Source organism: Oreochromis niloticus, linkage group LG7 (genome assembly GCF_001858045.2).
Source record: "Oreochromis niloticus isolate F11D_XX linkage group LG7, O_niloticus_UMD_NMBU, whole genome shotgun sequence".
In the NCBI taxonomy this organism is placed as follows: domain Eukaryota; kingdom Metazoa; phylum Chordata; class Actinopteri; order Cichliformes; family Cichlidae; genus Oreochromis; species Oreochromis niloticus.
Window position 1 is genome coordinate 22,909,046 of NC_031972.2, and position 134,261 is coordinate 23,043,306.

At 40.3% G+C, this 134,261-nt stretch overlaps 10 protein-coding genes and 1 non-coding gene across 20 annotated transcripts; 7 read left to right on the plus strand and 4 right to left on the minus strand.

Moving 5' to 3' along the window:
* Window positions 1-5,999: 5,999 nt before the first annotated feature.
* On the plus strand, window positions 6,000-12,184 carry mpx (myeloid-specific peroxidase). The gene is made up of 16 exons (XM_005451296.4): window positions 6,000-6,157; window positions 6,289-6,354; window positions 6,451-6,538; window positions 6,737-6,912; window positions 7,098-7,230; window positions 7,627-7,756; window positions 7,855-8,061; window positions 8,157-8,514; window positions 8,733-8,893; window positions 8,976-9,234; window positions 9,322-9,492; window positions 9,590-9,827; window positions 10,089-10,300; window positions 10,429-10,463; window positions 10,893-11,069; window positions 11,396-12,184. The coding sequence occupies exons 2-16, from the start codon at window positions 6,291-6,293 to the stop codon at window positions 11,402-11,404; spliced, it is 2,418 nt and encodes an 805-aa protein (XP_005451353.1). The 5' UTR covers window positions 6,000-6,157; window positions 6,289-6,290; the 3' UTR covers window positions 11,405-12,184.
* A 6,625-nt stretch (window positions 12,185-18,809) lies between these two features.
* Window positions 18,810-18,881, minus strand: trnad-guc (transfer RNA aspartic acid (anticodon GUC)). The gene has a single exon. It is a non-coding gene; the product is annotated as a tRNA-Asp (tRNA).
* A 3,506-nt stretch (window positions 18,882-22,387) lies between these two features.
* On the plus strand, window positions 22,388-28,682 carry loxa (lysyl oxidase a). The gene is made up of 7 exons (XM_003444314.5): window positions 22,388-23,327; window positions 23,613-23,721; window positions 24,168-24,299; window positions 25,737-25,893; window positions 27,669-27,764; window positions 27,869-27,984; window positions 28,102-28,682. The coding sequence occupies exons 1-7, from the start codon at window positions 22,709-22,711 to the stop codon at window positions 28,106-28,108; spliced, it is 1,236 nt and encodes a 411-aa protein (XP_003444362.1). The 5' UTR covers window positions 22,388-22,708; the 3' UTR covers window positions 28,109-28,682.
* Window positions 28,683-30,636: 1,954 nt separating this feature from the next.
* snx24 (sorting nexin 24) lies at window positions 30,637-38,425 on the plus strand. The gene is made up of 7 exons (XM_003444315.5): window positions 30,637-30,849; window positions 32,772-32,855; window positions 35,727-35,831; window positions 35,969-36,063; window positions 36,177-36,206; window positions 36,354-36,418; window positions 36,535-38,425. The coding sequence occupies exons 1-7, from the start codon at window positions 30,781-30,783 to the stop codon at window positions 36,603-36,605; spliced, it is 519 nt and encodes a 172-aa protein (XP_003444363.1). The 5' UTR covers window positions 30,637-30,780; the 3' UTR covers window positions 36,606-38,425.
* A 164-nt stretch (window positions 38,426-38,589) lies between these two features.
* ggcx (gamma-glutamyl carboxylase) lies at window positions 38,590-45,283 on the minus strand. Its single transcript, XM_003444316.5, has 15 exons — window positions 45,061-45,283; window positions 44,639-44,842; window positions 44,395-44,553; window positions 42,837-43,002; window positions 42,673-42,751; window positions 42,477-42,583; window positions 42,235-42,398; window positions 41,859-42,160; window positions 41,525-41,656; window positions 41,067-41,218; window positions 40,815-40,984; window positions 40,582-40,712; window positions 40,356-40,503; window positions 39,331-39,535; window positions 38,590-39,238 (listed from the first exon to the last, which is right to left on the minus strand). Exons 1-15 carry the CDS (start codon window positions 45,083-45,085, stop codon window positions 39,079-39,081), a joined length of 2,304 nt encoding a protein of 767 aa, XP_003444364.1. The 5' UTR covers window positions 45,086-45,283; the 3' UTR covers window positions 38,590-39,078.
* A 5,591-nt stretch (window positions 45,284-50,874) lies between these two features.
* On the plus strand, window positions 50,875-60,486 carry gmcl1 (germ cell-less, spermatogenesis associated). 3 transcript variants are annotated; one of them, XM_005451298.3, is made up of 15 exons: window positions 50,875-51,258; window positions 52,474-52,651; window positions 52,755-52,878; window positions 52,964-53,060; window positions 53,144-53,241; window positions 53,339-53,451; window positions 54,310-54,375; window positions 55,284-55,368; window positions 55,456-55,546; window positions 55,948-56,088; window positions 56,195-56,264; window positions 56,393-56,468; window positions 56,549-56,694; window positions 57,937-58,024; window positions 58,106-60,486. In XM_005451298.3, exons 2-15 carry the CDS (start codon window positions 52,476-52,478, stop codon window positions 58,244-58,246), a joined length of 1,512 nt encoding a protein of 503 aa, XP_005451355.1. In that variant the 5' UTR covers window positions 50,875-51,258; window positions 52,474-52,475; the 3' UTR covers window positions 58,247-60,486. The 3 variants fall into 3 exon arrangements, with proteins under 3 accessions (XP_005451355.1, XP_005451356.1, XP_019216668.1); XM_005451299.2 differs by having other exon boundaries at window positions 52,469-52,651; window positions 58,106-58,246; XM_019361123.2 differs by lacking the exon at window positions 50,875-51,258 and adding an exon at window positions 51,962-51,985 and having other exon boundaries at window positions 58,106-58,246.
* Window positions 60,487-60,532: 46 nt separating this feature from the next.
* fam136a (family with sequence similarity 136 member A) lies at window positions 60,533-62,820 on the minus strand. Its single transcript, XM_019361124.2, has 3 exons — window positions 62,472-62,820; window positions 62,254-62,394; window positions 60,533-61,143 (listed from the first exon to the last, which is right to left on the minus strand). Exons 1-3 carry the CDS (start codon window positions 62,556-62,558, stop codon window positions 60,955-60,957), a joined length of 417 nt encoding a protein of 138 aa, XP_019216669.1. The 5' UTR covers window positions 62,559-62,820; the 3' UTR covers window positions 60,533-60,954.
* Window positions 62,821-63,160: 340 nt separating this feature from the next.
* Window positions 63,161-72,062, plus strand: pcyox1 (prenylcysteine oxidase 1). 2 transcript variants are annotated; one of them, XM_025908663.1, is made up of 8 exons: window positions 63,161-63,408; window positions 65,546-65,690; window positions 67,316-67,522; window positions 67,604-67,778; window positions 67,865-68,076; window positions 68,167-68,319; window positions 68,424-69,097; window positions 71,024-72,062. In XM_025908663.1, exons 2-7 carry the CDS (start codon window positions 65,570-65,572, stop codon window positions 69,092-69,094), a joined length of 1,539 nt encoding a protein of 512 aa, XP_025764448.1. In that variant the 5' UTR covers window positions 63,161-63,408; window positions 65,546-65,569; the 3' UTR covers window positions 69,095-69,097; window positions 71,024-72,062. The 2 variants fall into 2 exon arrangements, with proteins under 2 accessions (XP_025764448.1, XP_003444367.2); XM_003444319.5 differs by having other exon boundaries at window positions 63,162-63,408; window positions 68,424-72,062.
* Window positions 72,063-73,930: 1,868 nt separating this feature from the next.
* LOC100704514 (uncharacterized) lies at window positions 73,931-78,013 on the plus strand. 7 transcript variants are annotated; one of them, XR_001224304.3, is made up of 13 exons: window positions 73,931-74,091; window positions 74,250-74,303; window positions 74,408-74,434; window positions 74,628-74,678; window positions 74,765-74,800; window positions 74,884-74,904; window positions 74,990-75,025; window positions 75,128-75,166; window positions 75,289-75,321; window positions 75,391-75,428; window positions 75,624-75,662; window positions 75,756-75,788; window positions 76,633-77,884. XR_001224304.3 is itself a non-coding variant. In XM_005451302.4 (13 exons), exons 1-13 carry the CDS (start codon window positions 74,037-74,039, stop codon window positions 76,644-76,646), a joined length of 453 nt encoding a protein of 150 aa, XP_005451359.1. In that variant the 5' UTR covers window positions 73,932-74,036; the 3' UTR covers window positions 76,647-78,013. The 7 variants fall into 7 exon arrangements, 5 of the variants coding, with proteins under 5 accessions (XP_005451359.1, XP_003444368.1, XP_025764886.1 ...); XR_002062747.2 differs by having other exon boundaries at window positions 75,131-75,166; XM_005451302.4 differs by having other exon boundaries at window positions 73,932-74,091; window positions 75,414-75,428; window positions 76,633-78,013.
* A 250-nt stretch (window positions 78,014-78,263) lies between these two features.
* On the minus strand, window positions 78,264-89,502 carry slc20a1b (solute carrier family 20 member 1b). The gene is made up of 11 exons (XM_005451303.4): window positions 89,183-89,502; window positions 87,410-88,119; window positions 87,060-87,200; window positions 86,129-86,214; window positions 85,762-85,858; window positions 82,414-82,533; window positions 80,951-81,208; window positions 80,186-80,816; window positions 79,906-80,091; window positions 79,691-79,775; window positions 78,264-79,486 (listed from the first exon to the last, which is right to left on the minus strand). The coding sequence occupies exons 2-11, from the start codon at window positions 87,750-87,752 to the stop codon at window positions 79,331-79,333; spliced, it is 2,103 nt and encodes a 700-aa protein (XP_005451360.1). The 5' UTR covers window positions 87,753-88,119; window positions 89,183-89,502; the 3' UTR covers window positions 78,264-79,330.
* Window positions 89,503-118,605: 29,103 nt separating this feature from the next.
* Window positions 118,606-123,773, plus strand: stard7 (StAR related lipid transfer domain containing 7). Its single transcript, XM_003444382.5, has 8 exons — window positions 118,606-119,563; window positions 119,817-119,980; window positions 120,160-120,209; window positions 120,604-120,714; window positions 120,900-120,982; window positions 121,095-121,194; window positions 121,293-121,377; window positions 121,635-123,773. Exons 1-8 carry the CDS (start codon window positions 119,109-119,111, stop codon window positions 121,811-121,813), a joined length of 1,227 nt encoding a protein of 408 aa, XP_003444430.1. The 5' UTR covers window positions 118,606-119,108; the 3' UTR covers window positions 121,814-123,773.
* Window positions 123,774-134,261: the final 10,488 nt, after the last annotated feature.

Below are 134,261 nucleotides of genomic sequence, written 5' to 3' on the forward strand. Positions count from 1 at the left end.
TAGTTAATCACATGATCACTTAATAACTTATCTTTGTACAATAAGAAATGCACTGCCCTGTGAGTAATAACGTACTTTTATGATGGTTGTTAAAGGTTGAATAGGTATCTCACGCCAACTAGGTGATTGCTGTAAAGAGTGTTGGATTTGTTTTGCAGAGGCGTGTACTGAAATGAAAAATGATTAATATTTTCTTTTTGTTCTTCTGCTTCACTACTCAACCCTATAAAAATAAAACTTCCTGGTGAGCATGTGTATCATGTAATCTAAATCAGAGGAGATGACAGACATTAATAGAAAGCCATAGTATCGTGTTCCTAGTGTCACAATAGATACAGTAAATAAAAAGGCTGGAATTCCACTGAATATTGCATCACTCATTGTTTAAACCCATTGTTTTTTCTTTCTCCAAGGTACTTTTTCTTTCACAGCTTGTGAAATCAGTTCGGAATTCTGCACATTTCCTCTTCCTTCAACCTCACAATTTGTGACGCGATCAAGCTCATCTGTTCATTGTAGATCACAGTACGGGTATTTTTTTTTTCTTTTGTCATTCATATATAACCAGAAACAATACATACTTGTATTTGCAGTGAAGCGAGGACACCAATCACCAAACAAAAGCTGGAAAACAGTTGCTACATGCAGTACAGTCTTGTAATACAGTCTCGTGAAATTTGAATGGATATTTGAAATTTGATGCTCAGAAGATAAAGCCAGTAGCAAATATAGTTTAATTTCAGGGGTGGGACACGTGGAAGCTGCTTCTCTGAGGAATATGAATTGAAGCTGAAAAACAAACATAGATTTAATATACATATTATCTTTGTGTCTGTCTCTATTGCTCTGTGTGTTTCTGTGCACACTTGCTGGAATCCTTTTGTCTTCAGAGATGCCTGAATACTTCATGACACAGATTCAAAAAGGTGCGGGAACCATTCCTCAGAAATTTTGGTCCATATGGGCACGATAGCATCACACAGATACTGTAGATTTGATGGTTGTGTCCATGAACTAAATCTCCTGTTCTAATACATCAAAGGTGCTTTACTGGATTGAGATCTAATGACGGTGGAGTCAGTTTGAGTAAAGTGAACTCATTCTCATGCTCAGGAAATCAATTTGAGATGATTTGAGGTTTGTTTTTTTTCTGCTACACTGTGGTCATATGGGGATGGACATGGCTAGCAACAATATATAGGCTCTGGCATTGCTGAATTGCTAAATTGGTACTAAGGGGTTCAGAGTGTGCTATTAAAATACCCCCTACATGATTACTCCACTGCCAGCAGCCTGAACTGTTGATACAAGACAGGATGGATCCATGGTTTCATCTTGTTTACATCCAATTCTGACCCTGCCATTCAAATGTTTCAGCAGAAATCGAGACTCTTGAGATGAAGGGATATTTTTCTAGGCTTCTATTGCCCAATTTTGGCGAGTCCGTAAATTAACTTCTTTCCTCGTCGTGACGCTCTGTATGAACTTCAGCAGGCGTGCGTAATGAAGTGGCCAGTTTATTATGACCTACTTCAGAACTCTTATCTATATGAGATAGAAAGTTTTAGAATTACTCATTGATATAAACACGATATCCAACTACCAACCTCTGTATATTTTATATATTTATTTTATTTTTACTCTATTTAATTTGTAAAATATGTATACACACACACACACACATATATACACACACGTAGACATACATATTTAGTATACACATTCAGTAATATGCATACACTCTTATATTGTACATATATTTATTCATATAATTCTCAGATTTAGCCATTCTTATATTTGCTTGTTCTTATGTTATCGTACTTTGCACACCTCTGTTGCTTGTGAAGCTCGCACACAAGAATTTCACTCACATGTACTGTACCAGTGTACCTGCACATGTGATGTGACAATAAAAGTGATTTGATTTGTTTTGATTTGATATAAACAAGTGTAGTCACAACCATTTGAATCGCATATTAAACCGTTGTGCTGCAAATGTAAATACTGACTGTAAAGTATCTGCATTTGTGTTTGGGTCAGTTATTAACTGGAGCAACACAGAACTAAAGTTCAAAGAGGTGACGTGATGCCGGGGCTGACAGAAATCCTTTTCTGCTGTAATTTATAGATTTTTTATTTTTGAATCAAGCATTTGAAATGGTAAATAATAATGAACACACACTCTTCGTATGCAGGCTGGTTACACTATAACGTTTGTCTTTGTTTAAAAACAGGAAACACACATGAGAAAACAGACATGCTCCTTTGTCTTTTAGTTTCATAAGACGCGTCGAAACTTCAATAACGGAGTTCCTGAAATCCAGTTTAATACCTTTAATGCTTTTTATCAAATGTCAATGTGTTCCCTGAATATTAGGATTTTGTTCAGGCTGAAATCAGGTCAAGCAGCAAAGTTTTCAATTCCAAGAAGAAAAGTCCAGGTTCTTCCAGGTAAAATGGGCCCCTTTTTTAGCCATTAAAAAAACAAAAATGTATTTTATGACAAAGCAAATGAAACCTTGCTTTAAAAAATGGTTACAAAGATTTTTTATTATAGCCCCGATGACCCTAAACTGCTTTGGTGGAAAGAAAAACAAGGGGAGTGAACCAGATTCAGAAAAACAAACATAAGAAATGTTAATATGGTTTAACCATTAGGACAATGTGATAAAGGTGGTGAGTTAAGATAAGATTTCGTGCATGCTGAACTCCTTCTACCAAAGCAAGTGTGACGATTTATTGTCTCTAGTTCCCAGTCCACTGTTTGCTTACTGTGTTTATAATGAAGGTGAGTATAAAGCACCAGTGGAATTATTAACTGAACTAAGAGGCATTGTTCAATCTCACAAAATAATTTTAGACAAAAGAGATCATTAAAAATGAAAGTGCTGCATACAGTTTGTATCCACCTTTAATTTTGCACTGATTGTGCAGCTTTGTTACTAAAATCTAAAAGCAGAATCAGAAACATAACACCTCGAAACTTACTACCCAACCCTGTGGTGAAATCTGATTTCTTGCTAAACCTTGAAGTTAGTTAACAGCATTTCAGTCGTTGCTATTTATTTCTGCTTTTTTACTTCCTTCAAAGTCTGATTTGGACACGGCTGCAAGTGAAATCCTTCAGTTAATGTTGTGAAAAACAGAGGTTTCTTCACAAAAAGAACGAAAAATAAAACTTTTTTTTTTACCACCGGCAGACAGTCTGAACGAAAACATGAAGCATATTTCTTAATGTTTAAGGTTTTAGACACATCCAAAGATTTGCATGCACTGTCAGTCACTAATCTCAGTTCATTAACAGTAATGTGTTTTGATGTGCAGGAAATGTTCTTATTTTGAGTCAAGCTTTTCATTACCACATCAAAGCAAGCATTAAACTGTCTCATAACAAAAATATAGAGTCACCGGGCTCTTTGTGAGGTGCACTTGTTCAACTGCTCATCGATGCAACTCATTTAGGTATGCAAAAATGGTCAAGATCACCTGCTGACCGTTGAAATGGGTAAGAATGGTGATTTAAGTGAGTTGGAATGTGGCTGCTTCAAGTTGAAGCAACAGGAGATTCTCATCATGGACGTACGGCCGACAAATCTGTCACATCAGTATGGACCCAAATCTCTGAGGAATGTTTTAGCTGCTTTAGCTTTAGCTGTCAGACAGATGGCCTCACATTTGACCTTAGAGTACTTTGGTATACAGAGGAGCTCATGCTTGACTCAGTGACTGCAAGGTGTCCAGGTCACTCCACCGTCGTGCTTCACATTGCACCATGCACTATGGCCAAACATCTCCACTTTGGTCTCGACCGTCTAAAGGACATTGTTTCACAAGTCTTGTTATTGGTTCAGATGCAACTTTGCAAACCTAAGCTGTGCTGACATGTTCTTTGTAGAGAGAAGAGGCTTTCTCCCTGAAAGCCTTCCAAAGAAATCACACGTGTTCAGTCTAATTGTCCTGCCATGAACTTTAAAAGTTAACTGAGAGTCTGAGGTGTAGTCCTTGCTGATATCTTTCCTCCTTGGTATTTTATTAACACACACCTGACATGCTTATCATTGTTGATGATTAATTAAATGAGTGCATTTGATTAGCATCACTTAACCGAAACTTACCTTCTTAGTTACTATGGAAACAGTAAGGATGTCCTTAGTTTTTCCACCCTCTGCTTCTGCATTTTGACTTATGTCTGTTAAACAAATAAAATAATGGCACAGTATAATAAGGCATGTGTTGCTGTTCATCTGAAGTTGTGTGTACCTTACTTAGTATCTAGTAAGGATGTTTTTTTAAATTAATATTACGCCCTGAAATGTAAAACCTTAGACTCACAAGTCCTGTCTTTTTTAGATTAAAAAAAATGAAATAAAAAAATAAAACCCCAGCGTGGCAAAGATACCCACCCTGTGAAATGTCCTTCTTGAAGACAATGGTGGCAAAAATGGTGCAGAAGTGAAGTTGTTTTGCAGCTTGAAAATGTACCTGTTTAATTTTTGCACCTCAATTTTTAAAAAATATTTCAAAACAAAGGTCAAAATATTTTGTTGGATGGATGATCAGTCTGCTCGCAGTATACAAATCACTTCCAGGATAAACACAGTAAACATGCAAAGGATGACCTGAAACACAATGAATGGAAAAAAGATGGTTTTCTTCACACGCATAATGAATCCAGTCTCAAGAAGTGAATATTTGTAGCTGACCTAAAATAAAAACAAAATGATTTATTTCTTTGTTCGATCAGACATATAAAAACACATGCGATTAGTTCCAGCTAGGCCAGCTTCTAATGTAATCCTGCAGTCTGTCAACAGAAATATGAAGTCTAATAATAAATGAAAGGTGTTTTTCATCATAGACTGTCACGACTCGCATTTTCAGCTAATCTTTGAGCTTAACGAGAATAAGTTTCGTATTCCTGTGACTACGTGCACATAGTTATTGTTATCCAGGTTGATGGTCTTCTCACAGACTTGTTCCTTGTGTTATTATCCCTTTTGTCACAGGTTGCCTTGACAAATAACACAAAGTCACTGTATATACAAAAGCTACAGGAATCTCCACCCAAACACAGATACACAGGTACAAGGTAAAATTATGGTTCACTGCATTTCCTCATTGCTCAAGCATGTCTCACAAATATAACCTATTACTTATTTACTTGTTCCTCTGTGGCTAACGCCTTCAGTTAATAAAGCATTGATGCGAACTGCCCAGAAGTAAACAATGGTAAAAAACATAATTACTGATTTTTATGCTTAGTTTTCAATGACGATTTTCATTTCTTCTCAATAAAAAAAAAAAAATATCTGCCCCAAGTTTCGCAGGAAGTTTGTATTGTAATGCTGCGCGTCGCTAACTACATCAGTAAATGAAACAAAAAGAAAGATCCTGTAAATGCTTTAAAGCCTTTTATAAGAACTGCCTGAATGAGGCAACACTAACATTGCTCCCAACCCAGCACAGTCTGACTCTTATTTATAAAAAGAAATAAGAAGAAAAAAGAAAGTTAGTGTGCTTGTCTCTGATGGCCAAAGCTGAAAGTGATAAATGTGAACCAAAACGTGCAAGGTTCATATCTACATAGAGGCCATTTTTTGCATAGCATTCTCCTTTAATTTATTTAAATTATTTCCATTGTTTCGGATGCAGCAGGTCTGTGTTGAGCAGAATGAAATATAAAGTGCAGAAAAGCCAAATGCAACGTGCTCTGATAAGACTGCAAAGTCAGCTCAGGAGATTAATCTGAATAAAAAAAACATCATTATGTTTGATGACAGGAAGCAATTAAATAATACTGAAAAAGAAGATAAATCATTTTATTTATTTTTTTTCTCTGCTGTTGCCATGATGACAACCACCCTAAGTGGTACATATGGCAAAATATTTATATTGTTTCCCAAGAAGTATTGTCAGTCCTATCAGTTGACCAGAAGAAGTAACTGATTAGATAAAAACAAAGCATTTCCTTCAACACATATAGAAGGAAGAAGGAAGAGCTCTTTACTGACAGTATCTGTACCTGCTCTATCTGTGGGGGCGAGGCCTCTGGCCTCTCACAGAATATAAAAAGGATGAAAATGTGAGAGGCAGCATCACTACCACCAGCTTTCAAAGAGCATCTGAAGCCCTGAGAGAGCATCTGAAACCTTCACGGGTAACAACATTTTTTTCTTTCTCAGATATTTTTATGTGACACCAAATTAAAAAAAAATTTTAAAGTTTTTTGTTATTTTGTTTGTTTGTTGTTGTGTTTTTAATTGGATTCTGATTAAATGTTTGTTTCAGAAATGCATTTTTCTGTCCTGCTTATGCTGGGCATCTGCCTGGTGCCCGCTGAGCTTAAACCAGCAAGTAAGTCTTCACGCTGCTGTTTGTCACTAATACTCATCCTGACCTGATATTTTTTCCCCCCAGTCATCTCATAAGATTGTTATTCTTTGTCTGCAGATGAATATCTTGGCAGTCCTTTTCTTCAACGATCTTTTGAAGAAGCAAGGAAAATTGTGGATGATGCATACAAGTATTCCAGAGAAGAGTGAGTTAATCTCATAGGCTTTCTTTTAAAGTAACCCCACATACCTACACCGTGAAATGCTGTTTATTTGGCTTGTAAGCCAGTAGTAATGCCATAATTCATCAGTTGAAAAAAAAGAAGAAGAAGAAAAGACAAAATCTCCAAACAGACCTCCACTTTGCACCTTTTTCTCCAACTGTGTGACTTTTTTCCCTCCAGGAGTCTGAGACGAGTCCGCAGGGATGTGGTGAGTCCTCATGATGCTCTTCGTCTCCTGAAGCAGCCCCGAGGTGACACACGCTCAGCTGTGCGATCTGCAGACTACATGGCACAAACCATCCGTCTTGTGCAGGAGAAAGTGCATCATGTGCACAAGCGCTCACTCAATGCAACAGGTTAGACATGCAGCGCCCACACAAATGCAACACAAACAGTCTTTGCGGCAACTTGTACTGGCTGGAGTTGAGAATCTTTAGTGTTTCATGATGCAAGACTCAATTCTCTCTTAATGTAATTAACTATTAGACTTGTGAAGGTGACAAAGTTGCACGCACTTAACCGTTTCTGTCACATTTTCCAGATTTGCTCACTCCCGAAGATCTTCAAAAACTTGCTCAGATTACTGGATGTGCCGCTCGAGTCAAAGCTCCGCAGTGCGTCACCACACCGGACCTCATCAAGTACCGCACAATCACCAGCGTGTGCAACAACCTGTAAGAGAAACTTTCTACTTTAACCTCTGTAGCATTTCTTTTATGCATATGCAACAACGCACACCATTTTGCATTTCAAACATATAATATAAAACCATTCTCATTTTTTAAGAGAAAAATACTGCATTATTCATCATGTAGTCTATTTTAATTTTCATGGATAATAATGTATTGCTGGGGGTGGGGTTGGGAATTTAGATATAATTCCAAAAAGAAAATTAAAAGATCTTGTGAGGAATTAGTTGATTTTGAGACCAACTACAGTCTAAATTCAAAGGAAATCCTTACGCAATACACCTAAACATTTGAAACCTCCTATAGCAGAAGATGTGTACACTTCCCTTGGAGTTTCTCAAGTGGTGTTTCCAAACATGGTTGTTTCTTGTTTGCTTTTAGAAAGAACCCACGCCTCGGTGCTTCCAACACACCCTTCACCCGTTGGCTGCCTGCTGAGTATGACGATGGCGTCTCCGAACCCAAAGGATGGAACAGGACCCGGAAATTCAACAACTTCTTGCTCCCACTGGTAGGACGCAGACATATCAGACTTTAATTTTAAATTTGATGAATATATTTACTAGTTTTTATACCAGAATTGTGCATTCTTACTTTCTTTACTCTCAGGTCCGACAAGTGTCCAACAACATCCTAAGCACACAAGACGCAGGCATAAGCAACGATTCCGTGTACTCTCACATGGTGACCTTGTTTGGCCAGTGGAACGACCATGATCTCACCTTCACACCCTTCTCACCCAGCATCCGTTCCTTCAGCAATGGGGTGAACTGTGACGAAAGCTGTGAGCAGACCGAGCCATGCACCCCCATCCCGGTTAGTGTCTGAAGCACGAAACCAAACAGTGGCATGTTGTTTTCGCCATCCATGACCAGCAGTTTTTTCACCCATATTTTCTTGTCTATGAACAGCTTCCTCCCGGCGACCCTCGCTTATCCTTCTCTCAGTGCATCCCTGCGTTCAGATCCGCCCCGGCTTGCGGCACAGGATACAGTGCCTTAAATTTTGGTGGTGAGCCAAACAGGAGAGAGCAGGTCAACGCGCTGACAGCCTTCCTCGATCTCAGCCAGGTGTACGGCTCTGAAGATAAGCTCGCTCTAACTCTTCGCAATCTCACTGATGATGGCGGACTGTTGCGCGTAAACACAGAGTTCAGAGACAACGGGCGTGAGCTGCTGCCCTTCCACAGTCTCCAAGTGCAAATGTGCGCTACTCGCAAAAGAGTCACCAATGATACAAACGCCAGGGAGATTCCTTGTTTCATCGCAGGTTAGTAATTTCAGGGATTTTTTAAATTGTAATTCGCAAATAGTGAAAAAAGCAGCCTCAAGCACTCATTAAAGGAACTGCACTTAGCGGCACTTTGGTTTTATTTTTTAATGCCAGAAGTGGCTGCTCAGTTATTACTAATCCATTAAACTGCTCAAAATTTACAATCTAAGCAGGAGATGAACACTATTGATGTTTGTTTTCTTTCTGTTCGTAAGGTGATCCCCGTGTGGATGAAAACATCGGCCTGACGTCCCTTCACACGCTGTTTTTGCGTGAGCATAACCGCCTTGCTCGTGCACTGAAGAGGATAAACCCCCACTGGGACAGCGAGACACTCTACCAAGAGGCTCGCAAGATCATGGGTGCTTACACACAGGTAACTAAACTTCAGAATCAGCTTTTATATTCTCCAACATTTGCTCATATTTACTCAAATTAAAGCTCTCTGTCTCTCTCAGTTGTTTGTGTTCAGAGACTATCTGCCGCACATTGTTGGCACCGATGCAATGCGCAGACAGCTTGGCCGCTACCCCGGCTATAATCCCGCCGTTGACCCCAGCATCTCCAACGTCTTTGCAACCGCAGCTTACCGCTTCGCCCACTTAGCTATTCAGCCACTTATGTTCCGCCTGGATACAAACTTCCGGGAACACCCTCAGTTCCCTAGTGTGCCCTTGTTTAAGGCCTTCTTCACACCCTGGAGAATCGCTTTCGAGGGTGAGTTGCATGAAGAAAACTTGTGTTGAATTTTCTTTTTATCCTGTCTTAAACTGTCAGCCTAATCTTTTTCTCTTTTATTTCCAGGTGGAATTGACCCTCTGCTGCGTGGTTTGTTTGGCAGTCCCGCTAAACTGAACACCCAGGATCACATGATGGTGACCGCTCTGAGAGACAAGCTGTTCCAGTTTGTACAGCATATATCCTTGGACCTCGGTTCTCTCAACATGCAGCGGTCGCGTGACCACGGCATCCCTGGTACATCCCTCATTCACTTTTAGGTTTTTCCTTCTAGCATTTCATCATCTCAGAATTGTTCTCATCTGTGCTAACTTTATGTATTTTTCTTCTTCAGGCTACAACGCCTGGCGAAGGTTCTGTGGTCTGTCTCAGCCCAAGAATCAAGAAGAGCTGGGTAGGGTGCTGAACAACAACGACCTGGCCCGCAGGCTGCTGGAGCTCTATGGAACCCCCGACAACATTGATGTTTGGCTTGGAGGCGTTGCAGAGCCATTTGCCCAGGGTGGTCGTGTCGGGCCTCTGTTTGCTTGCCTCATCGCAACCCAATTCCAAAGGATTCGCCAGGGTGACAGGTCTGTATGGGTATGAGTGCTTGCAAAACGGGGTTGGATATGGTGTTTATAGTTTATAGTTATGGTGTTTATAATTTATACATCATGAACGTGCCTTTTTTTCCCTAGAAAACTAAGATAAGAAGTCTGAAAACAGAAAATCTGAAAGTTTACTAATGCATGTGTATTTATATTATTTTATTGGTATATAAAATATCATTTAAGATATAGATTCTGTTGACACTAATCTCTTCCTTCCTCCACTTGGTGAAAATTTCTCAGGCTGTGGTACGAGAATCCAGGTGTCTTCACCACACAGCAGAAAGCGGCTCTGTCTCGTGTGACACTGTCCAGTATTATCTGCGAAAACACCGGGATTCAATCTGTCACCCGTGATGTCTTCAGTGTCACGTCTGCAAGCAACCGGCTCACGACATGCTCAGCGGTGCCTCGTCTGAATCTGGCCGCTTGGCGGGAGAGACGCTGCAGCTCAGGTGAGACAGCACTAGAACAAACACTCAGCACCAAAATCACACTGATTTTTCACCCACAGCAGTTTAATGTAACAATTTTACATCTTCTGTCAAATTAAAAATAACAAATGTGGTATTTGATCTTTCAGGCAACTGTTTTCCACCCAACGCAGCCAAAGCAGACGTGAGTATTAATCACTAACTGCTAGTCACAATATAAAAGCACAACACCTATTTACATATCTTGTGGCTCAGATGGGAACGTCATTTAATCCCTGCTTCCACTAAACTGCATGTCAAAGTGTGCTTAGGCAAGATAGTGAAGTATACTTTTGACTTAATCTTCACACACTCACACCCCGATCCGTCCATGCAGTTTCCATACTGTGTCAGTGAGGTTAAAGATCCTTAGGTAAAGTAAAAAGCCCTTGTATGATTGAATGAATGAGGCTTGAGAAAGAATTTTGAGTGTTCAATTTGACTACAAAGTGTAATGAAAGTATCCATTAGTTTCACATCTTGCTAAAGCTGCTACACAAAAACTTAAAAACCAATAATTGTTTACTAATATGTGCATTTTTGAATTAAAATTCTGAAATTTCTTGAAATACAGGTTCTGAACAGGGTGCAAAGCCAGGACCTCAAGGGCAAGAAGGTTGTTGAAGACCTGCAGGACAATGAGGTCATCGAAGACCTCCAGTACGATGGGACTGCTGAAGACCTGGAGGCCAATGAGGTCACAGACGACCTGCGGCTCAATGGGGTCACAGACGACATGCAGGGCAATGAGGTATTCTACTCCTTTATCTTACTGTGCTGCTCTCAGATCATCCTTTTCCATCCAGTTAACAATACTGAATGTTTTCTAAATAGCTCAAAAATATTGAAATAATATCAAATCTAATAGTGTACAGACCCAAAACAAAACAGCTGTTTACTGTAGCAGACATGAAGTTAGAAACTTGTTCCTATTTCTAAACTGTTTAGTTTTGACCTTGAGAGTGAAAACTTCTCTCAAATAATCTGAGAGGTGGAATTGTGAAAAATTAAAAGTCTGCAATATTTAATGTGTGTTTACAATATTCTCAAGTGATTTACATTTTTGCTTCTCTTTAGTTACAGTAGGACTACAATGGCCCCAAAGACCCACCTTGACTTCCAGCATTCATGCCTGAATGAGTACATCCATATCCAGAGAGAATCACTTGTTCCCATTAGCTCATGTACAACAAACAAACCCACTGGAGTGCACAGACAGCCCTTTCTACATGCATTATCCCTGGAGTCTATGGGTTTAGCTTCATCGGTGCAGAAAGTGTAGGCCTGTGACACAGAAACAAGCTGCTGCTGTACATTTTGAAGGTCTACCAGGGAGTTCAGCATTGGTCATTGGGAGACATGGCACTTAACTAAAAAAATCTGCTCTTCCCTGTATGACACACTGAACTGTGTCAAAGACAGACTGTCTGTCTGTCTTTGGATCTGTTATCATTACTCTGCACTTTGCTTTACGTTAATCCGGTCATAAAAATTGAGCATTATTGGGGAGGACATACTGTTTTTTTTCTGTATGGCTAGGTTAGGGCACATTGTACAACTACATTTTATATTATCCTGAGAGATTAACATATTATTTGAATTTTAGCAATCAGCTTTAAGAGTGTGAAATGTGATTTCAGCAGATATGTTCAACTCTGTTACAGTATGCAGTTTATCATACCAAAATTATTATTTTATCAGATTTGATGATGAGATTTACTAGTGCTATTACGAAGATTTTATGCACAGATGACATGTAAGCATACCTTGAAAATGTTGTATATTTTGCTTTGTCTGCTTTTCATGGAACTTGTCCATCTTATGTTGCATTTTGCATTCAATAAAAAATAACTGAGCTGCAATAAACAGTGTGCTCCTTGTTTCTCCAACTGTGAGCTCCAGCAACAGCCTAATTATTTATTGTGTGAACTATAAAGTCTCAAGACAGTTTACTTGATTATCATTCCTCCGGGTTTCACCCGATTTTTTTTTCCTCAGTGTTTTAAATCAACTCAGCATGTTTACTGCTCACAAGTAAAGATTTCAGTTACACAAAATCTTAACACAAACTATTAAATCTGAGCCAAATAAATAAAGTCAAGCCAGGATACCTGTGACATTTAACTACAGATTCAGTAGAAGTATAGATACTAGTGTCACAAATATACTCCACAACTTCTTTACTTAAGTAAAGGTGAAACAGTACAGGCTCCGAAAAGTACTGCAAGTAAGAAAGTAAAAAGTAGCTCTTTGAAGGATGTTTCTACCAGCTATTTTTACGTAAAACTAGCTGAACCTTGAGCTATATTAATGATATAATGAAATAATATTAGTAGATGGAAATACAAAATTTACTTTAATCAAAATTTGAAATATAATCAATATTCTCAGCTTTAATCAGTTAGGTAGAACATGAGCAGAGAAAACAAAGGAAAATAGCATCTGTTTTCTGTTGTCTACACTGTACAGGGGCCTTTGAACAGAAAATGTGGACAGTCAGGGGCTAAATGGGATTCAGCAGGTTGGGGAACTCAGTGTGGGGAAACGAACCATAACTCACAATAATTTCTATTGAGAGCTTCAGTAGATTTTCTTAGTGCACAGGCTGTGATCAGCTGAACTGCTGCTCTTTGTGGATGTACACAACTTAATTGAGCAACTTAGTTTGTCTTGCAGCACATTTCACAATATAGCACAATGTCACATGTACATATATATAAAACATCTGATTTAAAAACATGTGGACTTAGATGTAAACTTTAAGTTTCCAGTTTATCAAATAGCACTGAGCAGTCCTTACCTTTAAATCTAACCTCTCTTCTTCTTCTCCTGTTCTCTTTCTTTTCTTTCTCCATCTGGGAGTGAGGTTACCTCTCTTTCTTTTCTCCCTGTGAAATACAGCTGGACCTTTAGCTCAGTGTTTCCCAACCTTTTCAAGGCTACGGCATATATTTCACATTAGAAAAATCACACCACCAAACAGAAATGTCACAAAAAGCATATTGATATTTTTTTCCCCGCACCAGGCATAGCGGAGTTGGCTCGGTTTGTCCCCAGTATACCTTTATTGTTTTCTTCTGATCACTACTGATCACTACTCATGCTCAGGACCCCGGTCAGATTGACTACTTTTTCTTTTCAAATATTTATCTATTGCTATTACACGCTGCTTCGTCTCACAGCATGATGAAACTTCTTTTTCGTCTTCTTGTTTGACTGGCAGTTGACAACCCATTTAATTAGAGCAGGTAGTTGTACTGCCCTCTAGTGGAAGAGAATGCAATTGTTCTGCCCGTTACTCACGCCAGTCGCTTAGAGTACTAATCAGGTGAAACCAGATAATCTTCCACGGCATAGCTGATCATTTCTCACAGCACACCTCTGTGCCGTGGCACAGTGGTTGGGAAACACTGCTTTAGCTAGCAACACACTGTGCTATAAGTGTGCTAAAAAACAGCCCACTTTAACCCCTGACTATGGGACACAGTTTTGCCTTTTTTATTCTTTTTATGCAACATCCCGTGGTGAGGAATAAACGAACAGGACTGCCTTTCCTGTGTTACTGTTTAGGCTCAAATCGTTATGATGCTTGAAGGCCAGCAATGGTGGGAATAACAACTCCCCTCTCCTCAAATGTGTTAAAGTAATGAGCCTGTTTTGAAAATGTAAGGAGCAGAAAGTACAGATTTGTTTAAAAATGCAGAGAGCAAAAGTAAAAAGTTGTCAGAAAAATAAATACCCAGGTTTTCTACTTAAGTACAGTAACAAAATATTTGTACTTCATTACATCTGACCTCTGCAGATTGTAATTAAAAAAAAGTGTATTCAAGTTTAACTTCAGCAATTCAATTGATCTGTGATTGTGCTTTTACTGTTTGTGACCTGTAGATGGAGCCATCCTTCTTTCTAAACAAAATTATCTTAAGTGAAGTGACAGTCAGACCTTCTAAGCACACATCTATATGTATCTATGCCTGCCGATTTATAGAAATGGCCAAATTGATAAGATACCTCTCATTTATTTTTGTTTTTGTTTCATAGGAGCCAGATTGTATTGGAAATTTTTAAAGTGGTCTTGAGCAGTAGTTGTTCAGACTTTTTGAAGTTCTTTCAAAGTTTTTTTTTTATTGTTTTGCTTCTTTTTTACTGCTTTTTTACTCATTTTCAGTCCAGTCCACATACTTGGTCTTTTTCAGAGGAATATGCTTTTTGTTTGTTAAGTCAATTAATACTGACCTATAAATTGTTTAAACATAAAAAGGCCACTAACTCAAGGAATAAATCAATATTTTGTCTACACATAGCAAAGAACTCATTTTAATTTGTATCTTTAGACACTTTTTCTTTAGACACAGATCATTTGTTCCCATTTCTATAGCTGAATCTAATAACACAGTTTTGATTCCCAAAGAGCAATTAGCTGAAAACTTGACATATCTCGATATGGTGTACAGTGTGTCCTTACAAATTTGAGGAAAGTAGACAAGTGGAGGACAAAAAAAGAAGTAGCAGTCCTAAAAACACTGTGTACAACAGGTGAACAGTATCTAAAACTAATGTCCATAAGAAATAGGAAAAAGTCCACAGAAAAATCTGATACAGCACCTGAGAAATGTATCTGGCTCGTCAATTGATCCATCTACTGTTCACTTAGGCTTCATCACAAAAGGTCTCAGTGGAAAGATGTCTGTCAAGAAGTCATGCTTAAGGAGGGGAAGAAAGGGGGGGAAAAGGCTGAGGTATCCCACATTACACAAGAACTGGACTGAAAGTCAGTGGAAACAGTCTTATAGAGGGATGAATCCAAACTTTCAATTTCTTTCCAATATTGTTGTATGTATCGAGGCAGTCGGGAGAGAGGTACAACAGTGAGTGTGAGTAGAGGCTCTGTCATGGTTTGGAGCTCCATTTCAGCAAGGGGTGTTTGGGCATCTGATTGTTAACAGCTTCATTTTCAGCATGAAAACAATCCCAAACACACTATCGATGCAATAAAAGCATGCCTGGATAGAAACACACACAGTGGAACTATGCTATGAGTCATGGACTGGCCTCCCCAGAGTCCAGACCTCAACAATATTGTAGCAGTGTGGGATCATTTGACAGAGAACAGAACAAAAGGCAGCCAACATCCAAACAAGAGCTTTGATTTTCCTTTAAGAAGCCTGGAGAAAGAGAAAGCTGCCAGACTGTGCTGAAGAATATAGGTGGTCACACCAAATATTGACCTTCAAAGTCACTACAATTGTACAGATTCTGTTTTGGTTTTTAATGTAATTCTCAAAAAACACTATTTTAGGTGGTTTGCACTAGTTTGTGCAAACCAAACCCCTTTATGAAAGTCAAAGCAAATCCGTGGCACAGCAGAAATGATCTCCTGCTGGTTGTTTATGTTGCCAGGTGAAAAGCTTAAACTTAAGTATGAATGAGAAAAATAACGTGTTTGTTAATTTGCTGATTTATTGATTTGGTTTTGTCATTCTAAAGGTATCACAGAAGTCTAACATGCCATCATGAGCTGGATATGATGGAAATGACAGACAGGCTAACAATTACTTAGTAAGACTTACACCTGTGTTTAGCTTACTGCATGTTTTCCAGCCCACCTGGGCAGCATGTGTTCTCACTGCGGGAGGAAAATGGAGTATATAGAGGAAAGGGGGGTGAACGTGGGAAGAAACATGCAAACCTGTACAGGGACGAGGGACCGAGATTTACACTCAGAACTTTCTGACTTGTGGCACCACGTTCAAAGTTCAACAGTGCATTTATTCCCGATTTTCTGATGCTTTATTGCTCAGGAAACCCTCAAACTTCAGCAAAATTAAGCAAAGACATCCATTAAATGAACTTAGCCTTCTCTTTCTTGATAAATGACATGTAAACAGCACGAAGGTGGATGAATAGTGGTTTACTAGACTATGATTACAAAGTGGAAGCTTTCTTTGCAGGCAGTTATCTCACCCCCACTGTGGCTGCCCCCAGCTTTACTTTACTGCTTTTCATCGGATGCCTTGGCATCCTCCTCACAACCCAACTTTACTGTTCTGGTTCACTTTCACTGCTCTCATAGTTTTCAGTCAGTTTTCAGTTAAAAGGCTCTAAAAACCAACCATATCCCATCTGCTCAGTACCAAACAGCGTGGTTAGCAATTACCTTGCGGAAATAGTGAACTATTAGCAGCTAATGAGAGAGCTGTTTTCTTTGGGTGTTAGTTGACAAAAATAAGGCAAAGCAAAATTTACAAAAAAACAAAAAAAAACAAAAAGCTAAATCACATTATTTCAAGAGCAAAGTCTCCACCTTTGCCCGAGTCCCAGTTAAAGTCAGATCAGGGATGTTGATAACAGTGCAGTTTCAGTGTATTCACCAAACAGTAACTTGCAGGATTATTAGAAACAGCTGTTTCTTGTTGTGTGATTGAACAAACAGATCCCTTCAGAAATCAAATAAAAGCAGATACTGGGAGTGAGAAATATAAATCAGCATGAGTCACTGCATAATGTAAAGTTTGCTTGGTTCTGTCTTGATAAAGCACTCCTTCTCCTCCTCCTCCCGGTTACAAAAACTGCAGTGTATGTGCAGATTGCCACGTAGTCCACCAGACTGTGTGTGTTTGTGTGTGTGTAGTGCAAGTCCCAGCTTAGGTACTCCAACAGTAATGGAAACCCAGCATTTATGAGAGAGGAGAAAATATTTGAATTGTCTGTTTCTGTCATAGAGGTCTGAGCTGAGCTTTATTCGATGAGGGAGGAGGGGAAGCCTGAGTGTAAATCTGAGAGTGTACAAATCTGTGATCAGGAGAAGCAAACTGTTGTGGGACTGAAGGTTGGAATCCTGGGAGCAGAAGAGAGGAAGTAGGCTTTAATTTAATGTGTGTGTGTCTGTGTGTGTGTGTGTGGTCCTCTTTCACTGCGATGAGATCATCAGGATGTCATGAAACTGAATGCAGGAGACATTTAAGAAAGTTATATTCATTATAAAGCTGAACCTGGATTTTAAACATGTTTTAAGGACTTATTTAAGTCCCAAAGTACCTCTGTGGGGATTATATCATACTAGTAGCTGCTTATAAAAAAGAATCAGACATAAGTACAGATGTTGAGTCAACGATGGCACTGAAAACTGGCGCTGATTTTTGATACATTTCGCATTATGAAAGTATCTTTTTTGTGTTTTACACAGTGGTGTTATTATGCAGGAGTCTGTCCCCTCCTCCATATTCTGCATCCCAGACGTGGATTTTTTGTCAAATTCTTTTAGCCCAAATGAGTGCCCAGAAAGTCAGGAACCGGGGTGAATTCCAGCGACGTGGACAAAAGAACTGGGTTAATTCCTTGCAGATGTGTCTCCGAGCTGTGTGAGCGAACGCTGCGCTGCCCTCGAAGGAGGGAGAGGGAAGAAATTTCAATGAAATATGAACAAAATACATCAGTGACCTAGTACAGCTGGTTCTGGCTGTCTCTCCGGTGTTCCAAGGAAGGGAGGAGGAGGCAACCCGGGAACACGTGTACAAAGTTTTCACTCTCTGGAATAACTGTTGTTATGCAGAATGTATGTTAGTCATCCTAAAAGCAACAGCACAATCATGTCTTGGCTAAAAAGCGGGCTTTAATAGCAGATTTATTCTGGAAAAGATCCCAAATAGTTCAGATTCAAATGGTTAGACGGCATCTAGAAGACAAACTGAAGACAGACAACAATTGCGCAACAGCAGTGGATTATATTGCTGTTGCTGCTGTAGCTTTTTCATAAGAGTTTGCTTTTCTATCATTCATGTCATTGTTTTTTATCCTGATTATTGTGAAGCCAGGTTCCATCTATCACCTGGATAAATGAGACTTTGGGACCTTCCTCTGTATCCACATGTACCTTTAGATCAACAGATTCACTACAAGGTCAATATACTTTTTCAAACTCTTGTAACTGGCTCTGACTCAGAGTTTGCACAAGCTTAAACCTCCCTCCAGCAGCGAGATGATGTGTGTCTGTCATTATCCAAGAACAATACGGCTGGCTTAACTGTAATTTACAGTATGATTCAATCAGTTTACTCTACCATTAAATCGAGCCCATTTTTAGCCTATAAAGTATTTTTAGCATCCATTTTCTCTTTACTTATTTTATTTTACATTTAATTCAGAAATGTTTGTCAAAAGTTTTTAAAACACTCTTGAAATGTTAGGTCAAATATTCATAACTTAATATAGGGAAGAACAAGATGGCTAGCAACGGGACTGGTTAATGGTAGTTTAGATCAGCCACAGGACCGTTATATAGTTTGGTTATAATTTTGCTTTATTTCTTATTTGGTCACTCGTCTAATCCTCATTTATTGTGTTTTTTATTTACTTGTGTTTATTTAATCTTTTCTAAAGCCTGTTTTGATTTGCTTTTTAAAATAAAACTGATGGGCTTTCATTTTGTGTCTGCACATGGTGCTAAGTTAACTAATCTCATATATTAGTTATAAAGAAAAAAAAAATTAGCCTCCCCGTCGGGGAATCGAACCCCGGTCTCCCGCGTGACAGGCGGGGATACTAACCACTATACTAACGAGGATTAGCTGTTGTGCTAGCTTCCGCATTGCAATGCTATTTGTGTCAACGAGAAGTTGTTTCCTTCCCAAGCGGCGCTTTTTGCTGTGAAAAAAATGTGACCATGGTTCGAATTCTTTCTACATGTCTTCATTTTTATAAAGACACTGAGTTCGAATCATTCCACTGTACTATGATTCTGGTTGTTACGTTGCTAACTATGGCTGACTAAATAGTCACCAAGCCATCGGAGGCACATGTGCAAAATGCTATCAAGAAAGCTGCCACTTCTCCAGAAGAACGAGTCCTACTGAAATGTTTTTTATGTGAGCTAGATGATTCATAACCAGCATAAAAATGTAAAAAACTGTGTAGCTTGACATCAGTGTTTTTAATAAATCCAAACAGAGTGCAGCATGGATGCACCAAAACGGCAATATTATTGTTGTAAATCACATAGCCATTTATTTGTATTAATTCGAGTGCAATGCTTAAAAGAGTACCTACATGGTATTTTTTCATCTTTTTAAATGTGTTATTTTTATGTAAAAAGCAGCTTTGCGATATAGTGACACGCTGATGTAGTGCAATACATTATAACGACCAGAGAAGTTAAATAATGTCCTGTAAATACTGGTTAATATTACTAAAAATGCAAACCGTAGTCTACAGTCCCACACACCAACACAAACCCCTAATCCTAATGAGGACACATATGCAATCTTTCTTTTAGTATTTAGGTATGTAAACAACACAAAGATGGAAACCAGCACGAATAAGCTTTACCGTTATCACCACAGTGTTTCAACTTTAGAAACCTGAACAGGTAGAAACAGCGGCTGTAAGCTTGACTGTTTATCACTGCCTTTCTTACCTGTTAAAGTTCAGGGTCTGGCTGCAGGCCTGGGCTCCACACTCTGCTTTATCATCACTCTGGGTTCTCTGCTAGCTTAGCGTTAGCTAACATGCTGTCTGCGCAGATGGTTGCAAAGAGTTGACGCTGTGTTAGCAGTTTAATGTAGCAGTTTCTCTCCTGGACGCAGTTTTCAGTTTATTAACGTCCTCTTGTCTTTTTGTGCAATAAAAATAAAAGTACAGTGCATATCTCCACTCTTGAAGACGGCCACCATTTGCCCTCCTCCTGCACACGCACTAACATCAGCTAATTGTAGCAAGTGAACAGGAAGATATTTGTTAGCTGTTTCTATCTTTCTGTCCACCTGGGATGCAGACAACTGAAGAACCTTTGTAACCCAAGTAACGACATAACTGTAGCTATAATGTGATTGCTGAATTTAGTACAGTACGTGACTGAGTTATTAAAAAATGTAATGTAATTACAGTAATGTGTTCCTTTGTAAAGTGTTATAACCAAATCTGGTTACAAACCTTGGTACAGAAAACTGCTGATAGAATTTCCTTTTAAGTTAGTGTGTAACATCACAATGAATAGGTGATGGACAGGTTAACAGCTGAGGTCAGGCAGGAGGCTCCGTGGACTATGATGTTCACAGACGATATCGTGATATGTAGTGAAAATAGGGACCAGGTGGGAAAGAGCCTGGAGAAGTTGGGGTGTTCTCAGGAAAGAAGAGGAACAAAAGTCGGTAGAACAAGACAGAATACATGTGTGTGAATGAGAGGGAAGCAGATGGAAAAGTGAAGCTGCAAGAAGTAGAAGTAGTGAAGGCAGACCAGTTCAAATACCAGTGGTAATCCAAAGCAACAGACAAAGCACAAGAGAGGTAAATAAGAGAGTGCAGGCAGGGTGGAGACAAGTGTTAGGGTGATTTTTGACAGGGAAATTCAGTTTCCAATAGCACAGCACTGACAGAAGTAAGTTACAGAATGTGAGCAGGTGAATTATTATTTTATGGTGAATATGTACAACACCCTGTAAAGGTTGAAGATTTCCACAGTACTTAACTTATCCAACAAGTAACACAAGTCATTTTGGGATGAAAGAAGAAAGAGAAAACAACAAATTTAAATTACCCCCCATAATCATCATCATCATCATCATGGTCAACAATGAGACAACCTTGAGGAAAACCCAGAGCCCCCAAAATAACAACCATAAGCTGCTCCAGTGTTGGTGCTCACTTTCAAACAGATCAGACAAACTTAATTGCATTCAGGTATAATGTGTGTGTGTGTGTGTGTGTGTGTGTGTGTGTGTGTGTGAACTGAAATAAAGGTTAAATGTTCTAAATAGTGTTATTACCATTTTTTGTGACACTAATTACCGGCACTTAACTCCACAGCTGAAGGTAACTCCCAGGCACAGATTTCAGTTTCAGCAACATTTTTTTTTTTTTGCCAAATTTTGAGACACAGATTTAAAACCCATCAAGAACTAGAAGTAAATCAAAGAAAATAAGTACAGGTGTAGAATTTGCCTGTCAGGTAATTTTTTTCGGGTACTGTTTAGAGAAATAAAATGCAGTATTGTTTGCAGTCATCTGCTAGCAATAAGACACCAAATGATCTGTGATACAGAACATTTGTTTTTATTTTTTCCTGTATTCATTAAACAGCCGTGTGTCACATGAAGTCAAATTCTTTTTTTAATGCTCTTTTTTCCTTTTTTCTTCACATCTTGACTAAAATGAATCAAGATGTGTTGTGCAGCTACGTTGCTTGCTTGTGAACTTTGTGTTTTTAAAGATATATTGCATGCGTACATGTTGGAAGCATATATAATCTAATACAGTCCAGATTCTTTCCCTTTAAGTCGGTTGTTCTCATAAAACTTTGCGATTTGAGAAGCTGTAAAATCCTTGTGACCGTTTACTGTGGTTTAGCAGCAGGCTTCCTGCGGTCAATTGTGTACATGCTAGAAAGAATTTCCTAGTTTGCGAGGGAGAGAGCGAGAAAGAAAACCGTGGATTAAGTTTCCCAACATATGCATTATACATCTGGTGTCACCACCAGGGCAGTGATTTGACTAGGCTGCAGCAAATGACTTGGATTTATCAACAGAAGAGCAGAGTTTAGCAGTCAGCCGCCAGACACAGTCAAGCAGATATCAAGTATCACTAGAGGTTCCTCGGAACAGACTAATTGTGACTTTTGCAAAAAATTTGCATGTGATGTGTATTTCACGTTTTCAGCAAAGCTCCAGTGCAGATAGGGTTGAGGTTGGAGGGTGGATATGTGGCAGATGGTTTCCCAGAAAGTGTTGCATGGCCATCAAAGAGTCATGTTTAGGTTTGAAATTCTCCTATGAAAGAAAAATAATGGATGAGTGGATAAAGTTTTGGCGCAGGGTGTTGCAATATGTTTGGGAGTTCATCCAACAGTCAGGACAAAAGTTTATCATGACTTTTTATCAATCTGGCTGGAAAAAGAAAGAAATGAAGACAGTATAGAGATATTTCAAAGAAATGGGGACATATTATTCATCATGACTAAAACGAAATGGATTCACCAAAACAGCTTTCGTCTGCTGCTGTGTCTGTGTGATGCACAGACATACGTGTTTGCTCTTTGTGCTGAAGAAAAAAGGTTTTACTGCTGTTAAACTTGCCAGACTGAGCAGTTATCAAACACTCTTGGCTGGGCACGATCACACTTCCAGTTGTTATATGAGCAGCAGCACCAGACTTGTGCAACAGAACCAGCAACTCCAAATGCTGAACTCCTCCTCCTCGTCATCATCATCACCGTCGTCTCACAGAGCGCATCTGCTGCAGGAGGAGAGCGTTATGAGTTTACACGGATACACTGAAACTTAGCTTTTCCTCACTGTTCGCGTAATATCCTTCAGACATAAATGAAGGATAACTGAGTCAAAGACAACCTCGTTATAACAGTCGCTTTGTCACCGTCGGTTTCCTTTAACCGTGCACAATGGGATTGCGCGTGTTTGGCACACCGCTTTACGCATACTCCTGGGTCTATTTATTTGTTTTCATCCTGCAGGCTGCTCAGTCTCAGAGGAATCCGGGAACACAGCAAGGGAATGACCAAAGAGGGGCCCTCCGGCAGACGCTACAGTGGTCACACAACGGCAAGATATTTAGCATTCTAAGCCAAGGGTCTGAGTATCAGCCGGCCAGACGTAGGGGCGCAACGCAGGAGCAAGTGCAGGAGCGACCTGTCACAATCATCCGGGATGCGGACACCCAGAGACAACCGGTGGCCCAGCAGCAGCCTCCCCGGCCGGCCTCCAACCCGCAGGGCCAGCGCAGCCTCCCGCTGCCGATCCAGAGGCTCGTGAGAGGCCAGGAGCACCGCCAGCATCACCAAGCGCGTCCCGGTGAGCGCACAGGGACGCAGAGGAGCCGCAGAGTAAATGAGACCCAAGAGCAGGTCGATGTCAGGAGAGAAGACATGATGGTGGGAGACGATCCATACGATCCCTACAAGTCCATCGACACCGATAATCCATATTACAATTACTATGACGTTTACGAGAGACCGAGGGAGAGATCGAGACCCGGATATGGCACAAGGTATCATCAGTACGGTAAGAGTGGGAAAAGTGCCCTTAAGACATTTAAATTATCAGAAAGATAGATGTTAAACACAGAGTGGAGCAGGGAAATATATGAATAGCTACTATATCAAAAGATTAAGAATAAAATATAAGATGGAAGCATGTTTCATATCAAAAACAGTCACTCAAGTAATCAGTTTGCCTCTAAATTTCAGCATTTTTTGCTTTTTATGTGTGAAAATTATCCTACTTGTTGATCCGTTTCTATTGCATTCTAATGGAGATTATGTGTCATCATTATTTGGTGTATTGTAGGTCTCCCTGATCTGGTTCCTGACCCATATTACATCCAAGCGTCGGCCTACGTCCAGAGAGTCCCGATGTACAACCTGAGATGTGCGGCTGAAGAAAATTGTTTGTCAAGGTAGACTGCTGTCAGGACTAGTCCACGGGGGGGGGGTGAAAGAAAATAGCGCACCCGCTTTTGAGTGTGATTCAGAGAGTTGTCAGCCATAACAACCACTTTAAAGTGTTTGTGGGTGAAAGCTGGGAGCATGAGATGAGGTAAAATTAACCAAATCCTGCCGCTGATGGTGCAGAGGGGGTGGAGTGGAGGATTTCTGTAAAAGTTTAATCATAGCCTCCTCTGGGAGAGAAAGCCTGAATGGTAAACACATTATTGAAAACTAACCCAAACAACCACTTTGCCTTTTAAAAAATGTTTTCCACCCACCATTTACACATGAACTCGCTCCACTCAGAAGAGGGTATGTAGCAGGGAAAACAAATCTTAGTGACATCACTGTGTCCACCTATAATAGTGTTTTGGGGTTTTTAAAAAATCTTTTTATCTTTGCATCCTGTCTACAGCTCCGCCTATAGCGCACGAGACTACGATAGCCGCATGCTGCTGAGGTTTCCTCAGAAAGTCAAGAACCAGGGCACCGCGGACTTCCTCCCCAACAGGCCACGTTACTCCTGGGAGTGGCACAGCTGTCACCAGTGAGTATAATGTCATGCCAGTGCTGTCCACCTCATCGTCACTCAGACAAAGAGTCTCTGTGACATGTCGTCACATTAAACCTCCCGAGTTCAAACAGATTTCATGCGCGCCTTTTTGTCTTCATGAGACACTTGTTAAGGTGTCTGCAGGTTTCCATAAACCCAAAGTACCAAAAAAAAGAGAAAGACACACATGTATAGAAAAGCTTGAGATGATTGTTTCTCCAGATACTGCAGGGGGAAAAGATGAAAAGTGGTTTGATCCAGAAAATATTCAAACATTAATAAAATTCTCAGAAAAATTGGATTTTGGATGCACTTACAATACATCTCAGCTTGACTCTGCATGCTAAATAAGAACATCAGAAACACAGCTGAAATATCAAAAACACTGAATGTATTAATATATAAATACATGAACTTAGGAGGGATTTTTAAAAAGGCATTTAAATGAACAAAAAACGGCTCTAAACTCAGTCTGGGAATTCTGCCCTGAGTGTGAAGTGAGAAGCTTTGGAAAGTCACGTCTCAGTCCATCCATCAATCCATCGACACTTCTTCTACTTCCAGGCTGATGTTTATCAAGACTATGATTTAAAGGACAGGGGCGGTGTTTGGACATTAAAAGTGTTTTTCAGGAGATGCTACCAGAATTACTGGTTGTCTGTTGCAGTCTGCAGTTGTGGTATGGCACCCCCTGTTGAACCACAGCTGTGTTACTTTTGGCTGTTTTTCTCTTTTTGCAGAGATTTTATATCTGGAACAATGTCTCAACACAAGTTTTAGCTGTATCTTTAGGCGTTTGAAGAGGAAATCTTCTGTTTTTTCAAGCTCAACATTAAAACACAAAGAGCCTGTCTTTTCAATCTAAATCTAAAGTAGCCTAATTAAACATTTCATTCATTTACATCTGCAAAGTCATTAAAGCTGCATGACGGGGATATTATGCCCAAAAGAAAACCTGCTAGTATTTTTGTCCCATGTTTGAACTTACAGAAATGTGACTGGTTTTTCCAGAAAAACTACCTCAGTCCATAGTTATGCTGTGAAGCAAGCGGTCCTCTGAGCGACTCCCCAAGATGGAGCACTTTTGACAGACAGCCAGGAAACCGCTTACGTAGACTCTATAGATTTTTTTCCGTGTTTTGAAAGTCAGCTGATGTTAAAAACCAGACTGCTTTTGTTTCATTTAACAAACTCTTTCTTCCTGATAGTGGAGGTGAACCAGATGCCTATTCCTATAACCGTCTACATGAGGAATAAAATATAGTTTTAGTCACTGTGACTTGAAGCCTTTTGATCCGAATGTATTTGACACATTAGTCTGCGTTTATTGGCTGATAAATGAAAACCTTTGAAAACTTCACACCGATGCGAAGTTCACTGAGTTTAGTGACTTGTGTGCTCAGTTGCTGTCACTGTGCTGCTGATCCACAGGCACTACCACAGCATGGATGAGTTCAGCCACTACGATCTGCTGGATGCCACCACTCATCGGTCAGTGGCAGAGGGCCACAAGGCCAGCTTCTGCTTGGAGGACACTTCCTGTGACTATGGATACTACAGGCGATACGCCTGCACCTCACATACTCAGGTCTCAGAGATAAGTGCTGTAAATGTAACTGTAAAGGTTGTACCTTACTTTGAAAAGGGTCACATGACAAGATTGCGCATACGTGAAAGGTGTTATATGTGGTAATACATCCACGGAGGAAGGAGAAAGGTGACCATCAGCACATTTAAGCACTTTAGAGTCTTTCAGGTTCATTGCTTTAAATTTAAAGGCCAGCTTCACTCTTTTGGCTCAGCTGCAGCAATTTAAAGCATGAAAGTATTTAAAAATCATAAACTACATGTAAAATATGGACATAGCTACCATGACAACCAACATTATGATTTAAGAAGTCTCATTCTGAAGCCTTAGTTTGAGCGTATTGGGTGTTGCCTTCTCAGTTTTCTGAAAACTGTATGATGAGTGAGGGGAAGCTACTTTCATGTGCAGTGGTTTACATGTTCGCCTAACATGTGAAAAATCCCCCATTTGAGACCATTAATAGACACAAATCCCTTAGGGGTTGCATGAGAAAGTGCATCTGGTGTAAAAATTTGCCAGATCGCTGATGCGCTGCCATCTGCTGTGGCAACATCTTTTAGAGAAGTGTACAACTGTGAGATCACAAAGTAGCAGCTTGTTCATCATAAGGTAGCTGTGCCCTAAAGCACACCCTGCTTTACTGTCCTCTAGACTCTAATGGAGACCATGTTTTATAAGGTGACCATCATTTTGTATTTAATAAGACCTGAAACTAGCGGTAGAGTCTGTAAACTCCTCACTGAGTTCACTCAGGATACAAATCACATAAGCAGCAACGCTGTCTTCTGTAAAGAGATCTTTCTGTAGACAGAGAAGTCGTCTGCTGCCTCCCTTTAAAAACAAATCCAGGTTTAGCTGCTCAGAAAGTGTTGGTTAGCATTTAGTAGAAACACAGCTCATATGTTCATGCTTTATCTGCCAGATGTACAGCTGTTTCCTAACAAGTTCACTGTGTAAACAACTGGTTTTGGCTGCCTCTGTGTCACAGTGTACTAAATTTATCCAGTTAGCTCCTGTTAGAACAAAGTTGGAAAAAGTTTGAATTTTGCAACTAGCTGGTGCTTTACAAGCTCACTTACTATATACCTCTGTAGAAACCATAGTTTTTATTTTTGACTTGAATTTCATGGATTACTTTTTTGGTGGGCACTTCATTTTTATAGGAAATAACAATAGATCTGTTACACTCAAGTATCCCAGTTCAGCACATTTCAGTTTAAAAAGTTTTAAAAAAAACCCATTTCTTGGCAGATTGCATGTATAAGAGACATGTCTGTGAGCTCCCAGACTTCAGTACCTCTGATTCATTTAGCTTCTGAAGAATCTGACGTATGATTTGGTTTCTTAAGTGTCTAAAAAGGAGAGTTGGGCTAACATAAATAAGCGCTGCTGTTTTCCCGAGGCTCCTGCGTTTGAGAGAACAGCTTTAGAATTTCCTTTCTGCATGAGCCAGTTCTGATGGTGATTTAATGATTTCCTGTCTCTCCTGATGATTCACCTGCGTGACCGTTTGTGGTCAGTTTTTCAGCGCGTTGACTAATTTTCCATCAGTTTTTTTTTTGTAATTTTAACTTGTATTTTGGTCTCTCTTCTTGTTGACATTGGATCCAAAATCACCTCCAGGATTGAACCAAAAACGTTATTTTTATATACTGATGGGAAAAACAGGTTGATATCAAATACTGTTGTGTTTTTTTTGCATGTAAAAAACATTAAATGATTTAATATAAAGTTTGCTTATACTTTGTTCTATATGGATGCTGTCCAACGTGCAGGGCCTGAGCCCGGGATGTTATGATACCTACAACGCAGACATCGACTGCCAGTGGATTGACATCACAGATGTGAAACCTGGCAACTATGTCCTGAAGGTTTGTTAGAAATACCACGACTTCCTCCCAAAGCACCTTTAAAGGAGTTTCATTTATCAATATTTCTTGTTTTACTAACAGATCTTTTACCATATTGTCCACAGATCAGTGTAAATCCTTACTACCAGGTCCCAGAATCGGACTACAGCAACAATATTGTGCGCTGTGATGTTCGCTACACAGGCAGCTATGCCTACGTGTCAGGTTGTCACATGTCAACGTAAGTACGATGTCTGAAGTGACACTTTTAGTCCTAATATTTCTCACTGTCTCCATCAGTTATCGTGTTTTTATTCAGATTTTCACACAAAAACTATTTATGTGTTCACTTTTTTAGATATTAAAGAATGACAGTCATCCACAGCGGCTCAGCGGACAAACTGTGTAAATGACAAAGAAGAGGACTGCACATGAAGGCATATAAAGCAACATAGAAAAACTTTTTTTTGTTTGTTTTCTTAAGACGTGCATTCACTTTAAAATGTAATCACTCCCAGTTTAGGAAAGAACAAGTAGGAATCATCTGATTATTATAGCAGCAGATAAAGTTGAATTTTTCTTTGCTTGTGTGGGAAGAGAAATCTTTGTTTTTTCTCCTTAATGAAAATCATATAACCTCAGCTTTTTTTGCTTTTTTTTTTTTTTGCTTTTTTTTTGAAGGGGGGGTATTTTTCATAGCTCACTTCTGTTGGATTGTACTGTATGCTTGCCTTTTACTGCCACTTGTTAGAAGAAATAAAATCCATAAAAACATGAGCCTAAAAGAGAAAAATCGCAGCATAAATCATGTATATCACAATGTTATAGTGAACCCAGTTGTTTAAAGCAAAAATATATTTATATGCAACAGATGAAACTCTCTTTACGCAAGAGCTTTTGTTGAAACTTACTTGAATAAAACTGTAATATTGTATCGAAGTTTTAGGCTGATTATTGTGATCGTGGTGACTTTGTTCCCAACATGTATGTATATGTTATTGTCTTTGATTAAGCCACTGATTCTTTTTTTTAAACTGGATAAAATTTCTGAAAATAGTAAAGAAAAAGCTGATTGTTTTAATGTGTGACACTAATATAAAGCAGAGAAAAGCAGCACAGAACCACTGCAGCAAAACAGAGACTCTCATTTCTTCACTTTTCGTCTCTCTTATTCAAAATTACTGGAAAGATAGATTTCTATTACCTTCCTAGAGTGGTGAGCACCCATCAAATACACTCTTGACTGCTTGTAACAGGCTTTGCATAATAAATTTGTAATGTCAATCTGCAATATCGCCGCTGAAAACACCGTGATGTCATCAAAGTTGTTTCCTGGGTTGGCAAATTTCCTTCAGTGCGAGGGAAACTTCACTTTCCACATGCTACACATCACGTATAACTGGTATCAGTGCCTGATGTCAGTGAAGTCACTCTTTACACAATGGTATATACATTTCTATGAGCATATATGCTTTCATGAGTTTCATGCATTTGCTGTAACGTTTCCTGGGTGACTCTGTTGTGACCCTGTTGTCAACACCATAACTAAAGGCTGGTTTAAAAGTACATATTAAATGACACACAATGAAATACGTCTTCATAGATGTTTGAACTGGTTAAAAGTATTGTGTATTTTACTGATAATATCACTCAATATTACTTATTACTAGTTCATTGAGGTTTGCAGGCATTCCTTTATACTCAGCTCTCTTAAGGTCCCACCACAGCACTGATTCACACATTCAAACGACACATTGATTTTCTTTTTCAGCAATTCTGTTGTAGATTTGCTGCTGTGCTTGTGATCGTTGTCCTGCTGCATGATCCAATTTCAGCCAAGCTTTAGCTGTCAGAGAAATGGCTTCACATTGAACCTTTGGTATACAGTGGAGTTCATGGTCGACTCAATGTCTGCAAGGTTCACAGGTCCTGCGGCTGTAAAACAAGCTAAAATCATTACCCCTCTACCACGCTTCACAGTTTGTATGAGGTGTTATGTGCTGATATGCTGTGTTTTTTTTTCCTCCTGCATGGCGTTGTGCATTATTGCCAAACATCTACACTTTGGTGTCATCTGTCCAAAGGACATTGTTCCCGAAGTCCCAAGGTTCAGATGCAACTTTGCAAGGTTTAGCCATGATGCCAACCCTTCAAACAAGCCATACTTGTTCAGTCTTTTTCTAATTGTAATATTCTGAGCTTTAACACTTAACATGCTAACTGAGGCTTGTAGAGTAGAGTTGTGTTTTTGCTGTTCTTCCAAGCATTTCAAAGTCCTGAAAAGCGGATATATTGGACAAAGGATGTTGAGGATGGAGCTGGAAAAGAGGAAGACCACAGAAAAGATTTGCACATGTAGTGAAGGAGGACATGCAGATGACTGGGGTGACAGCAGAGGATGGTAGAGATGGCGTGAAATGAATGCAGATGACGGGCTGTGGCAACCCATAAACGGAGCAGTTGAAAGAAGAAGAAGAAAATATTCCAACCCAACATTCACACACTTACATCAGAGGCAACTCAGAATTCAGTATCTTGCCCAAGGATCCTTTCTCATGTAGATTAAAGAAGCCAGGGCTCAAACCACCATCCAACTGGTAGACAGCCTTCTCTGTCTCCACAGCCACCACAGATGCTAAATTATCGAAATAACAATAAAACCAAAGCCCATTAAAAAATACACAATTTGACACAATGTACCCATGCCATTGCACCTCTAATTGTTTTATAATTAAAAGGAAATACATTCACGATTAAAAATGACCCCACTGGGCCACCTGAAGGTTAAACTGTCCTCCGTGGCGCTTTCTTCAAGATAATCCTTACAACGGTGTGCCCTCCGGTCCAGCAGGGGGCATCACTGAGATCTCTTTCGTCACATTTGAATTCTGTGATTTTTATCAGCCAAACTGGAATAATCCACCAGCACTGAGTGAGTGAGTGAGTGAGTGCGTGTGTGTGTCTATGTGTTTGTGTGCGCCAGAGGATCAAGATCAAACATCACCTACCTGAAAATCACGCCTCAGTTCGAGTGAAGATGCATCCGGTGCGAGTGTCGATCCCGTCTTTTCGCTCAGAAAACAGCTCGGTGGAGAAAGGATACACGGTGAGCTGCTCCCTAATAAACCCTGTTTGTCTGTGTGTCGCCTGTCCTGCCGCTGTCATCAGTTTTAATGTCAACTCTGCCGCTGTCTCTCTTGTTAGATCATAAACTGCACTCTGCTCGCTTCAAATTAGCACTGAATTCGCACTTTATGGCGCAAATGAGGCAAAAGTTACTCTGACTTTAGAATCTGTGTCTAATCAAAGTGGCTCCAGAGTTTTAAACCAGCCCTCCATACCCAGCTGACATCTTGACATCTGTAAAATAACAACAATAATAATAATAATGAAAAGAAGAAGAAGAATGATAGACACCGCTCCTGAAAAGAGTAACTTATTCCATCTAGAGTAAAGAATAAATAAGATAAAGAGAAATACTTTAATGAGGTTATAAGTAGCTGAGATATGCTCAGTTTTTAAAGATATATAGTGTAGGGAGTCCTTGATTGGGAATAAACACAGGTAAGGATTTAATCCAGGCAGCACTCCTTCACCCTTAAATGTTTTCTTTTGTCAAATATTGTCTAAAATCACTTCCAGTAAAGGCTGCTGTCACTGCAAACACAGAAGGGTTTCAGCTTTTTAAAATCAGTCATCTGTACTCATTTAGAGATCAAACTAATTGTACTGCAGTCTTCTAACATCAGAATCAGTAAGAGATATATATCTATCTTTTACTCATCTTGTGACTACAACATTTTATCTAAGGACGTCAAACTCATTTTGCCACTGTTACAGCCCACTTTGACCTTAAGTGGGCCAAACCACTGTCAGTGTAAAGAAGTTGGACTGCGCATTTAATACCAATTAATATTAAAAGAAGACCAATTTCAACAGTATATCTCAGTTTTTCTAGACAATAAAGAAATGCTGCTGTAAAAAAAAAAAGTAAGAAATCTGCAAGCACAGATAAATAAATGTGTTCTGGTGGCTCACTGCCCAGAAAATTGACTATTTTCCCCCTGCTGTGGACCCATTGTAAAAGAAAATATAAATATATATTAATTTTTATAGTAGATGGTAAGAAAAAACTTTTCTGTGGTTTAATTGTTATTGTTTATTTATTATTTTGGTGTAGAATGAATGGCAGTGGTGGACTTCATCAGTAGGAAACGCAGTAAAATCTATGAAAATACAGTTAAAAGTACAAAATCTATGCCCTCCTTTACATTTTCCACAGCCGCGCGGGTCTTTGTGGGCCGTGTCAAACATGGGCCTTGTGTTTGACACCCCTGCTCTAAGGAGTCCTATCCCCTTTATTGGGAACCACTGTTCAATTAGGCAACAGTTCCCAGTTTTGTGGTATCATTTTGAGGAAGGCTTTTTTTTCCCTGTTTTAATGTCATGATGTTTTATTGCTGGAAGTCATGAGGACCTTAGAGCAGTGCTTTTGAGTGTGACTTCCTGACCTCCAAGATATTGTGTAATACCCATAAAAAATAACGTTTTCTGAATTTATTTCTCAGTTTTCACGTATGGGCACTGTGTTCAGGTTTATGAGATGATTATATATTTTATTTAAAATATATTTTTAAATAAGATCCAACACCTGTTTGGATTCTTCCAGCATTTGTTAATAATGATTACTTGTTGGCTTTTCCATCTTGGATGATGCGGTGTGTGTGTGTTCACAGCGCTGCCGTCATTTATAGTGAATTTCCTCCTTTGCAAAATGCTGTCCAGAACGGCAGCGTGCGTGCTGTGAATCTCTTACTGACGGAAGGGAAGTGGAGGGCAGCCTGTTTCGGGATGTTGACAGTAACTCTGACAGATCAATTTGTTTTTTCTGTCACAACAGCCAGATGTTTCCTCTTGTTGTGGAATTAATGCTGACATCAGTGTTACTGCCACTGCTGAGTGTATGGGTAGAGCGGAGAAATTTCAGCTGAATGAGTCACTAAGCTGACTTATCTTTTTTTCTTTCAGGTCTTTAAAATTGACGTGTTGATGAACGGCAGACAGCATACTGTTGAGAAACGCTACAGCGAATTCCACGCTTTGCATAAAATGGTGAGATTCAGCTTTCAGTTCTGATTCTTTCTTTTTTTTTGCACAATGATTCTTTCCTGTGAGCTAAAAACCTACTAAAGCGTTCAAGTGTTTAACTTCTGCCATTAATGTGTGAAAAACCTAAAGATTTTACACATCAACCATGATATTCTAATTTAACTTAACACTGGTTTATGAATCACTCAAACATAAGAACACACCTGCCTGAACCAGTGTTGTGTTTACACATAACAACTTAGCAAAGCAACCAGTTTTAAATCTTCAGGCGCTTAGGAGCCTGTTGCAAAAACACATTCTCCATTTCTTTAGTTGAATCTACAAAAAATGTCAAAGATAACACAGTTTGACAGGTATGTGATAGATTTTTTGCACCAACTTTGTGATTCCCAAATAGCTATTAGCTGAAAACATGCCATATATATTACCAGAGAGTGCTGGTGCAGTGTGTCCTTAAGAGGTTGAGGAAACTGGACAGATAAGGACAAACGAATAAGTGTCAGGCCTTAAAAAGAAACTATCTTGCACAGACGAAGTTGTCCTTAAGAAATAATGAAAAAATCCAGCAAAGACCTGACAGAGGAGGTGAGAGATGCATCTGGGCCTTCAGCTGATCCATCTACTGTTCACTGAAGCCTCATCAGGAATGGTCTCAGTGGAATGGCAGCTGACAAGAAGCCATGCTTAAGGGAGGAAAACACACAAAGATTATTTATAGGACAGCAGGGCTGAACTGGGACAAAAAATCGGCCCGGGCATTTTGACTAGAGACTGGCCCACCAGGTACTATAGAAAAAGCCATAAAGCCTTTGAATGAAAACAAACGCTGTCGTGACAGTGATGTACAGTCTTGTTGGTATGTATGTATGTATGATTTCTATACATTTTACATCAGATGAAAACGTTGGTTGTAAGATTCAGATAATTATTTGTTTCAAAGTGAGACATTTTAAATGAGAATAATAAAGAAAAGTATTTCCTTGTCCCCCCCCTTTCCCTGTTAATGCCCTACCTGGCCCCCTGGCAAAACTTTGCTAGACCCGCCCCTGCACAGTTACCAGCTGTCAGCTATGTAGAAAAGGATCCTGGTTTTATTTGTCTCTCAGAAACAGTTCATAACTTCCCTTCAACTCATTCATGTCACCTAAAAGGTAAACCTGTTTCTCCATCACCTGTTCAGCTCTGATGATTCAGTAAGGACATCTCCTGGTTTCATCTTCATGTTTCCCTCTCACCAGATATCCAAACCGATATCATGACCAGCAGCTTTACAGCTGTGGCTCCAACAAACATCAGCTGAAGCTAGAAAGTAATATTAAATAAATTCTAACAACAGCTGATCAAGCTTAAACGTGCTGCTGTTGTTTAGCACGACATTCACTGGTTTCCTCTTTCTGGCGCAAAGTGGGCGATAAACAAACAAGAGAGATGGGACTTGTGTCAGAAACGGGTCTCTCCTCCTCCTGCCTCCCCTTTCCCTCATCCACGTGCTGGCCTCTGTGGAAGCTCCACCATAGCCACCACCAAACACCAGAGTTATTTGTACACATGTGCCAACATCTGACCAATCCACCACCTTTCATTTTTTTATACCGTTACAAAAACAACAACAACAACCAAAAAAAACATCGGCCCATAAAAACGAAAAATCACCATCGACCCACCGGGCAAATGCCTGGAATGCCCGATGGCCAGTCCAGCTATGTAGGACAGCATGGTTAGCACTGTGACCTCACAGTAAGATGTGTGTGTGCATATATATATATATATATATATATATATATATATATATATATATATATATATATATATATATATATATATATATATATATATATATATATATATATATACATACATACATAGAGCATAGACAGAAAAGTTCACATTGTGTAATTTGTTTACTGACTAAGGTGGCACAAACACGCAGTCCATTGTCTCAGCAACGTCATTCACTACATTTATTAGCAGCAGTTATTGTGCTGTGCTGTTTTCCAAACCTGACTGATGTTTGGAAAGAACAGACACTTTTTCAAATTGTTTTTTACTTATTATTTTATAAACATTTAAAGAATCTTTGCTAAAATACACAATTTAGATAGTCATAGGCTATTTTTAAATGACTAATAATTACTTTATAATAGTAATAACCACACTATGGTCCCACTGTTTTCTTGGTCATTGTTCTATAATATCAGTAATCCAAAATGGACATTTTTAAGGATTTTATTTTAAATTACTAAATATTTTCAGTTTTAAAATAACATGAAAAAGTCTAGCCACAAGTTTTCCCTTAACAAGTTGACTTCAGCTCTGCCTTTATCTACAAATGATCAGGGCTGATAAACCACAATAAGCCCAGGAAACACCCAAAAACGGTTGCATTTGCAACTGCAAGGAGAGTAAGGAGTTGCAGAGAGGGCATAACATACAAAAGCTTATTAGCTGAAATGTTCCAAACCAGTTAACTATGAGCAGCTTCTCAGAGCTAAACGTTTGTTCTTCTGTTTTCGGTGTGGTTTTTTTCGGTGACCCCAAAAATATTTTGGCATTTTGAGTAATTTAAAATATGTGAAATCAATTAAATAAATGTCTAAACATCCAGCTTAAGTGCTTTTGCATAAAGAAATGTTATGCTAGCACTTTTGTTGAGCAAAATCCTCCCCAAAGGTAAATTTGTTAGGTGAGAGAGAGTACGTAGAAGGTCTTCTTATTTTTCTTTCATTGAATGAGAGTTGACACTGCGTCAGACAGGAACTCTGTGAGACTGACGTCAGACTTGCCGTTGGTTTTCTTCTGGGCAAAATAGTTTAACTGTGCACATAACTTTGAAGCAACTATACACATTTGTGTAACACTTTTAAATCCCACCAGCTGAAGAAGACCATAAAGCCACCCGAGATCCCCTCGAAACATGTGAGAAACTGGGTTCCCAAGGTCCTGGAGCAGAGGAGACATGGCTTGGAGCTCTACCTGCAGGTATTTGGACTCACATTCCCTCCACCTGTCAGGGCTGTTTGTCTCAGATATAAAGAAGTTAAATGGATTCAAACTCGCCCCTGGAGTGCTTCGTTTTGGTGCTGCGTACACACTGAAATTTGCTTTTGTTCTGTTAGACTATAATTATGGAAAACGAGGTCCTTCCAAAGATATTCCTGGATTTCCTGAACATCCGCCATTTTCCTTCAGTGCCAAAAACAGAAAGTTGTGGGTGAGTGTAAACTGCTGGTTTACTTTAGAATAAAAGACCAGTTTGTGGCATTTGCGCTTGTTCCCAGGGTCGTGGAGGGCTATGTGGCATAACTTTTATTTTTCTTCTTTAAGGTCGTTTGATACAGAATCACTGGAGTCGAGGTGAGTTGTTTTTTTCCCTCCCACAGGTCACGTTCTTAATCTGCACTTTAACCAGTTAAAACATAAGTAACTATTTGCTCTACACTTGAACTTCACTCGGGTTGATTGGCACAGACCTCCTGATTTCTCCTTCTTCCTCTCTTTTAGTAAACTTTCACATCAGCCGGTCATGCTGTTTCTGAGAGACCCCTACCTGCTGCCGGCTGGACACGGTGTGTTTAGGCCGCTTACACATAACATCTTAAAAGGCTTTCCTTTCTTCTCCATTTAAAACACAATGTACTCATTCTTTGTTTGACCTATTTTTCTTTCTTCTTCACCTTTTCAGATGAATTTTCTAACGTTGTGATCGAAGGCGTGGTGCACGGAGTTTACTACCCAGATCTTCAGCCAAGGTAGAGCCTCCAAGCCGAATCTGAGGGGACGTCACTACAAACGGGATGCTTCTTTTTTTTCCTGCACCATTTTAGGTGTGCTTCATGAAGAACGTAACACGTTAGGACACACTGAGCCCTTCACATCTTCCAAAGCAAATAACGAGAATCCATTGTTTTATTTTTGTAAGAAAGGACGCCTGGACTCAGCACATTTTAAAGCATAAACGCTATATTATCCGTTGTCCACTAACAAACTCTCCACTGTAAAAATGAAGTGAAACTGTTTGACTGGTTACTTGGATGTGTTGAAGCACACAGGCCTATTTTCAGAAAAAACAGAGCTTGATATATTGTAACTAACTTTATTTCGTAAAAAACGTAACCAGCAAAATTAACAGAGGATCAACTGGAATTAGAAATGTGAGGCTCATAAGAGCAACGGACCTGATTGTACTCTTTTTTTTGGTTTGTTTGTTTTAGTCACCCTACAATGTATTCTGAATGACCCTTGCACTCTCATGAACTGAAAAAGGGTTAGTGTGCCAGACGCACAGGAGCATTTCTGGCGTCTAAAGCACGGGGTTAGACTGAGGAGATTGTTGGATCATGGCCTGCAAACAGGGAGGTGCCCTTCTCTATTTTATCTCCAGTGATGTGGTGTTTCTGTTTATTTCGAGCTGCCAAAAGGAGCCTGCTGTGGGAGTGCAGTGGGTGAATTTTTTTTTTTTTTTTAGGGACTGAAGAGGGTGTTTGTGCGTTTTGGTGGAGCCGACAGCGAGACATTAGGGTGGAAATGATTGACTTTTTAAACAGACTCTGGCTGTGATATTCACGTCTTTCATGAAGTCCGTGAGAAGTACTGTAGTGTTGATATTCGTGCTAGTGAGCTCGCTATGATGAAGTGACAAAGACTGAAATATGTGCCACAGCTGACTAGTAGACGCAGATGGGAACGGTGCAATTACTTTGGCTTCACTTGCATTTTCCGTTCCCTCAGCAGATCTTCCCACATTAAAAAAAACAGGGAATCTCAGCCTTTTGAAATTAAGGGTTTGCTCTGTCGTCATCTTAAACGCACACCACCGACTTGGATGATAAGAGAGCCTCTAGTTCTCAACCCAGCAGAGAAAAAAATAAGAAATGTGTGTAAAAGCTGTAGGTACACGTAGATTTCTCACTTATTGTTTGTGCATGACTTTGCAGATCGTGTTCATTTGTTTTATGGAAACAATTTGTGACCCGTCTCTAACACTAACGTACTTGTATTAATGTTTAAATCACAAATATAATCGAGGGTCAGTTAAGTTGTGGTAACTGGAAGCATAGTTGGCGCCGCCGTAAAAGGGATGCAAAGTGTTTCATTTTGCAGACAGATGGTGATTTAGCAGACTTACAGCCAGTAAAATAACAGTGCAATATGATATGAAACACAAAACTTTGTCTTTATCTTGCTGCCTGGAATTTATTTCATGTAAAACTTTAAAATCTAACACCCTTTGATGACTGGTAGCTTTTGATGAAACTTTGTCACTGGACACTCTTCAGACAGCAATTAATAACCTAATAGTTTGGGGGTTTTTTAACGTGACTGGACCTCCACTACACATTTGTAGTCAAACAACTCCTGAATAATGAAGAGATTGTGATTGTGTGTCTTAGCAAATCATTGCCTGGAAATCCATGTTGTAGATTTATATGTATTTATATTGTGTGCCGTGTGTCATTCTGTGCCATAATGCCAGCCTACAGTGAACACTGGATGTCTGCTGTAGCACTTTATGAAGGATAATGTGTACAATACTGACACCAATAAAAGGAAAAAGAATTCCCTATTTTCCGCAAGCTTGTCGTCAGACTCATTTCAATATCAAAATTTATTTTCATCAATAGATCTCCATAAGAAAAATTACAGAAAAGACTTTTCTCCCTTGCACTGTACCAAAGCTGGTTAGAACGTTAAACTGACTGAAGTATCATGAATATTTGTAAACATAATTTATCTCAAATTGTTCTAATCTAGTTGGAGCTGGCAGATAAACAGAAAAGGAAGAGGAGTTTTTGACCACAGGGATCCTGTTCACTGAGATCTGTCCCTTTGAAACATAAAACCCTTCCTATTCAGTCACATGCTTCCACCTGCTTCACTTCTGTCATTCAAAACAGCATTAGCATTTTTGCACACACACATATGCTCCTCTAGAAAATAATGCCTGGTATCTGTTTAAGCGCACTTATTTTTAAGAACAACACTTTTTTTTAAAACGGTCATTAACAAAAGCTCTAACCACGTAGTGACTTTACATTTGGACGTAATCTGAAATGTTTCAGAAGAGAAAACAGGAAAAAAAAGACGCTGTGATCTCCGGGCAGTGATGTCCCAGTGTAGTAACAGTCCAGTAGTAACAGTGCGGACACACACACACTCACATTGATGGGAATGTGTCATCCAGCACCTACAGGCAGTTCACCGAGTATTTTTTTTGGCCTCAGTGGCATTAAAGTTCTGCATGACCGACTTCATCTTTGAGCCGTTCGTCTTGACTGGCTTCTGCTTGAGGTTCCTTCATGTTGGCGTAGGCAACTTCCCTCGTCAGCTGCTCGAGCGGAGGCAGACCCACTGCCAGGTTTCTCATTGCAATGGCCGTCATCAAGATTCTGGAAGACAAATGCAGAGTTCACGTGTTTGTTTAGTTGTTTTTTCTACACTTTGTCTGCATCTGTGCGTTCTCAGAGACCTCAGCACTCACCCTCTGCGTATTGTGTAATACTTCTTCACGGCAAATCGCTGCAGTCGCTCCAGCACGCCGGCCTCCCTGCGTTTCTTAACTTCCTTCATCCGTCGCTGCCTCTTCAGGAACAGCCGCACAATCGGGTCAGTGGCGTTGACCTCCGAACCCTCGTCATCATCTGCAGCCATGAGAGGCTGCAGCTCGGGAGGAAGTGGTTCAGTTTCTGTGGGGTGAGACGGATTCAAGTAAAGCAGGCACACCAGGAGAGAGCTGAATGGGATTTTTAGTGACATGCAGATCAGCCACCGACAGGTGAATGGAAATATATTGATTGTTTCATTAAAATGTAAAGTCACCTCGACTTTGTTATACACCACCAGACTAAGCACACACCCCCACCCCACGAGTAGCATCATAAACTTTTATATATCTACTGTATTGTTTACAGTGTTGGCCTTCTTTACTGATTTTTTACTGCATTTTCTTTTGGTTATGTATTGCTACATCCTTAATGAGCTAGAGAGGCCAGTTTGAGATAGTTTGGACATGAGAAGCTGTCAGGCACAAGGAACAGAGGAATGTGAAGTGAAGGAGGACATGCAGAGGAGGAGGCAGATCATCTGCTATAGCGACCTCTAAAGGGAGCAGCTGAAAGAAAAACAGAAGGCCTCCAGCACGTACACACATCTGCGGTTGTAACTGGAGTAACAACTTTTGAAAGTATTCCAGCAGGAAGTTGTGTCTCACCACAATGCAAAAACTACTCTGGAACGGCTCAGGGAGCTAAGGGAACAACTTTAACTTGTGCCTCCAAATTCCAAAGATCCAAACCCAAATGAGCATCCATGGAAAGAAAGGGGAGAACAAAAGCAAGCCACAATCTGAAGAATCCTCTGCCCTGTTTTGTGGGTACATGGGTAACCTACACAGCACTGAGCATGTATGTTTTCAGATCTTTCTCAGGAACCTTACCACTATTCTGTAACCACCTAAAATAATCCACTAAATGCTATGCAATGTGTTATTTTTGAAAGCATCTTCACCTGTTCCATTGCGAACACGCTCCTGGATTTCATACAGCTTGGTGAAGTTCTTCTGTAGTGCCGCCTCTGTGGTGTTTACATAGACGTACATGTAGCAAGAGGGGTCCTCGGACACTGTGTACACCTTATGATAAGCCCCGGCAGGTACCTACACAAAGCCACAGTAAGGTAAATACTAAAACAAGATAAAGAGCAAAGCAACAGTGACAATGGTGAGCAGCTGTACCTTTATCTGCTCACCGGGCTGCAGAGTGTAGTTCTTCTTCTCCTCCACTATCTCTACATTCACCTGGCCCTGCAACACCTGGATGCTGGTGTTGCCCAAATCTTCACTCACAAAGTTTTCCAAGTGGAGACCTAAAAAGGGAAGATAACAATAACACATAATGAGGAACAAAACAACACACCATACATGGCTTTTTCATCCAAAAGAAAAACTGTAAAAGTGAGGTTTGTAACCTGGGAAGTCAGCAATAAAGACAATCTCGGTCTGATTGTCCAAACTTCCCTCGATCTCCTGGAACTTGGTCCTCCAAGGCGAGAGGTCCACCAGCAGAGGCATGAGCCATTTGTTCGGTTTGAAAGGTGACCATTCAGCCCTCACAATGTCCACACGAGGATCAAAGATCCTTAGAAAAGCATTCAGAGCAGATTTAAACCTCATCCTTTTACAATTTTGACAGAAGGCTAAAAAACAAAAAGCTCTCGTACCTTTGCTGGAAGCGTTCATTGATGGACACCCAGATGTCAAAGTAGATTTCAGGATCGGAGATGTTATAGCGAGGCAGGTACTGATGGAGGCATGTAGCATACTGCTTCAGCATGTCTCCGTGGTCCTTCCAGCGACGGCTCTGTGTGAACACCTACAGCAGGCAGATTGTAAACTGGAAGAGTAAGAATTTAGGAAAGACTGCAATCTAAAAAGGTCAAGGAAAGGCAGTTTTGTTTATTAAAGAAACATCCATATACAGATGGAGACACTGTCAGGAGAAATTAAAGGAATTCCAAACAGCACAACTTAAAGCAAAAATAGCACAGATTACAGTTATAACTAATGCATAATATTAATAATAACAAAGCACTTCTGTAAGCACTACTTTTTGTTTTGTTTTTTTTTAGCTCAGATAGCAAACGTTATCGAATCTGACAGTGTTTCCCCTGTAACTCACCCCTGGGTTCAGATATCCAGTTTCACCCGTTTTCCTGTCTTTGTAGGTGATTTTAACATGCTGATGGCTGCGAGAGTGAACCATCATGTCCCATGAATATCCGTACAGGCCATTAGTCCAGTTGTTATAACCCTTGACAAAAAAAAGAAGTTTAAATAAAGTCATAAATCACATCACCATTTTCACACTTTAAATTCACCACTGAGTGTAGTGGGCTTTCAGCTCTCTGTTGACAACAGATTGAGCAACCAATGGTCTCAGCAGATAACTCAGAGAGGGCTTCATGGATGAATGTGTTGTCTATACAAGCATTTCGAAACAAAGATCTTAGTACCTGTGTGATGAAGTGGGAGTAGGGCATGAAGAACTGTTCCATTAAGTAAAGAACAGTAAAAATGGCTCCCAGCTTGTGTTTTAGTCTCAATTTGGATGATTTGGCAGCAGCTGGGGTCTGTCTTTGCTGAGTGCCACTGCCTTGGATTTCTTCGTAAACACAGGAAGGGCTGGGCTGGGACCCCGGTGAAGTGAGGGGCAGGACTGCCCTGAGGAATGATGGGAAATGGGCAAAAAAATTTCTTGGCCAGTCAGGGTAGCAGAAGAGAGGACTGGTGGCCAGCATTGTGTAGGGAAACATCCCTGTGGAGGATTAAGACGGAGGTAAAACGACAGCACAGAATTAAAAGTATTCCTTTAAAAAAAGAATAACTCACCAATGCTGAAGAGCTGCGAGTTCATACAGTGGAAGTAGCTGACAAAGAAAAATGCGTAAGGCCGAGTAACGTCAAAAAACAGCAGATAGCCAGCGGTCAGATCCAAAATGAGACCGCCTCCATGCACCACCAACAGGCTTACTAACTCCACAGGAAGAATCAGTCTGATAAAGGAGGGGAAGGCATGATCAGAAACAAAGTACTGGGAAAATCACAGTTAAAGGCTTCAAAAAAATACCTACTTGAAGGGGTCAAACAGCCAATGGTGAGCCAGGTATGACATTGAGTATCCCTCCACCCAATCAGCATCCAACTTCTTCACTCCAGCAATGAAGTATACTATAAATATCTTTGAGGAACAACAGAGATGTCATTAGGTGACTTATGAATCCATAAGCTGAAAAACATGTATCATATATATGAGCTAAATAAACAAACCTGAGCTCGCAGCAGTGTGTAATTCCACAGAGGCACATGAGCATTTCGTATAGAGGGTCTCCGCAGTCCATCGATAGACCTACAAAAACACACGCGCAGGCATCAATGAGAGAAACAAACAAGCACAAACACACACTCAGGTAGATTACGAAACATCACCGTACCAGTATCTGTTGCCATCCATGAGTGTGAGCTGAAATCCAATGAGGCCGTAGAGGTAGGAGTGATTGTTCCAGGTGGTTTTGTCCAGGAAGAAGATGTACCAGTACGTGGAGAGGAACATGAGGCAGGAGAGGCGGTAGAAGCAGCCGAGCATGATTCCCGAAGCGCCTTAAGTCAAAAACAAGAACCGCAAAAATAAATAAATTCTTATCGTTAATGAGTCTGTTTTTACACATGAATAGTATCTCCTAACTATCCTGACTCTATGGAAGCTTGTTTCCCCCACTGAAAACAAAAACGCTTTTCATATCAGGTTATTTACTCAAAGTTTGAGTGAGTAAGTCAAGATTTTGTAGATAATAAGCTAAAATGTTGACTCATGGATGGCAAAACACTTTATTTTTCCAGTGGTGGAAACAACCTTTAAAAAACCTCAGCTTGTGAAGACTTTTTTTTAAAAGGGAACTTGTCACATTGAATTCAGAGTGAAGTCATTGCAATTAAGTTTGTTGTAAAGCGACATTTTAAATGGAAATGATTAGTTTAACTAGGCATCAAGGGCTAATCAAGATGCTGGTGTTGCATTATGGGAAATGTAGGACCCAGCTTCTTTTTTTTAAACGGTAACTTTTGGCTTTTTACCAGACTGACCCACCGCTCAGTGACATCACAAGCAAACAGTTGATCGGACTGACTAACCGAGGGACACTGCAATGAGGCAACTTGTTAATGTGATAGTGTCGTGACTTTATCAAGACACTAATCATTAATAAAACAGTTGTAAGCACAAAAGTGAATGAAAAGTAATTTTATAAAAGTAAAAAGTTGTCAACACCACATGCATACCCCGCTTTATCTTTCTTTGACTCTAATGGGATCATTCATCACTAAAAGAATATTATGTTGTATTTAGTAACTTAGTTACTTAAACTTACTTCTAAGTTATTAAATGGTTAAAAGCAGCAATGGCTGATGTTTTCTGACTTTCAGGATCTCATAACAGCAGAAACCCAAAAAATGCTCAACTCTGAGGGTGAGTGGTCGGGGTGCATGCTACGTATGTGCAAATCTGGCCTCTAGTTTCATTCCTTTACTGTCTCTCTCTCTCTCTCTCTCTCTGCAGCTTGTATCCAAACTCCTGGGTCCAAAAGAAACAGCCAAGACTGAGCGACTACTCTGGGGGGGATAAGAGGTCCAATTTTATAGAAATCTATGCAAAATTGCCCTTCCACTCATTTAATCTAATTACTAGTCAACACTTTTAAACTTGTTGGTTATACGTGAAAAACATGTATAACTTTAATAAGGCTGATGTGTCCTAGCTTTGTATCTGCTGTCTGTTTGCTTTCTTGCTCAATCTTTAGTGAGCTCTACCTTTTCATTGATTTAAAACTTGCAAGAGTCGGCTGGCTTGGGGGGAAAAAATGTAAGTGGAAAAATGCAGGCATGTGTTTCCCACAGAGAGCACTTCCTATTAAAAAAAGACTGCATCCACTCAGACTCAAAAACAGGTGTTCTCTCAAGTCGGGAATAAACCTAAAAACACTCAGCCTGACCCACCGAGGAACATCACCACGTACACCAGGTACATCCAGTCCAGCGGCAAGGGCTGTAAGAAGTTGAAGAGAGGAAAGCGACACACGGGGGCCCCATCCAGGTACTTGTAGTCCAGGTTACTGAGGCCACGTTCCTGTGTAATGTCTATGACCATCAGCAAACCTGCACAAAGTATCAAAAGCATCACAGCAGGTCTGAGACAGTCAGTATACCCAGCAGGCAGACTGTACAGGTGTGATTAATTTACCAAACAAGCAGCGGAAGATGCCCAGAGATGCAGGATCCGTGGGGCGGTTCAGGAGAGACACAAAGCTGTGCCAGGAAGTCAGGTCCTCCTTCTTGAAGCCAAATATTTGCTCCATCTTGCTTCTGGTGGGCGTTTGTTCACGTTTGGGAGCTTTGTGCTGGTCCTTTGCAGTTTGATCATCTCCATCACGGCGCACAAAAGCGCCTGCAGGGCACAAATTGGAGTTTTTATGTACTAAACACGAAGTGAATTAACTCACTCACGCAGAGTCCCTGCGTGAGTTACAAACCTTCCAGCTCTCATTTAAACACTGAACACGGCTCGGGTTTAGACATTATTTGCTACATGTTGGTCTAACTGGTTATTACGTTATTACATAAACAACAACCCCGCACGATGTGCCACTGCAACAATAACCTCACCTGCCGTAGCGTCTCCCGCCTCCATGTTAGACAAATTCCGGGTTCTGGTTCGGGACAGGGGGGAGGAGGGTCTCTCTGCTCTCCCTGACCCAGGTGCGGGAGTTCTGTGCGGTCACCGACAAAGTTTACGTGTCACAGCTCCACACACAGTAGTGTGTCAGGCGGACAGGAGGACAGGAGGAGGCGGCGGAGGAGGAGGATGGGACAGGAGCGATTGGAATGTTGTGAAAGAGGTGCTTTTCGTCTATTGGCTGATTCCCACTCTGGCCCCACCCACCAGAGGGCGTTTCTTAGACGTCACATCCTGGTTGAGACTCAAGAATTTCGTCGTCCCTGAATTAGGTCAGATCTTGCTGTCGTACGTGACCGAACCGAGCTACCTGAAAATGAGAAAGCTCAGCCGTCACGTCTGTTTGTGTGTTCATGATGTTACTGTAACTTTATTTCATTTTATCCTCCAATTTAGATCCAGATTCAATCACTCCGTTCCGTTTTTGACGATTGAAATCCCCCCCAAAAAAGATGTATAACTGAATGTTTAGAAAGTATAAAATACAATGCAACATTATAACATGACTTTTTTCATGTTCTAATTTTTTCAAGGTACTTAATTAGTTATTTAATTTTAAATGCTAATGGGGTCGGGCGGGGGGGGGTCAGTTCAGTATTGTTCACATTGCAGCAACTCAATGTATTTAGACAGGCAGACATGGTCAAGACGTCCTGCTGAAGTTCAAACTGAGCATCAGAATGGGGAAGAAAGGTGATTCAAGTGACTGGTTATTTCAGAGACTGCTAAATTACTGTGATTTTCCCACACAACTATCTCTAGGGTTTACAGAGGATGGTCTGAAAATGAGAACATATTCCATGAGCTACAGTTCACTTGGTAAAAATGCTGTTGATGCCAGAGGTCAGAGAACGACAAGACTGCTTTGTTAGGAAGACAACAGTAAGAGAAATAACAACTTGTTACAACAAAGGGTTGCAGAAGAGCATGTCTGAATGCACAATATGTCAAATCTTTAAGCAGATGGGTTGCAGCAGCAAAAGAGCACACCAGATGCGGCTCCTGTCAGCTAAGAATGAGAAAACTGAAGCTAAAATTCAAATGGGCTTGTCAAAAATGAACAAGAGTGGATTGCCAAGACATTGCCTGGTCAGGTTAGTCTCAAATATATGTACATGTGGATATTTTCATTTTGGGATGTGGCACCAATCCACACCCCATAGTCTGGACTTGGGCCACCTCTCCAGCAGCGTGGGCATTGTGGTGAAGAGAAAGCTGAACATGAAAGCAAAACCATCTATTTACTCTGGGGCAGACCCAGGACACACTGGAGAGACTGCATCTCTCAGCTGGCTGGGGATTTTTCCCTGGATGACTTGTAGGACAGAGATCTGGGCTTCTCTGTTCAGGCTGATGCCTCTGTGATGGACGGACAGACAGAAGGACTGACTTTGGATTGTGGTGGAACAAGAAATTCTCATCATGGATGTGCAGTCAGTATTTCTGCACCAACTGTTTGATGCTATCGTAACGATATAGACCAAATTATCTTGGCAATGTTTCCAGCACCTTATTGAATCTGTGCCATGAAGCGTTAAGACAGTTCTTAAAGCAAAAGCGGGTCCAGCCATTGACTGACGAGGCCCGTGGCTTTATATTGTAGAGCTAAGTAGAAAGAGGGACCCTCGGGCAAGCAGCTGGTGATGGTGGGGAGAAGGAAGATATCTCTGGCAGACCCAAGCTTAGGGAGGGAGAGGCATCTCATCAAAGTGGAAAGCTAAGAGAAGGGAAGACACCCCTGTAATTGTGCTTGCATTTTGTGCACTGGATCACTTTAAATTCCAGTTCATCTGTTTAAATTAGGAAGGCCATTCACATTCATCATATTCAATCCCATAAAACCTTATACAAAGTTTTTATTTAAAAGTACTGTTAAGATAAACTTGTTTATGTAAATTTATCTCAGTATATTTAACAGGTAATTTAGAACATGTAAATTACACGTAATAACACATTACACATCTTCCAGGAAACTGTACCCTGCAACACATGATAACTGCATTTCTAATTATTAAATCACAACGCGTCACTATTTCATTTACGTGTGTAATTCCGCCGTCTTACAGTAGATGGCGCCGCTGAGCTCAGCTGCTACATCAATGTGCTACTTACGTGACGTAAAACCGTTACTAGATACCACCGATAGACGAAGAAGAATTACAAAAGTTACCCCTGGAATTTCAGGAGGTTCTCCTGCCAGATTAAGTTAAAATAGGATGCATAAGCTTTCCGGTTAGAGCGTATGTATCGCCGCCCCTCAGGTGCTATAAATGCCAAAGATATGGGCACATCGCTGCAGTTTTCAAGGGGAAACAGAGGTGCCTCAAGTGTGGAGGTGAAAACAGATTTGTGTGGGGATGATGTACAGGATAAATGCAGTAACTGTGGGGGGCAGCACAGGGTAAGTTATGGGGGCTGTGAAGTCAGAAAGAAGGCCATGGAGGTTGAACAAGTCAAAGCAGCTCACAACATAAGTCCCGCAGAGGCTGTCAAGAGGGTACAGAAGGCAAAGGACGCAACAGGACAGGTTCAACCAATGTCGACATCAGATTTAGTACAGACACGTGGAACTCATACAGGACTGACAGTGGAGAAGATTATTTTGTTTATTGCCGATGTTATAAATTGCACAGATCAAATGAAACACAAAACAGAGAAAATTAAAATAACTGTGAAAGGAGCAGAGAGGTTTTTTGGCATTAAAGATATATCTTGGGAACATATCAATAAAAGACTTGGAGGGGAGGGGAAAGCAGGAGGACCAGGGGAGAGGACAATATGATTATCTGAATGCCAGAAGGTTGATTGCAAATGGACAAGAGTTTAAAGGATTCATCAAAAAATGCAAAAAGAAACCAGAAATAATTATTATAAATAAGTATTATAAATTATATATAATTATAAATAAGTATTCAGGAGACGTGGCTTAAACCTACTTTGGATTTTGTTATTAAAGGTTATGATAGTGTCCACAGAGATAGAAAGGAGGGTAATGGAGGAGGATGTGCAACATTTGTGAAACAAGGGATCCAATAGAGTTGTAGCTATAGGAACACAATTAGAATATACTGTACTTGAAATCTGGTCAAGAAATGGCAGCATCAGAGTGGTCAATTTTTACAACCCGGCTAACAAACTGTTGTCAGTAGAGGAACTTGGCACATATTTAAAGGGGAAAGTAATTTGGTGTGGGGACTTTAATGCACACAGAACATTATGGGGTAATTATAATGATCAGAATGGAGCAGTGATTGAGGAATTGATAGAGCTAAAAAATTATGTGTGTCTGAATGATGGAAGTTATACAAGAGTGAATGTTAGAAGAGGTGCAGAATCAGCAACTGACCTTGCATTAGTGTCAGACTGATTGGGAGGTATTTGTTCATGGCAGGTACTAAAAAAGACAACTGTAGGTAGTGACCATTATCCTATAATGATTAAGATAGAGCTGAGTGTAGAGAAACAGGATATAGGGGTGTGCAGAAGTGGTGCTTCAGTAATGTGGATTGGGACACATTTAGATTAGTTAGTGATCAGGAAATGCAAAAGATTGATATGAATGCTGGGGTGGATGATTTCAATTATTCTATTTGTAAGGCAGTTTTAGAGGCAGCAAACTGGGCGATAAAGAAGAAAGAAGGTATAAGGGAAAAGAAGGTCGTACCTTGGTGGACAAAGGAGTGTGATAAAGTGATTAAGCATCGAAATAAAGCTTTTAAGATATCAGAGAGGAATCACAGTTTTCAGAATTTCACTGAATATAAAAGATTTCAAGCTGAGGTAAGAAGAAACATTAAAAATGTAAAGAGGGACTTCTGGAGGGGGGTTTGTAATTCAGTAGGGAGGGAGACAAAAGTACTGAATGGTTGGTCAATGATTAGAAGGATGAATGGTATAAAAAGGGAGTATGGATATCCAATATTGGATGGAGAAGCAAGAGCTGTAAAAGATGAGGAAAAGGCAAATGTGTTGGCAAAATGTTTGTTAAAATCCATAGTTCAGGCAATGTTAGTGAAGAAGGGCGAAGAGGAAGAGAAAAGACAATCATAGAGAATAGGGATTTACTGAAACAGGTAGAAGATACAGATGATTTATTGAATATTCCTTTTACAAAAACAGAATTGAATCAAGTGCTTCGGAAATCCAAATTATCAGCACTGTGAAAAGATCAGGTTTGCTATATCATGATAAACTATCTCAGTGAGTCAGCTAGAGATCTTTTATTAGAATTATATAACTATATAGTTATATAATTCTAATGTAGTTATATAGTTTAGGAGGGTGGGAAACTGCTGCAAAGCTGGAAGGAGGCAGTGGATGTGCCCATACATAAACCAGGAAAATCCAGAAAATTACAGACCTATAGCTTTAACATCTAATATCTGTAAAATAATGGAGTGAATGGTAAATGAAAGACAAATGTACTATATAGAAAGTAAAGGATATATTTCTAAACATCAAAGTGGTTTCAGAAGAGGGAGGAATACAATGGATCCGGTATTGTGTTTGGAACATGAAGTCAGGAAAGCACAAATAAACAGAGTGTAGTGGTGGTGTTTTGGGGCATAGAAAAAGCCTACAATATGATGTGGAGGGAAGGCCTTCTAGTTAAAGTCAGGAAATTGGGTATCAGTGGGAAGATGTTCAGATGGATAAAGGATTTTTTAAGGGGAAGACAGATACAAGTGAGAATTGGGAAGATTCACTCAGAGAGGTTTCCTGTAGAAAACGTTACACCTCAAGTTAGCATAGTGAGCCCTTTATTATTTTCTTTAATGATAAATGATGTGTTTAATGACATAGAGGGTGGGATAGGGTTTTCGCTGTTTGCAGATGATGGTGTAATGTGGAAGAGAGGGAATAAAGTAGAGTTTATTATAAAGAAATTGCAGGGAGCAACTGGAAAAGTTGAAGAGTGGTCATTTAAGTGGGGTTTTAAATTTTCAGTTGATAAGACCAAGACAATGTTTTTTACAAGGAAAAGAATTGGTGAGGACATCAAGCTTAAGTTATATGGTCAAGAATTAGAAAGAGTGAGTAAATTTAAGTTTCTTGGATTGTGGTTGGATGAAAGGGTAACATGGGCTGTACACATTCAGAAAATGGTGGATGAATGCAAAAAGGTATTAAATATAATGTATCTGTATAATCTATATAAATAAAATTGAATTGAATTGAACATGATGGGACTTACAGTTGTGTTTTTATGGATTCCAGCTCATTACAAATTTCCTACGTGTGGGACTAATAAAGGTTACCTTTACCTTATCTTATCTTATTATGGAGTATAAGCAAATGAAATGGCAGATAGAGCTGCAAAGGAAGCCACAAAACATGGGGAAGTTGACCTGGCTATTAGCTTCAGTCAGATAGAGATAAAGAGTATTGTAAGGCAAGAAATTAAGAAAAGATGGCAAAAACTGTGGGAGGAGGAAAGGAGGGGATGGTGGTTGTATAAAATTCAAAGGAGGGCAGGAGAAATGAGAACCACAGGAAGTTGTAGGAGAACAAAGAAAATCAGAATGAGAAAAATGAAACTAGATCTTATTGATTTACTGCAAAAGGACTCTAGAAGTAACAGTTATCAGGACTTATTCCAGTTTTAAAAGAGAGTAAATTGCTTGGGAGGATTTGAATTTTTTTTGTTTTTTGTTTTTTGTTTTTTTGAGCGACGTTCCAGTCACACTCCACACCAGTTGGTGGCGGTAATGCACCATTCAGTTGTTTGTCAACCGCCAATAACATTTAGAAGAAGAAGACGACGACGAAGAAGAAGAAGAACAAAAAAAAAAACAGCCTCAGAAATTTTTAGTTAGACATCATCTGCTATCTTTTTAGTTAGACATCATCTGCTAAATTATATGACTTTCGCTATAATTTAGAAAAATGTAACTGGAAGCAGAGGCAGCTGCGCTGTCTGGAGACCTGTACGGAGCAGCAGCCAGTCAGAATAAGCGCTGTTACTGTTTTTATACTATTGTGAATGTGGCAGCTAAGCTAGCTGTGAGGCTGGATCGCCTCTTAACTGGCTCGTCAACGTTTGAGCTGAGATAATCAGCCGGTGTTTACGGTCCACATTAACACGTCACAAGTCTCCCTCTCAGCCTTCTCCCTGTCATAATCAGCAGGTGAGTCAGCCAAGTCGTTGTTTGGGTGATAAACATAACTCGCATCAGACTCTGTTGTGGACACTCTTAGCAAACTTCATTCAAGGCTTTGTTTTGTAAAATATTTTGTGCCTGTGTTTTAAAATATAAAACGACAAAAATTGGGTCGAGATGTGATAGTGGCTTACGGTTAACCAAGGAGTGTGCCACTTGCTTTTTTCTGGATATCTAACTAGTTACATGAGGCCAATGTTGGTGAAAGCTACAAAGGCAAGTGTAGCACAAGAATAAGGAAAAGTGGTGTGGTTTATTAGTCTGTTGCTTTCATAATAAATAATGATGTTCAAGCATGTGTATTCATTTCACTTAACAGTCAGTCAAGTTATACAAGTTATGCAGGGAAGCGTTTCTTCCTTATCTGCCACAAAACCTGTTTTAGTTTCTACTTTTATTTAAGCTCCTCATTGCGTTACACTCATCTTTTCGCATGGTGTTATTAATATTTATAATCTAATTTGTTGAGAGTCTTTATTTTATTCACGTTTTTCTATATAATTGAGCTCCTAGTCTTCAGGAATAGTTCTCCAGGCTTCTTGAAGGACATTCAAAGCTCTTCTTTGGATGCTGGCTGCCTTTCATTTTGTTTTTTGAAAAGATGATCCCACACTACTTCTGTGATGTTGAGGTCCGGGCTCTGGGGGAGCTGATCCATGACTGATAGTGTTTCACTGTGTGCTTTTCTACCCAGGTATGCTTTTACTGCATTGGCAGTGTGTTTCATTGTCATGCTGAAAAATGAAGCTGTTACCAGTCAGAAGCTTATGAGATGGTATTGCATGGTGGATCAAAATCTGATGGCACTTTTCTGTGCTGGCATTTAATTTTCACAAAAACAGAACTTTGAAAGACATTTGTAAAGCCTGGAGAACTATTGCTCAAGACCACTTTAAAAATTCAGAGGTCGTCTGGCTCACTGAAAGCAAAGCATAAAGAAATGGTGGCACCTCAAGACTTTTGCACAGTACCATATCTGTGGATTTCTTTGACCGTTGAGCAAAACAGGCAGTTTGTCTGGATGTAACCTGTGGTGCCTCGAAATTTAATGTGCTTGCACGACAATTAAACATTTACTTAATACAGCAGCTAAAGTACCACTCCAAAAGTATTGATTCTGATGAACTGTGAAACTACAGTATACATAACTGACTTGATATTTTTGATTGCTTTTTAGCACAGAAATGGGAATTCTGGGCAGCAGGTTTCAGCTGTCCTCTCAGGGACCAGAAGAGGCCACAGAGGGCACAAGTACCAACCGCAAACATAGCTGCGAGTGTAAGAAGAGGAAACGAAATGCTCAGTGTGACTGTGACAGTGAGCAAGAGGAGGATGATGGCATACTCGATACACCTCGCAGGCAAGTCCGGCCAGTTCAGAATCAGATATCTTTAAGTTGTCTGTGTTTTGTCTTACTCTCGTTTTTTTCTGTTCTCTGGTTTTTTTCTGTTTTCCTCGAGCAGGAAGAAATTAAAAAGCACATCAAAGTACATTTATCAGACCTTGTTTCTGAATGGGGAAAACAGTGACATTCGTATCTGCGCTCTAGGACAGGAGTGGAACCTCCACAAAGTGTACCTCTGCCAGGTAAAACAAACACACGCCGAGGCATCTTCAAAGCAGCCAGTGTTACATTATCTTGTATGAGTTATCATATCCCTGCACTTTACAGTCGGGGTATTTCTCCAGCATGTTCAGCGGGTCCTGGAAGGAGTCCAGCATGATGGAAATCAACCTGGAGATCCCAGATCAGAACATTGATACTGAAGGTGAGAGTCACAGAAAACGGGTGCTAACTGGCCTGCTTTGTACTTGTACTCATTGGCTGATGGCTTTGTACGTCCCTGTGTAGCTCTACAAGTCGTGTTTGGATCCCTGTACCGTGATGACGTTCTGATCAAACCCAGCAGAGTCGTCAGTATTCTTGCTGCTGCTTGTATGCTACAGCTGGTAAGTACGTGTAAAAACAAGTCACTGAAAGGAGAGACCGATATCTGTATTTTGAATGATACTAAATCTTAATAAATTTCATGGTCTGTGTTCACAGGATGATTTGATCCAGCAGTGTGGCGAAACCATGAAGGAAAACATCAGTGCAAAGACTGTGTGTGGCTACTATGCTTGTGCTAGCATCTATGGCCTGGATTCAGTCATTAAAAAGTGAGAATGTTGACATAATTGGGTTGTTTATGTCACATAAGAAAGTGTATGAGGGGCCGTACAAGCCAAAATTCATTCTTTCACTCTTCTTTCACACACATATACTTTCACTCTCATATAGTTTTATTTTAATTTTTATATTTATATATTTTTATTCTCATGTTTACACATATTTAACACACACACACATTGCAATATTGTGCTCTCTTATACATGTATTTTAATGTACATATTTACAAATTTTCACTCTAACATACATGCATTTTCATTTATGCATTCCTACATTTTGCTCTCATTTACATGCATTCAGTATGCATTTAATCTCACAAATAATATATGTATGTAAGAAGAGAATGCATACATGTCTGAAGAAAATATATGTATGCAAGAGAATAATGTATGTGAATGAAAAGAGTATAGTGGAAACGGAAGGAGTTTAATGGAAACGGAAGGCTGGGTGTCTGTACCGCTGTGATTGGCTGAGAAGCACGCGCGGGTCACTTTGAAGTGTCTGACAGCATGGAGGGGGGAGAAGAGACTCGAGTTCTTCAGCAAACTATCGGGGTGTTAAGAAATATTTTATCATCTCCTGAAACGGTCACATCGTTGTCCTCGTCACTTGATCGAGATGGGACGGGCTCAACTTTTTTTTTTATGTGTGCTCAGAATAGTGGCACAAAAATAACGCCATGTATGTGAGAGTGAAAGTATATGTGTGTGAAAGAAGAATGTATGTGTGTGAGAGTGAAAGAATGAATTTTGGCTTGTACGGCCCCTCATAAAAGTGTGTACATGTGTGGAAATGCTTACATATACATATGTATATATATGTGTGTGTTTGTGTGTCTCTTTCTGCAGATGTCTCGAGTGGCTTCTAAACAACCTGATGACCCACCAAAATGTCGACCTGATGAAAGAACTTGGGTGTGTTTGACTTGTTCTGACTTTCAGTGTAGCTTCTCTGTTCATGAACTAACAGAGTTAGATTTTGTTTATGGAAACTATATTTGTATAGTATGAAGGTAAATTTACCTTCATACTATACAAATTGTACCCGTTTCAGACTCTGATTACTTAGATATAAATTACTTAATCTTAGTGCCAGATTTTACTCTTTTTTTTTTTTCTGGCATTTTTTAGCCCTCATTACCAAGAACAGGTGATATCCACATGAAAAACACATCTAAGCTCTGTTTGAAAACTGGAAACCCATCAATTTCACACCAGCTTTTATGGTCACCATGCACCTCGTCACAGGTGGCGCAATGCTGAAGCGATGTTGCATCTGCTGGCGCTTGCCAGCCGTGCATCTCTTGATTTTTGTAATTGGACGTGTTTTTACTGCCATTTTAGTTATATTTTGCTATAGAACTTTAAAGTCACAGTCAAAAGAGATTATAAAGAGGGAGATTTTGCAACAATTTGAAAACATGAGACTATATGGGGGAAAAAACCCCACTTGACAATGTCTTGGCTTCTGGTTTCGACTTCTTCTCTTCCTACATCAGCGCTGATGTGCCACTATTGTCTGAGTGACGACACCTATCATTCAGGAAAACTGGCCTGCTCCAATGAATACCTGCACCTTAATGGCGAGCATAAAGAAAAATGCCTTTGTGATGATGTTGCAGCGGTGTGTGAAGTGATCAGAGGGTATACTAGCAATTTAAATGTCACAGTCTAAAGTCAAAAGCTAGTTTCCGTCCAGCATGATCTTAATCTGTTATCAACTTTGAGCGCCAGTATCATGGGGTAGAAACTCCAATTGTAGCGTGTATGATGTGGCTCCTTTCACTGTTTACAATACATAAACTTGTCTCTATCTGTTACAGGGTGGAGGTCATGGAGCAACTCATCCAGTCCTCTGACTTGTTTGTCATGCAGGTGGAGATGGATGTTTACACTGCTCTGAAAAAGGTAGAACAAGCACAGTCATAGACATTTTTCCTGTTACAGTCACTGCAATATGATGCATATTTTAAGCATTCTCGCCTCTTTCTGCAGTGGATGTTTCTGCAGCTCAATCCACTGTGGGATGGCCCCATCAAGCAGCTTCTGGCTGACGCCGATGCCTGGCTTTGCAAGCGCAGGACAGGTACTGTAATGCACATCGGGTGAAATCACCAAGGTTATTATAACTAAAATTAAATTACAAACCAAAGGAAACATTTTAGTTATTTAGTTATTTGGCCGCTTGATGAGGCTTGTTTGTTGAGGCCACTGTCACAAAGTGTTTTCACAGTAATGCTAATTTTTAGCTTTTTATATCTTGCTCCTATAAATAAACCCTATATCATAATAAAAGGCTAAAATGAACAATTAAACGAATGAAAACTAAAGTAACTTAAATGAGCAGACCCACTCTGCAACTAACTCAAAGTGAACTAAACTGAAAACAAGAATTCAAAAATAAATTCAAAATAAAATGGAAATTAAAGCTAATTAGATTAGCTGTGTTAATCACACTCTGTCTTTCTAATTAACCTTTATCAACAGATCTTTGTGAGAAGGAACCCTTCTTGAACACAGATGACGGCGTTCCTTTTCGGTCAGTGTTCAACTTTGTGCGCCTGCAGTACATCATCAATGACCTCGCGTCTGCACGCATCTTGGAGAGGGACAACATTTTGCCTCCTGGTAATTTATGGCTTCGGCTGATGTCATTTCATCATAAATGTGCAGCTTTTTTCGTGTGTGGTTATTTTAACATGTGTTTCTCGTGTTTATGTACTTTATGTTCCAGACTGGTTGACATCCGTGTATAAGAACCAGTGGTTTGCCATGCTCCGGACAGAGTTTGAGAATGATAACGGGTAAGAACCTGAAACTTTAAACGAGTCAGTAGATTGAATTTGGACTGATTTAGTGGTGTTTTATGCGACACATGGATCACGTGCATTGCTTTAATGCTGTTGTGATGACAAACACTTCTGTTTATTAGACCTCAGGAGCCCAACAAAGACGAGTTTGAGCAGAGCAGCATGAGGTGTGGCAGGAAGCTCATTAAAGATGGAGATGTGAGTTTGTTTCCATACAGTTTTTGTTTATGGATTCATTTCTACAAAGGGAAAACATGGTGATATTCCCCTTTTCTCAGTACTGCTGGAGGTGGACGGGCTTTAACTTTGGTTTCGACCTGCTGGTGACCTACACAAATCGCTTCATCGTCTTCAAGAGGAATACTCTGAGTCAGCCATGTGGGGGCGCTGTCAGTCTACAAGCACGAAGACACTTGGCATACAGGTCAGTGGTGCAGGCAACCAGACTGTATAATCCCGCTTTAATTGTAGAATCTTTACCTTAAAAAATGCCTCGAGGTGACTGTTGTTGTGATTTGGTGCTATATAAATAAAATTTCATTGCATAGAAAAAATGCAAATAGAGAAACTACAATCATTATATTGAGATAAATGTGCAAACACACTCTCGAGCTAAGCAATATTTGGTCATAAAGCATTTGCTAAAGTTGATTTATTGCATTTATCGTTGATTTAGTTGCTATACTTCTCAGTTGGCTACAGTTATTTTATTAGGATACAGTGATGAAGTGGGCCAGTACTGACTGTGAACATGTGACTGATCAACATTGGTCACTGTAATAGTACAATGAATTGGAAACTGTCCCACGTCAGCACAACACAAACAAGACAACACAACAGAGTAACTTAACTTAATAAATAAAAAGAATGAGTGTATGTTTGTTTTTAAAGGGAGTGTCCTGAGTTTGCTTTCTAGAATGTGTTAATAGTCTTGGCCGCAGCATTTTTTTTAAAGCTTATAGACAGAGAAAGAGATGATTTGTCCATGCCGGTAAACGGGGCATTACAATAATCACGATATGAATAAATACGATGTCACAAGTGCATGAGTAATGATTTCCAGCTTAGCTGAGGGGACTATATGTCGCAATTTATCGAATTGTTCCTTAAATTAATGAAACAGGGACGAAGATTTTACTTGCAGGTCAAAGCCCAGAAAATAATCAAATATTACACCAACATTTCAAATGCTTGACTTAAAAGTTGAACAAAAATAAGGAAGAGCCCAGCTGATTTTAGGATATAGTTCAAAAGTAGCTTTTATCATGATCTCAGTCATAGGACGATCCAAAGCAGCAGCAAATTTACAACGCAGCAGAATCAATGTGTCGCAGTAGTCCAGTCAATGTCCAATGATCATTTTTATTATGTGTATATACTCTTTGGGTGTATACTCTACTCTTTGACATGAATGTCTCATGTCTACTTCTATACATGTTTTTGTTATGTATACTTTAATATATTATATATTAAATTGTGTATGTATTCAAATTTACAATAGAAACTGATGTATAGTTTATAGTGTTCAGCTGATAATGTATTGACCCTGTGACAGTGAATGCTGTTAAACTTCATGTCACCTCTTTGCAACAAAGCGAACTAACCTGGTGGCAAGCTGTTGAAATGTTTGAAAGCTTTACCTATCCTCAAACATCTTTGTCTCCAGGTTACGTCTTGCCTCCTTTGACAGTCGTGGAAAGCTGGTCTGCAGTCGCTCAACAGGTTACCAGCTGCTCACTCTAGAGAAAGACCAGGTCAGTGAATACTCACTAGTCACCATTTCTAAAAGGAAATTGTGAACTTGGTAACATACTTCCATTCCTTCAATTCTATAGGAGTATGTGGTGATGAACCTGGACAGTCGGTTGTTATCGTTCCCCCTCTACGTGTGCTGTAACTTCCTGTATACATCACCTCAGTCAGATCACCGTCCAGACTCCTCAGAAAAAGACAGGTCTGCTCACAGTGTGTCTTGATGCCTGCTCACCAGCCATTAGCTGCTGCCATTCTTCTGTTACCGCAGAGACACTTGACACAAGCTTGTATCTACAATCTACAGCCTCATTTAACACATTTTGACACTGGACATACCGTCTGCATGCTCTCTAAACTCAGCGAGATGTTTTTAGGGAAAAAACATTTTGTTTATATGTCTACATGGGGTTTACAGTATCATGAAGCCCTATACTAGTGGTCAAGAGGGATCGGACCACCTTTTGCTCTCAGAGAAGCTTCTCTCCACCTTGTACCTCTGCTGTTAACCATCTGCACCGGGATGCTGGACCATTCTTAAAGATGGGAAACCTCCAGGTGTTTGGAGAAGCTCATAGTTTGCTTTGACTTATCACTTATGAACTTGTGTTCATTAAGCAGACTTTGTAGGGCTTGATTTTACACTTTGTTTTTTTAATGTGTACAGGACATCGTCATCTGGGAGCACAAACAAACACAGTGAAACTGAGTAGTTCCATCACATTTCAGAGCTTTTGACAATTTCCTAAGAGGAAACACACATCTGTTCTTAGAAGGAGAAATTGTGCATTAAGTAAGGACAAGAGTAAACTCACCTTTGCGTTGCTGCTGCATAAGAAGCCACACACCTGCTCAATGCAATGTGCGGCTGCTGGTCATAACAGTTGACGAAAAGATCAAGCGACAAATGCAGAGGCAGGATTTTATCACCCTGTAGCTTCCATGGGTCACTCTGAGTTGGTCATTTCCACCACCTTGTATAAAATTCATAATCCACGATGTCCACCAGCATCACAAGTTAAAAAGAAAGTCAGATCCAGACTCAGTAATCCTCCCCAGTTAAAGCTGAGGTTGCAGTAAATACTTGTGCTATCTGGTGCTCTCAGCATAATCTCATTTTTGAGACTCACAAAATAAAAAAATTCCAGATTTCCTTTCTGCAGTATTTATCAGCTACACTCCCCACTGTGTGTTTACTGGTATTAAGGCAGTCACCTGCTCACTCTTTTACAGTGCAGCTGCTTCTTGTATGGCACTCTACCATCTATACTTTAAGTACCATTTAAGTTCTGTTTTTGAATACTTATCATATTAATTTGGGAAATATTTGTTTGGCGGTTTTCTAAATCTGTTGTTACCTCATGTGGTTTTGATATCTAATGGAGGTGAAAGCTTTTATTTGGCCATTATTTATTATTTTGTACTTCATTTTTATTCGTATGGATGTATTTTTGCAAACAATTTCTCCACTGCCAATAAAATTGCCCTCTGACACGGGCTGTGGTGCTATCACGAAATCTCTGTATCTAGTGAAGGTCTTTATTGCAGCTGCAAGGTGATGTTTTAACTACAGTTGATAGATAGGCATGTTATCAGTTTCATATGGCCAATTCAATAACGTAAGAAACTTGAAGCCTGATCAGTTGCTGTTTGTTTCACTCTTTAGTCAAAAGGTTCAAAGGTCACTGTGCTGTTGGCATATCACTTGTTTTAGTTGGCTCATCTCCAGAGTCTGTTCTGGTCTCTGCAGTAATAAATGAATTTAAGACTCAGAGGTTTAACGGCTAATAAGAGCCCAGCTCACCAAAGAGATTTTTATCTAATCTGGGTTCTCTTTTATCTCTCTGTTGTCAGCGTGCCTAATCTAGTGCTGAACACAGTCATTGTAATGGGGGAAAAAAGTGAAATTCTCAGAGGCAGGCCACATAAGGAGAAATTGCCCCCAACTTCTGCTAACTAATGGTTGGTTCTCAGCCCTGTAGAAATATGGGCTGGTTCTCATAAGGTACCGAGGTAGAACCAGCATCACATCACTGAAAGAAAGAGTTTAGAGAACACTCGTTTCCCAGCTGTACATTTATATGACGCAAGGACCAAAAGTAAGAGTCTTCTAAGTTGTGAGGTCACAAACACACAGTTACTCGTCGTCTCCTACCTGCTGACTACTTCTCGGGTTTGATTCGCTGTGCATTTTCCGGTCATTTGTACAAACATGAGTTCATTTCCATTCTACCAGATAGGCTGCATAATTACACGTGTGCAATTTAAGCGTTTTCTAAATAAACATATTAGATTTCAAGTAGTAAAATTATCTGTGTGGTTTACATCAGGTCTGCATTGTGTTTATTGCTCCTTTTATATTATTTACTCAGGCTGAAAAGCTGACAGTGTTGCCTTTGTTGTACCACCATGTGTGTATATAAGAGTATACTCCACTGTTGTCATTAAAATATATGCTGTGTTATTTACTATCACTTTTTTTCAGTGTTGCTGGAGTAATGCATCCAAAGGAGGTTTGGGTTCTTTTTATTCAGATATATAAACTCACAATTGAGAAAGGAGAAAAAATGAGGGATCATGATTTTAAGGAGTTTCATCGAGAATAAAAAATCCTTCACGTGGATTACACAGGTTGGTTTTCTTTACATGTTGAAATGCAATACACACATCTGCATTAAATACATTAACCGTGTTTAACAAATGCACACCTTAAGACTCCTTGTGCATTACTGGACTTCTTTCTCGCTGCAGGTAAAGTTGGATCTAACAGGCCAGAAACTTTCATTTCAAAGTTGAAATCTCTACACATTACCATTAATAACCACAGTCTTTGAACTCTGCCTCTGCACCTTCAGCCCTTCACTCCTTAGATGAATAAACTCCATGCCCCCGAGCTTTCCCCAGGATGGACTGCAGTCATTTATCCCGCCCCTCACTGCCGTATAGAGTCCAAGTTCTCTTTTAGTCGCCGGGTCATGCTGGGGATCAGGTTAACGTGGTCATCCACACAACTGCCCACGCAGCGGTCCATCAGTGATCGAACAGCTGGCTCCTTGGCACCGGAGTCAAAGAGATCCTTTGCCTTATCGTTGCAGGACATCGTACATCTAGTTAGACGGTCCTGAAGGTGGGCCAGGAAGGATTGGACTTTAGATTTTTTTTTAAATGTTATTCATTTATTTATTTTTACAGATGTCTACTGCAAATCTAACCGGCTGTAGATGTTTTTTAAATATTAGGTCTTATGTAGTTCAATATTACTAGTGATGGGTCACATGATCCAAACATTACAACAACCAGAGTCACGAAGAACTTCAGCCACACTAAAAATGAAGAGTTGCTGGCAACTGAGAGACTTAAAGGAGACTAAAAAGTAATATTGTGGATTTAGGCGAGCCCTAAACCCACCGGACAGCTTATCTGACTGGTGCTTTGAAAGGGTGTGCAAGTATAGCTTGGGGGACTGACATTTTAAACTGCTGTACTTTATTTTAAAATCAGTTATATTTACTTGTATTGATGCTCAAGTCTAAGCAAAGGGGTCAATTAAGGGTTCCAAACTGGAGATCCAACATGGTTTGCTTTATATCCTATTACCTAAAGACCAATATCAAAAAGACTCAAATGAAAAGACAAACAGCAACACAGTTTCAGTTAGGAAAATCAAAATAATAAGCCATCTTTTTTACCACCAATGTAAAGGTGTAGTTTTATTTGCCTAGACTCCAAAACCCACTAACCACAAGTCTATACATTATTTATGCTCAGTTAACACCCAAGTACCCCGTAACAGACATTTGATTTGTAACACTTGGAGAATAAATGGGGAAACTGCAAAAATATAAAAACATGCCCACTTATTTTTGCCTAGGATATCATTTACTACAGCTATTCTTTAAGTTAAATATTCACTTATATTAATTTTATGTTTACACCATATGTCAGAATATAGGTTACATGTTGGATCACGTGCTTCCATCTCTCCTTATCCCTTGCATCCTCCCTTTCACAACTCTCTGGATGTCCTCCCTCATTACATCCATGCACCTCCCCTGACTTCTCCCTTATCCCTCCCCGCCTACCAGCTCCATCTTTAACATCCTTTGTCCAGTAAGACCACTATCCCTCCTCTGTACATGTCCAAGCCATCTCAGCCTTGCCTCTCTAACTTTTTCAATCTTAGTTACCTGGCACAGACAAAGTGATGACAGGTGTTTGCACGGTGATTTACCTGAAACTTCTCCAGCTCTGAAGTGACCAGGCCCTGAGCTTTGGCCAGGGGTGTGTGACACGTCTCAATGCACTGATGCACCTGAGCCATGCTGTCTGTGGAGCGATCGCAGCACTCTGCGCTGCACCTGAACATGCGCCCCTGCAGCGAGAACAAACAACCTGTTACCACCCAGACTCGAACCTGCATACACCACCGAGAACCCGCAGACACCCCACCTGCATTTTACGGATGTGGTCCTTCTCCAGGCTTTGGACCATGTCTTCGATCACATTCTGCACGCGAGCTTGATGAGCCTCTGCCATTTCTGCTCACTCTGGAGACACCTTCAAGGTCCGCTTAGATATTCACCACAAGTTTATTATCAAACCCGGACCGGACTCACCTGCCTGCGGGGTCCCCAACTTTCTTTACTTTACAATTTGGTAATAAGTAAGGTCACCTCCATTCAAGCATGGTTCAAGAGGAGAAGTACTTGCGTCACTTCCGATTTTCTTCCGTACTTAAAAAAAGTACTTTACTTCAAAATTAGGGAACGGGGTTGAAAAGTGTCAACACATTTAAATAAACACAATTTTTTTTTAACTAACTCGTCTTTATCTATATTTATTTTACCGTGATTAAGTAAATAACTACTTCCGCTCAGCTCCTAAAAAAAGGACATTTGAGCCCATTTCCTGTTCATATATCTTTCAAAATAAAACAAAATAAATGTAGTGCAAGGACGCTAAAAAGCAGAGAAAACAATATAGATAACAATTATGTTAGCTATTAGTCATTATTACAGACAAGATAAATCCTACAGTAGGCAGCTTTAAAATGTTTCGAAATGTGTGTACACACATTTCTCATTAATCGCTTGAAACGAATTTCCGATGCTTTTATTATGACATTCAAAGCAACCGTGCCCGGAAGTGTGTCTTAATAATTAGCGACGTTCAGGGTGGGCAGACGTGGTCTAACCGTTAAACGAGTTTAGTTAGTTTTCGTTTGGGTTTTACAGGGGCCTTTGTGAATAGCTCAGTCTTGTATTTAAGCAGTCTGACAAAAGTTTTAGTGAGCTTTAAAACGAGTTTTTACATTTGTTTTGAAGCTTGACACCCTGAAGGCTACTTGTCGACCAACAGTAGTTCCCCACCATTGACTTCTGAAATTGTAAGTCCAGCGCCCTGTACCCCTCAGTAATTAGGGCCCGAGCACTGAGAGTGCGAAGGCCCTATTGTATCTGCTCTGTTTATTATTATTATTATTATTATTTTTCATTGAAATGAATTGCCTTTTTGAGGGCTTTAACATGCTCAAAAACTCATGAAATTTTCCATACATGCCAGGTCTGGTGAAAAATTTAGTATTTTAATAGTTTTACATATGAGCACTGGGAAATGGCTCTGTAGCGCCACCTATGTGTTGTTAAATGCAGCCCTACGACCACATCGTTTGAGCTACATGTATGAAATTTGGCACACATGTGTATCATGCCAAGACGAACAAAAAAGTCAGTGAGCCCATTGACGCAAACCCAACAGGAAGTCCGCAATTTAGAAGTGAAAGTGACATTTTGGCTCTAATTTTGCCATTTCCATGCCTCGAACTTTTTCGAACTCCTCCTTGGGATTTAGTAGTATAAGCTTCATCTTTGGTCAGTGTCAACTACACACCTGGGCCGTGTTAAATTGCGGAGCTTTTGAGTTTTCGTGAAACGGTGAGGCCGTGGCGCCATGGCGAATTTCGATGACTCGCCATGAAATTCTTATTGGCTCTCATTCTGTCATACATGGTCCGACGTGGACCAAAGAGCACACATATGATAAGGCTCCACCCCTGAACATATTTCAACTGCCATATTTGATACCAGGGACAGCGCCACCTAGTGGGAACAGGAAATGTCATGTTTTACACTTTGGGGTACAGTATTGTTATGGTTGACATCTGCAGCCTCAAATTTCTCCAGGAAAGCCTTAAGCAGTTGGTCTTGGGTTACAGTGAAAACTGAGTTTTCGCGAAAGGGTGTGACCCCAGCAGCATGGCGAACATTGATGTCTCGCCATGAAGAAACAAATTAGTATAACTCAATGAAATCCAGTCTGATCAGAACCAGACTTTACAGGGATGATGTCAGACCCGCCCTGAACAGATTGATGTGCCAATTGTCAGGAATACAAAGAGCGCCACCTAGTGGCACCAGGAAATGTCATGTCTTTCACTTTGTTGTACTGATTTTCACAGGTTCATCGTGGCCACATCAAAAGAAGTGAATATCACCATCAGTCCCTCATGATGCTTCAGTGAGAAAATTGTGACTTTAAACTGAACGGCGCACCCTGGTGGCCACGCTGTTCACCATGACCATTGAAGTGGCTTTTGAGGGGCTTGGAAAGTTTAAAAAGTCTTGAAATTTGGCCCACACCTCCAATGTGAGGAAGGCTTTCTTGTTATGTGATCACTTTCCTTGAATAGCGCAAAATGGCTCCACAGCGCCCCCTACAAAATTTCAAAACATCAGCCCCTGCTCTGTGTTTTATCTATGAGTCTGAAACCTGGTAACCTTATAGGAGGTTTGAAGATGTACAAAAAAGTCTCTTGGAGCAATATCCCAAATCCAAAAGGAAGTCAGCCATTTTTAAATTTAAAGTGTAATTTTGGCGACATTTTCCCCTCTTTGAAGGCCTTGTACTTTGACGAACTCCTCCAAGGGATTTCATCACATTGACTCGATCTCCAGCGCAGGGAATCTAAAGACCTTTGTGATGTTAAATTGCGAAGCTTTTTACGTTCAGGGAAACAAGGTGGTCATGGTGGCACGTGGAGTTTCAATCACTCGCCAAGAAGCAGTAATCTGCTGTCACTCAAAAACACAATGTTCAATCTCTCCCAAACTTCGAAGGTGTGATGAGAGTCGAGCTTGGAAATGTTTGATATGCGATTTCTCAGTAATGGTTAGAGCGCCACCTAGTGGGACGACTATAATCATCATTGAATGAGATGAAATTTTAGCTGGTGGTTAAATGCATGAATTCCATCAATGTGACATTTGATTGGACTTGCTGGTTGTAGGTGTTGGGCTTGGCTCGACGCAATGGGGTGCGAGGGCCCTCATAACGCTGCTTGCAGCTTTAATTTCTCTTTTAGGTTTAAATCGTTTAGTCAGGTGAGTGTGTTAATGCTAGTTTCACCTGTGTAAAAAGCTGTGCCATTATTTCCTTTGCTGTTCGATTTTTGAAGCCCTGAATGCAACCTTTGACCCAGGCTGATAGGCACTTGAAGTATCTCATGTTTTCGCCCTCCTTTGCAGATGCTTCTTAGTGCAGAGCTGTAGATGCCCACAATGAGACTACAAACCCTGTCACTGAGAGTGCTGCTATTCCTGGGGCTTTGGCAGACAGGAAGGAGAAGTCTCGCCTCAGCCCCAGAGCTGCAGGAACAGCCTAAGAAGATAGGTAAGGCAAAAAATAAAATAAAATAAAAATAAAACATGGACTCGTGCTTTCTGTCACTCTTCAGCTTCTTTAGAGGACAGAAAAGTACTTTCATTCTGTCAGCCCTCTTAAACTTATCTTTGTGGCAGGTTTCTTGGTTGTTTCATCATCAGTTAGTTCCACGACTAACTGAACAATAATTTTGCCCCTGTGTACCTGCACAATGGGGTTTTTTTAATCAAACAGTCAAGATATGATTGAAGTGCACACTTTCATCTTTAATTTAAGGGGTTTAACAAACATATTTCATCTGCTGTTCACGAACAACAGCCAGCTTAATGCATAGTCCCCCACTTCCAATTTCTCTAGTGAAACTGGACAAACTTAATTGGGTTTTAAATAATAAGGATTGCTTTTAACAGGCTAAACCACCAAAGAAGTCCAGTGCACTCTGTTTTTGAATAAAATTTAAAAAAGTAAATATAATCTAAATCTAAAGTAAATTTAATCTCATGGCATGGTCATGTTTCACTCCCTGATGAGTGATGATGTGTGCCAAAATCCGTTAAAGTTTTCAGGCTGAAAATGACCGTTCCATGAAAATAAAGGGGTTTTCTGATTTAGTTCAGAGCTGTTGAATGGAGAGTCGTGTCATTGGGGGTTCAGAAAGTGGGATTGTCACGTGACTCATGTAGACTTGCGATAGATCCCAGAAGTTCATAGCAGGATGTGAATATGTTAATAAAAAGCTATAATAAAACTGCCTTTTTCTCTGTAATTACTAATCAAAAAATGCATTGATCTACAATAGACTGTATGCCACAGTGAGGTTATAGTTATTTATAAGTCAAATATTCAAGGATTAGATTTAACCCCAAGGCTTACCCACCTCCTCCACATATTTGGAACTTGTTGATTTTTGTTTTTTAACATTGCATTCTAACCAACAGAAGACTAATCGTAATATGTTTTACTATACATTGATGGAACAAAATAACTATTCCGAAGATCATTTTTTTATCTTCCAGTTTTGGGAAGAACAGAATGAGACTGAAAAGTGACTCTCAATGATGACAGCATAATGATTCACTGCACTAGTGTTAGCGTACGTGCACTTTCTTGTTAAATACATTGCACACTTAATGATTTTTTTTTTTTTTTAAATCTGCTTTTCGCTTTTTGTGCGACATGTATAGAAATATGACGCTAAATTAGAACACATCAAAACATCTGTACTGGGCAGATTACTGTGCCAGGCTTGAATGTGTATATACAGAAGACAGACACCCTACCCTCTCTCTACATTTAAGACAAGGCTTCAAACTTCTTTTTTTGGTAAAGCTTGTAGTTAGGCCTGAATCAGGTGACCCTGAAGAATAACTTAGTTATGCTGTTATACTTACTTCAAGTTATTATTACTTACATTGTGTACTCAGGCTACATTTGTTATGACACTTTTTCCACTACAGACAGTCAGAACGTGGATTATCCAACTCCACTCTTTTTAGCTGTTGTACTTCTCATCTCTTCCATCGCTGGTAGAACGGGAGGAGGAATAAACTTTCTGATTGTGCTCTAGCCCTCAATCTGAAAGATGTGCAGGTTAATTCATGTTAGCTCACGTTCCTGTCACTGTTCTTTTAAAGCTGTGGTTGGAGCAGGAATTGGCGGCGCAGCGACAGCATATTACCTGAGGCAAGAGTTTGGACCTGGGGTCAAGATCGACGTGTTCGAAGATGGCAGTGTTGGCGGGCGACTTGCGACGGTGAAGATCGGAGATTATGAATACGAGACGGGAGGCTCAGTGATCCATCCTCTGAACCTACATATGAAGCACTTTGTTGATAAATTGGGTAAATTTAACATCCCCTAAACTGTGTGGATTAAAGATAAGAAGTGCGTAAATTGTAGCTTTATGTTTTATGTTTTCACAGGTATTCCTCAGAGAAAAGACGTCCCCTCTAAAATGGCGATCTTTGATGGAAAGCACATCGTGTTCGAAGAGAGCGACTGGTTCATAGTAAATTTCTTCCGCATGCTCTGGCGATACGGGTTGAACTTTCTTCGAATGCAGATGTGGGTGGAGAGTGTTCTGGATAAATTTATGAGGTGAGGATGCTGGTTTCTTTTTGGTGGCTTCTAAATTTCACTGCTGTTAGGTTGCCCTAATTATCTTTAAATCCTTTTCTGAACAGAATCTACCAGTACCAGCAGTATGGCTACTCATTCTCCACCGTAGAGAGGCTGTTGCATGCCATGGGAGGTGATAGTTTCCTCACTCTGATGAATCAGACCCTGGAGGAAGCCATGATGGGAGAAGGATTTACTCAGGTCTTCATCAATGACATTGTTGCACCGATCACTCGTGTCAACTATGGGCAGAGTGTCCGCATCAATGGCTTTGTGGGTATGTTACAAAACCTGTGATTTAGCACAGATCTCACTGTTTTTTTTGGTTGTTGGTTGATGAAATGGAGTGGGCATGTCTTGTTTTTAGGGGCGGTGTCATTAGCAGGGGCAGATTCAGGCCTGTGGGCAGTGGATGGAGGCAATAAGAAAGTTTGCTCAGGACTTCTTTACAACAGCAAAAGTGAGCTCATCCCTGCTAAAGTCACCTCCATTTCAGTGAAAGTTCGACCGTCTAAGAGAGGTACCGTTAACATTCCTTCCTGTCATATAGATCCGGCCTTTTTCTCTTTCACTTTCTTGATTCTCCATATTTCATCCTGATATCCCTTCGTGTCCCACTTTCAGGCACCCCTGTCAGTTTATACGAGATTAACTATGTTGACCAATCAGGAGCTGCACATTCCCTTTATGATATCGTGATAGTAGCAACGCCTCTTCACCAAGGGAAATCTGACATCACATTTTCAGGCTTTTCCCCTCCAATCCCTTCTCACTACCCCGGGCGCTACCACCAGACGGTCGCCACTCTTGTCCACGGCTTGCTCAACATGTCTTACCTGGGGACCACAGAAGCTGCCTCAGAGTTCACCGTGTCTGATGTCCTCACCACAGACTCAAACGGTTCCATCATCAACAGCCTGAGCTCTCTGGATCCTGTGCACATCCCCAAAGGTTACAAGCGCCCCCCTGCTAGCCAAGCTAATGTCTGGAAGGTGTTCTCCAAAAAGCCGCTGTCCCAGGAGCAGCTGGAGAACATGTTCCTCTCCTATGATTCGGTGTCTGAGACCAAATGGCTGGCATACCCCGCGTACCATCCGCCGCACCGCCAGACCCCTCCTTTCATCCTGCACCACCGGCTGTACTACCTCAACGCTGTGGAGTGGGCAGCGAGTGCCATGGAGATGAGCGCCATCGCTGCCAGGAACGTGGCCCTGCTGGCACACCACCGCTGGCACGAAGAAACCGGCAAGATCGATCAGGAAGACCTGCACACGCGCCTGAGAGGAGAGCTCTGAAAAGTGAGAACTACTTGAGAGTAGAATCAGAAGCAATAAAATAAGATCAGTCGAGCCCATTTTTATATGTTAGATAACATAGTCACCAGAGGAAATGCTGATCTGTGGGAGCATGGTGACACTAGAGCCGCAACTTTAGTTGATCAGTGGTTTCAGCTTTTCTAGTTTGGTAAATATTTGTCTTACATTATTGAAAAATTTTATACCTGTGTGTGGACAAATGGAGCATTTGATTATGCCAGTCTTTTTTAAATTTAATGTTTATATTTTGGCTATATTTAATACATGGATCCCCAAAAAAAGATTCTGACACTCTAAAGTTTGGCACTGCAGTTGCTCCGATCCCCAGCCATACACCAATGGATAAACAGTGGACAAGATAGATGAAGCACACATGCATACAGAGAGTCCTTCATTTATAGCGAGATACCAGTAGCAATTAATTAATATTGGCAATGGCAATTTCATTTATAAAGGACATTTCATTACACAATTCGATGCGTTTAAGATAAAAAATAAAAAGAAGTGCAAGTGTAGAGTGCCTTAAGGCAAAACCCCCCCCAACAAAACAAACTTTACAAAGAAATAAAATACAAGTTGACACACAGTCATTAAGTGTAAGTCTGTGAGACTAAAAAGGTTTTGAGTTTTTGAGTGTAGACACAGTTGTAGTTGACCTCAGGTCAGCAGGCAGCTGTGAATGCTTGCTGAGGTTGGAAGCACCCCCAGCACTCTTGAATCTAATTCTGGGGGCAGTTAAAAATCCACCCCTGGTGACCTGAGAGGTCTGACTTATACACACTGAAGAAGTCAGACACATACTGGGAGACCAAACCACTGAGAGCATTATGATCTATTGAAGGAACAAAGTTACTTCAGTACTGGGCTAATATGTTTTAATTTCCACATGCATTTAAGGACACTGGCGGTTCCAGACTCTAGAAAGTAACATTTTCCTGCTTATGATTTGGATGATCCTGCAAATGTGGCATTACAGTAGTCTAACATGCTTGTTATGAATGCACAGACCAATTTCTTAAGTAATTTTGAAATAATTTTCTAAAATATTGAATATAATCTTTAGTTGCAGGTAACATTGTCTAACAAAATCTGACAACAAACATGGAGTTAATCAAGCCAGCAGTTTACCCACATCACAATTCTATCATTATTTTAATCACTTATTGCACATGGATGATGTAACTACTTCAGATAATTGTAGGTTGGTCTGGTATAACAAAGATGTTTCGTTTACAGGCGGTCATAGAGTTCTCATTTGGTTTTCAAATTGGTTTACAGAAAAGGAAGAAAGGTGGCTCTGTGGGGCAGGTAGAAGGACAAAAAGCAAAATCTAGGGGTTTGCCACTTTAGTTCAGTGGGTGAGCAGGCAACCACAGGCTGGTAACAACATGCAACATGGCTGTTCGAGTTTGACCCGTGGCCCTTGAAATGCAAAATCCAGGAAACTATATGGTGCTAGCATAGCCACAGAAAACAAGTGAAGCACTCTGTCGTTAGGTAATGTGAATAAATTCATGGTCTTAATCACTTATATCCAGTTCAGGGATGCAGGGAGCCAGCTTACATACAAACCTAAGACCAATTTAGAATTGCCACTTAACCTAACGTACAACACACTATTGCACGGAAGTAAGTGTAAGCTACTATACTACTACCTGCAGTGTGATCTCTAACCCACAGAGGGCGCTAAAACTGCACACACTCCACACATGCTAAAATTACTAAAAGGAAAATACTCAAAGAAAAGAAAAGCAGGACAAAATTATAGAAAATAACTTCCATAAACAAAATATGAAATAAAAATCTCTAAATTGTTTAATTTTTCTTTTAAAAATGCTTCTTCAGATGCTTTCTGGCTGTTTTGACTACTTTTCTTTCTTTTTTTTTTTTAATGCGATGCTTTCCCAGATCACAGAAGTTAACTTGGGCAGTACACTGTTCTCATCAGTGATGCGGGGGGTGGGGAAGGGAAAGGGAGAAAGATCAACTGCATCACAAGCTACAGGCATCACCAGCAACGCAACACAAATCACATTAAATGTTGAAACAAAACTGCACTGTGCTGAATTGTGCAATCGCTGTGAAACATGCTGCACTGCAGGCCAGACACACAAGTGTTTCTCTGTCATTTTCTTTAGTGTGTTGCTCCTGTTCTGTGTAATGTACAGAGAAATAAGTCAGCTTGTCATTTCCCTTTAGCCAAATTCTTGCATGTGGTGTTTACTAATATGCTGATGTCCCTTTGCTGATCTGTTTGTATGTCCTCAGATAGATTTCCAGTCTTTCTACCTCCTCAGCAGACTACTGTATGTTTTTTAGTGGGTACTAGCAGCTGTCAGCAGCAAATGTGCCACCAAGACACTTTCTTTGTAGTAAATCACACTGATGTCTGTTGTGACTCATTGTTAGTCCCACAGTGACTACAGTTGAACAGTCTAAACCCATTACACACTAGAAAACGTGTGTAAGAATTAATCTAAACTATGATTGTGCCTTAAGCAGGGTAATTGGCATATGTGTTTATTAAATTTTAGTTGCAGTTTAAGAGATGATTTGGTTCTTCCTGTGTGTTTTTAATGATTCTGTACCTGTGATTTGTAAGATGTCATGTTGTTTAGAAATACTGTATCTGCCTACGGCGCTTTCATGTTCTTTAACTACTTTGGGACAAGAAAATGTAGTTTGCTAATTTGTTTCCTAAGAACCTTTTAGAGGCGTTTTCTAAATTTGTTTTGAAAATAGTTGAAATATTATTAGTATTATGCACTCTAACTGATTAAAATAATTTTATACTTTCATTTCAACAGTGCTGAAAACTCTCAAACTGAAACTGTATTTCTCTAAAGTGTTTCTAATGACGGTAAAGTGATCAGTGCGACTGGTACTGTTTTTGTGTGTGTGTTTGCTCTAAAGCCTTCAGCTTCAAAATAAAAGTCTAATTAAATTATGTTTGTAGTAATTCTTAATGAATCTGTTTGTAAATAGAAAAAAAGTTGGGGTGCTCTGAATATTGCTGATAAAAACCTGTGGCAATGAGTTGGTTATTATTTAAATTTAAGTTGAAAAAAGTACAAAGTCAACATGTCATGTCACTTTATTAGCTAGATGTTGCTTGTACTGAGTTGGACCCCCTTTTATCTTCAGAACTGCTTTAATTCAGATTCAGAAACATTCCTCAGATTTTTCTAAGTGACCCTAAAAGTGAACAAAATATCTTCCATGTTACCAGCAGCAGCCTGACCTATTAATACAAGATGGATCCATGCTTTCTTGTTATTTATGCCAAATTCTGACCCTGCTATCTGAATGTCAGAGTTGAAATCGAGACTCATCAGACCAGGCAGCAATTTACTATTGCTAAGGTATAATGTGAGCTGCATTCAAAAATGCTCTTCTGCACACCTTCGTTTTAACAAGTTGTTATTTGAATTGTTTCCTTCCTATCATCTTGAAGCAGTCTTTCTCATCTGATCTCTGCCATAAACAAGGCATTTTCACTCAGAGCTCTGACCCTCACTGGGTATTTTCTCTTTTTCCAACCATTCTCCGTAAACCCTAGACATGGTTATGCGGGAAAATCCCAGCAGATCAGCTGTTTCTAAAATACTCAGACAAGCTCATCTGGCACCAGCAAGTGTTTATTTCATTTTAAAAATGAGCAGCTTATTTAGGTCAAAGACTGTTGATGCACTAATAAAGGTCATCTTTATCTGTTTTTAGAAACTAAGAGTAAATAAAGGAACTTTGTTGGGTTTCTGGTGTAAAAGGAGCAGTAAATTCTTCCCCTTTTTCAGGGAATAGATTAGGCTGCACTTTGCTTTCATCCGCCACTACAATCATATGTCCTAACCGCCCGTAAACAAGTGAGTCATATAAAAACTATTAGAGGTGTGGTGCATTTCCAACGTGATGCTCGTGTAACACGATCTCTCCTGCCTGTCCCCGTTTCATTAACTGCAGTGAGTGAGCACAGCAGCACGTGCAGAGTGTGAGCTACACCGGGTAAACAAAAAGAGCGCCATCCAACCTGTCAGCATAAACTGTGTCTCCCTTGATTTCTTCTGATATGATAACCATCATTCTCTGTATTTGCTTAATCTTTTCTCCCATTATTATTTATAAATATAATTATTGTTGCCTTTTGATCCACTTAAAGACGCAACCGCTTCCCATCTTTACTTACAAAGAATCAGATTAGTTTCTTCACACCCAATCCCATTTGCACATCTTAGCTAATATTAATGGTATATTTTAAAATTGGCTTTGTCTTATTTGCTATTTTCAGTTAAATGCAGGGTTTAAATAGGTCATTATAATTGTGTATGTCTTCCAACTTATTTTTGCTCTTATAAATCTTTAAAATTGATCATTTAAAATTCAGCTTTTCCTCTGATCTTGAGGTTTTGAAGAGCAGGTCATTTTTTATGACAGATTAAGGATTAAAATGTTTAAAAGCTGCATCAGTTTGCATTGTAATCATGAGATTGGGATCGCTTTGATATGTGTGAGATTAATTGAGGGATTGTCTTGCCGGGCTACATTGTGACCCATCATTTGTAAGCCAAGTTTTCTCGATGAAATCATTTCCATTCGTAAAAAGGGAAACGAACATTGTTGTCAGCTCGGATACACGGAGTCCCTATATTTTTCCCCCTCGAACATCCCAAATAAAGGTCCGTGTGACTGAAGGGCCAACAATGGGTGGCATTGACGGACGGAATAAGGATACGTCTGTGCTGAGATGTGCCACCCAGCTGTCCCCTCAGGTAGGGAGGGACAATGGTACCAGAGCCGCCTGTCCAAGCGCAACATGTGACGGCACTGAAGATATAAAAGACTGCAAAGTGGCAACAACCCCATATACGATATTTGGAGTGACAAGCCCCCCTAAAAATCTTTCACAACCGAAGCAACAAACAAGATGAGATTTCCAGTGCCGCTGTTTGTTTTCCTTGCTGTGGCAGCATTTCACATGGGTAAGAGGAATAAAGAGTTAAGATGCAGTTTTGTGTTATCTTAAAACGTGTTTTTCTTAGATTTCATACTTGTATGTGTGAGTGTGGCTCTTCAGAAACCTGAAGTTGCTGATGTTTATTAAGTTAGCAGATATATGAAATGTTGTGATGGCTTCTAGTGCTCTCAGCATCTCTGGAGTCTGCAGAGAAAGAAGAAAAAGCTGCAAAGTATGGTGAGGGATTCATAATAAGAATAATAATTATAATAATGATAACCAGTAAAGATGATGTTGGTAGCAGATGCATTGCTGCAAACTTTTCTTTTCTTTTCATGCAGATGGGCTAGCCGAGCTGCAGAAAATAGGTACAGTATCCATAGAGCACCTTTGTGTTCAGAGTGGACACTTGGTCATTAAAAGTGGCTTAAAAGTAATTAAGATCAAGTAGTATATTCCACAAAATAACCCAGACTGGCTTGCCCTTGTCTTAGTTAACTGTTAATACGTTTCTGTTTCTCGGCTCTTACTTTTGTAATTTTGATCACTTCATGTCTTAAGATCAGATGGAGTTTGAGGCTGCTCAGAAAAACCAGGAAGCTCACATGAATGGTAAGTTTAATACAAAAAGTTGGTCTTGATGAATAAATGAGGAAAGATTTATTCCCAGTACTCATTTTTCACCTTTTCCCATCAAGCTACTGAAGATCAGAGTGGAGATTCCCGCTACCTCGGTGAGGGCAGACTAAAAATATTTAACTTAAACCTTTTAATGAGTGATCCAGTTCCAGGTGGTAATGCTGTCTTTCATTCTCAGAGGCCGCTCAGGATCACTCTGGTAAGCTCCAGTTAATTACATGACGAACACCTGAACTGACTGTTAAGTTAAACGCCTTCATCACCTGTTAACATGTTTCCGTCAGTGGAGGAGAGCGTGGACTCTCAGGATGCCAAGGCAGGTGTGTAAAAAAAAAAAAACCCATCAAAAGGCACATCAAGCAGGTGATTCTTCTTTACCTGAGGGTCAACAAGCAGTACTTAACTGTGAAATCCTCCTCCAGCAGAAGGTGGTGGAAATTCTGATGCTGCAGGTCAAGGAGGTAAGAGAGGATTTACTGTTCAATGGTGAGCCTGCGGGTGGCAGCAAAGCAGAGGGCAGACCTCCAGCTCAAAGCACAGTGACATGCAACACATAATTCAATCCCTGTCCCCTTTCACACAGAGGCAGAGTCTGAGTCCTCTGAGGACGCAGATGGTGAGTCTGTGACATATTTTTTTTTTAGGCAGTGTAATTTAAGCTCCTGTCCTTACACTAGTGTTAAAGTCTGCTTTTATTAATGTTGACAGGGCCACAAAGGCAGGGTAAGTGTTGTAAATCTTTATTACACCACAACAGTTTACACAAATACACTTTGAGCCTGGAGCTAATGAGTAGCTTGTGACTTTTTCACAAAGCCAAGACAATTTGTGCGCTTTTAGTGTCTTTTTAAAATGTATTTAAAGCTTGTTTAGAGGTAAATAAAAACAGGAAGTGTTTTTATTTGAATATTTTCCTAGAACACCACGAGGTTGTAACTGAGGCTGTGGCCAGTTTGGGTAAGATCAAAATGAAAACACTGAAAATTCATTTGAATTAAACACCCCGACTACCTTCAGTCAATCTCCAATCCTGCTTTTTCTCCTCTGTAGATGAAAACACTCAGGATTCAACCAAGGAGCAAGGTAACAGTGTGTAAAATGTTCCACAGATGCATCAATGAATCACACAAAACAGTGAAAGTATCCTGAGCTGTTTACTGTTTATCATGCAGTAAATTGAGCCTGACTCAAAGACTGTGATCAACATTCTTTTTTGTCTTTCGATTCAAAAGTACCTGCTGAGGCAAGATGTGGTAAACTGCTGTGTGCAACTTTAAATTTAAATTGCAGGTTGTGCAATAGAGTGGCGAGTGCAAAAACAAAGCCAGACAGAGCCAGTCTCAGCTGGATTTAAACAGTGTCACAAAAAAAAAAACCCCAGCCCTCCAAAGATGTTTGTGTATCAACAGTTAAAAATGCCTCAAGTGCAATTACAAGTTTACAGCCTGGCAGCTTGGGGAAACTCTTTTTTAACAGTTTACAAAGTGTCTGAAGAGGTATGTGAGTCACAACAGAGACGGGTTTACTGCTCGACCTCAAAAATAAGATGCTAGGATTGTTTGTTTGAACAGAGTCCTCCTTGTATGTGATAAATCTGGGACAAGAATCCGGGCCACTCGGAGACGTCTGTCCCCAGACATCTGCTTATTGTGCTTGATTTATACTTGTGGATATTTTAGGACCAAGGATGCATTGTCCCTGTCCTGAAAGTGTGCTAAAAGGACTGTTTTAAAATTGATCCAGTTATTTAGGTGTAAGGTTCTCTAATAAGGGTGATCTCTCCAGCCACTGGTCTGAAAAGACTGAGTGTAGTAGATGATGATGATTGGCATCCTCATGTCGAGAGGCCTGGAAAACTACTGAATTGCGGTGTTTGCAGTGTAAAGCTGGCGTAAAGGAATCTCTTCTGTCTGTTCCTGTGTTGCAGATGCACTGGAGTGAGAGGGCACAGCAGCACGTGGATACCAGCACTGGCTCATCATGCAGTGTGCCAACTACCCCGAGCTTACAGTAAATTAAAAAAAAGGGACCCATCCTACCTGTCTGTATAACCTGTCTGTCTCCTTGTTTCCTGTTTCCTGCCCAACACAAAGTGCTTTTTAAGATTGCAGCTCAGAAAATGCTGCGTCATTTTACCTTCAGGCTGAAATTTGACTCCCTACTTGTACTTAACATGTGTCAAAATTCAGAGAGCCAACCACATACTAAAAGGACACATTGTATGTGATCATAAATAAAGAACAATGTACAAGAGTAGCTGCAGATAAATAAATATAACCTTTTAAAATGAAATGAGTGTAGACTTGTAGCTTTTCAGTATTTAGATTCAGTTTTTGTTTTTTCCAAGTTCAGTGTGAATAAGGGCTACAGCTCATGCCACAATGTCCTGTGACCTGATGTGTGAGCGATAAAATTAAGAATACATGCAGCAATCTGATCATCACTGAGGCGAAGGAGGACTGGATCCAGATGGTCCAGGCCCTTACATTTTTTGGGGTTGAACATGGTCAGTTTATTGTAGGCCTCCCAACAGCTTATCAAGGTAAAAGAGAGAACATATGGAATTAGAAATGCTGTTAATGGTGTTCGAAATGTGTTTGAAAACAAGACATGAAACAGATGATTGATAAAGTTAAAAGTACTACAAGTCCACACTGAAGGCCTTATATCAAAATTTGATATAAAAATGACAAAACAATGAGTAGAAAAATGAGTTTAAAGAAAAGTATGTGCAAAAGAATTCTAGAAAACATTAGTGCCAACAGCATTAATAAACAACATGCACACTATTAATTTAAGAGGTGTGCTCACCTGTCACAGGACAGCTGTTGGACAGGTTTCTGTTTATTTTGTGCAGAGAACGGCAGGAATGATTTCCTCAAGGATTCTCTACAGCAGTGCAGTTGTGTAAGAATGAACCCTGCTGCCTCTGTAATGCAGAATGGAGCAGGTTTGTTCAAACCTTCTGTCCCTCAGCGACTCAAATGCCCCCAGATTCTGGCCAACTTTTGGATTAGTTTGTTGATCCTACTAGCATCTCTGGCAGCAAAGTAAGTGGCACTCATTACCACAGCCTGGCAGATCTCTGACATCTTGCTGCATGCACCGGAAGCACCTAACCTCAGAAAATAGTGTGGAGCAGATATTTGTTTTGTGTTACAAATTGTCAAAATACTGTTGAGAAAAAAAAAAAAAAAAAAGTTGGAGTGAGGGGGGTATTATATTTTAAAGTGTTGAAGGCCTTCCAGAGATGTTCAAAAGAGGGGAATTTTAAAAAATAAATAAATAAATAAATCTGTACACAGATATCAGTAGCTGTATACTGGGTTTGTATTGATACACATTGCAGTAATGTCCCCTTCATTGTAGATCATCAACAAAGACAAATTCGACAAGTATTCTGTGTTTTTCGATTTTTATTTCCATTTTTCCATCCACAAATGTGGAGTAGTACATCTTGATATGCCTTAAAAAAAAAACAAACAAAAACTCTTTGGTACCTAATGGAAAATAAAACAATTAAGGCAGCTACAGCATCTAGGTTGTGAAATGCATTCATTACTGCAGTCAATCACACAAACTTCCAGTTTTCAGGTTCCTGCTCCTCATCATGTATCATCCAGAGGAAGGGCGGGGCAACCTAGTTGTCCAGGCAAACTGAATAAAAGCATATCTTAATGCGGACTACAAAAACAAGGCTGAAGCCGACCTAGAGCGATTAACCATTAGGGACGATTAAATCAAGTTTTAACAGGAGACTTAAGGTAATGTTTGGGAACATGTTGTTGCACTAGCTGACGTTCAGCAATGATATTTCTCAACAGATCTTTTATTTCTGCACTGATCAAGAACAGAAAGTCCCAACCTGGAGACGCAGAGCAATAACTCACCAACTACCAATTTGGGCTGTGCCATTTCTTACTAGTGTGATGACTTATGACAATTACGTAGTATTCCTCATAATGTTCAGCTGTAGTCATCCAGCACTGTAGGAAAACATGCTCAAACAGCTGAAAAACATTTTGATCTCTTAACCCCCCCCCCAAAAAACCCCACAGGGTCATAGTTTGTCAGCTGAAAGAAAACGGGCTGTAAACTCTACTCTAAAACGGCGAAACACTTCCACCTAAATACTGCCTTCTTATTTTTCTTGAATCAGTTTCCAGCAAGTGTGATGACTCGAGTGTTACATCTGTAATAGGCTAATACTGCAGTTTAAGTTGTTCATTCCTGCCTAATGTATAAAACAAAATGGCTGTATATAATGATCATACATAACCGCAAAGTAAAAAAAAACATGAATTATTACAAACAGTTGATTTAAGTTTAACTCTTTACAGAATGACGAGATATGAAAAAGAAAGCCAAAGAAATAAAAAGGTCGCAACTACAAGTTATGTGACCCAAATGGAACAGATAGCAAGTTATAGTCTGAAAATGATGCAGCCAAGAACCACAGGCACATGTCACCAAACCCTTTCTAACTTTTTTTTTCCTTTTTCTTACGAAGTTGTTGGCCAGAGGTAAGCGATATATTTTGGCCTTCAAACTTCACTCCTTTCTCTCCGAGTGCGTGTCGGAGCGTTTTTTTTCTTCCTCCCCATGCTTGGGGTGCAGCTGAATGCTCACAGGATGACGTGGACGAAGATAGCCATAACAGCAGCACTGATCAGACCAGAGATGGGAACCGTCACAAACCACGCCATGAAGATGTTCCTGAACAGACGCCAGTCTACTGCCTTCTTTGAGCGCAGCCATCCTACTGCCACCACAGAGCCCACCTATTTGAGATAAATAAATAACAGTCAAATGATCCTCCTCTAAATGATCTGTGTGCATCCATATGCCTGAGATTTTATTGAGGAGAAACTTGCTCCACATGTGGAACTTCTACCAGACTGTTTACTCGAGCCTCCCTCTTATGAAACAGTGTCTTCCCTCATCTCTCATTTGAGTTTCCAGACCACAGTGTTTGACCAGCTTACCTTGCAGTGGGTGGTGGAGACAGGCAGGCCAATGTTAGAAGCAACCACGACAGTCAAGGCTGAGGCCAGTTCGATGCTAAAACCACTGCAAGAGAAGAAAGAAAAAACTCATGTGGATGTGTCTGAGCAGCTCAAATATAAGGAGCAGTAATGTCTGGGGAAGATGTGGTTCTGGTGACTTAAAGAAACAACTTATGAACTGTCTGAGTCTTTACCTTGAGGGGGTGATGGGGGTGAGGTCTTTCCCCATTGTCTGAATCACCCGGCGACCCCATACCCAGAGTCCAGCACAGATACCCACGCCACCATACAGCAGTAACCAAATGGGTGTAGGTTCATTTGAGACCACGCTGCTTGTTTTGTAAACCAACCACAGAGCTACCAAAGGTCCAATGGCATTACTGCAGAGTGGAGAAAATTTTTGTTTTTATTAACAATCTGGCAAAGAAACACAGGTCACCACACACTTGCCTGATATGATGTCATTAAACATACCTAACATCATTTCCTCCATGGGCAAAGGATCCAAAGCAGGCAGTAAGAATTTGAAGGAACTGGAACAAGACTGAGACTTCTGGTTTGTCTTTTTCAGGCCTTTCATCATCCAGGGAGCTCTGGCTGCTACCTGTATCCTTGATCTCCATTTCTAGCCTCACATCACCCTCTACCAGACCTTCAGGAGTTGTGTGCTCTGCCACAGCATTGCAGTAGCTGGTGTAGCTATCCATACGCAGTCGCTTTCTCTCCTGACTGCCTGATCCTGGAGCCTTGTTGCCATCCTCACAAGCACGGAAGTCCCCTTCTTTATGCTTGTCATGCATGCCAATGATGGTCATGGTGTAGGCGGTGTAGCTGTTGTTGCGCCGGATAGGTCTGTCGCCTCCCTCTCCCATGCAGTCGCTCATTTTGGCCAGGTGGAGCTTGTGCAGTAGGTCTTTGTAGAGGGCTGAGTCTGTGTGGACTGTGTGGTACGTGCTATAACCGTTACTTGGTGGCTGTGGAGGTCTGTTGTTGAACTGAACATGATTTTTGAATTGAACCTGATTTTGAGCATTTGTGGAGGCACCATTGCTTTGGGCTTGGTTACTAAAATGGACCTGACTGTTTGTTTGAACCTGTGCGGGGGCTGCAGAAAAAAAAAAGAAATGTCATAAAATCATCTGCAAGTTAATCATAAAATTAATAATAAATATCTATAGCAACAGTCATTTTAAGATGACAAAGAGGCATTTAAAACGAATTCTGTTTTGGCATATTTACCATCATTTGAATTGCTGCAGTCTGTGTCATCAGAATCTCCGATGTCAAATGCCACCCTGTGTTCCTTATTACTGTCGGCTTCATCAGAGTCTCCGATGTCGAAGGCCACCCTGCGCTCCTCAGGGGCAGGAAGAGGGTCAGCAGAGTTGTAATTGGCAGCTGGTGTGGTAGATGCCTGCTTCAGGATTGGACAGTGGGTTTCTTCAAGCTCCTTCTTTTCCATCAGAGGGCTTTCAGTGGGACTGGACTTGATATCTCCTATTAGGGCAGGAGTTGGATTGAGATATTATTTGGATCGCATCCAAACATATACTTAGCATAGCAGAGACATCCTAACACAGCATCTGTTTTTCCTTCAACTTCAGCTGTAGGGAGTCCAAGTGTTGCATAACCTTAAAGTCAGAAAACCCTTTGTACTGTAAATATAAAGCTCTCTGTGTCCAAGGGTGGACTCCGGTGTTCACAGGATCAGATTAACAGGATTACAAAGGACATATTCATATTACCACTATCATGTTGTCTTAAGAGAGACAAACTAAATGTCTGAGGCTCACATGACATTTGTTTGTAGCTTTAAAGTGAACTAGATACTCAGTGCCATTATTTTTTGTTCAATAAATCTAAGTGTGTCGTGGTGAGATTGCATCATCCAAACTGGTCATTGCTGGATCTGAAGCAATAGGTCCCCCTCAAACACACCTCCCAATGCACTGCAAATGCCACGTCAACACAAAGTCAGTGCAGGCTTATTTTTAGTCGAGGAGGTAAAGACCAATTAGTGAATCCTTATGACCCAATTAGTCAGCCTGTCTACTGAATCAAGGCAGATCATGCCTTGTCAGGTAAACCTGCTGCTCCATGAGAGAAGTGACGAATAAAGGATCTGTCAAATACATTTTTAAAAGGAGAACGAACCCTCTTCAAAAAAGTTATTACTAATTTTAGGAGAGACATTTCTTCCCATCAAATATGTCATTAATGAACCATTTAGAGTTCTATTAAGTAATAAAAGGCAATATTTGTTAACCTAAGTCATAGGTTGTATCAGACAGCTTTTCTGTAATCAACCCGAGAAGATAACTTATGCCTAGGAGAGACTAAACCTACAAGTCATTAAAATGCAGAAGAACTGCATTGGAGATAACAGAGTGAGCCAAAAATACATTCATGAGGTTAAAATGAATGGTTATGTCTTAACACCAAATCACACTACTCTGGTTTTTAATTCTATAATCCTGGATTAAAGCAAAGACAAAGACAATATTTTCACATTATTTACATTAGAGCAAATCCATTGTGAAAAATATATCCCTAAACTCCATTTGCTGGATTAATATAATCCCACACTCGATAGGTGGAGTTGCAGTGCAACGCTCCAGTCATGATTTGTCCAATGGCTTAAGTAAGGAAACTGAGTCACATGGAGTTGAACAGTGAGTCAGATTGTCAAAAATGGGACTTACGTTCAATCTTCTTCTTTAGGCGAGGGCAGACAATAAACCAAACCACAATGGAGGTCAGCAGACCACAGGCCAATGAGATGAGCAGGATGCCCCACCAAGGTATCAAGTCAAATCCCAGCACTGGAGGATCACCAAGTGCCACGCAGATATAAACAAAAGCAAATAAGAGAAAGGCACATTTAAAAAAAACAAAACCAACAACTAGGCAGCAGGAGGTACCTTTTCTAGCAGACCACAAAGTAATACACCAAGATTAAAATATAATGTAGGACAGCAGTTTTATAAATATGTAAAAATATTTTTGAAAGTACTCAAGTACTCTAAAACAACTTCAGTGACCTTATAGCTACATTGTGCCACATAGTTAAAAATGGAAAGCATGTGTACCCCCAGACATGAACAGTTATGCAACACCAATGTCACCATGACCCTAAACAGTTACACAGAAACAATGAGTTCCTTAAAAGGAGACATAACTTGGGTAGCATAAAAGAAAAGCAAAAAGAAGGGGGGGGGGGGGGGGGGGGGTCGTTGTACTTGAACATTTTGCTGTAAAAATGAAGGCACTGTCTTGCCAACACTGCAGCAAACCTGGTGCAGCACAAAGATGTAGCGCAATGCATGCTGGCAGAAAGTTACTATTTACATTTCCCTGGAGAAGCAGTTATCCATGTCATACACAAAGTCAGCAGTTTCATTGGGACAAAAACAAATTGTGGATAAAAATAAATTAAAAATAGAAATCTACCACCTTGTTTCAATGTCCGGACATGACCTTGGCCATAAACACCACACTTCCACTAAGATATGGATTGTTTAGGAAGTGTAAGAGAAGAAAAGGAAATGAGGGCCAAGGGGAGGTGATAAGTGTCTCAGTTACTGTGTTTGAGGGCACAGTCCACACAGTGCACTGAGTCACGCTGCAGCATGAGACTGCGGAGCACCTAACTCATGTTTATTTAGTTACGCAATGGAAGCTCACTCCCTTTGAGACAGGAGAGGCATAAGAGTCACCGTCCACTTTTTCCTTAACAGTTAAGTCTTGTCTAGGACTGAGTACACTGACTCACTACTAGAGACATCCAAACACACGTGGTACTGCCATGCATTATTAAACAGGAACTCATCTGATATCAAACAGGATTTTTAAAACTACAGAATAAAGAGGGAAATTATCCACTTGGATGATAATTTAGAAAAGAAAAAAAAAGTAGCATGATTAAAAAGCTGGGCTGCATTTTATAGTCTGATTAACACTCCTACAGAAAGAAGTGACTTGATACCACAAGCATGCAGTGGGATGACTGAAACTGGACAGTAAATGAAATTTAACCACAGCTGTGTTCCAAAACCCTTGCAGAAACCTATATTCCATGGCCTGCATTACACAACAACAAGGTTTGTTTTTTTTCCCCCCCCTCCCAGTACTGTACATGCAGTTAACCACCAACCTCAATTACAATGACAGTTAAAGGAGGAGTTTCAGTCACTTGGCAAGAACCCTTTTGGTTATCTGTCCTTAGGGCACTAAGGACTAATGACATTTTTAACTCCTCACAATGAATTAAAATCTGTTACACAAGCGTTGACTATAGCAATCGCTTAAAAGTGGTTTCAGGATCATGGCTCAGGTTAAAACAAGTCATCCGTGCTGTGATGCCGATTGTTTAGTGCCCCCATGGTAACTAAATCCACTGACTGTTTTTCGGTGGGTTATCGAGGCAGAAAATTTGTGCCCTGCTAAACAGATGGAAGTTTATCAATTGAGGCTGGTATGAGGGGCCAGGATGTCCTGTCACTCTGACACTTTGAATACATTAAAAAAGAAAAAAGAAAAAGAAGGAAAAAACAAACAGAAGCGCCACGGTCCAGTTTAGACTTTTGTATAGAGCAGGTGTGAACAACTGAGTGACGTGCAGGAACGAGGACAAAATTTAGGGCAGATTCAGCAGACGTCATAAACAGGGAATTGCGTTCAGCATCTGTGCTCAGAAGGCTTAACGGTACTTTACCTGAACTTCATTTGTCTTCATGACTGAGTGGCATGAAATATGGCTTTTAGGGTATTTCTCCCTTTTAGAATGTATGGGGCTGCAATGCAGTGACAGCAGCTGAATGATTTATGAAGGAATGAAGTCACACTGAGCCTCATCTATACAGGACAGTCAGCTGACCCTTAAATTCTCTGGCCCAAATGCTGACTTGAGGTCTCTGGCACTGGTGTTTATATTGAGTATAGGAATGTGCTGTGGGATGTCTGGTATCCAACTTCACCACTATGCTAACATGAAGATCAGGGAATGTCACAGGAAACCAAACACACTGGACTCAGTTAGCTGCAGATACTGTTGCTGCATTCATCAGCAATAATGCGCCGCTGTCGTCCTGGGTGCCAGAGCAGTATAGTAACCAAAACCAAGCCTCAACTATAGGTCTGAAAACCTAAATGTTTTGGGGGGGGGGGGGTTTAAATTATAATGCAGTGATGAATTTGTGTTACTGGGCCACTGACAAACAACTGAGGAGAGTAGAGTAGAAAACCTGGTCTACTTTACTTTTACAATAAGCCCAAGTTTATATTATAACCTCTGTCTTTGTGTGCAACATGTGGAGTATATGAATGCTAGTTTGTCTTGTGAATATATTTAAAAACAAAATCAAGCATAATCTAGAGACATTACAGAAATTGCAGCTGGCAATTTCACGTGTGGTGAACTTGATATGACTGTACTGTTGTGCCTGACTAACCAGGGGTTTACTGTCTATGTGAGAAGTGCAAGTGATCTCTTCTTAGTGTGCTGATGTGCATTCACACATCAGCTCACCAGATCTGGTCAAACTCTGGCCTGTAGCCGTCATTTAAATGGCCCAGGCCAGCTAAGATCTTGAACTGTTAGGCCCTGCAGAGAGAAGAAAACAAAAGGAGCGAAAATGGCTCATTTAATAAAGAGTTTCTGGTAAACCAAAAACCAGCAAATATTAAGAGCATTGCCACACAGATTCAGAGCAATAATACAACTACTAGCAGCAGACAACTTTGACAGCACACTCTTTACTTCTCTTTTCCTCCTGCATGCCTGAAGTGATGTCAGGAGTTAAATGAAATCTTATTTCCATCTCCCTGTTGTGCTCCACTCTAAAACTTCATGCCAGCTATGACCCACATAGAACCACAAAGCAAGAGAGCTTCAAAAAAACATGTTAAAATAAACACGGCTTCTGTGAAAATGGTAAACAGCCTGGTTCAGGCTGGAATATGTGTGGGCATCCGGCTGTCTGAGGGAGCAGCTTATTTTAAGCTGTGGCTGTGGGCAGGCATGCAGAGCAAAATGAAACAATGATACTCACCCGGAGCACCAGTGAACATGATGGAGAACAAGTTGATCGCCATTGTCATCGCATAGAAGACAGGCAGGGCCTTCAATCCATTGGGTACTGGGTCTTCCTACAGGAAGAAAATAGAATGTTCAGAAATCCAAATTGCCTCAGGTTACATTTCAAGGCACAACAAACACAGTGAAAATCTGAACCATGTGTTCCTATAACGAACTGCTTCAAAGCACGGTAGCTTATTTCCTGCCATGTAATAAACATTTTCCCCAATTGCATTTTGGGTGTGGACCATTACAGTGTTGAAACAGCCTTAAACCACAACTTCAGTCTTCTAGTGTTACATAAACCAAGCGTATCCACAATCTGATAAAAGGAGACTTACTTTCTGTAAGATGAACCTGCGCACAAAATAGAAGACAATGGCTGACATTATTCCAGACAACAGGGGACTCAGGAACCAGGAACCAACTGTACAAAAAAATAAATAAAAAATAAATAAATAAATAAATAGATAAATAAATCCAAACACAAATAGGAGCATTACAAAGCAGTGGAAAAGTAATGAGAGAATTTGTCAAAGAACAGTAGAAAAAAAAAATATCCTAAATTCCTTTAACTCTTACTATACAGCTCATTTTAATGAAGAATGCTTTTATTTAAATAGAGTTAAATGAGCATGATTCATAGAAACCCTGCTCTTTGAAGAGTCTATTAAATTTAACACCTGTTAGGTCTTGACAGTCTAAAATATCACACAGGCAGTCAACATGGATCATTTTTCAGTCAATAACAGTTCTGAGTGTGTGAAACTCTGGACTCCTGCCATCTTATTAGTGAATTATTTTTGGTTGTGTTACAATGTGGTTTATCCCAAATAAACAGTTTGATGGAACCCAAAGGGAGAAGGAAGAAAGAAAGACACCCACCCCACCCCAAAGGCAACAAATGTGACAATGAAACTGAACTTTAGACCAACCCTTTACAACTGCCTATTGTTCTCCAAGTCATCATATGACCTTATCAAATATCACTCTTTATTTGTACTGCCTCCTCCCAAAGTCCAACACAAAGTGGTTGAAATCACTATTGATTTGTACAATTAATGCTTCCCATGTCTGAATGTGGATTTAGCTGAAACGCTGGACCTGCCATTAATGAACATACTTGATTACTGACCTGGATTTGGGATGGTATTATCACACTGTATTAAGAGTCCTCACACACCGGCATTAATAAAATATACTTAAAATGCCTGTGATGAAATTCAGCTAACCATTAAAGTGAATTTCTATGTCACTTGATTGGTTACGTACCAATACGTAGGAGTTCAAGCCACTTGACGCCCTGCTGGCCTCTGGCAACCAGCGAGTAGCCGATAGTAGCACCAACAATGCAATGTGTTCCAGAGATGGGGAGCTTAAGGAAGGAAGCAGCCAGCTGCCACACAGCAGAACCTAACCAGGATAAATTCATGAAATCAGTTGTATGGTGTCATAATTTCAGCTTTTATACAGTTAAGACTGGTACCAAAAGTATTCAACGACCAGATTCACCACTACTCCAATGCATTTTGACATCTTTAATTTCTACATGCAATACTCTGTCCACAGGGTTCATTGACTGAGAGTTCAAATTACATGAAAGATAAGCTGCAGATACTCACCAACCATTGCACTGACAGATCCAGCCATCAACACATGTTCAGAGCCGTTGTACATGCCCACATCAATGATTCCCTTGCGAATAGTTTCACTCACTTTGGCCCCAAGAAGCACAGACCCCAAGGTCTCAAACACTGTCGCTAGAATACATGCCTGACGCAAAGTGACCACTCCAGAGCCCACGGCTGTACCAAATGAGTTAGCAACATCATTGGCACCGACGGAAAAGGCTAAGATGAAGGCAATGATAAAGCCAACAACCAGCAACCACACATACTCAGTCAGAGGTGTGTAGGTTACCATGGTAGTCGCCAGCGTTATTGCAGTTGCAGTTGTTGAAAACATTTTTTGTAAGTTTTAAAGGAACTGATTCACAATCTTAAAGGAACAAATGCCTGACAAAATAGGTTTTTATATAAATCTAAACAGCAGCTAGTAAAATAAAGAGGTAAATAGAGGTAAATAAATAATTAGCTTTATTTTTAGGCCCACCTGTCTTAACAGAATTTGTGGGATTCAGCAGTGCAAACTTGTAATGGGTTTATCTGGATCTAACCAGAAAACAATTAAAGTAAACTAGAGGTACAGTGAAAAACTACTGCTATCCTAAAATTTTGCTGGATCTGTTATTGTTCTTTGGGTGCCGAGAGATTAAGCAGAACGAAAAGCCAGCCATTGTGCCACTGTGACTGCAGATGAGCAAGGGTACATCCTGAAAAGACAACACACACACACACACACACACGGGATTCTTTAATAACACTAACGTGAAAATATAGGCAACAACGCTTTTACATAAGGAATAAGCCTTTACATCACGAATAAGATAAACGAGTAGAAAACCGGCAGTAACTGTGGACCGGAAGAAGGACCTCTGGTTGCTGCCCTTCCTTAAAACGGAAGCCATTTTTAGTAAATGGCGCATGAAAGACCGCAATTGTATTACACCAATGTCCTTTATTTTGACCCAGGATATTCGCATTTAAAATGTTAATTGCTGTACGGTGGATGATAAGCGACCATGATGGGAAGCTCGAGATACGTTAAGCAGTTTTATGTGGGAGACATTTTAACTTTCCCTACTCGCACACGTGTCGTCATTCATTCACGCAACACGAGCGCCGTCTGTTCGTACAGCTTCACGCTCTGTGCTACAGAAGTGGCTGGACCAATCTTAAAAAACAAAACAAAAAAACGTTTGGACCGATCTCAAATTTGGCGTTTTAATCCACCATAATAGTGACTGCGTCCATAAACAGCGTTTTACTAGTGTTTGACGTGTTTATTTTCCGTAACAGGGGGACGCAACCGGATATGACTCAGTTTAGGGAACACAACTCAATGCGGCACCGGTTCGTTGTGTCGCGTGTGTCGACCCGGTTTAAAGGTCTATAAAAAGTGCGAACCAGATAGATAGTTCTTGCTGCATTAATTCGCTTAGCGTTAACATTAAGAATAGCAATTACATCGGCGTTATACACTGATACGAACTTAACATTGTATGGGCCAACTGCTAACGGACTCCCACACTTAACAGTCTTAATCAATTCAAAGTCAAGGAAAGTATTTAATCCACATTAAATTAATTTTTTTCTACTGAGTAAAAACGCCAGACACCATCTGGATCGAATGTATAATACAATGGCTAGGGTTAGCACCAGCGCGCACTTTGACGTACGCCTTAATTACAATAAAGCCTTAGTTACAAAATTCGTAAAATGAACGACTATGAGCTTTTTATTAAAAAGGTACAAAATGTTAAATATAAAACTTACCACACGCTGCAGTTGTCAGTCCCGTAGTGCTCACTAGCCGTTAAGCTAATTAGCGCGCGCACACAGACGTTAAGACAGCGCGGGCGGGATAAAGAAAAACTTAAACGGATTATGAAATGTAACCCGCTCAAAAAACCTGCCCTTAATTTAAAAAAAATAAAATAAAATAACGCGACTACAGAAAAATGATACTTGCGACAAAGTGAGTCGATATGGAGAGAAAAAAACCGCCTTATGGAATCGAGAAACTTCTCAGTTTGAATGAATGCCTGACAGACTCCAGAGGAACTCGCTTATACCGGTAAACAGAGATGGGGGTGGCTTCTCTTTTATTGGATCTGTTGTACAAGCCCCACCCGCCAACTGGGCGGGAGTAACTTCCTGTTTTCACGTGAAGGGTGCGTGGTCGTGCTTGCTCGTGTGTGCCCACTGGGAGCTTCTCCCCTCATTGTGAAATCTTATTTAATAAATTTGCAGTTCGCGCCATTGTCTTACTGTCTGGTAACCTGACTACCGACAAACACATAAAAAACTGTTAGATTCCGCCACAAAAAAATTGTTGCACGTTTAGGTGCTCTTCAGAAGAAATAATTTTATGAAAAGAACGAAAAAACTGCGCGTTCTCACGGGGAAATATAGCATACATAGACATAAACCATAATCGTCTATTTCAGAGAAGCTGTCACCTGGAAACTGCATGAAAACAGTCAGTGGTGTTGACGTTAACCGCACTACAGAAGACTTGCCGCTCATTGAAGTGCATTGTCCGGAAATAACAACATTCACAGTCAACAAAAGTCATTTTCTCTGGTCGCTCTTCTTTTATTATGTTTATCAAGAGAGACGTGATATCCTGGACAGAAGTGTTCAAAAAGCATGACAAAACATGTTGTGCGCTGAGATGCGATAGGTTTATAGTAATTTAGGCAAATAATCTATAGCCTACTAGTATGACAAAGAGTAGGGATTGGATTATACACGTTACAGTAAACAATGAAGTAAACAGCGTAAGTTTATAAAATATACATACATTATTTTATTATACGATGGCCTTGTTAATGTCTTTATTGTCTCTGGCTCTGTGACGTCACTTCTTTGAGGCGCATGGAAATTTTCAACGGCTCCAGTAATTACGATTGCTGTCGGTGAGCTTAAAGGCAGCATTACTGCAAGGTATAGGAGAGGCGACGTCAAAACACAAGTTTCAAGAATTCCTACCATAACCTCTAACGACATAATTTGCGCCTTCTTTAACTCCCACCTCAGCCCAGAAAGCCTCCTTGTTTACTCCCAGAGGCTGGAGACACAGAAATGTGACCTGGCCGTGGCCGTATAGAGGAACTGCCAATGTCAGAATATTTAGAGTTTGTTTAATTGCTTCAACTCAAGGAAATCAATATGGTATACAAACCAGATTCAGAATTGCTCATCCTGAGGTTATAGTTAAACTTATGAGGTCTAAACCACTATTAGTACTGACAAGTAATTATAACCCCACCCTCTTTGGCAGGACTTGGGAGAACAATTTTCAAAATTCAAAAAAAATTATATTATTATGATAACACAGGTTTAGGGTTAGACCTCAGAAGATTTTCAGGCTACTTTCTGTTCACAAAAGTCAGAGTCACAGAGGAGCACCTGATGGGATAAAATAACCACTTTCATTTGACTACATATGCAAATTGTAGCCAGTCTGATACCTAAAGCAGAAACAAATGGTTGTGTTGAATTCTTCTTTTTTTTAGTTTTAAAGATAAGTTAGGCTAAACAACAGGTTCTGAAAAAAACATCTAGCCTGGCCTATTGATACTGAAGTCCACAGCTTTCATGAGTGACAAACACGTGACTTTAAAGAAGTGAGCAAGCTGAGCCTTAAAAAAAAAGAGAGCTGCTGTATTAGTACGGTATTTTATCACCCTGCCCTGTTTATTGCTTTCAAAGGTCTTAGGCTACATAGAATAACTGAATGAAAATCTAATGAATGGTGGAAGGTTAGTTAGACAAAGAAAAACACAAAGTTGTGTAGCATTGCTTCACTGGGAGGTCAAAGAACTTTTTTCTTGGTTATAGGCCTGAAAAAAATTCTCTCTGCTCCTGATGTAGCTAGTTTCATCTCGACCTTTAACTTTAAACAGGTAATTCACATTAACCTGTACTGAAACATTACACTCTGCTTGGTTAAACAGCGCCATCTGGAGTACATTATTATATATAAACAACCCTGGGCCAAGGCTTCCTTGTAGCAAGAGCAGCTCCCAGTGATCAAATTCTTAGAAATGTTTTCACCTTAAAGTTAGGACTGTTCACAAAGCACAGCCCATAGCTCCTCAGCTGAAAACTTGTTAGGCGAGGGGAAGAGGACCTTTAAGAGTCTTAAAAGCTTTAGAAACAATAAAGTCGTAAAACCCATTGACATGCAGGTTAATTAATTATTTTAAGTTTGTCAGGGAACACCATCAGTGTGATGCACAAAAGAGCCAAAAAACAATCTGAATGGACATGCTGTTATATTGATATCAAGGTATGCTGACATCAGCTGAATAGCTTGCAAGAAAGAGTCTGCTGTAAAGATAGAAGGCAGGCCTCACCATTTATACAGTGTCTTATGGGAACTGGAGGAATTTCTGCATTTATTGAAGCATCACACATTTTGAGCATGCAGAAGAGTCATCTGTGGGCTTGAGTAACCTACAAAGAGGAGGGAGAAACAAAGGATGAATAAAACACGTCTTAAAACCCATTTTTACTCCTTGGCATATGACACTGTATGACCCTGATTTTATTGATTTCATTGTTTTAATCTATTGTGCTCATTTTATTGTTTTTAATTCTAATGATCATTTTATACTTTTTTTATTTTGCGCTATTTGTGCTCATTTTATTATTTGTTGTCACTCTTATTTTTTTTATTTTGGGTAAATCTTTTTTTTTTTTTTTTAACTTATTCATGTATCATTTTTGGCATGCCAAGTGTACAGCACTTTGTGTTCAGCTGTGTTGTTCTGAAAGTGCTATATAAATAAATTGCTTGCTTGCTAACAGCGAGCTAATTAAAAGCAGCAGGTTAGATTCCTGGAGCACTTTCACAGTTTCACGGTGTGCTTAGTGTTACTGATAAAAGCTGAACATTTTCTCTGTTAATTTCAAAGACACAAATATTAGCAGTAAATATAACTATCAAAAAATTAAATCAAACAAGAAACAGCACATTTAGGCCTGTTTTTCCAAACATTTCATCAGCCTGTGGATGTTTTTAAAATAATTTACACATTATTTATAACTACACCATGTCTAAACCATAAATTAATAAAATCTACTATCATCTGCTTCTGGTTGTTTCAGAACCAAATACTTATTGTTCCTGCTCTAAAACTATGGTCAAATCTGTATTTCAAAACTAATCTATTACTATTTATGGTTTGTGTTTGTGGTGCACTGGTAAAGGCATCAATAGACAGGTCAAATTCAATAGAGGAAATTCTTTAGGCTCTGATGTAAAGAAAGAACCAACCAGCATTAGTAAATTCTGACGTTTAGGGGATAGAGTCTCACATGTTGTTTTTATCACTACCTGTACCCATGCAAATCATATATATATAACCTTAGAGACATGACGCGTATCTAGAACTGTCAGGGTATGAAGCTTGTAGTGGCGATACTTCTATCTTTCCAAGAATCGCAGATGCAATGAAGTGATAAAACAAACTAAACATGGAGACCAGCATCATTCCGCAGTGAACCACACCTTAAAACAGGGACAACCTGTCTGTACTACCTGTGTGTCTCTTTGTTTTGTAATAACATTTCTAAAAAATATACGCTTTTAAGTAAGTTAATGCGACCTAGATCGCCACCACTTGGGTAGCGATAAAAAGAAAAGATAAAAAGGAACATAACATAGTTTACAAACATAATATTATATTTTATTTTATTACCAAAGAACTATTTGCTGAAAATGTTGCATATCTCAGCATGCTGCACCTGGCAGGGCGGAGGCTTGCTGTGGTGGGGTTGCTGCTGTGGAATTTATGTAGGAGCTGCGTATTTACGTCTGCTATGTCGTCTTCTCTTGGTGGGTGTGGTGCTAGACGTTGGGGATGGTGGGTAATGGCTCCTGCTGGCTTGCCTTTGTGGAGTTTTATGCTGGGTGGCATGCACGGCAAATGGAAAGGTATTTCTTTCTGGACCCTTGTCTGGGCACAATGTTTCCCCTTCCCTTCCTTGGGTGGCCTCCTTCAGTACAGAAATGCGTGGGCCTCTTCTGCCCACTTTCTCCTTCCTTTCTCTTTCCCTTGGTCTGCTCCCTGTGCTGAGCTGGGCCGCATGATGCAAACTTGGAGTCCTTTCTGCAGGACCGGTGCCTGGTCCCTGCACCCAGCCCTCTGGGATGGGGTGGTCTGTCGTGGAATGGTGGGGGGGTTGTGCAGGCACCTTGGCTGGGCTGGCTGGTGTCCACTGTGGCTTGGTCTTCCCTGTCAGTTGTAGCCACTTGGGTTTTCTAAGCTCATGTTGATTCCTATTACCCCCCTGGGTTGTGAATTTGGATTCTGGTGATTCAGGTGACTGATGGGAGTTGGGGTGTCCCCACAGCATAAATCACCACACTCCCTGTTATTGTTTCTGCTTGTTTCTTTATCCTTGCTTGAATGTTTTGATCCTGGGTTTCTTTGTCGTGTATTTGGCTCTCTTTGAAGGGAAATGAATATAATAATAGTAACAATAGGATACTGGGGAAGATAATGCGCACATGTTCACAAGGAAAGAAGGGTCAAATTCAAATTCAATAAAGGATGCTTTCACCCCTGTTATAAAGAGAGAAATTCAACCAGTATTACCACCTGCACCCAGGTACGTAATACAGATCTTTAGAGACATGATTGTGGAGGTTTGAAGCAAGTTGTGGAAATACTTCTATCTTTCCCAGAATCAAAGATATACTGGAGTGATAAAACAAAACATGGAAACTAGCACCATTGTGCAGTGAACCACACCTTAAAACAGGGACAAGCTGTCTGTATTACCTGCGTGTGTCCTTTGGTTTCCTAACTTCTGTACTCGGAAAAGATTTCACAACTACTTACGAGTAATGCTATTCAGATAACCACACAGGCAGTGGCTTTTGATTTGCTGAAACTTATAACGACATCTGTATGTGCCAAAGATGAGGATGTTAACAAACTGTTTGCATAAAACATCTATTTGCCAGTCTTTCACAGAGTGGTCAACTCTTTTGATCTATACTTAATTTCGAAAGACCCAACATCACCTCTTTCTATGCCTAGCCTTCCTGAAAGTGAAGTGTTGCAAATGTTATTAGGTATGCAGTACTGTGCAAAAGTCAAAGTTTACCCCACATTTCTCTTTTATTTTTCTTTAAAGACATCCATAGAGTTTTTAAACTTGTCTTGAGCATTAGGCCACCAGGCTTTCTGAAGGTCTTTCAACCTTTCTTCTTTTGATATGGTTCGGCATGAACTTTCTGTTTTTTAAGCCAATTAACAATAATCTATGAACCATTCAAGAATTAAAACAAAGCACCTAAATCAAGGGATAAACCAATGTTGTTTCTACACAAAGCAGACAACCTACAGTTTAATCTATACAAATGCCAAAGAAACACAATTTGACAGCCACAGAATTGTATTTTTTCATCACCAAAGGGATTCTCGAAGGGCTATTAGGCCAAACCTTGGCATATTTCATGGTGTGTAGTGCTTCCTTAAAGAGGACAAAGCTTTTGTTTATATAAAACTGTAAGCATTTTCAGTGTTTTCTTTATTAATTTATACATGACACATTAAAACATTATCGAGTTATGATTTTGACATCATACTTTAGGTTACTCATGTTGGTTTTCTAGGTTTTTAAAAGCTTTAGCTAACTTCTTGGATAATGCTAATGGAATCCTGGACCAACACTATTATGATGATATAGAAACAACATAACCACTTCCACGTTTTGTGTTATGAATTTAAATATTAGTCTGCTACATAAAGCAGTAAGAAAAATAATTGTGTGATTATGAGATTTTTTTATTTTTATTTTGCAGATGATTGGAGCACGAGGTTCTTCAAAAACATCTTGCCTGGTCTTATGATACTAAAGCCTTTAGGCAGCTTTCATGATTGTGATGAAAAGAGCATGCAGGGCCTTAATGATGTATTTGAACAGTTTAGCAGTGAGGATTTAGATCTGTCATTTTATAAGCTAAAAGATGTTTACGAGTTTATTTAGATAATATTCAAAAATGCGGTATATATAAACTCAAAATTGATAAAGTCTACTGTTATCTTCTTCTATCGCCTTTCTTGAGTATTTTAGCATGGCTTTTCCCTGGGCTAAAACTGCACTGAAAGGGTTGTTTTTAAGTTCATCCAGTTTTTTAGGGCAAAGATGGACTGATAAATGTGATATTTAACTGTGGTAAAAAAAATTTAAAAAAAATTCAGCATAGGAATCTCTTTGTGGACATTTACTTGTAGTAAACTCTGATCTTTTAGGGGATAGAGAAGGCCTTGCTTTGTGCTTTCATGCACCAGTGCAGTCACCTTTTGTCTCCGTACCCAAGTCAATCATAAAAACCTGAACATGATTCATATCAGTGATTGTGGAGGTTTCATACTTAAAGCAAGTAGCGGAAATTCTTCTGTGTGTAGTGTCACAGATGAAAGGAAGTGATAAACTTGACATGAATATCAGCACCATCAGTTGGCATGTAAATAATACAGTGACCATGCTTGCTCTTGTTTTCATGATGACACAACTGTAAGAGGTTTTTATAACTGTTTTCTTAAGTAGTCTGTTCAGATCATCACTGACATGTGGTTCTAAAGTTTCACTTTCACAATGTCATGGTTTTGTTAGTGAGCTGAACAAACACGTAAAACAGCCAGTATACTACAGAATTAGCAATAAACATAAGAAGCAAATGAGCTTTTGATCATTAAACGTCGGAGTGAAGAATGAAATGAGCAACTCATCCTGTCTTTCTTCCTTTATTAGTTCTGTTTTCTTTTTAAATGTGAATATTTTATTGCACCACTAACAACACTGTGCTGCTGTTCAGCACATCCAAGTTTCTACATTCCAAAATAAAAGTCATCTGTTATTGGTTCTATGTTCCTTTATGACACCTGAAGGAATCATTGCAGCAATATGGGAGAAGTGATTTCAAAACTCAGAGAATGTTCATTGTTTCCTGCATTAACCAAAGGCTGCAGACACAGAAATGTGACCTGGACGTGGCCTTCAGCGCAACTGTCATTGTCAGAATATTTAGAGTTTGTTTAATTGCTTCGACTCAAGGGGAGTCAGAATGAGTTCAGAATGACTGTTTCTGGTTACAGTTAAACTTGTGAGGTCTAAATCACCCTAAGTAACCCTAACCCATTTCGATTAGCAAGAATTGGGAGAACATATTTCAAAACCCCAAAATGACTGTCCCAGCATCCTGACAATAAGGCTGTTTACTGATCAAATATCAAAATCACAGAGAGACACCTAATGGGATAAAACAACAGCTTACATTAGTATTTTTTTCCGCTTTTTGCCCAGACTTATCACTTTATTGGCCAAGATTTGAACAAGCCTAATTGCCATTTTGTTGTAATTTTAGCTGCAAATTTTTTTTTTTTTTTTTTTTTTTTTTTAAAGTCTCCTCCTCCAGGAACAATTTGAATTTTCTTCCTTGCCCAAAATGGGTCAGGACTAATGTAATGTGAAGCACACATGGTAAAATCTAGTTTTAGCTGATTCTTTCTGTCTGAGTCCAGACAGCAGTACCTTGTGAATGTCTTGTGCAGCCACAATATATTGAATATCTCTGTAAAGCTTGTCTTGGCTTTTTTCTGAAAGCCATTTAATTTTGTCTTTAGCACAATGGAGCTATGGCCATTTAAAAAGAGGTTGAGAAACGGGCCCACCATGGTACATACCACAAGGGTTAAGACACAAAAGTCCTTCACAGCTTTAATGAGCAACAAACACAAACACACAAGATTTTAAAGAATGTGATGAACTGAGCATGCGGTATATTTAATCTGCCTCACCCTCTTCATCAGCACTTTTGGAAGAAAATGACATGCTGTGGTAAAGTCTTTTATTTTATTACCCTTGACCTGTTTTGCTGTCACTGATGTTGGGCTCCACGAAGCGAGACACGATATTAACCTTTCTCTGGGATACTGAGATACTGCAGAGTTTTGTTTTAGTTATAAGTCTGTAAAATTCAGACTACCAGAACTGTGTGGTGCACCCAATTTACAGCTTGATCTTTAACGATAAAAAAATAATTCACATAAACCATGTCTGGACGAACAGATATGTGTGGTGAAACAGCGCCACCTGGTGTATATTATTATTCTATTTGTTCTGCACGAATTTGCAAAGCTCCCTAGTGCTAAGAGAAACTCATGAAAACGGACTAAATCCTTTCATAAAAACATTATTAATACCTTTAATTCGATTATGCATTGCTCAAGTTTAATTCTATGTTATTTTATGCATACAGTGATTTTGGTATTTAATTGCTTGTAAGTGCTTTAAAAGGTGCCCATAAAAAAAGTGTATCATTGTTATTATGATTATTGTTATTATTGAAAACTGTTAAACAGTGCCACCTGCTGCACATTGTTATTACCATTATTTTATATAAAATCCCATTCTGGTATTCACAAAGCTTACAAGTATGAAGAGTAGATCCTCTTGAAAATGAGATTTTCGAAAAATTCCCCTGAAAGTTTTTTTTTTATCAGTGCATACAGAGGTTCCTTTATTAGATTTAACTTTTCTAACCACAGTTAAGTGAATCAAAAACCCTTGGTCCAGTTAACTTGGTCAATTTGTAAACAATCATTTTAGCAGTTTTAGGAGAAGAATGAATGATTTGTGGTCCTAAAAGATCCAGAAGCAGATGATAGCAGACCTAATCAATTTACTGTTTAGACATGATGAAGTTATAGATACCTAACTAAACAGGACACATACTTTAGCTCACAAAATGTTTAAAAACACAGACGTGCACAGGTAGTTTCTTATTTCCATGCTGATAGTATGCCATTTATTTACCACTGTGATATTTTTATTGGTGTATTTTATCTATTTGATATAAATAAGAGGAAGTTCAGCTCTCCAATTGACTCACTTCTGCCTATACATTGAATTAAATCATATCAGTAAAACAATTCAATGCAAGCAGTTGCATCACAAATGAAGTCGTGATTTTTTTTCCAGTGATGCAAAGATGTATATTTACTTTAAAATCTGCTGTTTTGTAATTTGAATAATTTGTGCTCTGCTCTGTGTCCACTTGATGGCGCAGTTTGCTCACATAAAAGGTACTATTGGTCTTTCTTGAGTTTATTTAATAGAAGTACTGTAAGTAGTGTTTGCACAACTATTAATGGATTAGTGTGTAATTATGTCTTCCAACTAATCCATTAAAAAGACATGGGAGTGATAGTTTGTGGAAGTTGCCATGTTACCCTAGCATCCTGAATACAGTGACCGTAATGGCCATTACTGTTCTACCGATTCATATTTTATGTACCGTTAGGTCCATTTATATTTGGACTGATACAAGTTGTTTTTTTTGTTTTTTTTACCTGTTCATTGAAACATATTCTATTTATAGTTATTTTTGTAGCTTCACACATGAGGAATATAGTCACTTCTTGTTTACTGAACCTTGTGTCACACGACACAGGCACAGCTTCGTACATCTACCTAGCTTAGTGCCCTCTTTTCTTCTACAGTCTTACATGATGTTCCCTTCTAGAACAGCCTCAATACTCCCCCTGCTGGCATCACTGGTACTGCAACACAAAATGTCCAATATCAACCACCAACCTACTCTTTGTGCGTTTCCTAGGGTGACCATATTTTGATTTCCAATAATTTCCACTCCTGGTGGTGGCAAAAGATAATTTCTCATTACACGTTAGATTTAAGATGGCCGACAACACACCCAGAAGTTCAGATGGCAACCCCCGAGCCAAACTTCGACCAGCTAAAAAATTCAATTACATTTCATGGCTGATTCTTGTTCAGATATGTATAAAAGTGTTCAGTGTTTGTTATGGAAGTCAAATTTGACAAAAGTTAATAACTGTAATGATTTACCATGCCGCTAAACATGTGGTACGCGTATGTGGACAGAGGGAGTTAGCAACATGTGCTAGCAAAATGTGACAATGAAATTATATTTTTGGATGATTTAGGTAGAAAACAATAGTTTACTACAGCACAAGCAGTTAGAGCATGTTTTATAAAAAAAAAAAAAAGGTTTTTTATTTGATTTTTCTCATGATGTTTTTTCCAGAGCGTTTTTCTCTCACAAGAGCAATGGAGTTACTGGGGTTAATTGGTGGAGACAACTCAGATGTGGAAGATTTGTCAGACATTGATGATCCTGTGAGGGATGCTGAATATCAACAGCCACAACAGGAGCTAAGCAGCAGCGAGGAAGACAGTAGTGGGTGTGAGGACCCCGTTCCACAGCCCTCTCAGCCTATCAGGGGACGTAAACGTCTCCGCGATGAATATGAAGGATATCGTTCAGATCGTGGCATTGCCAGATCACACAATTCCAGACATCACTCGGACACAGCAGGGGGAGGCTGATGTCTCAGACAATGTCCCTGAAGAGACAACACCAGGACCAAGCCATCAAGAACAGTCCAAGAGAGGGTGTGGCATGAGATGGAAGGCTTCTCTGCTAACACCAAATCAAGCCCAGTTTGAGCATGAGGAAGAAACTGTGCAGGACAGAGAGGGCTGGACCCCACTGGACTACATTGAGCAGTATATTGATAAAGATTTGATGAAAATGATTGCAGATTGCTCTAATGCTACGTCACTGGCTAGAAGTGGGTACCCACTCAACACATCAACTGATGAAATTTATCACTTTTTGGTGCCTGTATTTTGATGTCTTGGGTACTGTATCCTGCAATCGGGATGTACTGGTCCAAAACCTTGAGATTCACTGCCATCACAGAAAGGTTCACATGTGACAGATTCTTCAGGCTCAGGCAATCACTCAAAGTGCTCATTGATGATGATGTTCCAGAGGATCTGAAAGAGTGTGATAAATTCTGGAAAGTGAGGCCTTTTCTGAACCGCATTCTGAAAGGCTGCAAATCTCAGGCTCGCCCAGAATGGTTTCCATTGATGAGCAGATGATTCAATTCACAGAACCTTGTCCGTATCAATGTAATATGTGCTGGACTTTGAAGTTTATCAAGGGGCACCTGCTCTCTTTGAGCAGGTTGAAGAACCAGGGGATCTGGGTTTGGGAGGCTTGGTCATAGATCGTCTGTCTCAAACACTGCATCCTAATACAAAGGTTTACTGTGATCAGGTCTTCATGTCCATCCAAGGTGTGGAACACATGATGAAGAAGCAGATGTATGTAACTGGCACAGTTATGAAGAATGGGGTCGCTGCAGCAGTACAGAAGCTATTAAATGTCAAAACAATGAAAAAGACAGGAAGAGGGACCTCAGCACAAGTTACCACTGAGAATGGAAAGATTTGTGTGGTGAAGTGGTATGACAATAAATCCGTATTGATCCGTATTGAATCCGATTGTCTGCTGTTCATGCTAGAGAGCCAGAAGACACCTGCCAGAGACGGGACAAAAAACTAAAACGATATGTGACCATCTCGCGACCAAGTATTATCTGTGAATACAACTCCAAGATGGGTGGAGTTGACCTTGTCGATAGAATGATGACTTACTATCGCATGAGTGGCCGTACGAAGAAATGGACACTTTTTACTACATCAGGTAAAATGATCATTCTTTGTTTTTACATTCATCAGGTCCCAATCAGACCAAATAGCAAAGAGAAATTAAAAATGCATGATATGAAAGAGTTCGGGTTGTAGGAAGTTAAAAAGAGTGGCACAAATGTGTTTAGTGTGTGTTTTTATAGCAACAATCAACGCAGATGTGTTCTTCATCTTCTTGAAACATGCAGAACATTAAATGTAACAAATTAAGATTGACATAATAAGCTGCTCTATCCATAATAAGCTGCTCTATCCATAATAAGCTGCTCTATCCTGTGGACTAACCAACCAACTTCAGGTATGATATTTGGTTTACCTATGATGCACGTGAAGCAACTTGCTGTGAGCAATAATTCACAACCTGCAGTTACCCATGCAAACCTTGGTGAATCTTGTGATCCAAAGCCTATCAGAGACCTTAAATCCCAGACACCTCAGACTTCAGTAACCCTCACACAGTCTGAAATGGTATCTACATCACAGCCTGTAAAAAAGGAAGTACATCGAACTTTGAAACTGCTGTGTGGTAACCAGTGTTGGGACTAACGCGTTATTAAGTAACGCGTTACAGTAACTACGTTATTATTGTGGTAACGAGCACGGTAACTAGTTATTATGCCAAAACCAGGAACGCGTTACTCGTTACTGGGATTTAGATAGGCTCGTTACTCGTTACTTCGTGTGGTGGATATCGCAGAGCTTCCACAGATTCAATAACATTAGCAAGTGGTGGAGGCCAGCAGGTGGATGAAGGAAAAGGGAGGCAAGAGGAGAGACCCGAAGCGGCCGCCGGTCCGCGTGTCAGGTGAACTGAACTTCAGGTAAGAAGTTATGACCTGCAGTCTATCGGAGTCAGATATAAACCAAGTTTAGGTGGAGTTTATTTTCGGTATGCTGACATTTTCGTACTGCGTAATAGCTAGCATGACGGAGTTTCTATACAGCTGGGTGGGTGCTATGTTACTGATGTTGAACTTTATTTTTTTCATACGGTTAATTATTAGAGTTGCCAACCGTCCAGTAAAAAACAGAATTGTCTCGTATTCAGAGAAAATATTACGCGTTTCGTACTGAGGTGAAAAGGAACACAGTTTGTCCCGGACTTCAGCTACAATGAAAAAGACACAAAGCTGAAGCTGCACAGCTGCCTCTTCTTCTCTCATTCTCTCCTCTCCTGTTTCTACTTCAATCACGAAACTGATCAATGATCAGCTGATCGGCTTTTCTCTCTTGTTTATTTATTGCCCACTTTGCGCCAGAAAGAGGAAACCAGCGGATGTCGCGTTAAACAACAGCAGCACGTTTAAGCTTGATCAGCTGTTGTTAGAATTTATTTAATATTAATTTCTAGTATCAGCTGATGTTTGCTGGAGCCACAGCTGTAAAGCTGCTGGTCATGATATCGGTTTGTTTATCTGGTGAGAGGGAAACATGCAGATGAAACCAGGAGATGTCCTTACTGAATCATCAGAGCTGAACAGGTGATGTAGAAACAGGTTTACCTTTTAGGTGACATGAATGAGTTGAAGGGAAGTTATGAACTGTTTCTGAGAGACAAATAACACCAGGATCCTTTTCTAAGTAGCTGACAGCTGGTAACTGTGCAGGGGTGGATCTAGCAAAGTGTTGCCAGGGGGGCAGGTAGGGCATTAACAGGGAAAGGGGGGCACAAGGAAATACTTTTCTTTATTATTCTCATTTAAAATGTCTCGCTTTAAAAAAAAATAATTATCTGAGTCTTACAACAAACAATTGATAGATTGATACATATATACCATCAGAACAGTGTACATCACTGTCACAACAGTGTTTATTTTCATTCAAAGGCTTTATGATTTTTCCTATAATGGTGGGCCGGTCTCTAGTCAAAATGCCCGGGACGATTTTTTTGTCCCAGTCCAGCTCTGTATGCAGCTCATCTGCAGTCTGGTGTTACCTACATCTTCCTATTCAGAAGGCAGAATTTCCAAGTTCTGAGTACAATCAAAAGCACCACGACTGCAGTTTTTGTGTTGGATGTAAAAAGCAGGCTAGAATCATGGCGGCGGTCAACGACGGTCCAGGCGTGGGATTTCTCTCGTGGAAATGTGCACATTATTTTTTCCTTTCTATTGGTAGGTGGCACAGTGCACTTGTGGCAAGTAAGCAAGCTAGAAGACTGGCAATCTTGCTGGGTATCCAGTTACGGAAGCAACACATTAACAAGAGAATTCTGAGTAAAACCAAAGTTACTTTCCCTAGTAACTATACTTTGAAAGTAACGAGTAACTTGAAGTAACTGAGTTACTTTTTTGGAGAAGTAACTAGTAATGTAACTAAGTTACTAATTTAAAGTAACTTACCCAACACTGGTGGTAACACAACAAACACCAGCCAGAGTAAAGATGTCAAGTTTGGGGTTTCTCATAAAGAGCTTCATGACAAGGTGAAAAAGATAAATGCGCTAGAAGGAGAAAAGGCTTTCTTACTCCAGGAGATAGCAGAGCTGAAAGCACATGACGAAAATCCTAAAGACATGTTGGTGCCGAAAGCACCACCCACCATATCCAGTGTGTAGCCTGCTGTCCAGCATGTAAACAACACTGGTGACTTTAATCAGTTCCCAAAAAATGTACAATGGTTCTCTGAGATAGACCTCCATTACACCTTGGAAGAAAAGACAAAACATAAAACACTACAACAGGAAATATCTGTTCTCTTAACTGAGAGAGAGCAGCTGAAACAAAGTGTTGCCAGAAAACTATCTGTAATACAGCAGGATGCATTAGCACAATGGTTCCCAAACTTCTTTTGCTAGGCCCCCCTTTGTCTTAGTAAACCATTAACCAAATAAAATTAAACTGCAATAAATTACAGGTTGCAATAAAATAAACTACTAACTCTTTTACACTACGTCCACACCTACACGGGTATTTTTGAAAGTAGCTTTTTCTATACATTTGGGCCTTTCGTCCACACGTAAATGGCGTTTTCAATCACCGAAAACGGAGATTTTTTAAAACACCTGTCAGGTTGGAAATTTTCTAAAACTCAGTTTTTGTGTTTACGTGTGGACGAGGAATATGGAGTTCGTCATGCAACGTCAAAGGTATGTGCCTTTTTTCACGTCACGGTGTGCGCCACGTTATTATTTGGCGTCTGGACATCTGGACTCATAACTCCAACAGTTTTATCGCCGATCTCCGACTCATCCCAGAGATCTCCAGAACACCGGAGGCTGCCCACTCTCCCCGGCCGGGCGGAAGTGCACGCAGACGGCGCCGAGAACGTAAACAAAGGCGAGGTAGACGCGGAGGGCTACAGGCTAAGCTAAAGCTAACACCACATCGGCTGCCTTTACCCAGTATTTTCCTCGCCAATGTCCGTTCTCTGGCAAACAAAATGGATGAGATACGGCTCTCCATCACTAACAACAGACGGATTATGGACTCAAATGTCATGTTTTTCACCGAAACATGGTTGAACAACAGCTGCCCGGACAATGCTATCGAGTTAGCAGGACGCCACACACACCGAGCCGACAGGCTAGCAGATGACTCCGGCAAGACCAGAGGTGGAAGTTTGTGCATTTATATTAACAATGCTTGGTGCATGAACTCCACTACTACTGAGAGTCACTGCTCACCTAATGCGGAGTTTTTAATGGTCAAATGCAGACCTTATTATCTTCCCAGAGAACTCATTTCGATCATACTCACTGCAGTATATATCCCCCCCGACGCTAATGCTAGGTTGGCCATGAAAGAACTTTCTGCAGCCATTAACAAACACCAGAATAAACACCCCGAGGCTGCTTTTATTGTTGCTGGCGACTTCAACCACACCAACTTAAAGACAGTCCTCCCCAGCTTCCACCAACATGTCTCCTGCCACACCAGAGGAGACAAGACTTTAGACCATGTTTATTCCAACTTGGCTGGAGCCTACAAAGCAACACCCCTCCCCCACATTGGACAATCGGACCATCTCTCCCTGTTCCTCACACCTAGGTATTCACCACTCATCCAACGTGTGAAACCTGCTGTGAGGACAATTAAAGTGTGGCCAGAGGGGACAGACGCAGTGCTCCAGGACAGATTTAAAAACACAGACTGGAATATGTTCACCCACACAGACCTGGACCAGTACGCCTCATCTGTACTGGATTACATCTCCGAAACCACAGACAGTGTCACCACCCAGAAACGGATCACCATGTACCCCAACCAGAAGCCTTGGATGAACCGGGATGTTCGTCTCCTCCTGAAGGCCCGCAACACCGCCTTTAGGTCAGGAGATGCACACGCCTACAGTACAGCCAGGGCTAATCAAAAAGAAGGGCATCAAAAAAGCCAAACACCATTACAAAAAGAAGGTAGAAGAACACTTCTCCAACTCCAACCCCCGACGCATGTGGCAAGGACTCCAGACCATTACAGACTACAGGACCACCAAACCCTCCCCCACATCCTCTGATGCCTCCTTCCTCAACGAGCTCAACAACTTTTATGCTCGTTTTGAGCGAGGGAACCCCACAACCACAACCATAACAGACATGACGCCAGACCACCAACCTCTGACTCTCTCCCCCACCGATGTAGGAGCGGTGCTGAGCAGGATCAATGTCCACAAGGCTGCAGGTCCTGATGGTATCCCCGGGCGTGTTCTCAGAGCGTGTTCTGGGGAGCTTGCAGGAGTGCTCACAGACATATTCAACCTGTCCTTGGCCCACGCTGTGGTACCGGCCTGCTTCAAATCCACCTCCATCATCCCGATACCCAAAAACTCCAACCCATCTAGCCTCAATGACTACCGCCCAGTAGCCCTCACCCCCATCATCACTAAGTGCTTAGAGCAGCTGGTCTCAGCACACTTCAAATCCTGTCTCCCCCCCACCCTGGACCCCCACCAATTTGCATACCGCCAGAACAGGAGCACAGAGGATGCAGTCTCCATCGCACTGCACTCTGTCCTCTCACACCTGGACAACAACAACACCTACGCCAGAATGCTACTTATAGACTTCAGTTCAGCATTCAACACAATCCACCCCTCACAACTCATCAGGAAACTGACAGACCTGGGCATCAGTTCCCTCATCTGCAAATGGTTACTGGACTTCCTGACCAACCGCCCCCAACATGTCCGACTGGATAACCGCTGCTCATCAACAATCACAATGAACACCGGTGTACCACAGGGCTGTGTGATGAGCCCTTTCCTCTACTCCCTCTTCACCCACGACTGCAGACCTGCTGATGGTTCCAACACCATCATTAAGTTTGCAGATGACACCACGGTGATTGGCCTCATCAGTGACAACGACGAGGCCGCCTACAGGGAGGAGGTGGATCGTCTGGCTGAGTGGTGCGACACAAACAACCTGCTGCTTAACACCGAGAAGACTAAGGAGCTCATCGTGGACTACAGGAGGAATGCTGACCCACATCCACCCATCCACATTAAGGGGATGGCTGTGGAGCGTGTGAGCAGCTTCAAGTTCCTGGGAGTCCACATCTCCGAGGATCTCACCTGGACGACCAACTGCTCCAAGCTGGTCAAGAAGGCTCACCAGCGCCTCTTCTTCTTGAGGACTCTGAGGAAGAACCACCTGTCCTCAGACATCCTGGTGAACTTCTATCGCTGCACCATCGAGAGCATCCTGACCAACTGTATAACAGTCTGGTACGGGAACTGCTCTGCCTCGGACCGGAAGGCGTTGCAGAGGGTTGTGAAAACTGCCCAGCGCATCGCCGGAGCACCACTTCCTGCCATAAAGGACATCTACAGGAAGCGGTGTCTGAAAAGGGCTGGGAAAATCATCAGAGACCCCAGTCATCCATCACATGGACTCTTCACCCTCCTGCCCTCTGGGAGGCGCTACAGGAGCCTCCGGACTAAGACCACCAGGTACCGGAACAGCTTCTTCCCCACAGCTGTCAGACTCCTGAACTCTGCCTCCTGACATCTGACCCACGTTAAACTCATGGACTGAACATACACACACCCACAACCACTAGCACTTTACCACTACTGTATAGTTCTGTGTAGATAATCATTCTGTACATACGATAATTTTTAATCCCACAACTGTTTATAACTTACATAGTTCACATTCTGTATAACTGTATATCTCAGATTTCTGTAGAGTTTTTATTTCATATTTATATCCTGTTCATAGCCTGTACATAGCTTGTACTCACTACAGCCTGTACATACTTATAGTTATAGAATATTCATAACATACTTCACACTGTGTACATTATAACATACCATAATAGACCCATTTCTGTAATATACTTACACATCTCTATTATTGCTAATTTATATTGTAATATATCTATATCACGACTAAAGCACTTTCTGGATGGATGCAAACTGCATTTCGTTGCCCTGTACCTGTGACATGTGCAATGACAATAAAGTTGAATTCTAATTCTATTCTATTCTATTATTTACATGAGATGAATTTCTACACTGGCGGATAGAGACAAAATACTGTTACTGTTAATCTGACTATCTGCAGTTTTTACATGCGTACATATACACACGCAGTTACTGTCCCTCTATTTAGGCTACGTTCACACTGCAGGCGAAAGCGCATCAAATCCGATTTTTTTGACCCTATGCGACCCATATCCGATCATGGTATGACAGTGTGAACGGCACAAATCCGATATTTTCAAATCCGATCTGGGTCACTTTCGTATGTGGTACTGAATCCGATACATATCCGATGTTTTAGAAAGCGACTGCTGTTTGAACGGTCATGTCGCATTAAATCCGTCTTTTATGTCACTGACACAAGACAGACGACAATTATCAGCACCGGAGAAGCGCCCGAGAAGACATCGCGAACGCTTCCTGTGTAGATGTCAGTGAAACTGTTGGGAAGACAACGTTGGAGAAACGTGAACATTTTATTTGTACTGTATAATCTGCAGATTCTGACAGAAATCTGCAACTATCCTTTGAAGCACCGCTCCTCTAAAACAGCAAGGATAATTATTAGGTTATCTACATTATTATGTAAATAACAAAATAACTTAAAGCAAAAGTTGGGAAACGTAAAGTCCGAAGTCTTTATATTAAGGGCCATCAGTCAAACAATATTGTTTGCTCTGGGTCTAAACAGAGCGCGTTGTGTGTGACATCTTCTTTTGCGCATGCGGACCGCTTTGAGCGTTCACACTAGAGTGCGTTTGCTGTCGCATTTTATTTGTAGTGTGAACAAGCAGACAAAAAAATCGGATTTGATCAAAAAATCGGAATTGAGCATTAAGACCTGCAGTGTGAACGTAGCCTTAGAAAGGCAGAGACGTCATGGTGTAATTATTTTAAGCGTAGTTGTTTTTTTCCTGTGTAATAATATTCAAGATTGCTATCAATACATTTTTCAAAAAATGCCTCTCTGTGCCAAATGGGTTTAAAATGTAAACAACTGTGAGATACAGTTTGCCCGTGATTTGGACAGAGGGAACAAATTGTGGCAGGATCAGCCTGATATTATTTGTATCCCACTGTAACTTTACTGTATAAAGAGCTAACATTTCCAAAATGTCAGGAGTAATTAGTCATTACAAGAAGTGTTTGTGAACTAACAATCAAGAATGTGGGATACTGTTTGTTCGTGATTTGGACAGCCCAGCGCGTTCTCCCGACGCAGGGGAAAATAATTCTGTCAGGGAGACCGACCTTGGCATTTGTCCGGGTGAAGCCAAAGGCAAGATATGCTTCACTATATTTTCTAATATTTGGCTTGGAAGGAAGTTGGTTTGGAAACATATTTGGCAATGCTTCATCTTCTGCTTTGCGCAGTGTTGGGAAGTTTAGTTTTAAAATGTATTTCACCACAGATTACAGAATACATGCCCCAAAATGTATTTTGTAACGTTTTCCATTACGTTACTCAATGAGAGTAACATATTCTGAATACTTTGGATTACTTAATATATTATCATGCTTTTTACAACTACATGAATGTACTGTTGCTGTGTGATTTATTACTATTACTGAAGGATACTCACCATACCAATACCAACTAGATTTTTAAATCGTAATATAATATGAGTAACAGTAGGGTGGACATCAGGTAAGGCGGCACTTTTTGCAGTGATCTTGTATAGAAAACTATTCTGCGTGTATATAAAACAGGTCCACGACTCCGAAACGTAGTACAGTGACCTCTGGCTAATATGTTGCGCTCGTAACCGAAAACTAGCTTTACTTTGTTGTCTGGGTCAACTCTGCTAGCGAGAGACAGAGAGAGGCGTTAAAAGGCTGCTCCAACGGAAATGACTGTTTCGGAGAAAAACACGAACACAGTGTACAGTCAAGTCTTAATAGCTTACTTACAACTGGGCTACACTGCCCATGAGGCTACATTCTTTATTGCTATGCCTTCATATTAAATAATTTTTTGAACAATGATTTTTAAAAATATTTCTTCACGTCATTATGCAGGCTGGAAGTAAGGGTGACATGGGCCGCGAGATTGAGACACAGGCATTAGAGCCTCTTGATGCGTGTTTTGTTTGGGTTTCCACCGCAGTGGAATTACCAAAAATAGAGAGGGGACAGCCTAACATGTGAAACAGGAAAAGACCACCGTGTAATCCATTTATTTCATCAAAGTAACTGTATTCTGAATACAACCTTTTTAAATGGTAACTGTAATGGAATACAGTTACTCATATTTTGTATTTTAAATGCGTAACGCAGGTACATGTATTCCATTACTCCCCAACACTGTCTTTGCGTTCGTGTGGGAGCCCCGTCAAAAACCTGTCCATCAGCATAGCAGTGTCCAAATGTTTTTTTTGTTTGTTTTTTATTCATACCGTGCCCCCCCCCGCAATGGCTCTGGGCACCTCTGCATTAGCACAAGGTGCTGAGAATCAAGTGGAACCTGACGATACCCCTGCACAGCCTGAAACAGCTTCAACAAGTGAGTGGAAAGCTATACTCACAAGTTCTGGGCTACTGTTCATATGGAACACTGAAAAATTCAAGCCAAAACAACAGAAGGGTGGACATTAGGTAAGGCTCACCCGGCCCGGACACGGAAAGGATTGAGAGATTGATAGCTTGCACAAGCGACCTTCAACAGTCAAAACACAGGACAGCAGACAGAAGACTACAGAGACCTCTGCAGAAACTGCACCAGTGTCTAAACTCCCAGCTGTAACTGAAGAACTTGTGTCTGCATTAAATGATCTTCAGACTCCTGTAGATACCAGACCACAACCCATAGATTTCCTCACAGATTCAGCAGCTGTGTCTGAACTTCCTACAACAACTACAAAACGTCTAGAGCTTAGAGAAATCTCGGGCCATAAGGAATAAAACCCCCCCCCCACACATCTACAGGCAGAAAAAAGCAGACATGCTAAAAGAAAAATCCCAGACTCCAGTTACCCATGCAAACCTTGGTGAATCTTGTGATCCAAAACCTGTCAGAGACCTTAATTCCCAGACACCTCAGACTTCAGTAACCCTCACACAGTCTGAAATGGTGTCTACATCACCACCTTTAAAAAAGGAAGTACATCGAATTTTGAAACTGCTGTGTGGTAACACAACAAACACCAGCCAGAGTAAAGATGTCAAGTTTGGGGTTTCTCATAAAGAGCTTCATGACAAGGTGAAAAAGATAAATGCGCTAGAAGGAGAAAAGGCTTTCTTACTCCAGGAGATAGCAGAGCTGAAAGCACATGACGAAAATCCTAAAGACATGTTGGTGCCGAAAGCACCACCCACCATATCCAGTGTGTAGCCTGCTGTCCAGCATGTAAACAACACTGGTGACTTTAATCAGTTCCCAAAAAATGTACAATGGTTCTCCGAGATAGACCTCCATTACACCTTGGAAGAAAAGACAAAACATAAAACACTATAACAAGAAATATCTGTTCTCTTAACTGAGAGACAGCAGCTGAAACAAAGTGTTGCCAGAAAACTATCTGTAACACAGCAGGATGCATTAGCACAATGGTTCCCAAACTTCTTTTGCTAGGCCCCCCTTTGTCTTAGTAAACCATTAACCAAATAAAATTAAACTGCAATAAATTACAGGTTGCAATAAAATAAACTACTAACTCTTTTACACTACGTCCACACCTACATGGGTATTTTTGAAAACGTAGCTTTTTCTATGCATTTGGGCCTTTCGTCCACACGTAAATGGCGTTTTCAATCACCGAAAACGGAGATTTTTTAAAACACCTGTCAGGTTGGAAATTTTCTAAAACTCAGTTTTTGCGTTTACGTGTGGACGAGGAATACGGAGTTCGTCATGCAACGTCAAAGGTATGTGCCTTTTTTCACGTCACGGTGTGCGCCACGTTATTATTTACATGAGATGAATTTCTACACTGGCGGATAGAGACAAAATACTGTTACTGTTAATCTATCTGCAGTTTTTACATGCTTACACATAGACACGCAGTTACTGTCCCTCCATTTAGGCTACGTTCACACTGCAGGCGAAAGCGCATCAAATCCGATTTTTTTGACCCTATGCGACCCATATCCGATCATGGTATGACAGTGTGAACGGCACAAATCCGATATTTTCAAATCCGATCTGGGTCACTTTCGTATGTGGTACTGAATCCGATACATATCCGATGTTTTAGAAAGCGACTGCTGTTTGAACGGTCATGTCGCATTAAATCCGTCTTTTACGTCACTGACACAAGACAGACGCCAATTATCAGCGCCGGAGAAGCGCCCGAGAAGACATCGCAAACGCTTCCTGTGTAGATGTCAGTGAAACTGTTGGGAAGACAGTGTTGGAGAAACGTGAACATTTTATTTGTACTGTATAATCTGCAGATTCTGACAGAAATCTGCAACTATCCTTTGAAGCACCGCTCCTCTAAAACAGCAATAAGGATAATTATTAGGTTATCTACATTATTATGTAAATAACAAAATAACTTAAAGCAAAAGTTGGGAAACGTAAAGTCCGAAGTCTTTATATTAAGGGCCATCAGTCAAATATTGTTTGGTCTGGGTCTAAACAGAGCGCGTTGTGTATGACATCTTCTTTTGCGCATGCGGGCCGCTTTGAGCGTTCACACTAGAGTGCGTTTGCTGTCGCATTTTATTTGTAGTGTGAACAAGCAGACAAAAAAATCGGATTTGATCAAAAAATCGGAATTGAGCATTAAGACCTGCAGTGTGAACGTAGCCTTAGAAAGGCAGAGACGTCATGGTGTAATTATTTTAAGCGTAGTTGTTTTTTTCCTGTGTAATAATATTCAAGATTGCTATCAATACATTTTTCAAAAAATGCCTCTCTGTGCTAAATGGGTTTAAAATGTAAACAACTGTGAGATACAGTTTGCCCGTGATTTGGACAGAGAGAACAAATTGTGGCAGGATCAGCCTGATATTGTCATGGGTCGGCTGTGTGGCAGGCAGGAATTGGACCCAAACGCAAACTCACGGGGACAGAACTTGAACTCAAAAGCACAGCTTTATTGCTGGAGAACAGAACACAAGCAATACAAAACTAAACTGGGAAAAACTAATCATAATGCATACCAGGAGACACGGGGAGAATCACACACAGCATGAGGGAGAACGCGACACTGACACAAGGAAACACAGGGCTAAAATACACTGGGAAGTAACGAGGGGAATGAGACACAGAAGGGGAGCACAGCTGGGAGAAATCAGAACTGACGAGACGAGGGAGCAAAGTAGAATACACTCACAAGAGACATGGACCTTCAAAGTAAAACAGGAAGTAGCACAGACGTAAACTAGACCAGGGGAGACAGAGCAACTAAGAAACACAGAACAACAACAAAGAGACAGAGGGCAGCTATTAAATACTCAGAGAACTAAAGAGAATACAAGAAAGCCAAACTAAGACACTAGACTAAAGAATAAACTGGGGGAACAAAGGGAACTAAGATCATAATACAAAACTCAGAGACACAAGAAACTCAAAACACTGGGTCACCGACCCAGGACCGTGACAGATATTATTTGTATCCCACTGTAACTTTACTGTATAAAGAGCTAACATTTCCAAAATGTCAGGAGTAGTTAGTCATTACAAGAAGTGTTTGTGAACTAATAATCAAGAATGTGGGATACTGTTTGTTCGTGATTTGGACAGCCCAGTGCGTTCTCCCGACGCAGGGGAAAGTAATTCTGTCAGGGAGACCTACCTTGGCATCAAGCCAAAGGCAAGATATGCTTCACTATATTTTCTAGTATTTGGCTTGGAAGGAAGTTGGTTTGGAAACATATTTGGCAATGCTTCATCTTCTGCTTTGTGTTTGTGTAGGAGCCCCATCAGAAACCTGTCCATTTTGCTAGCAGTGTCCAAATGTTCTTCTTTTTTTTTTTTTATTCATACCACACTCCCCCTGCAATGGCTCTGGGAACCTCTGCATTAGCACAAGGTGCTGAGAATAAAGTGGAACTTGACGATACCCCTGCAAAGCCTGAAACAGCTTCAACATGTGAGTGGAAAGCTATACTCACAAGTTCTGGGCTACTGTTCATATGGAACGTTGAAAAATCCAAGCCAAAACCTGCGGCTATGCACAAGCAACCTTCAACAGTCAAAACACAGCACAGCTGACAGAAGACTGCAGAGACCTCTGCAGAAACTGCACCAGTGTTTGAACTTCCTAGTGTAAGTGAAGAACTTGTGTCTGCATTAAATGATCTTCAGACTCCCAGACCAGGAGAATGTGAAAGAGGATGAGAACTTTGCATGGTTTCATGACCAGAGACACTAATTTAGAGCAACAAATGAAAGACTCAGAAAACACCCAAAAAGAAATCTGTGGGAAAAAGATTCCTCGGAATTTCGGAACAACATGATTGACCATACAAACGTGACTCCTATAATCTTCTCCACCTGCAAACATGAATGATTGAATAAATAAAACTGAATTGAAATTGGATTTAAATGAGTGAACAAAGAAACAACAAATAAATGACAGAGAGACAACAAAACAACAGAAACATTAATAAAAGTTAAATGCTAATATTCTTGTCTCCGTTCATATGAATTTTTAAATGTATTAACATGTAATTACTTTCAAATTTGCAGATTTGTTAAAACACATGACAAATTGGCAGCAGCTCTTCCATAAGCGGCCACTTTTCTTGCTTTATTTTTGAGGAAAATGCCTTTCAGAATTAAGAAAGGTTGACTTATACTTTCCGATAGTGGTGTGCGGCTCAATATTGAAAAAGTGATTCTCATAATACCAGATATTTATGTTCTAGAATAGACTGTCATATTAAAATGTCAATATTTTAGTAATTCTGGGCTAAATTTGTAGTTTGTCATTAACAGTAACTCAGTGCAAAGTAACTGTCTTATTGGGGCTGTCTACATGATTGGGGCCTGTCAAAGTAATATTGCAAACACGGCTGTATAAATGCGTCACGGCTCACTTGTGCTCACTCACTCACTCACTCGACAATGATGGCTGATCGTAAGGTGAGTATTGCGTGGAGCTATTTCAGCTCCGCTGTGTCACAGACTGTGTCTTAGCTGTTAGTGGAGCTATTTCAGCTAAGACATGGACAGTGAAACACCTGGCAAGACCACAAACCTTGTCAAACACAAACAAAACCAAGTCATAGCACAAAATATGATCGGTTTATGTTGAGACAAACTAAAGAGGAGAACAGGGACAGATAGCGCTAGGGCGAGTGTGACATGCCACACATGTTACCTGGGGTTTGGCTTCTCCTCCTGTCTGGCAAAAGGTGCGACAAAGGGCTGGGAGAGCTGAAGTACCACTGACAGCCTAATTGGATGAAACCACATGCTTCATTGCCTGGGGGGTGTTTCATGTTTGTTTAATTGTTTTGTATTAGTTGGTTATATGGCAGCCATCCCCCCCCCGTGTGTGTCATTTGGTTTAGCTAAACCAGTATTTAAGTTCCCCCATGTGTCATTTCAGGAGGTCAGTTTATCTTATGTTTGGTTTGAAGTTTTATTAATTGTTATCTTGAGTTTAGTCTATTGAGTTGACCTCTTTTATTGGTCTGCCTGTTTAAGTTTTGGCTTTGTTAAATATTCTTTTTATACTTTTGGGTCAATAAAACCCCTTTTTTGAATTAAACACCTGTGTCCTTTATGCCTTACTGCTTGGTCCCTGACAGCGAGACAGACATCACTAGCAGAGTCCTTTTGTGCTGCATGCAGGCACTGTCCAGGTACAGAGAGAGATAATGCGGAGCTGTTGGCAACGTGTAACACTACTGCTGAATTTTGAAAGGTAAAATTACGTTTAGGTAATATGTCAATATATTTCATACATAAGATAGATAGATATACAATAACATTTGTCTATAAAATGTTTCTCAGTTGTGTGATTGTTAATTTAATATTTTAAAATGTAGGTATTGCCTTTTCAGGTTTTTTTATTTCTTACATGACAATTCTCCATAATTAAACAAGAGCAAGTAATCTGATGTCTTACATTTTTTATGAAGATATAATCTGAAATACTCCACTTCTTATTTTGATTTTCCAAACACATTAAGTTTTTGTACAAAGTATTGGATCTGTATTGTCGATACCAGCCTAAATTTTACTTGGTATCAGATCAGAAAGGAAATCAGTGGTATTGCACATCACTATTTTTTAATCTCAATGCAACAAATTAAATGTAGAAACAACAGTATTATGGTTTAATGAGCTTCCCTGATGTTTTATGATCTTTATAATCTTGATCACGTTTCACTGACGTACAGTTAGTGTAAATGGCTTAATCTCCCAGCAGAGATCTCTCAGCATCACATGTGAATATCTTCAAACACTGCAGAAACCTGATTTGAAATTTTAAAAATTGATATGGCTACCATTAGTTATTATTATTTTTTATTTTACAATTGATGATTTTGCCCAAGCAAAAGCTTCTGGGAGTACATTTGTGGTATGGACTGTTGATTTGGTATGATTTAAGGTGAAAAATTGAAGGTAATGATGACCTTACCTTTAACCAACCAGTGGAAATGGTCTCAGGAGTTTCCAGGAAGCCTACAAAACCCTTTCACTGATTTCACTTCTTAAATGCAAACGTGAGAAATAAAAATCCAGACACAATGATTAATAAAATTATCAACCATTATAATCTTCATAGAGCTTTAAAATCTCTAGATGTCTTGAGCATTGAAAAGTCTTTCTGGTGTACATACTCTGTTTTTTGGTCACTGATTTCCAATAGTAGTAGAGTAGACAGCCATTTCCCTGGTCTTCAGCACACTGTTCAAAATGGAAGCTTTAAACCACTTCATTAACAGGTCCATGGTCGAGATTACCATTGTGAAACAAGTACAAAATAATTGAATTGTCAGCAAACTAAGCAAATAATTTAAGTCCATTATTTATAGAAAATGGTCAGAGAAATTTGCCTCTGAAATGTAAAAACCACAAAAATGGTGGCTTAACTATGGAAGCCTGTTTCCACCACTAAAAAAAAAAGAAAGTATCCATAACTCGAAATTTCGAGTTATTTTCTCAAAAATTCGACTTACTTTTCTCAAAATTTCAAGTTAATAAGTCGAATTTTTGAGTTAGCGCTGCCAATCGGTAATCTATGTGGTATGTGCACTCAAAACCGGATTGCAACAAATTGGCGCTTTCGAGAGTACGTTTGCTGATAGTAACGCCATGTGATTCAGCTAATAACACAAGGATTTCATCATTTATGAAGCCACACTGAAAATAATCAGCAATTTGTGCATTCACGACTGGCTATAATGCTGGTAGCTTAGCTGTAGCATTTGTAGCTGAGGGCTTCAGCTTCCGGGTAACAAGGAAATGACGTCATTTACGTAGATTACTGATTGGCAGCGCTAACTCGAAATTTCGAGAAAATAACTCGAAATTTCGATTAAGATAACTCAAAATTTCGAGTTATGGATACTTTTTTTTTTTTTTTTTTAGTGGCGGAAACGGGCTTCCATACTTAACAGTTTGTTTGTATTTTAGGCCACTTAAAAATCATTCAAAATACCTGACTTAAAGGATGAATCATTTCTGTGTCTATAGATAACAGACAACATAGCAAACAAAAGCAAAGAAAGAATAAAAGTGGTTGTATCAAATATTGACTTTCAAGCTCGTTAGAATTAAACTTTTTTCCCTTTCTATATTGTATTTTCATGTATGACTGCACATTATTTTAATTTCTTTCACCTATTCTGTTCTTTTCCTAGCATAATATAATGAAATGGTGGGTGCCTTAAGACTTTTGCAAATTAATGTGTATATTTATTTAAAGTTAAGGACGAAGAGTATGTTCCTCGACTTACCTGACTCCCCTGTTTTAAGTTAAAATGACTTAACTCCTCATGTGCAGTATCTCCACGACCCCCATGGGGCCACGGAGCATACTTTAGCAATCAAGTATCACCGCTCTATTCAGTAGCGGGTTTTGATACGGGCGACACGGGCGGTTGCCCGGGGCGGCATCATGGTGGGGGGCGGCATCATGGGCATCGGCAAAAAAAAAAAAAAATTACTCGTACTCATGCTGCCCCGACATCATGCCAGCGCATATCGGGAATGTTGTAGGCACCGATTGGGTTTCTATCGCCCATTTGCTGGGAGTAAGGGCACCCTTCGTTTGTGAGGTGCGCCTGCTGCTTGCTGCACAGGCAGGAGAGGGTGGGGCGGCGGGGGATTCTCTGGCTGGCTGGAGCAGCATATTAATAACCAACTCGCAAAATAAAACAAAATTAAAAAAACCCAACAAACATGAAAACACCAGACATTATGATACAGACTTATAATTTGCACCGATGTTTTTTCAAAATTCTATACGTGAAAAGTGAGCGTGAGAGCCCTCGGTGCGCCTGCTTGCTGCTGAAGTCAAAGTAAACTTTATTGTCATCTCCGCTACATACAGTCCAGTATATAGAGAGACGAGACGACGAGGCTCCAGTTACAGCAGTGCAAGTAAACAAAGAATAAATATAAGAAGAGCAAGAAAATAAATATACACTTTAGGACCAGGGGTAAAGGCATCAATAACAATTTAAAATTTATAATTTACAGTTTGATGATTTAAAGTCTCACACACAACCTGTCGAGGGGGGGGGCTGCTTCTAAATATAGCACATTTCATTCATAATGTTGTAAATCCAAGCCCATTATGTATTCATGATTTTAACCCTGGGTTGTGCGAAATCCCAGAAATAAACCCTAGACAAAGCAAATCTGTGAACTAAGGTGTAGGTCGCGCCAGCGGGAGTGTTCGCCCAGGGCGCCAAACAGGCTAGGACCGCCACTGGCTCTATTACAACACGTTTGCGCGTAATTTATGGTCATGGTTAGGGTCACCACTTTTACTACGACTTTTGCGCCGCTGGAGGGCGACTTGACTTCCTCTTCCTCAGACGCTCCATGGCACGAAGTACCAGCATTCCCCTTTCTATTATGCATGATTTTTACTTTCCGTAAACACTTATCCTGGACTACAGCTGCAGTTTACCTTCTCTTCACCTTTAACCCAAATCATCGGTTAAGCGGTGAAACTGAGGAGGATGGGTCTTAGTAGACACACGACGCTGGACAACCAGACATGCTGGTGCTTAAACGACTCAAAATCAAACGGAGTGTGGTCCTGTCCAATAAGAAGTTACATGAAGCAAGAAACATCCAATCACAGGCCGTATAGCGAATTGTGGGCGGGCTTAACAAGCGCGTGCGCAAGGTAGAGAGTAGGAAGAGGAGGTCAAATGCACTGAGTGAAAACGTGAGGCTGTTTCAGGACAGATACACAGGTGGAAAGCTACAATATAACAGTTCAGTTTACATTGAAGTTATTAGATATTATATTCAGAGGCAGGAGCGGAGGTTTTTCGGTGTATTTTAGTTTGCGCAGGTAGCTTCCGCTAATTTAGAAGCTAGTGAAGAGAGATAAGGTTAGCTAATGCTAACGTTACATGTCGCGTGTTTGCAGACAACTCAGCAGCTAGTGGCACGACTAGAGTAAGTTATGAATTTTGCTTTCTATAGTTGTGCATCATTATCTGCGTAGGGTAGAGGGAGTGCGCGGTGGTAGCTCGCAGCGCATTAGCTTTGGAAACAAAGTTTGTTAGCTAACCTTGCTGCTGCACTTTGCTACTTCTGGAAATTTGTGTCACGGACACAGCTGTCATGTTTCACTCGGTGCCCCGCCGTCCCATCTGTGAGATCGGTGTAAATACTGTGAGGCTTCAGAGCAGCTGGTCATTTCGACGTACTGTCGAGGAGGGAAGGGGAAAGCTTGAGAAGCTCCCGTTGCTAGGCAGGAACGTGGGCCTGCTGCTGTCCTGGCTGCAGAGGGCAGCTGTGGGTGCCAGCGAGTCCGCGGCCTCTGGTCCCAAGAGGAAGGGTTTGCTGTCCATATTTGCGGACCATTGCGGCTTTGTGACCGGCCAGAGACTCCGGCGTGCATGCCAGGTTGGAGAGCTTTACTCCAACCTGTACTCAGAGCGCACCAAGTGGACCCTGGTTGGCAACATATGGCGCAGATTACAGAGCAAGCACGCCCCTACTGGGAAACTTGTGGCTGCCCTGGCTGGTGTCTTCATGTGGGAGAATGAGAAGATCCAAGATGAGGAAATTCAGAGGTGGGACAACTTTTATAAAGTCATATATTAATGCAAAAAAAAAAAAAAAAAAAAAAAGGAATAGATGTAAAAACGCCTCTTACTCTGTTGGCACTCTCAACAAAGCAGCACTGACATTCCTGTCCTGATTCCAAATTTTAGTAAACAGTGTAGTTAAATTTATTCTTACATTATTATGCACAGTTCAGCATTTCATTATGATCTGAATATAACCTGTAAGTAATCTAAGCTCGATATTTGCATCTTTGTGAAGGTGTGGACTGGAGCTGCAGAAGCTGGAGGCAGCAAAACGACTAAGTGTATCTTCGGGGACTGCAACTGGGCAACAGGAACCTGGCTGGGAAATTGTGGTGGAAAAGAAGGACTTCAGAGTGTGGAAGCGACCTATTCCCAACAGTCACCTCTACGAATATCGAGGTCAGCTAATCCTACACACATGTTTAACAGGGTCTCTCATATTTGTCCAATTTTGTCATAGAGGGAGAAATATTTGTAGCTCTAAAGGATTCTGCAGATTTTTCTTGCATTTTTAAGCAGGTAATTGAAGGTACTTTGACCTGGTCTGATCTGTCTGATGAGTTATCTTTTACTTGCAGTATTGGGCTCTTATGACGATGTCACACCAAGACAATTCTTCAATGTACAGGTATATTTAAGTTTAGTCTAATTATGTGCAATTTTGACTACCTCAAAAGTTTTAGGGCAGTGAGGAAACTGCATGAAGCTGATCACCTATTCTATTTCAGTGCTGACATACATGAGGAAATGATTAGGATGTACGATTAGGCTACACTCCTAATCCATTATTGGGGATTTAGGTGTGCAGCAATCTCTTTACTCTTGAAGTTTGACCTTCTGAACCACTGTTTACTCAAACAACCTTTTAAAATCGACACATCAAGTTTGGTTATAGATTCATATTAATTGGAGTGGGTTTTTGTTTTTTTGTTTTTTTTTTATGGGATGTTTTTTTTGAAACGCATTACACATCACAGGAATGCTTTAACAACATTAACACTCTGCCTTTCCCTTCCCCCCAGTTGGACATAGAGTACAGGAAGAAGTGGGATTCTCTTGTTATCAAGCTTGAAGTGGTGGACCGAGATGCCCGTACTGGCTCTGAAGTTGTGCACTGGGCTACACACTTTCCTGTGAGTTTGTAGATTGCTGTTTGTTAAGCCTACCCTGCATTCACCCATGACACTTCTTTTGTTATCAGTCAAAGTATGAATGACCTTCATTTACCTTTTGATCAAGAGCAACTGCCAACCAAGTAAGGTTAGGTTGCATTTCGTACACTCAGCTGTTATTTAATCTTGTTTGATGTCCTTCACAGTATCCCATGTATTCGAGGGACTATGTTTATGTGCGCCGCTATGATGTTGATTTCAACAACAACCTGATGATCTTGGTCTCCAGGTCAGACTTGAAGAGATGTTTGTTAATTTAGTTATTTTTGGGTGTATTTATATAATCAGACTAAATGCTATCTGTATCTTATCTTGTGCATATATATAATCTGGCTGTGCAGAGCTGTGCAGCATCCCAGAGTCCCAGAGACACAGGAATATGTGAGAGTCCATTCATACCAGTCAAAGATGGTCATTCGCCCACACAAGTCCTTTGATGAGGTTTGTAATGAACGTCATGCTGCACACATTATTTCATTTTAAACCACGGTGCCCTGTTTTTGAAGTTGCTCGGCATAGTTTTGTTTGTCTCCTCACAGAATGGATTTGATTATCTGCTGACCTACAGTGATGACCCTCAGACTGTCTTCCCCCGCTACTGTGTGAGCTGGATGGTGTCGAGTGGTGAGTACTGAAAAAGTCATATGCTAATCACGAAAGGATTAACTGAAATTTATTCAAAAAAGAATATTTAAAAACGACTAATGTTGATCAAAGAGCTGTACAAAACACAAAATAGAGAAAGAGGATAAAGGAATGGAATAAAGGAAACGGACTCAAATTCCAGTGAATAAATATAAGTTTTCAGAGAGAGTGTTTCATCATGTTATGCCTTTTCCAGCCTGATTTTGAGAATGTTCTCCCTCTTAAAACCTGTCCAGGTATGCCTGATTTTCTGGATAAACTGCACACTGCTGCCCTGCGGGCCAAGAACTTGGAAGTGGGAATTCAAGACTACACAAGTGTCATTAAATCCAGTGACACAAACAGGCCGTCGAGCCAGGAGCGCCTCACTGGAGAAAACGCCCATACAGGTGGTTCTGGACAGATCTACGCTTGAGATGGAGATTTCATAGAGAGCAGAGGTTTTCTTGGTGTGTTTTCCGTTGCACTCGAGTCAGGAAAAATAACCCTCCAACCCCAAACTTAGGGGTAGATTAGAAGAACTGAAAATGAAAGGTGCGATCTACGTTAGCGGCACATGTCTATCCATAGACATGTTTATGCTGTTTATAGAGGAGATGTCACAAGAACGATGGACTACATTAGTGACGGCATTGTTGTCACTGGAGAAAATGTTGCAATGCAAGTTGTCGTTCAGACTGCTGGTTTTAGCATTTTTCTTCTTCAGCTGGTCAGTGCCACCTGATGTTTTCCTGCAATTGTACAATTGAGCCAAATTTCCTAACCGTAGACATGTTTTTGCCAAACGCACAGTTTTACTCATTTTAATGTTTAATGGCTTGTCTTGTGTTTTTAGACAAAGCTTGACTTTAAACTCTGTTCAGACTGCCAGCGGGCTCACGACTGTATTAGCGTCTTTAGTGGGATTTCAACAAGTTGTGGCGGAAATGAGTATGACGTAGAACTGCAACTTCACCTGGCTTGGACATTTTTGCTAACAAGTTGATGCTTGGTCAAATTACGTGTTAAGAGAAGAACTGAGGCCCCCTGCTGGGAATTTAAAGCAAGTGGTTTTCGATTTGTTTGAAGCATGACAGATGACAAGTTAATTGATGAGTTTGGCCGAAAAATGACACAATTACTGGATTTTATTTCCACAGAATTTAAAAGAAAGAAAATGAAGCTTTTCGTTTGCTATCAATATTAGTTTACTATCCGCCCTGTTGAGGTATCAGACGGTCCGTCTCACTGTGTTCCTGCGAGCGTTAAAAGCTTCCAGCCTTCTGAAGATAAACCAGTCCTTCAGCATAAGGGGCATAGTGTCTTATAACAACCATATAAATCCTCAGATACAGTGGTGTAAAATTTTAGGTATTTGTGCCACATCCCAAGCCATTTTCTTTTCATGTGATAGTTTTTTTTTTTTTCTTTTTTCTTTTTTGTAAGCGGTGGTCCAATTTCAGTTCAGAACTTATTTTGTTGCTGTTGGGTTCATCAACACAGTTTGCACTCCTGGAGGTCTAGATATTTCTGTGTTGCTGTAGATCTTGTATACTCAAAGTCACAGCTGGAGGACTGGATCTTTTTTTTTTTTTTTTTGTCATTGGGTGAAATAAGATTCACGGCTTTCTCCTAAATTTTGTTGCTACCTTTTTGTTCACGTGCGTCCTACTGAAACTTCTTTGAATTCATCCTTCCAAGTCACCCTTGCATGCAGGGGGGTGCTATGAATGTACAAAGAGCAGCACATGCCACAGAATATATAACATCGCCTAACAAAGTACACTGTTTACAGACTGGCACAAGAATCCTGAAATAATTTATGTTGTAAAATAACTTCACATCTTGTAGCGCAAGCTTGTGCTCCAACTTCCATAAATGGTACATTTGAGTGAATCGGCTAATTCTATATGGTGGTTTCCACTTGTGTGAGGGAGGTCCTGTGTGTGGGAACGCATATGCTCCCAGTGTGTCAAAAGTGTGTGTAATTATATTCTGTTGTGAAGTGTTTTCCTGCTGTTTGTGTTTTTAGCAATGGCAGTGTAAGATGAGATACTCTTCATGTGTTGACGGTGCAAATTGACTCTCATAATAATCCAATTAAACAGTATGTCATACTTGCTAATGTTTAACTTGTGTGTGAATGTAACATTTAAATGATCTGATAACTGAAGACACCTCTGTGCCACCTGCAGTATTTAAAAGCAGTTTTCACATCTTATTTTTGTTTTGCAGGTAACTTTTTTTTTCTCTCCATTGTTAAACTAATTTAGGAACAGGAAGAGGGGGAAAGTGTGTGGTTATGAACAGGTGCACTTGTAATCATTGTGATTTAAAATTAATTTCTGAAATGGAAGAAACATTAATCTGATGAAATAAACAGTCCTTTATGTGTATCATTGTGGGTTCAGCTGTTGATGCAGAAAGCATTTGGCTTTGACTTGTGCTGCTCGGGGACATGAGTGATTAGCATAGTGTTTGTACTGAAGGGCCACCGTAGTCCAGTCTAATGGGATAATCTGTAAATCCAATAGGCTGTCTGGTCAGAGGGTCCGTGACACTCTGCACATATAGGCTTTACTACACACACACTGTTTAATTTGTCTGCTCTAGATAACACTCACTAGTATATCTATGCTGACTATTGATTCTTTGCAGATAATCAGCACAGTGTACTATAGCATCAAATATTTATAAGTGTTAAAATAGCTGCATGTCATTTATAAACGATATCTGCCAGTTTTGTCTTAAGTGCTTGACTTGAAGTTACCTTCACATCTTTTTAGGTTCATGAAGACCTTTTACCTCTCATCCAAGGAGCTTCTTCAGTACTAAAACTGATGAGTCCCAGGTGCAATTAATTCGCACTTAAATCTGATAGGTTTATGTATAATAGTATTGAATGAGTTCATGTGGCTGAAGTTTGTGAAGGTGATAACTGGAGAATGTGACGTAGCATTTTCCAATTGATATCCGTTAAAAGTCCCAGTGACCTTAACCTGAAAGTCAGAGGTTTCTTAGATAATTTCTGAAAATTGCCAACGATTTCCAAATTTAAACCATAGCTGCATTTAAGAGGATGCTTTTTTTCTTCTTTGTGATGTGTTCATGGTGTAGATGTAAATAAAAGGTGCAGTCCCTGGACAGAAGAGGAGAGGAGACAACTTAAACCAGGGGTCGGCAACCTTTCTGATGATGAGTGCCATCTAAAATTTCCTCAGAAGTCAATGTGCCATATGATTGCATTAGCAATAAATTTAATAACGCTCTATATTAACAGTTAAACACTATATAGAACAACTTTATAGAATTATATTTGCAGATGTTGGCAGCTATCAGCGAATAGTTATCAGCTATTTTGAAACAAAAAAAGACACTTTATATCTATAACAAGAACAGTAAATGAACTGTACAACAGAAAATGCAAATGCTATTTATGGTCTCCTCACAACAATGATAAGAAAAATAAACTGGGCCAATATGGCATGTTTGTTAATACAGGGATACACATGTTAATGTGATCTCTGGTCTCCCACTCAAAGACGCAGGTCTCCGAGTGTCCAGCATTCAGATGGCTACCTGAGGACACTCTTCATGTGAGAGAAAATCTGCTCACACAGATATGTAGAACCAAATACTGTCAATAAGGCCTCTGCAATGTTCTGAAGACAGTTAAACTTGTCAGGTAGTGATGTCCAGCAGGTGAAAATGCAAGCTCCATGAACACGCACAGCTACGGATTACAGCTCCGTTCGTAGTTCTGCAAACTTTGCAAACCCCCACAGAGTCGAGGTTTTCAGTTCAATCAGCTGCATTTCGATGTCACATTAATTGGCATTAACTCAGCCAGTTAATGCGAGACAAATCCAGCTGCTCATTAAAGCTTTCTGGTTTGATCAGAAACGAAAACATTGGTCCATACACCTGAAAGTCCCGAAAACACATTGTGAATTCTGTCTCGAGTCTACAGATGTATCCGTGTATTTCCGTGGTGCTGATGCTGCGCTGAGCGGACAGCTCCTGAAGCATTTGAAGTGTTGGAATGTGGAAATTTCATCGCTTGAAAAAACTGCCAGCTAGCAATGTCCCTCTCACCGGTAGGCTAAGTTATTTTTAGCCAATTACAAGTTGAATCTGGTAGTTGGGGTTGTTAGCTAAAATACTGTCATTAAGAAGCGGCACAGCTAATGTGTGTATGCGAGCTAATTTGCGATGTGCACCGCTGGCCCGGCCATTTATTTTTTAATGCACCTTCTTAGATTAATTCACTGCGTGTTGTGCCCAGGGCTGGACTGGCACAAAAAATCGGCCCGGGCATTTTGACTAGAGACCAGCCCACGAGGTATTATAGGGAAAGCCATAAAGCCTTTGAATGAAAACAAACGCTGTCGTGACAGTGATGTACACTGTCTTGTTGGTATGTATGTATGTATGATTTCTATACATTTTACATCAGATAAAAACTTTGTTTGTAAGATTCAGATAATTATTTATTAAAAGCTAGACATTTTAAATGAGAATAAGAAAGAAAAGTATTTCCTCGTGCCCACCTCTCCCTGTTAATGCCCTACCTGGCCCCCTGGCAAAACTTTCCTAGACCCGCCCCTGCACAGTTACCAGCTGTCAGCTACTTAGAAAAGGATCCTGGTTTTATTTGTCTCTCAGAAACAGTTCATAACTTCCCTTCAACTCATTCATGTCACCTAAAAGGTAAACCTGTTTCTCCATCACCTGTTCAGCTCTGATGATTCAGTAAGGACATCTCCTGGTTTCATCTTCATGTTTCCCTCTCACCAGATATCCAAACCGATATCATGACCAGCAGCTTTACAGCTGTGGCTCCAGCAAACATCAACTGATACTAGAAATTAATATTAAATAAATTCTAACAACAGCTGATCAACCTTAAACGTGCTGCTCTTGTTTAGCGCGACATCCGCTGGTTTCTTCTTTCTGGCGCAAAGTGGGTGATAAACAAGAGAGATGGGACTTGCGGCAGAAAAGCCGATCAGCTGATCATTGATCAGTTTCATGATTGAAGTAGCAACAGGAGAAGGAGGGGGAGAGAATGAGAGAAGAAGAGGCAGTTGTGCAGCGTAAAGACACAGAATAACTCAAGCTTTGTCTTTTCCATTCTAGCTGAAGTCCAGTGTTGTGCCAAAAAGTGATCGTCTGCCAAAAACTGATTTCCGGTATTTGCCAAAAACTGATTGCTTGTATTTAAACTGCTATAAATAACTTGTTGGTCTATAATATGTGAAACATATGTCAAATGTATCACTCATGAATGATATCAAGTCATCTTGAGCAGCAAACAACATTCCTATAACAAGGTAGAAGCCGCAATCAGTTTTTGGCAGTGACTTTTATGTATGCTTTATTTATGCAGTTAAAAACATTCTTGTTGACTTTAAAAATGTCTCTTTTAAGAGTAATCTGACCAAGAGGACCGCTGAAATTGCAACAAATGCAATAATAGTTCTGTAAACATATTTTAAGTGGACAAAAGGGACCAGATTGACTATATTGCAAGTACAATAACACAGTTATAAAGATACTTGAGAAACAGGTAATTTTTAAATTTTATATATAACCCCTTTGTAATACCTGTTCACCAAAGTATATTTAGGAACACACGTAAAGATATTACACATAAAAAACACACGGAAACATTGGAAATCAGTTTTTGGCAGGCAATCACTTTTTGGCACAACACCCGGGACAGACTGTAGCTGTGTCCCAAAACGTCGGCTGCATCCTCCGGAGGCCGCATTTGAAGGCCGATTACGTCACAGCCAGGCGACGAAGGCTGTCCCAATTCGTCGACTCCTTCAAATGCGGCCGACAAATGCGTCCTTCATTTCCCCGAATTTGAAGGATGGGTCGGGTGTGTCCTTCGTGGCCCACCATATCCCAGAATTCATAGCGCGGCCCAGCCAAATTTCAGCTGCCAACAATGGCGGCCGCTACTAAGTTTTAAAATTAGTCTTATTAATCTTTCTGGGTCACAAAATAAACTTTTAACATATTTTCAGGCGAGAAAGTAGCTGTGTAAACTTCAAATATCTGCTTGGTTTATCAAGACATCACATATTTGCAAAAGTGCGCCGACGTTTTCGGAGATGTCTGTTACCCACCCGCTCGATAGCAAGCCGGGGGGTTCAATGGTCACTCCAGCCGGCGAGAGCAGCGGACTCCCCGCTTCATCGTTTTCAGACCCCCGCTCTTTCGCTACTCAGGTTAAATATGATATATAAGTCACTTGGATAACTTAAAAATGTAATTGTTTGCCTATTTTCGGTGTTTTATTTGTTCCGGAGTAAACCGGTTTGGCTGAGATCAAAGTTATTAGATTATTAGATTAATTAAAACTTTATTAATCCATCGGGTGGGTTCCTCCGGGATTTTCACACAGCTGAATAAACGTCAAACAGAAAACTGATCAAACAGAAGTGTGAGACGGTCGATAATTTACGCCAGTGTCCTGTTATATTTTAGATAGCAAGGAGCAGACGGCCGAGTTTATTAAACTCCACAGACACAGCGGTGACGCAAATCTGAAGGCTAGACCGTCCCATTTCACAGCCTCGCACTTCCGGCCTTCTCGGTCTTTGAAGGACCCGGCCCACGTAGACCGCGAAGGCCGGGTCCTCCGAAGGATGCAGCCGACGTTTTGGGACACAGCTTGTGTTCCTTTTCAGCTCAATACGAAACGCGTAATATTTTCTCTGAATACAGGACGATTTCGTTTTTTACAGGACGGTTGGCAACTCTACTAACTAACCTTATGAATAGAATAAAGTTCACTATCAGTAACATCATAGCACCCACCCAGCTGTATAGCAACTCCGTCGTGCTAGCTAGTACCAGTACAAGTTATTGTAACTGACTGTAAAAAGTCAGCACAATGAAAATAAACTACACCTAAACTTGGTTTATATTTGACCCAGATAGACTGCAGGTCATAACTTCTTACCTGAAGTTCAGTTCACCTGACACTCGGACCAGCGGCCGCCTCGGGTCTCTCCTCCTCCTGCCTCCCTTTCCCTCATCCACCTGCTGGCCTTTATGGTAGCTCCGCCATAGCCACCACCAAACAACTGACTTATTTTTACACATCGGCCATCATCTGGCTAATCCACCACCTTTCATTGTTTATACCGTTACAAAAAAAATAAATAAATAAAATAAAAAATCATCGGCCCATAAAAACGAAAAATCACCACCGGCATGCCCGATAGCCAGTCCAGCTATGGTCGTGCCATCAGTTAAGGTGCCCAGGGTTGCCGACCCTTTACTTAAATGGAGCAAAGTCTTTTTTTCAATTGGCAGGAAATTTGAAATGCAGCTTTTCAAAGTTGCTTACTAAATAACAGCAAACATAGTTTCTGCACAGTTTGTCACAAAAAAGTTTTCTGCTAGCTAATGTGCAGTTGCTGTATTTCTCAGAGAGAGAGACCTTAATGTGGACAACAGATGTTTTTGCAAAACATCTTGCAACCTTTAATTCAATTGACTTAATCCACAGAAAGCAGCAGCACAGGTCAGCTGGTGACTGATCAGTCTACTCAGAGAAAGATCTACTGGAACTCCAAATAAGCTATTATGTCACTTATTAAGTAATTCTGTTCCCCACATTGGACTGCAGCACTCTGTTTGACCTCTACCTGTCAAATCCAACTTTAACCCTTAGTAGGGTCAGATGACAACATTAGTTGCCTCGATGTCCTTTATAGTTTAGATTAAAGACCCTACAATAATAGGGAGAACACTCCAACAGTCAGAGGACCCCCTATGAGTAAAGACTTTGCAACAGTGGGAAAGAAAAAAACTTTTTTAACAGGAAGTAATCTCCGGTAGCACCAGAATCGTGGAGGGGCAGCCGTATGCCGTGACCACTTATGAATGCAATGAGGGAAGGGGGAAGAGGCGAAAGAGGGACACACACACACACACACACACAAAGAAGGGTCACAGAGGTTGAAACATTTGGGAAGGGATCTCTGGATTGCATTATAGGTGGCTGATAGCTGGTGTTGCAGGACACCAGTTCTCTTCAGTGATGATCTTTCACTTTGGCTGTTGATGGCCTCCTTTACTCCTTTCTCAAACCATCTGTCTTTGTCCAAAATGGAAACATTCAGATTCTCACAAGAGCGTCCCTTCTCCTTTAAGTGCAGACATACCACTGGGTCTTATCCTGATGAGGTGTTTCTTCTTTGCATCTCTGGAGTGGATGTTTGGTCTTTCATATGTACAAGCACTCCTCATTACGCTGCACATCAGACATTGTGTAGTATTTAGTTTAAGTTGGCAAACAACCCTAAGAACCTCCAAGATGACAGCTTCCCAGGGTTAAATACCAGGTACACGCGATTAGCTGAAGCCGCCACGTAGAAGAAACGTGAAACATCCTCACAGACCAGAAAGAAGCCTAGCCGCCTTCAACACAAGCACTGAAGACTGAGGACCTACAAACACAAATCTGCCAGTTTAAATTCACAGATAGAGATCTGAAGATTGAATAACTCAAGCTAAGAGTAGTTTCACATGGGAATGGGAATAGTTGTTCTCATTTAACAATATTCTTGTCAAGTCTAGTTTGAAAAATAAAAAATGTGATCTGTGTATGGAGTGAATTAACCTTACTGAACCTGCTTATCCAGTCCTAACTGTAGTTTTAGTTTGAGAGGTTTATCAAATATTATACCTGAAAGTATTTTTTATGCTTCACAGCAGAATTTAGGGCTACGTAATCATTACTTTGAACTGCAGATGGTGAAGTCTTATTATTTTTTACTTTACAGTCTGCAGTCAGCATGGCAGTGCAGTGTTTAGGAGGTCGCCTGACAGACGTCCAAAGCTGCTTGTTGACTGTGGCGGTCTTTGTGTTGATATTTCATGTTCTTCTGCTGCCTCCATCAGTTTTCTCAGAGCATGTTCATTCTTTATTCTGAAGTTGTCGTGACTGAGTGCGTATGCTTCTGTGTCCCTGTGCATTTGTTAACTCTATTATAGACTGGCCATGTACCCAGAATTTACCCGACCTCTCGCTTAATGGCTTGAGCCCCCTCGCATTGGGTAAGTGGTTAACAAAGTGGATGGATGGATGATTCTGTCACTGCAATCTGTCTCAGTGAGACATTTGAGTAGAATGTATTAGTAACACTTACACAATCACTGTATTTAAAATAGCAGCTACAGCTGAGGAATAACAAATGGCACGCCACCACATCCGTAATGAGTTGATTGATTAAAATAAGAGTCGTAAAGAAAGGAGGAGTCTGGTTTTCATATTTCATATTTATTGGTTTGATGCATTAGTTCGGATTGGACGACACAGACTGAATTTAAAAGAAATAGCCGACCTCTGCGGAGAAAATGGACTAATATATTTTGATGATCATTTCAAGAACATAAACTCGGGCTGAGACATATTGGCTTGTAAGTTTCAGGCGTTTCTAAGAGTCTCGTCATTTGATTTACAGATCTGTGATGAGACTGCAGTCCTTACAGACGACACATTGTTTTAATATATGACCTCTACCAGGCTGAAATCACTGGACATGCTCAAAATCACTGAGCACTTATTGTAATTGATCATTTCCACAAACCTCCCATATTTTTTGCCATCCAACTTACAGATAAAAAAAACACTTTATTTATATGAATGCTATGAACCCAATTGCTTGCTTTCACTGTTAAGTTTTCCACTTTATTCAACATAACCAGTAAAAATACACAGAATATTTAGATGGTAATATTTAGGTATTAATGAGCCATAGCCCCATATCTTACTGCATCATGAGATTTTATTAAAATATAAACTAAACACTTGTAATATTATTAAAATCGACCCTGTGGTTATTGATCTTCTTTGTATTTTTCTACCAAACACCACCGCTGTCGTCCAGTCTTATTTACTGCCCTATTTTTCGTGATCATTTCATTTATACATTAATATTTGGAAAAATGCAAAGACATTGAAATAGATATCCAGATAGCTGAGGCAGACAGTGCACACAAGACTCCAAGGTGCTTGGCACAACCATGGACAGAAGATGCACTGCATGGTTAGATCAAGCACAATGGAGTCATGAGCAACGACAAAAAAAGTCCAACAGATATCGCATAGATGCAACTCTGCACAAATTGGCCAAGCAACGTGCCGAATCGACCAGGTTTTTGTGCAAATGTTAAGTATCAGGTTTTATTTTTTTCCTGAAAAAAAGACACAGCATTGTTAGAATATTTTATGGGTTTTGTTGAAGGACGATCCTGCAGTCGGTGCCGTCGGCAATGCAAAATTTCAGAAAAATCCAAAAAGTGTGAGAGACGTGATCTGATCTCATGGGGATGTTTAAAAAAAGAAAGAAAGAAAGAAAGAAAAGAAATGCTACTGGTTGCTCTACGATCAAAAAAAGATGAAGAGACTTGCAGCTAGGAAGATCTGCAGAATAAAAAAAGGGAACGATTACTCACAGGTCATGCTCACTGCGGGGAAAAAGGGCTACACCCTTCCTGCGCACGAACTGCGTCAAACCCCACCCTCTCGCCCTTCACGCCCAACTCTAACAGAGGAAAAAAGTCACCATTTGATCACTTTTTACTCTTTTAATACTCAAATCTCAAACATTCTTAAGAAAGGATCTGCAGCAGGCCTGAAAAATGGTGACTTGATTAAATTTGTTTCCTCATTGGGCAGTCCCAACGTCATGAATGGAAACAGAGTTTGGGTAATTCATCTGTGATCTTGTTAGAGTCGCAAGATCTCATAGAGTCCAAGTCCCTGAAATTTTAGTAGTTATTGGCTAAAAACAAACCATGCTCCCTGGACACTATTGAATTAAGAATTAGAGCTATAGCTACTTCTCTGTAGTCCATCTGGGGTGCATCTGCCATCTACTAAGAGCAAAGAAAAACCACTCCTAACATTTTAGTCCTATGTTAACTGTTCCCATGTTGTGATACCATCAGGCTAAGAGAGCTTCTTTTCCAAAAGGTTTGACAATCTTGTTACCTTCCCTTGCGTCTCTTTCCAGCTCCCCGAGGACATTTTTACTACAATGAGAAGGCACGGCACAATAATCAACTTACAGGGCTAAGCAAGTGAAACCACTTTGTGTGATGAAATTACACCATAATGCATATTAATGCACCAAACAGGAAAAAAGCTGCATTTGGAAGTGACCAAATGGCACGAAAATTGGAGTACTTTGGGTGAAGATGGTGGGCGGCGGTGGTGAAACAGACTTTTGTTTTTCAGAACAATGAGGATGTTTGAAAGGGATGCAGCGCAGCTGATGGGATGGTTTGATGGGTTTTATGCACAGATGATGATTGTGATACATGATTGCGCTTACTTACCTTCTGTTTTCCTGTCTTCTTCTGGAAATCAACATGGCTCAAAATACTAAGAGAAGTATTTGAAAAAAAGTGGTTTCTGTGCTAAAGCAACAAAACCTAAAGCAACTGTTCTTCAAACCTGACCAGCACAGTATCACTGAAAACAATTGGTCTCAACCTACTCTGTGTTTTACGGACAACTTTCTGGCTGCTTTCGTTGGAAAGTCTCCTCTACACATTGTCTTTCCAAGAAACTCACCTTTCCATTCGCTAGCCTCAAAGCGGGTGTAAGGCGCAGGTGGTTGAGGGGTGGTGAAGACTGCTGGGTGCTCTGAGCTGTGTCTTGGGGTCTTCCAGCTTGCTCTACTGGAGACAGACTGTCCTGACTGCGTCCTCAGCACCCTTCAAGTCCCCAACTCCTGCCCCTCCTTCAAGCTAGGAGGGGTTGGTGATGTTCTCTTGGGATAGGTGCACTGGCAAGGAGGACTTGGTCAGGCTGGGATTGGATGTAGGTTGGGGAGTCTGAATGGGGGGGGGCGCCGGTTCCGCATTTCATAAATATTAATACAGAGTCCTCTCTCTCCAAATGGGTAGATTCTTTAATTTTGTTAGAGGGGGAAGTGCTTTATTCACTTAATGGCTTTTATTAGTGCCCAGTGTTCAACTCTTTCATTAGCTAAAGTGCTGCTATAATTTACAGGGTAAAAGGGGGTGGGGAAGAGGCGGTGTCTGGGAAGGGTTGATCCTGCTGCTGCTGCTTCTGCTGGACAGGCAGGCATCACCTTCAACCACTGCAGCTTTTACTAAAAAGCAGCTTTTCGGCTAAAAGAACTGGAGTCAAAAGCTATAAAATACACTCAAAGAACCGTTATCCTGTCGGTCATGCTGTCTCGCTTTCACATCTGTTTTTTTTTCCTAAACACATCTGTGCAAATCTAAAGTGTTAAGGATTATCCCGAATTAGACACTGTAACCAATTTTTTTAGAAAAAAGCACAATATTAATGACACTTCTAACAAATAAGTGGCTTTTTACTTATGAGCAGAGAACGATTTTGTGGAAACACGCAGTGGATTTCTCTCGCTGGCAAACTGGAATCATTTTTCTTTGTGGTTCCGCATCATATTCATTTGTTAAATGCAGATAAAAGCATCAATTTTTCTGCAATATTATATCCAATATATGATAAAATGTCTGCATTGTATGTATACATATTAAATATACTGTAAGGGTCTCTTATTCAGCTTGGCAACACATCTCTGAATGGGTTTTGTACACACGTTTGATAATTAAAAAACAAAACATGAGCATCTTTCACGTTTGAAGAGTCGACTCAGCCGGTCCAAATTTCTAATCTAGCCGTATTATACTACAGTTTACATGCTTGGTGTTATCCACCACATTCATTCATTAGCATCTGGTGCTCGCACTCAAGAGTGGTCTTGTTGTAACATACGGACATTAAATAACACCAACTTCCAAGAGTGCACCCAGGTCCAATAAAAAGCAGCTTTATTTTGCTCTGTGGAGTTTGGCTA

What these genes read in the sequence shown, in the direction of transcription:
- mpx (XM_005451296.4), top strand. Translation starts at nt 6,291, where the DNA reads ATGCATTTTTCTGTCCTGCTTATGCTGGGCATCTGCCTGGTGCCCGCT. An exon ending in AGCCATGCACCCCCATCCCG is followed by an intron (nt 8,062 to 8,156) that starts GTTAGTGTCTGA and finishes GTCTATGAACAG; the next exon opens with CTTCCTCCCGGCGACCCTCG. An exon ending in AGGATTCGCCAGGGTGACAG is followed by an intron (nt 9,828 to 10,088) that starts GTCTGTATGGGT and finishes AAAATTTCTCAG; the next exon opens with GCTGTGGTACGAGAATCCAG.
- loxa (XM_003444314.5), top strand. Translation starts at nt 22,709, where the DNA reads ATGGGATTGCGCGTGTTTGGCACACCGCTTTACGCATACTCCTGGGTC. An exon ending in GAAGAAAATTGTTTGTCAAG is followed by an intron (nt 23,722 to 24,167) that starts GTAGACTGCTGT and finishes TCCTGTCTACAG; the next exon opens with CTCCGCCTATAGCGCACGAG. An exon ending in GAGTGGCACAGCTGTCACCA is followed by an intron (nt 24,300 to 25,736) that starts GTGAGTATAATG and finishes GCTGATCCACAG; the next exon opens with GCACTACCACAGCATGGATG.
- snx24 (XM_003444315.5), top strand. Translation starts at nt 30,781, where the DNA reads ATGCATCCGGTGCGAGTGTCGATCCCGTCTTTTCGCTCAGAAAACAGC. An exon ending in CGGTGGAGAAAGGATACACG is followed by an intron (nt 30,850 to 32,771) that starts GTGAGCTGCTCC and finishes TTTTTCTTTCAG; the next exon opens with GTCTTTAAAATTGACGTGTT. An exon ending in CCTGCTGCCGGCTGGACACG is followed by an intron (nt 36,419 to 36,534) that starts GTGTGTTTAGGC and finishes TCACCTTTTCAG; the next exon opens with ATGAATTTTCTAACGTTGTG.
- ggcx (XM_003444316.5), bottom strand. Translation starts at nt 45,085, where the DNA reads ATGGAGGCGGGAGACGCTACGGCAG. An exon ending in CATCTTCCGCTGCTTGTTTG is followed by an intron (nt 44,554 to 44,638) that starts GTAAATTAATCA and finishes TACTTTGTGCAG; the next exon opens with GTTTGCTGATGGTCATAGAC. An exon ending in CTTTATTGCTGACTTCCCAG is followed by an intron (nt 40,713 to 40,814) that starts GTTACAAACCTC and finishes TTCCCTTTTTAG; the next exon opens with GTCTCCACTTGGAAAACTTT.
- gmcl1 (XM_005451298.3), top strand. Translation starts at nt 52,476, where the DNA reads ATGGGAATTCTGGGCAGCAGGTTTCAGCTGTCCTCTCAGGGACCAGAA. An exon ending in ACAAAGTGTACCTCTGCCAG is followed by an intron (nt 52,879 to 52,963) that starts GTAAAACAAACA and finishes TGCACTTTACAG; the next exon opens with TCGGGGTATTTCTCCAGCAT. An exon ending in GGACAACATTTTGCCTCCTG is followed by an intron (nt 56,089 to 56,194) that starts GTAATTTATGGC and finishes TTTATGTTCCAG; the next exon opens with ACTGGTTGACATCCGTGTAT.
- fam136a (XM_019361124.2), bottom strand. Translation starts at nt 62,558, where the DNA reads ATGGCAGAGGCTCATCAAGCTCGCGTGCAGAATGTGATCGAAGACATG. An exon ending in ACCACATCCGTAAAATGCAG is followed by an intron (nt 62,395 to 62,471) that starts GTGGGGTGTCTG and finishes TTCTCGCTGCAG; the next exon opens with GGGCGCATGTTCAGGTGCAG. An exon ending in CAGAGCTGGAGAAGTTTCAG is followed by an intron (nt 61,144 to 62,253) that starts GTAAATCACCGT and finishes GCCCACCTTCAG; the next exon opens with GACCGTCTAACTAGATGTAC.
- pcyox1 (XM_025908663.1), top strand. Translation starts at nt 65,570, where the DNA reads ATGCCCACAATGAGACTACAAACCCTGTCACTGAGAGTGCTGCTATTC. An exon ending in GGAACAGCCTAAGAAGATAG is followed by an intron (nt 65,691 to 67,315) that starts GTAAGGCAAAAA and finishes GTTCTTTTAAAG; the next exon opens with CTGTGGTTGGAGCAGGAATT. An exon ending in AGTTCGACCGTCTAAGAGAG is followed by an intron (nt 68,320 to 68,423) that starts GTACCGTTAACA and finishes TCCCACTTTCAG; the next exon opens with GCACCCCTGTCAGTTTATAC.
- LOC100704514 (XM_005451302.4), top strand. Translation starts at nt 74,037, where the DNA reads ATGAGATTTCCAGTGCCGCTGTTTGTTTTCCTTGCTGTGGCAGCATTT. An exon ending in TGTGGCAGCATTTCACATGG is followed by an intron (nt 74,092 to 74,249) that starts GTAAGAGGAATA and finishes GATGGCTTCTAG; the next exon opens with TGCTCTCAGCATCTCTGGAG. An exon ending in GGCCGCTCAGGATCACTCTG is followed by an intron (nt 74,905 to 74,989) that starts GTAAGCTCCAGT and finishes TGTTTCCGTCAG; the next exon opens with TGGAGGAGAGCGTGGACTCT.
- slc20a1b (XM_005451303.4), bottom strand. Translation starts at nt 87,752, where the DNA reads ATGTTTTCAACAACTGCAACTGCAATAACGCTGGCGACTACCATGGTA. An exon ending in CTGCAGCAATTCAAATGATG is followed by an intron (nt 80,817 to 80,950) that starts GTAAATATGCCA and finishes TTTTTTCTGCAG; the next exon opens with CCCCCGCACAGGTTCAAACA. An exon ending in ACCCCCATCACCCCCTCAAG is followed by an intron (nt 79,776 to 79,905) that starts GTAAAGACTCAG and finishes CTTCTCTTGCAG; the next exon opens with TGGTTTTAGCATCGAACTGG.
- stard7 (XM_003444382.5), top strand. Translation starts at nt 119,109, where the DNA reads ATGTTTCACTCGGTGCCCCGCCGTCCCATCTGTGAGATCGGTGTAAAT. An exon ending in GACAATTCTTCAATGTACAG is followed by an intron (nt 120,210 to 120,603) that starts GTATATTTAAGT and finishes CCTTCCCCCCAG; the next exon opens with TTGGACATAGAGTACAGGAA. An exon ending in GAGCTGGATGGTGTCGAGTG is followed by an intron (nt 121,378 to 121,634) that starts GTGAGTACTGAA and finishes AAACCTGTCCAG; the next exon opens with GTATGCCTGATTTTCTGGAT.